Raw genomic sequence first — 144179 nt, forward strand, 5'->3', positions numbered from 1 at the left:
AGAGAGAATTCCAGCGAAGAGTTCAGATAGTAATTCCTATTGGGAGAATGTCTATTTGGAAAGCATTTTATTTTAAATATATAAAATACATGACAAAATTACCAATTTAACGTGCAATTATGGGTATTCGTAATAATATTTTCTTTCTTTTTTTTTTTTTGGGAGAGAGGCTTGCTCTGTCTCACCCAGGCTGGAGTGCAGTGGTGCGATCTCGGCTCACTGCAGCCTTTGCCTCCTGGGTTCAAGCGATTCTCCTGTCTCAGCCTCCTGAGTAGCTGGGACTACGGGCGTGTGCCACCACACTCGACTAATTTTTTTGTATTTTTAGTAGAGACGGAGTTTCACCATGTTGGCCAGGCTAGTCTCGAACTCCTGACCTCGGGAGATCCACCCACTTCAGCCTCCCAAAGTGCAGGGATAGCAGGTGTGAGCCACCGAGCCCAGCTCATAGTATTTTCTGATTAATGACTGTAAGAAAGTGCTTTAAAATAGTCAAAATATACCTTTTAAAGCCTTATTCTTTGAGCTTTATTCTTTGACCCATGTGTTACTAAGAAGTGTGTTGTTTAATTTCTAAATATTAGAGGGATTTCCTAGCTATCTTTCTGTTATTGATTTCTAGTTTAATCTCATTGTGGTGTGATAAATTCCTTTGTATGATTTCTATTCTTCTAAATTTGCTAAGGTGTGTCTTATGGCCCAGAATGTGGTTTATCTTGATGAATGTCCTGTGTGGGCTTAAGAATAATGTGTATTCTGCTGTTGTCGAGTGGAATAATCTATAATGTTAATTAGATCAAGTGATTGATAGTGCTGCTCAGGTCAACTATATCCTTACTGATTTTCTGCCTGCTTGATTTATCAATTACTAACAGAAAGTTGTTGAAGTTTCCAACTATAAATAGTGGATTTGTCTGTTTCTCCATTCAGCTTGGACTTTGGCACATTTAGGATTGTTATGTCTTCTTGGAGAACTGACCCCTTTATCATTACAGAGTGCTTCTCAATTGCAGAAAAATTTCCTCATTCTGAAGTCCGTTTGTCTGAAATTAATATGGCTCCTCCAGTATTCTTTTGATTAGTATTAGAACGATTTATCCATCTCTATTTCCTTCCTTCCTTCCTTCCTTCCTTCCTTCCTTCCTTCCTTCCTTCCTTCCTTCCTTCCTTCCTTCCTTCCTTCCTTCCTTCCTTCCTTCCTTCTTCTTTCTTTCTTTCTTTCTTTCTTTCTTTCTTTCTTTCTTTCTTTCTTTCTTTCTTTCTCTTTCTTTCTCTCTTTCTTTCTCTCTTTCTTTCTCTTTCTTTCCTTTCTTCCCTCCCTCCCTCCATCCCTCTCTCTCTTTCTTTCTTTCTTTCTTTTTTCCTTCTCTCTTTCTCTTTCTTTCTTTCCTTTCTTTTCTTTCTTTCTTTTTCCATTCCTTTATTTTTAATCTGTCTTTATAATAAGAATGGTTTTCTTGTACGTAATATATAATCTTGCTTTCCTTATCCACTCTGACAGTGTCTGCTTGCTTGCTTGCTTGCTTTCTTTCTTTCTTTCTTTCTTTCTTTCTTTCTTTCTTTCTTTCTTTCTTTCTTTCTTTCTTTCTCTCTCTCTCTCTTTCTCTCTTTCTCTCTTTCTCTCTTTCTCTCTTTCTCTCTTTCTCTCTTTCTTTCTTTCTTTCTTTCTTTCTTTCTTTAAGACAGGGTCTTTCTCTGTCACCCAGGCTGGAGTGCAGTGGCATGATCATGGCTCACTGCAGCCTTAATCTCCTGGGCTACAGTGATCCTCTCTCCTCAGCCTCCTGAGTAAGCTGAGACTACAGACACAAGCCACCATGACTGGCTAATTTTGTTTATTTTTTACAGAGATGGGATTTTGCTATGTTGCCCAGGTGGTCTTGAACTCCTGGGCTCAGGCAGTCTGCCTACTTTGCCCTCCCGAAGTGCTGGAATTACAGGTGTAAGCTGCTGTGCTCAGCCTCTGTCTCTTAATTGGTGTATTTACTGATATAGTTGGATGAATATCAACTATTTGCAACTATTTTCTATTTATTGCCAGAGGCTTTCTGCCTTCCCTGGTTTCAATAGAGCATTTTATATGATTTCATTTTATCTGCTCACTTAGTTTATCAATTATATTTCTTAAAATTTTTTAACGTATTTTCCTTAGTTTCAGTATGAATTTTTGACTAATCTAAGTCTATCTTCAAATAACACTATACCATTTCACCTGTAGTACAGATACTCTCTTTAGGTTGTAATCTTAAGCAAGTCTGGAGGGTTTTAGAGATAAATGTGTGGAGGACTGAATAATCTACTTTATCTCTCATTGGTGGAAAAAGAGGTTAAGGAGTCCCATACTGCCTACTTCTCCCTGTATCACCTAAAGGTTTGCTTTTATGAGTTTTTGATGCTATGTGATTTGGTGCACAGATATATGTAACTCATATCTTTATTATGCATTACACCCTTTATCATTATAAAGTGCTTTAAAAATCTTGTAATTGCTTTTTGCTCTTATCTCTGATATTAAGATTATATCCCCAGGTTTTTTATAGTTAGACTTTTCAGACACACTCTTGCTATCCTTTTATTTTTAACTTTTTTGAATTTTGAGCACACATATTTGACTATGGACAAAGAATTCCACCTCTGCCTATATGCCCTAAAATGCACTCTACATCTGAAATCACACTTTTCTTGTGCAGAGATGCATCCATATGCATATGATCTTTACCAAAGAAGTTTCCAGATTTATTTGTGATGGATGAGAATGTGTATTCAAAGGTAATATAGTACTGGAGTTACCTTCAGGGGTATCATACTCCTCTTGACTCAGCCCCTACCTCATCACTAAAGATTTGTTTTTAAAGGAACAAAGCAATAGACAATAGAAAATCTCTTTTAGGTGTGCCCAAAACAGAGTTTTGCTTTGCAATCCAATTTGCAAATTTTAAAAAAAGTGTGTTTAGCTATTTCACATTAATTCCAAGACAAATGTTTGGTTTTTGTCATAACATTTCAAGTTATATTTTCTATTTTCACAATTTATAACCTCTTTTTTTGTGTGTTTCCTGTGCAAATACTAAAGCATTTGTATTTTTATACTAATGGTTTTTTTTTATAACCGTGTTATTTATAACACCCTATTCACCTGCATTTCTTGAGATAAGGCCAATTAATTTCCTACAATGAGCAGCAATAAAATTAACATCTTTGTTCTTCCACCTCCCTCCTGGTGTTAGTTTGGAAGGGGTGCTATAACAAAGTACCAAGATGTGGGTGGTTTAAGCAACAGAAATTATTATCCCACAGTTCTGGAGGCTAGAAGTTCAAGATCAAAGTGTCAGCAGGGTTAGTTTCTCTTGAGGGTTGGGAGGGAAGGACCTGTTCCATGTCACTCTCCTAGCTTCTGGTGGTCTCAAGTATTCCTTGGCTTGCAGATGGCATTCTCTTTGTGTCTTCACATTGTCTTCACTCTGTATGTGGCTGTCTCTGAGTTTAAATTTCCATTTTTTTTTTTTATAAGGGGGCAGTCACACTGGATTAGGGCCTATGCTCATAACCTCATCTTAGCTTAATCATCTGGAAAGACCCTATTTCTAAATCAGGCTACATTCACAGGCTCTGAGGGTTAGGATTTCAACACCCTTTTTGCAGGAACACAATTCAAAATATAAGACTCTTCTACAGCTAGATTTTAGCCACATTACTCACTTCCTAATGTTTACCTTTGAACTAGTAAATGTACTATGGTTTTATTATTAATTCATTATTTTTAAGTTATAGTTTTTACTTCTGACTCTAAATGATGAATAAATCAAATTACTTACTGCTTTCTATCTTCCCTCTTGGTCGCCACTCAATTTGTGCTGATTATATCATTTATACACTATAGAGCTTCATAACATTCACATTTTACTCTATTATTTCCACGTTTGTTCAGCTTTGCTTGCTTTTCTCATTCCTGCCTTCTTTTTCAGTTTCTGCAGTCTATTCTTTCCCTCATTTTCTTCGTTTCTCTGATATTTTTATTTCTGCTTCTTTCTGAGCTCTCTTGAGTTTTTGTATTTCTGCTTTTTAGTTTTGCTCTACAGTGGTAATTGTTTCATTAAATTTTTATAATTCATGACAAAATATTTGGCCTAAATTTTCATCTGCTTTATAGGGATATTTTTCTGGTGTTTTTGGACCCATTTATTTTGTGTTCCTTTTCTCGGTGTTTTTTTTTTCCTCTTGTATTTCTGGACAGCTCCTGTGTTGGTTCTATTTTGAATACTTAGTTTTTTTTTTTTTTTTTTTTCCGAGACTGAGTCTCGCTCTGTCACCCAGGTTGGAGTGCAGTGGTGTGATCTCTGCTCACTGCAACCTCTGCCTCCTGGGTTCAAGTGATTCTCGTGCCTCAGCCTCCCAAGTAGCTGGAATTACAGGCATGCACCATCGTGCCTGGCTAATTGTTATGTTTTTAGTAGAGATGGGGTTTCACCATGTTGGCCAAGCTGGTCTCAAACTCCTGATCTTAAGTAATCCACCCACCTTGGCCTCCCAAAGTGCTGGGATTATAGACCTGAGCCACTGTGCCCAGCCCTTGAATACTTAGTTTTAAGTAAATACAGTGTTTACTGTATCAGCGATTCATGGTAAGTCAACGTGGAGAAGGGGCAAGAATGTGTTTCAAGCTAGGGAACTTTTAAGAAACAATTCTCAGTATGAGAATTTATTTATCTCAATATGGGAGTTTATTTAGCCTTCCCTGCACCCAACCAGATAAAATCTGTTCAGTTTTCTTAATACCCCATGGACAGATGATGAGAAGGAGGAGAAGAGGAAGAGAATGTGGAGGAAGTGAATATGCCTGCATCAAGGGATTCTTCTTTTAAACCTACATAATTTTTTAAAATCAACCTGTGCATCCCAGTTCCCATTGGTGCAAACCAGTGATTTTGATTTTGTACTTCAGTGCATGCCCTTAACCTTGGCGAAATGTCTCTGCCACTTCTTTCTGAGATGTACAATCCTGAGTGATTGCTCGCTCTCTGAATGTTTTTGACTCCCTGCTTAATCTTCTCCACTTTTGGCATTCTTTTGCATACTTTGAGGTTCAAGGTTTTAACTGTTTCCTAATTTTACCATGTATTATGTTTGTGTTTGCGTTTCTCCTTCTCCTTGCTATTTTTGGATAATTTTCTAAGGGGCAATAGAGAAATTCTGCTTTTACACCACCGTATTTCATTGAAAAGATGGAATCTGCATTTTGAAGGTTTCAGTGTGATAGATGACCTCAAGTTCTTTGATGTTCTTTCCATTGAGAGGTGGGGTCTACCTCCACTTCCCCTTGAATCTGGACTAGCCTCAGTCACTCACTCATATAACTAATAGAAGGTGGCAGAAATGACGTAGCATGACTTTTGAGTTAAGTCAGAGAGTCCGTGCAGCTACTGCATTGTTTGCCGGTACACTTGCCCTTGGAGCCCTGAGCCATCATGTAAGAAGGCTGCCATGCTAGAAAGCCTAAGCCACAGGGAGAGGCCACATGGAAAAGCTTGGTTGATAATCCCAGTTAAGCCCAGCATTCGAGTAATCCTAGCCCAGGTACCAGACATGTCAGTGAAGAAGACTTCATCCGTAGACATTTGAGACATCCCCAACTGCTTAAACCTTTCCAGTGGCATCCCCCAGACATTGTGAAACAGAAACATGCCATCCTCACTGCGCTCTGTTGGAATTCTTGACCCATGGAATCCTTAGGTGTAATAAAATGGCTACTTTATGGCATTCATGTGAAGGAGGATTATTACACAGGAACAGACAATCAGAATGTCTGGTGAATCTTTTGCACAATAAAATTTGCAAACTATTGTCTGAGATAATTTTCACTGTACCCAAGAAAGTTGATGTCATGGTTGTATGGTGTTTTAACCTAGCTAAAGTCAAACAATTCTCAGAATTTCCTTCCTTGTGAGGTTCCAGGTTGGAGCTAGCCACAAAAGAAATTTGTGCAAGATTTTAAGGGTGGAAATGAAGAAGCAGTCACTTTTAATGCTCTGAAGGACAGTGTAGGGCATCAATTGCCATTGCAACCCAGACACATTATCACTGATCTGCTGATTTACCTTGTTGGCATGGATCTGCAGCTCCTTCAGCTAATTTTTTTTTGAGTATAATTCCCATTTTATTTTTCTCCAGAGAATAGTCTGTCTTCAGCCTTTAAGAACTCAGCTCCGGCCGGGCGCGGTGGCTCAAGCCTGTAATCCCAGCACTTTGGGAGGCCGAGACGGGCGGATCACGAGGTCAGGAGATCGAGACCATCCTGGCGAACACGGTGAAACCCCGTCTCTACTAAAAATACAAAAAATTAGCCGGGCGAGGTGGCGGGTGCCTGTAGTCCCAGCTACTCGGGAGGCTGAGGCAGGAGAATGGCGTAAACCCGGGAGGCGGAGGCGTAAACCCGGGAGGCGGAGGCGTAAACCCGGGAGGCGGAGCTTGCAGTGAGCTGAGATCCGGCCACTGCCCTCCAGCCTGGGAGACAGCGAGACTCCGTCTCAAAAAAAAAAAAAAAAAAAAAAAAAAGAACTCAGCTCCTTACGCGGGTTTTGGTGGGGGTCGTGTGGCAGCATCCGCAGGTCTAAATCTGGGTGGGGGTGTTCGGTCCTTATGGGCTTCACGAGGTCAATTCCTGACTAATTTGTTGTGAACTGGATAACTCACACAGTAATGCAGCTTCACATACAGCTTGGGAAGCACACAGGCATCGAAGATGTTCATTTCAGGAACGTCCCTGACTGTTGCAGCCTCCACTGTGTTTCAAATGACGAATTTCTTAATGGCCTTGTCTTTGGGCATGCATTGAGCACAGTTCGTGCAGCAAATAAGGTGCAAGTGGCCGCGGCCCATTTTGGCACCACCATTGTTCCTTCTTTTCTTTGTCGTCTTGGAGGTACGGACTGGAGACTCCTTCAGCTCTTGATGGACCTCTTGAAGTTCTGGGTCAGGCGAAAGTGCTGCTCCATGGTGAAATATGCCAAAGAGTAGGATAGTTAACAGAGCCCTGGGGCAAAACAGTAAAGGAGTATTGCTGCTCATTTCACATTAAAAGCAAAACCCTGAAAAACATTTGGCCCTCTTTCTTGCTGAGGATTGAAAAGAATGCCCTTGCCAACTCCATAATGTAGACCAAGCGGTACAGGGCTGTGTTGTCTATTTCAGTTAAGGTGCCATATTGCAATGTATCTGGGTTGCAGTGACAATGGGATGGCAGCTGTGTATGGGACTACAACGTTGTTCAGTTTTTATAGGTTTAAATGAGTAGTCCAGCAGGCAGTTAATTTTTTTCTTTTTATTTCTTTCAGGGCCAGAAAAGCAAATTAAATTGGAAAGTGATGGAGACCACTATCCCTGCTTCCTTTCCTTTGTTAAAGGTGGCACTAATTTCTGTAATTCTTTTCAAGATGTGGCTTTCCTTCCGATATACCATCATGGCTGGAAGAGAAGACATAGGTGAACTTAGAGGCTTCCACTTGGTCATTTTTACCGTAATAAATCTAATACAACAGGTCAAGAAAGAAATCTGAGGGCTTTTCCAGTTTTTAATTATAACCATCCCAGTTATGCACTCAGGGGCCTGACCATCACTGGTAGGTTTATGTAGCCCATGTACCCACTGTGAAATAGACTTGGACAGGGACTCCATAAATCTCCTGGCTTTCATAAGCTCCTACTCTAACCTGGGGACTATGCTGGAATTTCAGACCCCCTGGCAGAAGTGTCAGCTAAGACCGTATGTCTAATGGCTCTCAAAAAATCTGGGTGTTTCCCTTTTGCCTAGTATATCTGGAAAAAGGCTGCAGGTCCCTTTGGGGAGGGAATGGGGGCATGCTTACTGTATGTATTTGCAGTGGCATTGCAGGATTCCTTATCAAGGAGGTTAGACTTCCTCTTCAATCAGTAGGCTTTGGTTCTGAGAACTGGCCTAAGATCTGAAATATAGAATTGCAATTACCCATTTGGTGACTGACATCAGCCTTTTGCTCACTAGCTTTCAATTTTTGTGTGGTTATATAAACCAAGTAGTAGTCTAATTGGTTGCCCTACTGTATTGCTCTTATTGGCCACTGCCACAGATACTAGTAGGCCAAGAAACCTTGACTGTCACTCTAGCTTTGGTCTGTATCACAGTAATTATCTTCCTCCTGACTTTTAAGATTAGATGCCACCATCTGGTCTCTGCTATTCTTGAATCTTATCATCCCCATTGATAATAGCCCAATTCCATTGCAAAATCTCTTGCTCTCAAATGTACTAAGACATAAGATATACAGATGTACTAAGGGACAGTTATGGCTGACCTCAAAAGATGCTGGCGCTTCACTACCACTGTTATTACTTCCTGTACTGGTTATTACTTTGGCCTTCTTGGGGGGACCTAGTCAGGTGTTAGGTTCTCTGATTCACATCGCAAAGGATTTTAATATGTATACCTTTCTGAACCTGTTGACACCTTTCTCAACACTCTGTTGAGGTAGTTCCAGCATCTCTATCTCATGAGAGATCGACACTGTAACCAAGCCTCAAGGAGTCATCCCAACAGCATTTTAGGACTGACTACAAGTGTCCTTATCAGGACATTAATTTCCAAGTCATGAGTCATGAAAGAGTGCTCCCATATCATTATCTGCTCCCTTAGCTCACCTTATATTCTGCCCTCCCCAGTCTAACATCCTTAAGCTCCATTCCCATAAGCACTCCAATTAATATATGTTAACCAGGTCTTTAAACTTGTTCTGTGTGTACATAATATGCTTCAGGAGGAGGAATCTTCACTTGAGTTGTGCTGCGCCTTGTTTCTGTCACTGGTTTCGAGGTAGTTAGGGAAGATAGAGTTAGATCTTGAGAAGGACAAGCACCATTTTGTGATGCACCTGCTTCACACGAGCCCTCTGCACGGTCTCCTGTTGAATGGCAGCTGTTCTCTTTTAACAAGGGGGAGGAACCTTAATCCTTCAGGTTGGTGAAAAAAACCTCAGTAGGTCTCTTCTGTCAAGGTCAAAGATCTGGTATGATAATCGTGAGAATCAGAGACTAAGATGAGGATATTTGGTTCAAGGTGGTCAAGTTCATGCAACCAAATATCCTCATCTTAGTTTCTGATTCTCATGATTATCATACCGGATCTTTGACCTTGACAGAAGAGATCTATTGAGGCTATCATTCAGTATTCTTGGAGCTCTGCTAGCCTGGCAATTCAATTCTGGGCTTGCTTTTGAATAGCATCTGCCCTGTGGCTACAAAAGATAAGAACCTCTTCAAACACTATCATGGAAGCTTTCTCACTTTCACGGTGTGTCTTGAGTTGTCAGCTTAACCTGCGCCCATCTATGGTTTTTTCCCCTTTTTCCTCAAGACCTCTAAAGCCGTGAACAAAAGTCAACCAAATTCATAGTTTTTATAATTAAGTCTTTCCTGCTTATCCTACTTGGTGCTTTTTAAGGCTGACCAGTAAGTGACTCAGTCTCAGCATCTCAATCTGAGGGTCTGCTTTCTAGAGCTACTTCTTTATTTAACTGTTTTTAAATTGACAAATAAAAGTTGCATATATTTAAGACATGCCACATAATTTTTGAAATATGTATATATTGTGGAACAGCTGAATTAACATATGTTTTATCTCACATACTTACTTTTTGTGGCAAGAACGCATAAAATCTACTCCTGGCAATTTTCAAGTACATCACACATTGTTATAACTATAACCATGTTTCACAATCACCATCTAACGTCGTTATATTCTATGACAGATCTCTTAAACTTATTCCTCCTATGAAACTGAAATTTTATATCTTTTGACTGATATCCTCCTTAATGACCTCCCTACCCCTCACCATTCTACTCTCTGCTTCAATGAGTTTGATTTTTTTAGATTTCACATCTAAGTGAGTTCATGTGGTACTTCTCTTTCTGGATCTGGCTTATTTCATTTAACAAAATGTCATTCAGATTCATCCATGTTATTGAAAAGGACAGGATTTCCTTGTTTTGTTTTCAAGACAGACTAGTATTCCATTATGCAGAGCCACTTCTAGTACCGACTGTTTAGCCTAGGTTTCTTCAAAGTGCTGAGCCTGAGACAAGGCTTGTGCGATGGTCATTATTTTGGAAAATAATCCTTCAAAGAAGAATAAGGGAAAAATGAAGCAGGAAAAGAGGGAAAGATAACTTAAGAGCACCTTACTGAGTAGATGGCACTGTGGAGAACTGGAGATTAATCCTTGTTAGGGACCCTCTGGGAAGTCATGTGCAGCACATTTAAGAATCATCTACTTGAAGGGGAAGAAGGGAATATTTATCATTGACTCCTGTACATTGCTGGCTGAGGATTGTCCCGTGGGATATAACTCTCACATTTCCATTTTTGGAAAAAAGTATTTGGTTCTTTTTTATCTTTTAAAGATGATCAATGAGACTTTTAAAAAAGTATCATTATGAACTTATGGATTTTAACATATTTAAGTCTCTCTGTTGTAATCATTATTCTTATTGATAATGTCCCATCTTTGGCTATTGTGAGTGCCTTCAAATTGGTTCCTGTGACCTTTTAACCTGAATCCAGCAGACTTTAGTAGCTTCCTTGTTTTCTAGCATGACAAGGTCTTCTAGGCTCATTCCTGCTCCAGACACGCAATCATCCATTTTCCCAAGGAGCCCTTCAGAGATCACGATCTGGCACTAGAGGTCCTCATTGCTATTGGGTTGGTCAATGTATAAAGGCCTGTTTCCTGGACAGAGCTAGAAATATGTTTTTGTTTATGGAAAAGAGAAATACCTCATGAGTTAGTACTCATATTTCCAATTCAAATAATACAGTTTTTCTTTACCTACCTTCTTTGATTTTATATTTGCACTTCTTTACTCTTTCTAATTAACATAATTACTTATTTGCTTGTTAAAAGAAAAACTTTAGACACAATTGAGCAAAGAGGGATTCACAAATCGGGGAGCGTTCCCATCTCCCAGAGCCAGAATAGGTTTGGAGCAACTGTGGAGCTGTCACGTGGTTGGATAATATTTATGGACAGAAAAAGGAAAGTGGTGGACAGAAAACAGAAGTGAAGTACAGAAACAATTGGGTTGGTTACAGCTCAGTGTTTGCCGTGTTTGAACATGGTTTCAACAGTTGGTGACCTGTGATAGGTTACAGTCTGTTTACATATCCAATTAGGTTACAGTTCACTTTAAGTCAAATTTAAAATATGTAAGGAGGCAGCTTTAATTTAACACAGTTTAACCTGTTCTATTTGTATATATAATTGTTTCAAACATCATTACAAAATTACTTATTTTCTATACCCTATCATATACGTGTGTATGATAGTTTGATACTCACCATATCAATATTGTTATTAACAATATGAGCCCTGAATACAATTTAAGATTTCTTTGCAATTCTATTTTTCCCCTTAGAATATATCCCACTAGGAGGGTACAGTCAAATTAATATGTTTTGAAGTTATTGAATTAATTGGATATCACATTCTCTATATGTTAATAGTTAAACTATCAACTTAGTATTTGTTCTCAATTTTTAGGAATTGATATTTTCTCACCTTTATTTAATTTTATTTTTAAATTATGTAAACCATTTATGTGGTTTGTAAGTCAAAAGCTCTAAAACAAAGTATATTCAGAGAAGTTTTAACTTCTAACCCTATTCCCTCTAACTTGTTTTTTCCTTCCATTTTTCATTAAAGTTTAATTTATTCTTCCAGTTTTTTGTTTGTTTTTGTAGAGACAGGGTCTTGCTCTGTCACCCAGGATAGAGTGCAGTGGCATAATCACAGCTCCCTGTAACCTTGAACCCCTGGGCTCAAGCAATCCTCCCACCTTGTCTTCCCAAAGTGTTGGGATTACAGGTATGAGTCACTGTGCCTAGCCCCTTATTCTTCCATTAAAAAAAAATCTATATATATGTATACATAGATATATTGGCATTCCTTCTTTTCTTAGATAAAAGGTAAGCTACTATACACCTTAATCTGCACCTTGCTTTTTTTCACTTAATCGTACTTCATGCAATTCACTTCATAATGATGCTTAGAGATTGTATTCCTTTCTAGAGCTTCACAATTCTCCTTTTTGTGAACTTATTGAGATATAAATTGAAGACAGTGCAAGCAGATTTGGAAAGCAACTGAATCCTTAACTAGAAGGATAGATTTATCACTTGTTGCAATGTGGAAGACTACCAAAGGAACAAATTTTTGGAGAAATATCAGAAATTAAGTGGACATATTTTGCTTAAGATGTCTATTAGACATGTAAGAAGAACTACAAATAGACAGTTCTGGATACCCTAGTCTAGAATTCAAGGGTGAGGTCCAGGCTAGACATATAATTTGGAAGTTAATAGCTGGGGAGTTTGGTGAAAGAATGAAGAGTAAATGCTCTAGGCTGGTCATTTCTCCCCTGATTTTATTAACTCCTAAGTGTAGGAGATTTGGGTTGCCTGTTTTTAGCCCCTGGACTCCTGTTTCACTGATTTCCATGGTGAACAGGTAGGCAATCACTGTCTGTAAGCAGAGCAGGAAAGGCGCAAGAGGAAAATGCAATCTTGTTCTCGCTAACCTATGTCCCCTGCCAGTCTTCTCTCCTGGACTATTGTCAACCCTTCTTCCCCCACCCTCTTCAGGTGCAGAACTTCCATCTCCCAGGGTTTCTTACTGTTGATGTAATCAGTTCCTGGAATCTATGCTTCCTTCTGAGCTTCTGCTTGTTTGATTCTGGGGAAGGAAGCCGGTAACCCATGCCAGTTTTCCATCTTTGCAGGAACTCGAAATTCTATTAGATTTTAAAAATTAAACAGGGGAAAGAATTTTTTTAAAGAGAAACAAGATGAGGAAACTGATTTATCATCTCTTTCAAATATCCTGTGGAACTATTCCAAGGAGATTGATTCTGATTAGACTCAGCCTGGGGAAAACAGGGATTCAACAAAGCTGGAAATTACGTACTGGCTGAGAAAATAAAGAACTGACTGCTTGCCAGGAAATAAAAAGTATTCTATGTGAAGACATGCTTTAACTCTAAAACCTTTCTGAAATTTTACCTTGGGTATACATGTATAGTATATCCTTAAAAGCTACATTTCCCCAGCCTATGGTAAACAAGGGGAAAGATACCAAGTTCATCACAGATTATTTCTCTTCAATCTTGTATGATTCACTACTGTTACGTAGAGAAAATGTTTTAATATTATAAAGTCAAGCATAAAAACTTACAATCAAAATTAAACACGATGAACATTAAAACAAATAGGAGAGGTAGTTTATAAAGTTAAACTAAATGACATAACTGGAAGTTGATAAAACTTAAATAGATCTTAGAAAAGTTTTCTGATGGAAATTAATATCTATATTTTTATATAGTTTCTCTTGACTATGTCCTTAGTATACTCTGTTTTTTGTTTCTATTTTTGTGCTGGTGGCTTTTAAACAATTTTTACAAGAAATATGTTTATTATCTACCAATACAGATGAAAAAGGAGTCAAAAGTGAAAGTTCCCCTATGATAGCAGAACCTTCCCTTCATGGATGCAAGGCAACATGCCTCCCAGAGATAACTGCCCTTGACAGTTTAGTATTTATCTTTCCAGACTTTAGAAACACAAATTAACATTTTTACATATACACACATATATTGAATACATACATATTTAGATATATGTAGAAAGATAATTACATCTCTATGTATCTGAAACTTACGATGTGTATGTTTCTATATTATTAGTACATTTAGATTTATGTCTTTATTTGAAATAGCTAAAATTGATTTTGCACATATATTTATAAATTATATTTTATTTCACTGAAAAATACACACAAAAAGAGAAAATTAAAATGAATCTGCCTGGGGTCCCAGCTACCCTGGAGGTGGAGGTGGGAGGCTTGGACCTGGGAGGTGGAGGTTGCAGTGAGCCAAGATTGTACCACTGCACTCCAGCTTGGGTGACAGAGCAACACCCTGTCTCAAAAATAAAATAAAATAAAATAAAATAATACAATAAAAATAAAATAGAATAAAATGAACTATATCTTTTTATTCCTTTTTTTTTTTTTTTTTTTTTGAGACGGAGTCTCGTTCTCTCGCCCAGGCTGGAGTGCAGTGGCCAGATCTCAGCTCACTGCAAGCTCCGCCTCCCGGGTTTATGCCATTCTCCTGCCTCAGCCTTCTGAGTAGCTGGGACTACAGGCGCCCGCCACCTCGCCCGGCTAGTTTTTTGTATTTTTTAGTAGAGACGGAGTTTCACCATGTCAGCCAGGATGGTCTCGATCTCCTGACCTCGTGATCCGCCCGCCTCGGCCTCCCAAAGTGCTGGGATTACAGGCTTGAGCCACCGCGCCCGGCCCTTTATTCCTTTTTAAAATAAAACATTATAAAAATAATCTGAAAAAGTAGTATCTGGTCATTGGTCCCAGTTGTATCTCTTCTTTTCTATGTTGCCAGTTTGTATTTTGCACATTCACTAAAAGGGAGAAGAAATTCACAGATCTGTAAGGCTAAGGTGTAAAAAGGAATACATTTGTAATGGAAGCAAATAAACTCTTGAATTCCTGGTCTTTAAGACTGGGGAGTGGAGGAAAATATATTCAACAATTTATCAAATGAGAGAACAGAGATGGAGGATTAAATTAAGGTTAAAAAGAGAATTTGAAAGCAATTCTATGGGACAGGCAGAAAAACTTCATGCAAAAACCCTTTCTTTAAAATGTTTACTGTTATTTAAGTTTGGCTTTGTAATGAAGAAAATAGCTTCATTCTTAGAAATGAGAACAAACTTCAGGTTTTTCAGGCCAACCAATGTAGAAAAACAAGAAGTGAGTTCTGTGATGAGACAGGTTGAAGTAGCCTCCAGTACATTCACTTCTCTAAAAATAGCCATTTTTTTCATGACAAAATAGCTACAGAAGAATAATGAAAATTGCCATTCTTGGTCTTTAAGCCTGTACTAGTGGAAATGGAAATTTTCTCAGCTTTTAGAGTCCCTATCTAAGGTCTTTAAAGACCTAAAGTCCATGCAGTGAGAGAGAAAACACTTGTGAGAGGCAGGAGGAATTAACTCCATAAAGAAATACCTCTCAAAAGAATGTAAGGCTTGATTGCAGAAGTGAGTATTAGCCTCAAAGGAAAACCTTTTGCAGTAAAATGATAAAACTTCAAGTACTTAAGGCAAAGGGAAGGGGAAATTTCTTTTTTTGTTTTGAGACAGAGTCTTGCTCAGGCTGGAGTTGCTCAGGCTGGAGTGCAGGGGTGTGATCATAGCTCACTGCAGCCTCAACCTCCCAGCCCATGCAATTCTCCCACCTCAGCCTCCTGAGTAGCTATGATCACAGACACGTGTCACCATGCCTGGCTAATTTTTTTTCTTTTGTAGAGATGGGGTCTTGCCATGCTGTCCAGGCTGTATTTTTGATAAAAAGAAGGAAATAGCCTCAAGCAAAATTTCCAAAGAACCCTGCATCAATATTTCAGGCATTTTCAGGGTTGATGTATGGAGCAGGGGTTCAGCATTGCTCTCTCTGTCTTCAGAAGACAGCATCAGTTCTCCCGGGAGGCAGTCACAGGTGCAGTCTCCAAGCCCTACAACAGCGGCTGTCTGCCGCGTGCCCTGAGTTCTGGGGAGCTGAGACTGTCCCCGCAGAGATAACATGACTGAGGATTAAAGAAGCAATTGCTACTCACTGGGGATTAGATTTGCAGACCTCTGAGATCCCTTCCAACATTGAGATCAAATGTTATTAAAAGAAACAACCACACACACCCACAAATCCCCTTCAGCAGCGCTGAAATTGGACCTGGGTAGGGGTGAGGTGGGGTGGCTATGTGGGGTGGGGAGATGGTAGGGTTGGGGGAAGACCTGGGGAAGTGTTTCTAGCAGAGCCTCATCAGTAGAAACAGTTTGGTTTCAAATGTATAGCTAAATTCCCCAGCATGTGGTTGGGGCAGGTTCCCCTAGGAGAGAAACAGGGAATAGCAGGGGTATGCTTCCTCAGTTGGCATTGCAGCCACTGGAGGGGACTTAGATTTCAAGGAGGACACCCCATAGCGTGGCATTCTCTGAGGCATAAGGCTCAGAATTAGAGTCCCTTTTGTGTGAGGGCTGTACTGCTCTTCACTCTAAAATTGTCCTTCTGGATTTACTGAGAAGGCATGAAATTAAAGTTGGTAGGTGAATAATATCTCTGGCAAATACATGGTGTTTAGGAGTAAAGAAGTTTTTTTGTTTCTTATTCCATCTTAAACTAAATGTTTGCCAAATTTTCTCCTGCATTTCTTCACTTAAATTAAAAGTGAAGAATATGTAGTTTTTTGAGTACCAGAAATTACGAGAGATGATAGATCACCAATGAGATGAATATTTTAAAATCTGAGTAATGATGTAACGGAAGATAGATTGAAAGTTAAATTGTTATTCTACTTGGAAAGAATTATGTAATACAAAACTAAAGGGCAATACAATTCTTCAGTGTCTAATATTTTAGCCTGAGTTTCAAGGTGAAAGAGAAAAGATGTATACAGATTTTCTCAATAAGAAAACTCAATTATAAGCTTTTACGGCTGAGAAAAAAGTGTGTAGTCTTAAAGAACAAGTTTGGGTTATGTGAAAGTTCTCTATGAGAAATCTATTTGTCTCAGAACCTCTATTAGTGAAGGAGAAAGTAGCTTTATGTAAATAAAATCTCTGGAATAAGACAACAGTTTCATGACTTTCAGGCCAAGGCATAAAAAGAAATACAGAAATAAATATTTTTTCACTGAAATAAGTAGCTTTATGCACAATCTCCTGAATAAAAGAATAAAATCTTAGATTTTTGCAGCGGAGGGTGGTGGGGGGTAGGATGAAAATAAAGTATTTGTGATGGTAATGAGAAAATAGCTTCATGTGAATCTCTCTAAGAATCCTACTTAAAAATCTTCAAGCTATTGACAAGGCAAAACAAGCAAACAGCCACAAAAACCAGACAAGTCTTTAACTTCAGGGTAAAAGAAAGAATGAAAATGAAATGTCTAATTTCATGGAAAGGTAACTCCATGCAATATCATCTCTCTAAGAAATTCTCCTGGATTTCATTTTCAGGCTCTTCCAAAATTAGGACAAGAGCCCTTTCTTACCTAGGCTGTACCTTGGTTTTTTTGATCTTGAGATAGAAATTTCAGACATAGAGGCACAGAGGCCATTAGAGAATTTTATCACCTTTATCCTCAACATACAGTACCAGGTATGACCCTCGTGGCTCCTGTCCTCTGCCTGAAGAGGCCTCTTTGAAGTTTCCAGTGGTCCTTGGCCCACGTGTGGTGTGGCTTTGTTCGTCAGGACGTGGATGAAAGACAGGTTGCCGACCCCTTGCAATTAAGTGTCTGCAGGCACAACCTAGTGACTATTTCAAGAAGGATTGCTTTTCGCTTCAAATATATTACTTTGTTCAAAGCAGATCCTGTGGGCTTACAGAGATATCGCATCTTATCCTCTACTTCATTTGGTTCACCGAAGGACAAGTGTATGCCTGTCCTCTTAGAAACATGAAAAAATACAAAGTATAATTTCTCAGCAAAGAGGGACTCTTCATGGTAAAGTTGTGGAAAAAAAACACAAAAAGTCGACGTTTTCCTCTTTGTGTCAAGATGTGCAGCCTGGCTTTTGGGAAGAGGTTTATAAATCTTGCAGTGCCTTGTTTAAGAACAATAATTAGAAATGGTTTGTTAATCCCATCTGCTTCCCAAGAGGAGAAAGAGTCACTACAGGGATGGATTAGGGCCTCTCTCCAATCCTACACAGGGACATCTGCAAAGACTCTCGTAGTAAATGTTAAAAGCTTGGCTAGAGAAGAAAGTCGCCTTAGAGAGAATCTCTCGAAGATAGAGCAAGAAGTAAATAAGATAATACTACTGGGCAAATATACTATATAAGAGAACAAAAATTCACGTCTACTAAGTAGAGATAAACCTAAGGAATATTTATGACTACTGAAGGTTCAGGGGACTCAGTAAATTAATACCCATCTTCTCTGCATAGCTCTGAACTGGGAATAGACTGAAGAGATGGGCAGCTGGAGATAAAATATCAGGTTCACTATTGAGAGAAAGCTATGCTGAATGACATGGCTTAGATCTGTTGCAAAAGGGGCTTGCAAATTCTTTCTTTGAATTGGAGAAGTGTACTCAGGCTAGCACAGCTGGACAACTGAAGGCCCTTAAACCACAGCAGAGTAGAACAAAGTGTGTGCTCTCTGAAGGCAGGCACATTACCCTTTAGTCTTTTCTTCCTTGATCTCTCTGTGGCATTTAAAATAGTTGACTATGCTTTTCCCACAAACACTTTTTTCGGGGACACCAAATTCTCCTGGTTATCCTCTGATCGTACTGGCTATGCCTGCTGCTTTCCCTGGCTGGTTCCTCCTCTTCTCCCTGAACTGTGGATGTTGAAATGCTGCAGCATTCACTCTCCCCTCCCCTCCTACCTCACACATGCTTTTTGTGATCTTATTTAGTTTCCTGACTTTAAATATAAGTTATGTGCATTAGCTACCAAATTTACTTCAAATCTACCAAATGACTACCAAGTTTATATCTCCACCTAAGGACTTCTCCCTGAACTCCCGAGATTCATACATGCAACTGCCTAGTCAACATTTCCACTTGCATATCTAATTGGATGTTGAATTTGACACATTCAAAGCCAACCCCTGATGTTTCCTTCCCATCCTACTCCTCTCTCAGTCTTCCCCTTCTCTAGTCTTCTGGTTGCTAGGTCAAAAGACTCACCACTGTCCCTGACTCCTTTTTCTCTCATGCCATACATTCAATTCTTCAACAAATCCTGTGGGCTCTACCTTCAAATTAACTTAAGAATCCTCCCACTTCTCCCCACCCTCAAAGATACTACCCTAGTCCAAACCACCATCAGTTCTGGCTTGGGTCATTGTAATAGTCAAAAGTGATTTATCACTCCCACTACTCCCACAGTCTGTTCTCAAATCAGCAAAGTGATCTCAACAAACACTTTTAAAATCTAAGTCAAATAAACACTTCTGTGCCCCAAAACTTTCCAAGTCTCCCTATTTAATCCAGACTAAAAGCCGAAGTCTTTACTTTTTCTCACCAAGTCTACAGAATCTGTTCCTACTCTGGCCGTATCTGACCTCATCTAATCTCTAATCTCTCCCTAGAACCATCCTTTCCTGGTCGGGCACGGTGGCTCCCACCTGTAATCCCAGCACTTTGGGAGGCTGAGGCGGGTGGATCACCTGAGGCCAGAAGTTTGAGACCAGCCAGGCCAACGTGGTGAAACCCCACCTCTACTGAAAATACAAAAATACAAAAATTAGCCAGGTGAGGTGGCAAGCACCTGTAATCTCAGTTACTCGGAAGGCTGAGGCAGGAGAATCGCTTGAACCTGGTAGTTGGAGGTTGCAGTGAGCGGAGATAGCGCCACCACACTCTAGCATGGGGAAAAGAGTGAGACCCTGTCTCAGAAAAAAAAAAAAAAAAAAAAAAAAAAAAAACCATCCTTTCCAGCAACCGTTTTGCTGGTCTTCAAACAGGTCAGGTATGCTTCTGCCTCCAAGTTCTTGTTATTCATGATGCCTCTATTAGATCTTTCTTCCCATGTCACCCTCTTACTGAAGCCTTCCCTAACCATCCTATTTAAAATTGGACATCTGCCCACCACTCCCTGCAACTTCCACATTGCATCTCCCTTTCTCTATTCTATTTTTCTGTAATACTTACCACCATCTGACACAGCATATATTTTACTTAACTATTTCTCTTCTCCCCTGCTTGACCCCATAGCTCCCACAAACATACATGATGTGGACAAGGACTTTTGTCTGTTTTGTCTGGTCTGACATCCCCAGCATCTAGAATAGGGCCTTTCAGTAATGACTGCTCAAATATGTGTTGAATAAATAATTTTATTTTTTATATTATATTATTTAATTTATTTTTTTTGAGATGGAGTGTCACTCACTCTGTTGCCCAGGTTGGAGAGCAGTGGTGCTCATTACGACCTCTGCCTCCTGGGTTCGACTGATTCTTCTGCTTCAGCCTCCCGAATAGCTGCGATTACAGGTGCATGCCACCATGCCTGACTAATTTTTGCATTTTTAGTAGGGATGGGGTTTCACCACGTTGGCCAGGCTGGTCTCAAACTCCTGGCTCAAGTGATCTGCCTGCCATGGCCTCCCAAAGTGCTGGGATTACAGGCGTGAGCCACCGCACTCAGCCTGAATAAGTAATTTTGAAAATGAATCAATGAATGAATCTCAAGGGGAAGCAGCTATGCTAGGCAAGACCTGCTTCCTTCCTTTGAACACTAGTCAGGAGACTCACAAGATACTCTAGTGAAAACTCTTCCCCATGGGAATCTGAGGGTTGGGGAATAAGTGTTCCTCTAAAAAATGATGGGGGAAAATTTATCACAATATATCTCTTCAAATCAGACCAGGGTTGTTCTTTAAGATTGCAGAAGTGGAAAAAAGATTAGCTTCATGCAAAATCTCTCAGGAGAAGAATAAAACTAGGGTTTTAAAAATTGAGTCAGAGAAAGAAAGAAAATGATTTGTGTTAGGAAATACCTTCCAGCAAAATCTAAACAATCCTCCTTTGGTCATTAAGGCTGGGGTAAGAGAACAAAAATTAATCATTTGATTAAAGAATAAAATTCCCAGATCTTGAAGACTGAAATATAAAAGGAGAACATTTATGGTAAGAAAGAAGAAAAAGAAGTGAGTGAGATTTTATGAACTGGACAAGTAAAAAGTAGCTTTTCATACAGAAGTCCTTGAAAACTTTTCCAGAGCCTTTAGTTCCTTAAAGATAAACTCTTAGAAGGAATAAAACATAAAAGAAGAAATAACAATATCTGCAGTGGCAAAGGTACAGTAGATTTATTTGTCTCACAACTCTCTCTCGTTTGTGGTTACATGCACACTTTTAGCATGCTATTGTGAGTATTCCTCTCAAAACCTCAACTGGGCCAGGCATGGTGGCTCACACTTGTAGTCCCAGCTACTTGGGAGGCTGAGGCAGGAGAATTGCTTGAGCCAAGAAGGTCGAGGTTGCAGTGAGCTGTGATCGTGCCACTGCACTCCAGCCTGCGCGATAGAGTGAGATTTCATCCCCTCCCCCCCAAAAAAGTAATTATTCTTAGGTAATTCACAAAATTACATTAAACAATGTGCTTCAAATAAAGAAAGCTGAAAGTGTTAACTGTGTAGGAGTGAGACTATAGATAGTATTTAGCATGATTGTGTGTTAGGAGAATTTATTTTTATATTTATTTATTTATTTATTATTTTTTGAGATAGAGTCTTGCTCTGTGGCCCAGGCTAGAGTGCAGTGGCACGATCTCAGCTCACTGCAACCTTCACCTCCCATGCTCAATCAATTCTCCTATGTCAGCCTCCCAAGTAGCTGGGACTGCAGGCACCAGCCATCATGCCTAGTTAATTTTTGTATTTTTAGTAGAGACAGGGTTTCACCATGTTGACCAGGCTGGTCTCCAACTCCTGACCTCAAATGATCCACCTGCCTTGGCCTCCCAAAGTGCTGGGATTATAGGCATGAGCCATCGTGCTTGGCCTATTTATTTATTATTTATTTTGAGATGGGTTCTTGCTCTGTTGCCCAGGCTGGAGTGCGGTGGTGCAATCAGGACTCACTGCAGCCTTGACCTCCTGGGCTCAATCAATTCTCTTGCCTCAGCCTGGGGCTATAGGTGTGCACTACCATGCCCAACTAAGTTTTAAATTTTTTGTAGAGATGGAAATCTCCCTATGTTTTCCAGGCTGGTCTTGAACTTCTGGCCTCAAGTGATCCTCCCATCTCAGCCTCTCAAAGTGTGAGCCACCACAGCTGACTGCTAATTTATTTTTATATAGTATAGCTCAACTGATAGCTGTTTACCTTCCTTCATGATAGCTCAATTTAGAGGGAATTTTTTTCCATATATTATGTATTGGGCTCTCACCTAACGCAATGGTTCTAGATAGCCCTGGCATCTCTCAGGGGAGAAGAGATCCAGGAAGCCTCAGTGTCTATATGATTTGGTCCAGTCCCCAGGTGAGAGCTGACAGAGGCTGCAGGAAGACCAGCTGCTGAGGGGGCACGAATGTGTCAGGCTGGGTATGGGTGACTGTCTCATTTGCAGTCAGGGTTGCAGGAGAAGAAACAGGAGCTCTGTTAGTCTTAATAGTTTGTGTAATAAGAGAAAAATAAACAGGATCCGTATTTTCTTTCTTGTCAGAACAGGAAAGCAGGTGAAAAGTGAGAATTTGTGCACACGTTGTGTCTGGGAGACAGGGCATGGGTATCTGAATCCACCACCAGGACCTTTTGCTTATAACTATCTGGTCTTCCTGTCTCCATTCGTGTTATCCTCCAGTTTATTCCCTGTATAGCAGCCAGTTGGATCACATCAACTTTTCTAATTAAAGTCCTTCAGTGTCAAGGCACCTGCGTGATCAGGTTCCTGTCTGCCTCTTGCTTCTCACATCAGCTCTTCGGAACTATCCTTAGGCACACTGGTTTCCTCCATAGAACCAAGCTTCTTTCTTTTCCTTCCTTCCTTCCTTCCTTCCTTCCTTCCTTCCTTCCTCCCTCCCTCCCTCCCTCTCTCCCTGCCTCCCTCTCTCCCTCCCTCCCTCTCTCCCTCTCTCTTTCTCTCTTTCTCTTTTTCTTTCATGGAGTCTTGGTCGCCCAGGCTGGAGTGCAGGGGTGGAGTCTTGGCTCACTGCAACCTCTGCCTCCCAGGTTCAAGCAATTCTTGTGCCTTAGCCTCCCTAGGAGCTGGGATTACAGGCATGTGCCATCACGCCTGGCTAATTTTTTGTATTTTTAGTGGGACTAGGGTTTCACCATGTTGGCCAGGCTGGTCTCAAACTCCCGACCTCAGGTGATCTACCCGCTTCCGCCTTCCAAAGTGCTGAGATTACAGGCGTGAGCCACCGTGCCCAGCTGAACCAAGCTTTTTTCTGACTCTACCTTTACATGTCCTGTTCTTCAGACTTACGTGAACAACTTCTATCCATTCTTCAGGCCTCAGCTTAAGTATAGTTTCTCAGAGAGCCATTTATTTCCTCCCTCCCCAAACTAATCTATGATGTCCCCATGATTCTTTCTCACAGTACTAGCTTCTTTTCCTTCATTGTGCTTGCTGCACTTTGTAATGATATATGTATTTATTGCTTGCTTAATGTCTGTCTCTCCCCTAGATTGCAAGGCCTTTGAAGGAGTTTACAGGATTTGTTTACTATTTTATATCCAGCTCCTTGAAAGCATGGGCTAGGAACCGCCTCATGAGCGTAACTTGATACTAAGTGTCAACTTTTCCTATTTTGTGTTACCATTTTTTTTTTTCTTTTTTGAGACACAGTTTTACTCTTTTTGCCCAGGCTGGAGTGCAATGGCACGATCTTGGCTCACTGCAACCTCCTCCTCCTGGGTTCAAGTGATTCTCCTGCCTCAGCCTCCCGAGTATTTGGGATTACAGGCATGTGCCACCATGCCCAGATAATTTTGTATTTTTAGTAGAGACGGGGTTTCACCATGTTGGCCAGGCTGGTCTCAAACTCCTGACTTCAGGTGATCCACCCGCCTCAGCCTCCCAAAGTGCTGGGATTACAGGTGTGAGCCACCACACCCGGCCTTATAATTCTTTACAGATGTGCAGAGATGAAATGGCCAGAGGTACTTATCAGAAATGCTGAGTCCACCTAACAGGAGGGATGGGGAGAAGTGACAGCCACGAGGCATATGTGGCGCATGTGCACACTGCTGAGATTCACACACAGAGGGACTGCGTTTCCCCATCATGCAGCCTGGGTGCTTGGACTATGACACTGGTATGGAGAAGAGTGGTGAAAGAACATGAGAATATTTGCATTACACAAAGCAGGGAGTATGCGCGTAGGAAAAAAGTTTTATTAATTATAAAATCCAGCTGGGTACAGTGGCTAACGCTTGTAATCCTAGCACTTTGGGAGGCTGAGGCAGGCAGATCACTTGAGCTCACAAGTTCAAGACCACCCTGGGCAACATGGCAAAACCCCCATCTCTACAAAAAATACAAAAATTAGCCGGGTGTGGTGGTGCACACCTATAGTCCCAGCACTCGGGAGGCTGAACTGGGAAGGATTGCCTGAGCCTGGGAAGCAGAGCTTGCAGTGAGCTGAGATCATGCCACCGCACTCCAGCCTAGGCAATAGAGCCAGAACTTGTTTCAGAAAATAAATAAATAAATAAATAAATAAAACAAATAAAATAAAGTCCTCCCCCTCTTTTTTTTTCTAAATTGATTTCATTCTTTTCTCATAATGTGATGGGTATTTACTCCTGCATTCACATTTATCCAATACACATCTGGGACCATATGCTATGCATTGTGTAGGGCTAAAAAGATACAAAATTTCACTTCTAATCTTTAAGAACTCAACATTTAGTATGGGAGTTTTAATATGATAGACATATATTCAAATTTAATATTAGATATTCAAATTAAATATGGTATATATATTCATATTACAACACACAGCTGCCTATAATAAATAAGATGTGCAGAAAAATGAAGTGTTCTAGAACTTCAGTTACCTAGCCAGTGGTACCCTGATTTACTGACTTTTAGAGGATTACTTAGGACTTAACCAGTGAGCTAGACATGCAGAACTGAGAAGACTCAACAGGGATGTAATCTAAATATGAAAAACACAGCACTGCATAGGTCCTGACTAACCAGAACATGTCTAACTAATCAGCTAGCACTCCCAACCAATGAGAACAAATGTTGGCCAAATGTCAGTTACATTCAACACTGACATCTGTCATGAATCAAGTACTGTCATAAAGGAGTTCACAGTTTGGTTACAATGCTATAAGTGAGGCAGGGGTTACAAGTAGTTTTCCATTTTTGAGCCGAATCCAATTGATAGGTAGTGGCTCCCTGGATAGCAGAGTGAGGGATTCTGAAGCTATGTCTGGGCTCACTGTCAGAATGTGGTGATTGACATGTGCCCTGGAAGAAGAAAAGACAAACTGGGCTGGGTGCGGTGGCTCACGCCTGTAATCCCAGCACTTCGGGAGGCTGAGGTGGGCAGATCACGAGGTCAGGAGATCGAGACCATCCTGGCTAACATGGTGAAACCTTGTCTCTACTAAAAATACAAACAATTAGCCGGGTGTGGTGGTGGGCACCTGTAGTCCCAGCTACTCGGGAGGCTGAGGCAAGAGAATGGTGTGAACCTGGGAGGAGGAGCTTGCAGTGAGCCGAGATTGCGCCACTGCATTCCAGCCCGGGTAACAGAGCGAGACTCTGTCTCAAAAAAAAAAAAAAAACAAAAAAGACAAATTGGAGCATACATGCCATCTATCTGACGTCACTGCTTGTAATTAAAAGACAGAAAAACCTGCATTCAAAAAATCCTTCTTCAAGTCCTTGGGAATTGTGTAACTTTGGGCAAATGGCTTTATCCATCTGAGTTTACCTTTTCTCACTGATAGAAGACCTGCCTCCTAGGATTGCTGTCGGAATTCAACAAGATATTATTAGAGGGGCAATGTGGAGAACAGTGTGTGAGAATTCCACTGTATGGAATGACAACTTCCATGGAAATGTTCTGCCCATAGGATGGAGGTGAGACTCCAGCCTCATGTTGAAGCTAACGGCTGCAGAGGGAAGGAAATAAGGGAGGAGGAGAAAGCCTGAGAGTGGAACTGACCCAAGAGGTCTTAGTGGTGGGGAAGAGGAAGTGATGGGGCCAAGAGCAGAGACTGGGAGAAGAGATGCATCTAACAGAGATTTTTTTGGGGGGCGGGGGTGGGGGGAATGCTACCTGCCTTGATCCATCTCCCTGGTCCCTTGAATCTTCAGGAAAACCCCTCAAGTCACAATATGCTTGGCCCATTGCATTTTTTTGTTTGGAAGTCAGTGAAGGGGCTGATCACGACTGGCAAGGGTCCAAAACACTGTCTTCTCTTACAGGTGATGAGTGCTCGGTGAATGGGGGCTGTTACCATCCACACTGCTACTACAGGTCCTTCGGTCGACATGAACACGCTTAGAATAAGGGATGGAAGGACGAAGAGCTCATTTGGCCTGGGTGTGTCTGTCCTTAATTACACTGTTCTCAAACATATGTTCCAGCCAGAGGCTTCTTAAGAAGAAGGCTTTGTTTAAATGTCAGGGCCCACAAAGCATTTTATAGTCCAGACTCTAGAAAGTTTTATAGGCTGGAAGTCTGTGTGATCTGAGTGAGATGAGCCCTTGTGTTTTATCAAAGGACATTCTGGGAACATAAACCTGTTTGTCTTCATGACAAGCCATGTAACTCCTGGGTAGAGTTCAGTTCTCTGTGAAGAGAAGTGAATATGCCACTGGTGCACATGCTTTTCAAATTTCCTGATCCCCACACAAGACTGATTTCACAGGCTCCTTGACATCTGCGTTTAACCCCCAAATGTCCTCTGCTGGGCACCTCTTTTGCTTTTCTCAATCTCACTGCCCTCATTGCTATTTGCTATGACATTTTCTTTTTGCTTTTTGGATCTCATACTCATTACTGTTTCCTGACCCTTTTTGGCACCCGTGTAGCTGAGGGTACTACCCTCCGCTTCAGATAAGTCAGTGGAGTTCAGATTTGTCCATCCTCTGCTGATAGATGTAGGAATGGCTTCCAGAAATCTCTCTGCAGAGGGAGTGAGGAGCCTCCTGGGAGAGCTTCAGCTTAGACACATAAGTCGTGACGAGAAACTCAGCTCAGGAACAAAGCCTTAGTCCCTAGAGCAGAAAGGCAATCCTAAGGAGAGCAGCGCCTGAACCCTTTCCTACCATCAAGAACTCAAGAACTCAGGTCTGTAATTTACAAAGGCATGGGGATGACCAGTGTCACAGAGATTGGCTAGGTGCTCCCCAAACTCGCCTCCTTTCCTTCCTGGGCTCATACCTTCCCAGCACACATATTCTGTGTCTGAGGTCTAGCCTAATAAATGTGGGCAGAAGTCACGTACACCAGCTCCAGGCCTGGCCCATAAAACTTCTTGCATGATCTGGGATGCAAATAATCCAGTGGAGACCTTTGAGGCCCTAAGGATAAAGCAGCTGGAGACAGAAGGCCCTGGGTCCCTGAATGGCTGGGAGGAACAGAGCCCCAGCACAGTCCACTTGCACCCCCACCTTGACTGTGACATAGGCAGAAATAAACTTTTACACTCTAAAATCACTGAAATCTTGAGGTTGTTCGTTACAGCAATTATCTTGCTCTGGTTGACTCGCTAAGTAACCAGAGCTCTGTCTAATGAAAATACTGCATTCAACCTGAAGGAGCAGCAGCATAGCATTGGCAATTTCCTAATAAAGTGTAACATAAAAAGGAGAGAGAGGCAGTCTTCCGTAGTTACTTTGCTCCTCACAGCTTTGACATTTCAGGAGCACTAAAATATGAGGTGGCATTCAGTGGGAGATGCAGGAAGAGGCAGCAGTTTTTGAGAGGAGGCGGTTTTTGAGGGGCCTGGCAGCGCAGTGGAACCAAGGAGGAAGGGAGGCGGCTGCTGGTAGATACAGTGGCATTGGTTCCAAGAGGAGGTGGTGAAACCTAGTGGGGGTAGTCAGGACCAGCAGAAGTGGCCACACTGTCCAGGGAAAGGCAAGCATTATATGGCCAGATTTGATCATAAACCCATGCAGGACACTTAGAGATTTCGAGCAGTACTTGGAGTATTAAGAAGGTAATAACCAGCAATATGGGTTCCCTCTTTGAGTTATGGGAACTTGAGAAGTTTGGGGAAGAACTCTCTCACTGTAGATCAATGTAGGAAAAAGAGAAGGTGATTTTTCTGGCTTCAGTTGTGATTTTTCAGAAAAGTAATTTCTTCAAAGAGGCACAGCCGCCAGGCAGGTTAGGCTGTTCATAGACATCCCACCCCTGCCACTCTTGTACTTGTCAGGGAGGCAAGCCAAGTTCAGAAGGCAGAGAGGGCCCGGGTGTTTGCATTTTCCGCAGTGACCTCAGTGGGTGTTTGGGCAACAAAGGTATTCACATTCCACTCGGTAGCTAGAGAGGAACTCACAGGTATTCTCTATGTAAAAGGTAAGGATCCTGATTCATTTGGCAGCTGCTTTGAGTTTTTTTCTTTAATTGAAAAAAAGTACATTAAATTTGGGAAATACTATTCTAAGCTGCAGTTCCTATGTTCAAATGGAAAAAAGTTGTGGAGGGATGAAAGAGATTTCCCGAGGGACAAGGAAGACAAAGTGGGGGAAAGCTCAGGGAGCCAAGGAAGGAGGGATTCCAGGGCATCGGCCTCCCCGCAAAAGTCATTCGGGCAAAGCTGGGGTGATTATGGAGCGTGGAGATGCCTTAAAGGTCAAGCATTGAAATCTGAGGAGCTGGAGATGCTGCATCTATTGGATGTGTGTACACTAACACATGTTTATATGTACACATGTAAGTGTGTGCATCACATGAGCACTTTGGGTAACTACACAGTTTGAAGCAAAGTTTTTTTTTTTCTTTTTTTTGAGACAGGGGTCTCATACTGTTGCCCAGGGTGGAGTGCAGTGGTTCAGTCACGGTTCATTGCAGCTTCCAACTCCTCAACTCCAGTAATCCTCCCGCCTCAGCCTATCAAAGTTCTGGGACTGCAGGCACAAGCCACTGTCCCTGGTCCTGAGAAAAAGTTTTAAAATAAAACTTTGCATTTTACATCTTTATTTTATTTATACCACAGAAGAAAGTACTCTCCTGGAATATACCTTTTTACTAAGAAAAGGAGACAGATTTTTCTTCTTTCTTCCTATCCTGTGTGACCTGGCTATGCCTTTCCACCCAAACTTTCTCCTAGAAACTCAAGTTCTTGTTCTGCAACTAAAATGAACATTTTTCTACATCCCTGTCACATTCACAGGTTACTTTTCTTAGTCTTCATATTTCAGGAATGTGTTCCATTTAGTTAAACTGATATCAGGCAATCTACTACTGGCTCATGGTGACTTGTAGTGTTGCTCCTCTTAGATGACCTACATAGATGTAAAATATGTTTTTTAATCATGCCTCTAGAGATGTGGCAAGCTGTAGAAATTTTGGGTATTGTAGAATGCTGAAAGAATTAATAAATAAATACATTACTAAACCATTAAATTACTATGAAATGTATTATTTGTTATTAAGTTACAAATTCTAAATTGTTAAAACATTAAGAAATTATTGATAAAAAGAGTGAACACTTAGAAAACACTAAGTACCAGGCACTGTTGTAAGTACTTTCCACGTATACATTTAATTCTCAGGAGAACTCGATAAACTAGAAACTGTTTTGTCCCCATTTTGCAGATGAGAAAATTGAGGTGGGGAGAAATTAAGCAACTAATCCTCTGCCTGGCATCTAGGAAATGAGGGAGTCGGGATTTGATCTCCGGAGGCCTGGCTCCTGGCTCCAGAGTCTGTGCTCTATCAGAGACAATGACATTTTTTTTTCCCGTGGGAAGAAAGGAGGTGAGACTGATTGCTGGAGACTCTCAGATTACTCCCACAGGATAGTCCTGTCTGCAGTTTCTCACGGGAATTACGCAGCCTGCAAATGAGATTATCTTGGAGCTTTTGTTGTGACCCTCAGAAGTTACATTACCTTTCTATTTCTCAGCTTTCTCTTAAATAAAACAAGGAGAGTGGGACTAGATGGCCTCTAGGATCTGTTCCAGTTCTAAGATAACATAGTATTAGCATCCCTGCACTAAAATGCCGATCTCTTGCTTGTGGGAAATAAGCAAGTCAGTTCTTCCTTCTACACCACTGTGCCTGGTCCTGAGGCAAGCCAAGTTCAGAAGGCAGAGAGGGCCCGGGTGTTTGCATTTTCCGCAGTGACCTCAGTGGGTGTTTGGGCAACAAAGGTATTCACATTCCACTCGGTAGCTAGAGAGGAACTCACAGGTATTCTCTATGTAAAAGGTAAGGATCCTGATTCATTTGGCAGCTGCTTTGAGTTTTTTTCTTTAATTGAAAAAAAAGTACATTAAATTTGGGAAATACTATTCTAAGCTGCAGTTCCTATATTCAAATGGAAAAAAGTTGTGGAGGGATGAAAGAGATTTCCAGAGGGACAAGGAAGACAAAGTGGGGGAAAGCTCAGGGAGCCAAGGAAGGAGGGATTCCAGGGCATCGGCCTCCCAGCAAAAGTCATTCGGGCAAAGCTGGGGTGATTATGGGGAGTGTGGAGATGCCTTAAAGGTCAAGCATTGAAATCTGAGGAGCTGGAGATGCTGCATCTATTGGATGTGTGTACACAGTCAGTTGCTCCTTCTACACACTTCAACTAGAAGCTGCAGCGTAGGATGCTGAGTACACACCTGTAAAGAACTGGGAGCAAGAAATGAGGGTTCCAGCTAACAGGAAACTTCAACCTCTACCTAAGAAGCATAATAGAAACACTCTTACTAGGTGCCTACTGTGTGCTGTGTATTTTAAACAGGTCATATCATTTAATTCTCACTGCAAGCCTGTGAAGTATGTAGTATGTCTTTAATTTAAAAAAAGCAGCTGCAGCTCAGATGCCCCAAGGGACTTGCCCAAGATGGCCCAGCTAGCAAGTGATGCAAGCAGGATTCAAATCCAGTCTGCCTGATTTCAAAGCCCACGTACATTGCACAATCCACACCTCCTTAAATATCTCGTTCGAATCATTTTCACTGCAAGCTTACGGGGTATTTTCTCCCCATTTCACTGACGAGGCAAGTGAGACTCAGAATAGTGAGGTGACCTGCACAGGTAGGGTGGGAGAAAAGCCTGCGGAGCTTGTACTCGGGCTTGGCTTCCCTCGGCTCTGTCTCCAGCAACCCGGTCTCACCTTTCCCGGTGCCAGCCCCGCGCACCGCCCGCCCGGAACTACGCTTCCCGGCAGAACCCGGGCGTGCGCACGCGCACCGGGGCCTCCGCCATGGCGACCGTGCTGTCCAGGGCGCTCAAGCTCCCGGGTAAGGAGTCGCAGCCTTGCGACCACCCTGTCTCCGCCAGTGTTGGAATAAGGGGAGGCGAGGCTCTGGGGTGAGGCCGGTCGGGCCTTGGCCTCAACCCAGACCCAGCTGCAGGCGCCCAGTGGGGAGGAGGGTGCAGTCCCGGGGGGCTGGGATTCCTGTGCCACCAGGGGGCGAGAGGGGCGTCCAGCGGGGCAGGGGCCGCGGGCGCCGGGCGAACGCGGAGACGCGCGGGGAGAGGGCGCCGAGCAGGTGTTGTGGCGGGGAGTGTCAGAACGCTGGTCGCCGCTGTACCGAGGGGAGGCTCGTGAGAGGAGCATCCTTCCCGAGCGCCGCGGACCAGGCACCGCGGGGACTCCAGCGCCTTCTGTCTTGGCTGGACCTGGGCGGGGGCGGCGGGACGGCGAGTGGCCCTCTGTGGATCATTCCCTCTACCTAATGACAGCAGCGAAGCATCCATGAGGCAGGTGGGACAGGTGTTTACGTCCCTTCCTAGTTTACAGAAGACAAAATGAGAGTTATTTGGCTAATTGAATTGTCCCAGGTCTCTCAAGTATTGGGAAAGCTCGGCCTTGAACGTCAGGGGTCTTTTCACTCTAAATCCTGAACTTTTGATTCCACTTGGTCAATCTCCAGCTGCCGAGATTAAGCACGGGAAATGATTTGGCACCTATAAGTTGAAGATAATGTATGGAATCTTCTTTAAGGCAGCGTTAGGGGTGATGACAACTTCCAGAGCTGATTCAGTACTTCGGGCAGCAGCTCCAAGTTTTTTTTCCTTTCTTTTTTTTTTTTTTTTCTTCCTTCCTGAACCTCCAGAGTAGGATTGTACTGTTAGAAACTTGATATTTTAATAAAAATATAATTATTCCACCCAAGTAAATTTTAAGCATTAGGCTTTAGAAAAACTGATGGTTCTATCTAGATGAGTTTTAAACATTAAACTATCAACATTTGTTTGCTGATAATTTGTATTAGAGGGAAAAGCAGTTGCTTTCACTGTTATCTCTAGAGAGGGCTCTTTGGGTGTTGGGTGGATAGCTAGCTTGAGGTTGCAGGGGGATTACAGGGTCCTTGTTCTCAAGGAGCTTCCAGTTTGCTACTCTGAAGTGAACCTTGCCATTTGGATGACACTGGGTTGGATATTAATTTGCATTTCTGTCCCCAGACTTCATGACCTCAGACAGATTTTTTTTTTTTTTTTTTATGGGCTCATTGGAACATTGGAAGGAACACTGATAGTATCTGTCTTGGAATGTGTACATAACACTGGAATTAAATGAGAGACGTGGCTCTTTACCTGCAGGATTAATTTTTTACTTTGAAGAGAGTAGCCTTGTATATCTATAGTGTAGAATGATATCCTCCCAGAGGGGTAAGAAGATGTCAGACACATTTAGCTTTCTTTCTTTTTTTCTTTTAGAGTCCTTTTTTTTTTTTTTTTTTTTAATTTCAGTGTAGGTCATTGTTATTCTCTAAGAATGAGAATGCGTGAAAATCTTGCTTTAGCAACTCTTGAGCTCTTTTGTGTTCTTATGCCCCAAGGCTGTGGTGGTGTTACTCCCTGGAGTATTAGTTGTAGGAACTGGTTGGGGTTCCCATAGCCCAGTCCATGAGCCTGTTTGGCAGGCAGCTTGGCCCTGAACCCTGAGATATGCTTGATACTTTTTTAGGCCCAGATATAGTAGGCATGTGTTCTTTCATGTGATGTGGATTTTAAGAAAATAAAACCACTTGCACTTTTCCTCGTCTTCTTGCCCTTTCTTCCCTCCACCCAAAATACTATTTTTAGTTTTTGCATTAGGTACAATGCAAAAACTATATGAAAAATGTTTTCATATAGCTTTTTTTGACTCCCCTGTAATTGGGGTTCTGAGACTGCTGTCCTGTTTGGGCTACTGTGTTATGTTCCCGTAGTTAACATCCCCACTGTTTTCTTTTTTGTTTTTGTTTTTGAGATGGAGTTTCGCTCTTCTTGCTCAGGCTGGAGTGCAATGGTGTGATCTCGGCTCACCGCAACCTCCGCCTTCTGGGTTCAAGCAATTCTCCTGCCTCAGCCTCCCAAGTAGCTGGGATTACAGGCATGCTCCACAACACCCAGCTAATTTTGTATTTTTAGTAGAGACGGAGTTTCTCCATATTGGTCAGGCTGGTCGCAAACTCCCGACCTCAGGTGATCGCCTGCCTTGGCCTCCCAAAGTGCTGGGATTACAGGTGTGAGCCACTGTGCCCAGCCCCAACATCCCTACTGTTTTCATGTGTGAGGAAGTCAGGATGGAATGGTGGCTGAGAGCATGAAACAGGCTGGGATTCAAATCCAGTCTTTACTTAATTAGTTACTTAATCTCTTTAAGCTTTAGTTTCCTTATCTGTAACAATAACATTATTATGGAACATTCACTCTATGCCACACATTCTACTACATATTTACCTCCTAGGGTTATCTGAAATAGTAAAGGACATGGATGTAGTTAGGAGATCTAGTAACCTCTGACATACATTAATTAGTCAGTAAGTGTTAGCTGTTGTCATCAGCACCATGCTCATTTATGAATGTGATACCTGAAGGAAGGCTTGATGTAATAGTGAGCTCTTGACAGATCTCAGCAGCCTTGTTAGAAAAGAGCAGTTTCGCTAAGCTCGGGAAGGAAAGATGTTTGGCTCACATGCATAAAATGAGGTTAATTAGTAGCAGAAGGCCAATATGACATTCATAAAGCCAGTAGGACAGCTTGTCTCTTAAGTATATATGTATTTTTTTCCTTAGGCCATTTTATAGTTTGAAGGTCAAACACTGGAGGGAATATCAGAGCAAAATGATTTTTTATGATTTATTTGTGTAACTTAGAGTCATTATATGCCCTTGGATAAACTAACCCATGATATGAATTATTTACCTTTAGTTGCAGTAGAGTATATTGTATAGTATATGTACAGTAGAGTGTATGCTATAGTATCATATATGTTATAGAATAGTGTATGTTTTAGTATATTTCCTGAAAACATTTGGGTATGGTATAATTGCATCACTTTCCTATTTGTGTTTTCCTCTCTACCATTTTGGAAATCCTATTATATTTAAACAGCATCTTTAGTCTTCCTAAGAGGAAAAGCAATAGCTGTGGAAAGCTCACTTACAATGATTTGCTATGAAATCAGTGCCCTCTCCCTTATTCTTTGAAAACCTTTCATTCATTAAAAATTTGGGTGCTGGCTGAAAGTAGCAAGGAAGCGAGTGAGTGTTAAGTGTCCTGAACTTGGAAGCTGGATTTGATGCCTAGCTCCTCAGCCTGAATAGGACTTAAGGCAAGTTGGCGGACTTCTTTTCCTTCACTCTCTCTTATTGTCTTTCTGTAAATAGAAAAAAAAAATTATTTAAGACTTCTGTAATAAAAACTTGCAGTTGGTAATCCTTAAGCTGAAGTTTGTTTTTGCACTATCTGAAAAAAAATTAGTATAAAAGTATTTATTCCTCTCAAAAGGCTGGCCAAGAACTGGCCCCTAGTCTTCTGTGATGTAAAGAAAGCACAGGAGTATGATAACTCTGAGCACTTGTGTGCTTGTCTTTATATTTCGGCGATGTCCTGGCTGAGTCAGAATGCTTGGACATCAAATTGCATGTTCTTTCTCTGAGGACTTTTAAGATATTGCTCCACTATCTTTTAATAGTGTGTGTGACTATGGAGAAATCTTTGCCTGATTTTTGTTCCCGTCAGTAGTGACTTGATTCTTTTTCCTTTGGCCTGGCCGCTCATAGGATTCCTTCTTTGTCCTTGAAGTCCTGCGCCTTTACTAGGATGTATTTCAGTATTGATTCTTCTGAATCAGTTTTTCTTGGGACTCTGTGTACTCATTATTCTGCAGTTTTAGGTCTTTATTGTAGGAACTTTTTTTTTACAACTCTTTAAAATACTGCTTTCGGTATTTTCTTTTCTGTTATCCTCTTCCGTCATGCATATATTGGCTCACCTTTGTTGTCAGTATCTATCACGTTGTTTCTAGTCTTTTTAAAAAGCCTTGATTTTTTTCCATGGGATCGTATGTAGCCAGTACAGACTTTGAGGCCAGACTGGTTTTGAATTGTTACCTATCACTTGCTGTTTAACTATGGGCCAGTGTGTTAGTCTGTTTTCGCACTGCCAATAAAGACATACTTGGGACAAGGCAATTTACGAAAGAAAGAGATTTAATGGACTTACAGTTCCATGTGCCTAGGGAGGCCTCACAATCATGGTGGAAGGTAAAAGGCACATCTTACATGGTGGTGGCAAGAGAGAGAATGAGAACCAAGTGAAACAGGGTTCCCCTTACAAAACCATCAGATCTCGTGAGACTTATTCACTACCATGAGAACAGTATGGGAGAAACTGCCCCCATGATTCAATTATCTCCCACTGGGTCCCTCCCACAACACATGGGAATTATGGGAGTACAATTCAAGTTGAGGTTTGGGTGGGGACACAGAGCCAAACCATATCCGCTTAACTGAAACTTCAAAGCCTCAGCTTCCTCGTCCTGAAAGTGAAGACAGTAATATGTCTACCTCACATAGTTGTTATGAAGATTTGCTGCGATAAGAATTTATTTTTTGAGACGAAGTCTTGCTCTATCACTCAGGCTGGAGTGCAGTGGCACAGTCTCAACTCACTCTAACCTCCACCTCCCCAGGTTTAAACAATTTTAATGCCTCAGCCTCCTGAGTAGCTGGGGTTACAGGCGCCTGCCACCACATGTGGCTAATTTTTGTGTTTTCAGTAGAGACAGGGTCTTGCCATGTTGGCCAGGCTGGTCTTGAAGTCCTGGCCTGAAGTGATCCCTCGCCTTGGCCTCGCAAAGTGCTGGGATTACAGGCGTGAGCCAGCACCCCTGGCCTGAGATAAGACATTAAAAGGGCTTGGAAGAGTGTAGGATAAGTGTTCAGACCTGCCAGCTGTAGTTATTTCCATTTCATTTTGCTTGATTTTCACTAGTCCGTTCTTTATGTCTCTGACTCTGTTTTCAGCAATATCTGTTCCTTTAGCTGATTCCAATAAGGATTTCTTTTCTCAAATTGGTTTGTTATTTTTTCCAGTGTTTTCCTGAGTGCTTATTTCAGAGAAGACGATTTTCCTAAATTTCCCAGACTCTGTGGGGAAGTATATGTTCATTATTTCTTTCATCTTGTGGTGTGATTTGTCCAGCATTTGTTCTTCAGCTAATTGTTTGCTATGTTTCATTGTTACTTCTTTCTTGAATATTCATAGAGCTTTGTGGTATCTTGTGGAATGAGTACTAAACATGGCTCCTTTCTGATTACTATTCACATTTAAATGGGGCAGTTGTTTGACAGCCTGGCTATTGCCAGAGGGGTGATGTAGGGCAGTTGGAAGCAAGAATGTAATCCAGGCCTGTTAAGTCAGCTGGCTCCCCACCAGCACGCTTCCTGTGTGGATATCTCTATCCTGGCTAGGAGGAGGCTTTTCACAGGACTGTAGGGTGCTGGTTTGGCGTTTCCTTCGCTGACTTTGTTGTGCCAGTTATCAGTTTATTGCCTGTGAACTCCAAATTCACCTTTGTTGACTGATCTGTGAAAGCGGGTGTGAGCCCTTTTAAATATCGTTTGTCCTGCCTTGGATATTGTCTCTCAGTCCTAGGGGACCTTTTAGAGTTCTCTTCCCATCTTTAAGTTTACTCTCCTGTCTTTGCTTAGTAATTTTTTATGTTAAACTGGTCCTCTTTGAACTACTGTTTGGCTTCTGTCTCCTGACTGGGCGCAGTCAGAGTGATTATGCCCGGTGACTTTTCGAACCTGCCATCCTGACAGTGTGCTTTCTGTGACCATGTCAGCTTGTGCTTTTCCTCCTTCGGTCCTACTTCCCTTTGACTCTGTGGTGTCGAATGGGGCTCATTGGTGCTTCTGTGACCCCAGACTTTGTCTTTCCAAGCAGGCAATTACTGGTTTGGCTATATTTGTGGAACAAGGGAGGTAGTATAACTTGTTGGTTAGAACAACAAGTGGACTCTGCAGTCAGATGCCTGGGTTTGAATCCTGACTTTCCTTTTGGCTAGTTCTGTGATCTTAGCCATCTTACCTCTCTATATTTTATTTTTCTTGTTGATAAAATGGGGGATAATAATAATAATTCTACCCTAAGAGGTTGATGTGAGGATTAAATGAATTAACACATGCAAAATGCTTGGATCAGTGCCTGGGACAGTAGGCACTCAATACACTTCCAGTTGTCATCATCATCATCATCTTATTGTTGTCATGATTATTAATTCTGTGAACTCGGCTCATTGCTGAAGATCTGCAATATATGTGCAATATATATCCGCAAGATGTATTTGCCTGCTCTTACTGAGCTTTCTCAACTGAGTACAAGTTTCAGTGCATTTGGTTCATAACTTGTGGTTTGGGAATGCAACTGTTTCCTATTTTGTGTTCTATTTTTATTTTTCTTTATTTGTCTTCCTGGTTTTAGGAAGAGAGTGTGACAGAAATGTCCACTTTTGCCATCATTAACTAGAAGCATGTAATCTTGTTAAACAGACCAATTTGACAGCAGCTTTTTTCTCAAAGAATGCTTGCAAATTGTTTTATAAATTTCTTGCAGATTTTATAAGTTCCTGGAGCATATGCTTCTCTTCCTGCCTGCCTATGATAGTACATAGCATGAGAAAAATGAATTTCCTTTAAACTGTTTTGTTGGGCAGCATTTTATTAATGATTTCACTTTGGCAAAGGTGCTGTTTTAGCCCGATATGTTTCTTGCAGGGTGGAGACTGACTAGCAAGATTGAATTTGATGTCGATGCTAAATTTTTCACTTGGTGCTAAAAGTCCAATTGCACAATTATAGGGTGGCTTAAGCATGTGTTCAAAATGCTTGGGAGTTTTAATTGAATCAGTATGGGATGTGAATGCCAAGAAAGCTATCAAGATCTTACGTTATAGAAATTGAACTGTTGTTTGCTATCTGGAGTAGATAGGAAATAGTTCTGCCCTCCCTTTCTCTGGTCAGACTGTACCTAAGATTGTATCTAGTTCCAGGAACCATACTTTAAAAAGCACAGACATATCACATTGTGTCCAGAGGAGAATGACCAGGATGTTGAGGACACCTGAAACAATGCTTCTTCAAGTCATGGGTTGAAAGAGGTGGAGGTGTTTAACTTGGAGATGAGAAGAGTGGGGGAGGGCACTGGGAGATACAATGCCAGCACCAGTGATGGTAATGATAATAATAGAAGCTAAAATTTGTTGTGTGACTATAAGCCAGGCACTGAGAACCACACATATATTATCTTATTGGATTCTCATCACGATCGTATGAGCTAAAAAGAATAATTATTCCATTTCATAAATAGGGAAATTGATGCTCAATAAAGTTAAGAAATTTGAGACCACATAGTTCATAAGAGATATAGCCAGGATTTGGCTTGATGTTTAATTGTGAAGAATTGAGCTCTTAAATACCATATCATATGTCTCTTGTGACTGATACCTTTGAGTGTTTGAAGGACTTGCATGTGAAAGAGGGATCCCAGAAATTAAAACTGGGATAGATAATTGGCAACTTCCCAGAAAAAAATTCTTGAATCAGTGTAAAGAATTTTTTTCTAAATTGGAGGCCAGCGTAACCCTAATACAGGTTACATTCAGGTGTTTGCTGAGTAACTGGTTGGTAGGTCTTTGTAAGTAGCTAGTTGTAAGTTTGGGATGGGGTGGGGGTGGGGATGGATTATGTGATCTTTAAGGTCTCTTGCTGTGCTTTCTCAAGTAACTCTAGAGTTGAGAACTCTGTGTGTGCTTTCCTGTTTTTCAGATATATATATATATTTAAACATTTTAAATTGTCAAAAAAATACGTACACCATAGAATTTACTATCTTAACCATTTTAAGTATACAGTTCAGTATTAACTGTATATGCACCTAATCTCTAGTACTTTTTCATCTTGTAAAACTGAAACTCCATACTTACTCAGTAACAACTTTTCCTTCTACCTCCAGACTTCGGCAACAACCATTCTACTTTCTGTTTCTGTGAATGTGACTACTCTAGATAACTCATATAAGTGGAATCACACAGTATTGTCTTTTTGTGCATGGCTCATTTCACTTAGCATAATGTCCTCAAGGTTCATCCATTTTGTAGCAAGTGTCAGAAGTTCCTTCCTTTTTAGAGCTGAATAATATTCCGTGGTATGTACATATCACATTTTGTTTATCATGTCAGGTGTATTTTAGCTAAAAAACAAAACAAAAACAAACAATCACTTTAAAAACCGTTAGAGTTAATATTATTCTAACAACCCATGGCTCTGTGTGCAAATTATTACGTATAGAGTTATCTGGGATGGTTAGGGAATGGTGTGCCCTAATTTACCAAATAATTTGGTTCATGGAGTAGAAATACAAATTGAAGGAGATTATCTGGAACCTGTACTGACCCCACGGCATATTCTGAAAGTACTATTTTGAATTAAGTTTCTAATAACTGATTTATTTTCTTGTAATTTGTGCCTTTTAAAAATCAAATATAATATTTATTGGGCAAAGTGTATAGCTTTGAAAATAAAAATAAATGGAAATAATTTCTAGTTATTAGGATGACAGATTATTCAGTATTTTCTTTGAATTTTTTTTGAATACTTAATGTTATAATTCTGTGGAATGTTCATTTTAAGAAATCTAAAATTTATTGTTTTTTTAATGTACCAAATACTAAACTTTAACACCACAACTTTTACTTCCAACATCTGGTATTGGAGGAACCAGCCGCCAGTATTTCAACATAGGTTCTTTCTATTTTCCCTAAGTGTAGCCGGTCTGAGAAATAAAGAGAAAGAGTACAAAGAGAGGGATTTTGTAGCTGGGCCTCTGGGGGTAACATCACATATCAGTAGGTGTGTAATGTCCCCTGAGCCGCAAAACCAGCAAATTTTTATTAGGGATTTTAAAAGGGAAAGGGCTGTATGAACAGGGAGTAGGTCACAAAGATCACGTGCTTCAGAGGGCAATAAAGATCACAAGGCAAAGGCAAAATTAGAATTACTCATGAGGGTGTATGTCCCACTGTGCATGTATTGTCTTGATAAACATCTTAACAGAAAACAGGGTTGGAGAGCAGAGAACCAGTCTGACCAAAAATTACCAGGCTGGAATTTCCCGATCCTAGTAAGCCTGAGGGTACTGCAGGAGACCAGGGCGTGTTTCAGTCCTTATCTCAACCACATAAGATAGACACTCCCAGAGCGGCCATTTATAGCCCTCCCCCAAGGAATGCATTCCTTCCCCAGGGTATTCCTTGCTGGAAAAATAGTTCAGTGATATCTTTCCTACTTGCATGTCCGTTTTTTAGGCTCTCCGCAAGAAGAAAAATATGACTCTATTCTGCCCAACCCCGCAGGCAGTTGGTTATCTTCCCTTGTTCCCTGAGAATTGCTGTTATTCTGTTCTTTTTCAAGGTGCACCGATTTCATATTGTTCAAACACACATGTTTTACAATTAATTTGTACAGTAGTGGTCCTGAGGTGATGTACATTCTCAGTTTATGAAGATAACGGGATTAAGAGATTAAAGTAAAGACAGACATAAGAAATTATAAGAGTATTATTAGGGAAGGGATAAATGTCCATGAAATCTTCCCAATTTATGGTCAGAGATTGCAGTAAAGACACGCATAAGAAATTATAAAAGTATTAATTTTGGGAATTGATAAATGTCCATGAAATCTTCACAATTTATGTTCTCCTGTCACGGTTCCAGCAGGTCTCTCCATTCGGGGTCCCTGACTTCCAGCAACAATCTGGTCTCCATATAGTGTTTTATTCTTTCATTTTATTAATTGAACAAACTGAGATATAATGTATGAAATCACATCACCAAGGCCAAGGTGACCTAGAGGTAGACACTAGCATTAGTAATTATTCTTTTCCTCTTTTTAATTAGCTGGGTTATGTGTGTGTTTTTTTTTTTAATATTTCCTCTGAACAAAAGATTTAATGATAGAGTTTACATTAGTGATAGATTACCAGATAAAGTCTCCCCAAAAGAAACATTTTCTTGGTTGTTACTTGGTGGTAACGTGAAGTAAAGGCATCAAATCATTCAGTCATTGGCAGTGAGGCCAAGGGGTGTGTGGCTTGGGAGAAGGTGTGCCTAGGCCCTTCTGTAATTTCTGTCTCAGCTATCCCAAATCAACACTGCAGGCTAAGTAAAAACAAAGTGCTTGCCATGCAAAGCAGCTTCAAGACAAGTCCCCTACCTCTGTATTCCAGCTAGATCACCACTCCTCCCAGAATGCTTGCTCAGAAGAGCAGTTTTTGGGGGTAAACACTGTTTACTAAAAGATATACTGAAAGGGCATTCAAATCACAGGATGGTTCTTAAAAGTGAGATTTCAATACATCTTCAGATGAACATTCAGTGTTCAACTTTCTAAGTTGTTTCCATAGAAACAGTTGGGAAGCCACAGATATTGGGCTGTGAGAAGCAGCGTATGGAGAATAATTGTTCTAAAAGTTTACCAGGAAAGATTAGGATGTCACCGATCTAAGAAAATCGGAGGCAATATGCACATTAGGCACATGGAGAGTTGACACGGAGCCATGGTCTTTTTCTTGAGTGAGATTCGAACACATTAAGAGAACTTTCTTTTTACACTGAAGACATTTTAAATGTGCTAACTTCTGCCTCCTTTTCCATTGTCTTCAGCTCATGCAGGCAGTGATCCTGGAGCACTGTGCTTTTGTTTTTCCTTCCATTCCTAACCCCTGCTTCGCTGGCTTGTTTCACAGATAGCCACCAAGGTTCAAACTTGATGTAAACCTGGATTGTTTTGTTTTAGTTTTCTGTGTTCTCCTGGGCATTTACAGATGCCATATATTTGGTGTCTCCTCCCCAGTTCTCCTTGACTCTCTGTTTTTCTGTCTTTTCAGGGAAGAAGAGTCCAGACCTAGGGGAGTATGATCCCCTCACCCAGGCTGACAGTGACGAGAGCGAAGACGATCTGGTGCTTAACTTGCAGAAGAATGGAGGGGTCAAAAATGGGAAGAGTCCTTTGGGAGAAGCGCCAGAACCCGACTCAGATGCTGAGGTTGCAGAGGCTGCAAAGCCACATCTTTCGGAAGTCACCACGGAGGGCTACCCCTCGGAACCCCTTGGGGGCCTGGAACAGAAGGCAGCCTCCTCCTTGGTGTCATATGTGCGCACATCTGTCTTCCTGCTGACTTTGGGGATCTCGATGATCCTGGTGCTCCTGTGTGCTTTCCTGATCCCCTGTCCTCCCAGAGATCTGCACAGCACCTGGAGCCGCCACTTGGGCTCCCAGGGAGGTGAGCTGTAGAATCTTCAGCCTTAATACTGTGAAACTTCATGCTATCTCTCATTACATTTAAATTTTCCTCCAAATCTTAAAACTTAATATATGTCATGTGGCATTCCCCACCCTGCCCTCCCCGCTGTGTGGAGGTAGCAAGGAGATTAAGATTTGAAAGAAAACAAACACCTCCAAAAACCTGGGAATCACTGCTCTGTTGTGTCTGTCGGCATTGGTCTTTATTCGACCCAGAGAGGACGGGGCTGGTTTGCTGGATTCCTGCTGTGGAGCCAGCACTGTATCAGGGGAATGCAAAGCTGTAGGAAGGGCTATTTACAGAGAAAAGCAAGGTTCAAGGCCTGGCTGCACGAGGTATAGGGCTCTTGTAGAACCCTTCGACATTCGTTGATTATAGAGGCCTGATCTAATTTAAATTATAAAATAATTTCATTTCCTGTAAAAGATAGTTGCTATCTTTTCTTTCTTACTCCTCATGGTTAGGGTGGTGCTGTCTGAGTAATTCCAGCTATTCTGTCTCCTTTTGGAGCAGGCTTCTTTAAAACCTCTTGCTCTAGGCCGGGCGCGGTGGCTCAAGCCTGTAATCCCAGCACTTTGGGAGGCTGAGACGGGCGGATCACGAGGTCAGGAGATCGAGACGATCCTGGCTAACACGGTGAAACCCCGTCTCTACTAAAAAATACAAAAAACTAGCAGGGCGAGGTGGCGGGCGTCTGTAGTCCCAGCCGCTCGGGAGGCTGAGGCAGAAGAATGGGGTAAACCCGGGAGGCGGAGCTTGCAGTGAGCTGAGATCTGACCACTGCACTCCAGCCTGGGTGACAGAGCAAGACTCTGTCTCAAAAAAAAAAAAAGATTTACAAGTATCTATGCATAATTAATTAATTTCCCATTGGCATTGTTATTCTCATCTTAGAGTTGAGGAATTCAAGGGCTCACAGGGGACATTGAGTAACTTACCCACACTTTACCGTAAAACTAGAGGGAAGCTAACCATTTCCATCTCCAACCAAGTACCACAATTTCACAGTTGGTTATCTCATTTGACTTCAAAATAATCTACTAAGATATGAATTATTACATCCAGGAGATGCCTTGTTACATCCAGGAGAGGGTGGGAGCCAGGCTCCACATCAGCCTTTGCTATATGGGTGGGTGGAGCTGGGCCCATAATTTTATCTGGGGTGTTTGGTTGGAGTAGGACAGTTATTATCTAAAACTTTCCTGTCTTGCTGGACTGCACCTTTCCTGGGCTTTTGGCTAGGGAAGCCAGCCTTGTCTGGGACTTTTTTTGTCTGTACCTGTGGTGTTTTTGGGTTGCTGGCTTTTCTAGCACCCTATCTGGGTATTACGAGGCCAAAAGAAAACCCAGGGGACTCATCACCTTGTCATTCCTTGGGTCTTGCAGTCCCTAGCTGGTCTATTTCCTTCTCTCCGCCTTTTAGAGTTGTCTTATGTTTGTTGTATGTACAGTGTGCAGGACTTTTCGATGCACTTAGCCGGGGGGGGGGGCGGGGGGGGCGGGGAGTAGGGAGAGGTGTGTCTACTGTACCTAGTCAAGGAACTGGAGTCTGCCTGGTGTTTATAGAGCTACTGGCAACAGAGAACTGGTTTGTGGTAACTTGCTCAGGACCTTTTTGGTTTTTTATGTGTATAACAGGTGGTGACCTGTCTCCATTGGAATTGGCTGATGTGAATGGAGATGGCCTGCGTGATGTGCTTCTCTCCTTTGTGATGTCAAGGAATGGGAGTGCAGTAGGTAAGAGACGTGTCTTTTCAAGACTGCTACAGGGATACCGTCAGCTAGGAGAAAACATCAGAGCTGTGTCCCAAGTGGTACTGCAGAAGGATCTGCAGTGAACAGAAAGTTAACCTTGGTTCTGGCATGCATGAAAACCCTCATAGGAAAGCTTCCACATATAAATAAAGCTCAGTCTAAAAAATCAGAAGGAGTTATAGCTGGAAGGAATTTTTAGTCGTGACCAGGCCAGTGAAGAAACTGCGATGCAGAGAGGAAGTGACTTGCTCACACACTTTGCAATGAACAGTGTTTAGTCCTCGGGTTTCATGGGTTTTCTCCTGGTTTTCCATTGCTTCTTAGATTATAGTGAACATTGACTTTATGCTACCTTCCTATTCCTGGCAGAAAAGTTTTGTTCATAGACTTACACATCTTTACACACATACCTGTTGGCCGGGTGTTTTCCTTTCCCCCTTCAGTTTACGCTTGTAGACCTGCTGTCCATCCTGCTCTCTGCATGGGGAAGCTGAGCTGTATGGATGGTATCAACAGGCTTCCTTGCCTGCTGGTCTCCTTTCAATGGGGAGCACAGCTCAGGAATGGGAGGGGAGGAAGAGTGTGAGGGGAGGTATTCACTCCCCTGGCTCCCTCCCCGCCGGGGTCACCGCAGGATGGCTGCTACAGCCTTGACCCTGGGTCACAGCTCGTTTCAAGGTGGCCCTCCTATAGGACTTTGCTTTTCTGGATTCCAGTAATTGCATCCTCTCCTTGTGTCTTTGTGGGGGAGCCTAACGGTTCTGAGGGTCTGCACTATCACTTGTGGTGTTTCTACGCGCTGGCCACATCTTTGTGAATAGTCTCCTTATGAAACCGTCCACAACTTACCCTAATTTAGGGTGCTGTTTCTGGGATCCCAGCTTTTTACACATGTCAGCTGTAGAAAAAGAAAAATGATCTGATTTCAGCCTAAGTACACAAGGCTTTTGGTTGGTCCTGCAGTCTCCACTACAGTGGAGTCAAACTGCAGCCTGTGAGCTGATGCAGGGACCTAGTTTGATGTTGAGGGTGCCCTAGTGACTGCTTTTAAGTCATCTAGGCCTTGGAATACACGTCTAGGTGTGTTTTAGAGAATCTAAACCACATCTCTTACATTAGTAGGGGTGGCTTTCTGAGGCCCACGTGAGATGTGAAAGCAATCTGGGTGGAGATCTGCTATAGAGAGAGCATCTCCAGCCTAGGAGTAGATTTCCGTGCAATCAAAACTTGATTACACTTTTCCTGCCCGTGACTTCTGAAGTAAAAATCTTCCCCATCTACTTAGATTTAGAGATGTTTTTAGTCGTTTGGTATCTTATGTGGTTTGCTTCATATCAAGACTCATAATGGCAAGGCCGTGGGTTTGGACACAATATGGACCAGGCTGATTTGGCCACAGACTGCGCAAATAAGGATGTAGCGAACATATGGTGCTTTCTATGTGTTGACACACCATTGTCAGCACGTAACGTATGAAGGAATTTATCCCTCCACACAGTCCTGTGAGGTAGACTCATTGTTATTCCCCTTTTGCACATGAGGAAGGTGAGACATCGTGAGGTTGAAGAACTTGCCCAAAGTCCTGCCTCTGGTAAATGGTGGAGCTGGGGATTCAGATCCAAGGAGTCTGGCTCTGGAGTTCATGTCCTTGACCCTCATGCCAAGCTGCTGTGCCCATAACCCACAAAGCTCTGTGCCACTGGACACAGAGGGATTAAGTTTTTGGTCTATTCACTTGTTCCTTCATTCAGCAACTGTGTGTTGTTGCTGACTGTGTGGCAGCCACTGTGCACCTTCTCTAGAGTTCTGCTGATTACACACAGACTGCCGAACAAGAGCGGCCTGGCCTCGGCCTCGAGGTGTCATGGTCTAGCAGGAAGGGGTAATCCAGCACCACCTGGGAAAAGATGAGCTAGAGCATTGTAGGATAGAGTAGGTTCCTCCAGTAGGGAGAACTGCCCAGGATAGGGATCCTAGCACCTTTGAGAAGCCTGGAAGTTACCATATACCACCCCTGTTTGTCATATATATCTTCTGGCAACAAGGTCTGAAACAGCCAACCATAGTTTGTCACTTGTTTTTAGGTTGTATAGTTAATTAGTCGTACTGAGGAATAGATAGAAGGAAGCTCTAAAAGTTTTGTTTTCTTTTCTGTATTAGTTGTTGCTGAAAGTGGGAACTGTATGAAATGAGTCATGTATCCCTGTCCTGAGAGTGCATGTGAAACTGACAAGGGAGAAAGTTCTGAGTCTGATGTAGTAATTAAGTAACATAAAGGCTTATTTACTAAGGGCATGGCTACTCTAATCCCTTACTAGCTGTCCTTGGACCTAGGTATTAGGTCTTCCCAAATATTTTTTCCTGACTGGGACCAAATCAATTGATTCTGTAGAACTCTAGACTAGCAAGACCCACTCACCATTGTTATATGTAATCCTCAAGTTTATTTTATTTTTTTAAAATTTTTCTACTCTCAGGAAGCATTTGTTAGTGATGATTAGAATTCAGGTATTTTGCTCCCTGCTCTGCACACTTTCTAGATCAGTCTCATGTTTCCGAGCATATCTTTTCCTCCTGGTTTTTTGTTCTTAACTACTTTTTCGTATTCTTGATTTTGTTCCTGTCTCTTATTAGGCAAACAGTTGGTTGCTATAGGTGCAGATATTAGTGAGACAGTCTTTCTCCTTAAGGATATCACCATTTAGTTGGGGCCAAGGTGGCAGACGTGTAAAGAGAAGTGTTGGGAAAGGTGCAAAAGTGGAGATGCATTCGACGGTGTAGAGGAGGCCGCAGCTCTTGTCTTACATGAGAAACATGTTGAGCAAAGATGACAGGCATTCTGTGTTCACACCTTGCTGCAGAAGTGTGGGAGGGAGCTGAATACACAAGTGTGGTTGCTGCCTTACCACCATCCACTTGGAGTTTTGTGGCCTCTTGTTCATCTCTGCCTCTTATCTCCTCTGCCTGCTTTCCTTTTTTATCTCTCTTGTGTACTTTTAGGTGGCTCAAGGCCAGGTGCTAATCTTGTGTGCCTTTCGGGGATGAATGGCAGCACACTGTGGTCTAGTCTTCTCCCTGAGGAGGCTCGAGATATCACATGTTTGGAGCTGATGCCAGGAAGCTTGGCTGAAACCATCTGCCTTGTGACGGGGACACACAAAATGCTCAGTGCGTTCAATGCAACGTCAGGTAAATACCATTGATCACAAAAGAACTTTGCTCCTACGAGCCATAATTTTGGATTAGAATCATCTGTTGGGTAGGGGACCTTTTTACTCTCACGTGGTGGAATGTCTGATTTACTGCTCTGGAATATGGTTATTAAGAGAAATGAGAGAAAAGGTTTGGGCACTTTGAGTAAACAGATCCATGGTTCAACCTGTTTGGTGATAGGATGGGGCTGGAACTGAATTACCCAAACAGAAACTACCCTGAGGCCTTTGGTGTGTAAATAGTCTCCTGACTCTGTTCTTTGTACAAAAGACAACTGAACTTTGATTCTTCATATTTGATATACATGGGATCCATGTGTAAACTTGGGCATTAACTACTTAAAAAAAATACTCCAGTGAAGAAATAAAGGTTTGTTGAGGCTTGTTGACTAGCCTTTTAGCTTCTTACTGCATTCAGACATACATGACAAAGGGAATGAAAAAGAATCACATGTCCTGAAGGTTCTTACAGAATCCTAAGTATACGGCCCATAGGCTTGGTACTGCTGGGCCGTGTGCTCACATGGAACGGAATAAATAACATCCTTCCCAGGTTTAGAGGTTGGAGTTTGGTCGCAGGGTGCTTCTGAGTGAAAAAAACTGGGATTTGAGTTAACTGTAGAACTGAAGCCATCTGGAAAACTTCCTATGATGCTGTGGTGCTTACTTATGTGACAGTGTGGGGGAAGGAAGCAGAGTGGTCTGGTCGGCTGCCCCTGGATGTTTCCTTAGTAGTTGTTATAATCTCTAACAGATCCGTTTCCTCACCCCAGGCAAGTGAGCCCTTCTTTGTTGGATCCATTTTATCTAAAAGGATCTAGGTGGGAAATTATTGCATGGATTTGTTAGCCAGATACCTGAGGATTCAGATCACACTCCCTGCTCCCTCCTCCTCAGTAAGACAAAAACGAAAGGCAGTAAGTAGGCAGGAGTTGCTGTCTGTTGTTCAGCCCATTGCGTCTTTCTTTTCTGGCCTGGGAACGTGGCATCTGCCTTTTCCAGAGGCAAGAAGCTGTCATGGTGACCAGCCTATGTGTCCTTCCTTAGGGAAAGCCATTTGGACTTTGAACCCAAACTACTTGTCTAATGGTACCTTAGCTGCCCCAGTTGTGGTGCTGCCAGACTTGGATGAAGATGGTGTTCGAGACCTTGTGGTTCTGGCCATTGGTGAATTGCAGGTATGATCTCTATTAAATGGTTTTTATTTCTTATAGGGAATGCTTCTATTTTAGTTGTCTCAGCTCCTAGTGTTGCTATTATAAATACTGCTTGAAATGTTCTTTTTACAAGGGTTTAAGTAAATTCTCTTTGTGAGATTAAGTGAATATATGACCATTATGAACCCATTTTCCCTGGCAGCCTCATGGCTCCATGGACTGGGGTGTAGTGGAGCTTTAGAGTCAGATAGGTCTGTATGTGAATTCCACCTTTACCACTTTATATCTTTGCAGCCTTGGGCAAGCCATGGAGCCTGTCCAAGCTCTGGTTTCTTCATATATAAAAAGGGCATGTTATATCTACTTATATCATTGTTATGAAAATAAGAGCTAACATATTTAAAGTGCCTAGAGTAGTGCCTACGTTTTACTGTGTATATGTATTTTTAGTTTTACTATATTATATATGTACATTTTTATGTCAATTATAAAACAATAGAACAGGCTGGTACAAAGTTCATAAAAGATACGTAGGAAAAAAATCTAAGTCAAGCAATAATAACAACAATGACCAAAGAAAGGAGTGTTGTAATCTAGGCTGTGATAAGGCAGACTTTGATCCAGGACAGTGGCCCTTGAATTATGGTCCTAACTTGTGATTTGCAGGAACTTCAGTGTACTGGTTACTCTGCACACAGGTAAAATAAGAGTAGATCTTTCCTCCAAATCACAGGCAGGAGTAAATTAATGAGCAGGATGATCTCGATTTTAAGTTTTTATTCTGGAAGCGTTTTTCAGAGCTTTTGTCAAAGACTTTTTCTCAGACTTCCTAGTGTGTCTGCCAGGGAAATGCTTGGGCACAAAAGAGTCAATTGGCAAAGAATGTTTATGGAAAAATGTGAATATGGCTAATTTTGCCTCATTTGATAACCTATTTTAATTTTAATAGACCTTGTGTTTGCTGTTGTGATCTTTGTATTGCCTATATGGAGTAGAGTTGTAAATTCTGCAGGTAAAATTATGCAGAATGGAATGAAATCTGTTAAGATTTTGTGGCTTTCTGCCAAGAGTCCCCCAAACTCAGAGTGCCCCGTCAGTCATGAGTTTTGAGGAACTCTGCTCTAGCACACTAAACTCTCCCTTACATTTGCAAGATAAAGGCAAGATCCAGAATGAGCTAAATTTCTGAAGCCTACTTAGTTTTAAGGGTTTTAAGCTTTAAGGGTACTTTATGTTCGTTTTCTTTAGCTAGCCAGTTGGTCTCAAAGTGGATCCGAACCAAGGATTCAGGAATTATTCATGTAATCTTTTTTATCCTAGCCATTATGAATAAAGAGATTGGGGACTAGGGAAGATTTGAATTATTACTTACATCAGGGAGCAATTCTCCGAAGGGGAACATATGGGGAGGCACAGCAAGCCATTGAACAAGTTTTTGTGTCGTGGTTGAATTTAGAAATCGGTCTAACTGTCCCATCTGGCCGCTTATTAGCTGGTGGTGGTTGGCAGGAGAGTGGCTCAGGCCCTTGGGGACCCTCCATAGTAAGGAGGTCTCCACCGGAGGAAGCGGCTTCTTGCCCACTCTTACTCTGTGCCCTTTGTGTTGGTCTCTACCCAGTGTATTGCCCATCTTGCCCTACAGAATTTTCACAATAGGGTACAGCTAGGGCATAGTCTCAGTTCTGCTTGAAAAGTGGTAGACAGTTCTAGGAAAACCTTATAGAGGCACTAGGTATATAGTGCAGCAGCTTCATCCTTGTACTGACCTCTCTACCAGCAACAAGGGACCCCAGGAACCTGCATAAGCTTCTGAGATGGAAGACTCTTCACAAGGAAGGAAACCTAAGTCTGTGACGTAGAGTGATGGCATTTGTTGATCTGGGTTTAGAGTGAAGTGGGCTTGGAGAACTGGACCTGGTTTTTGATTAGAGGAACTGATAAGGTCTAGAACATTAGTGGGAAGGGACCTTGAAGACCATTCGGTTAACTTTCTCACACCATGCTATGATCTGTGGTTCAGCATTACAGGCATATTGGCACCCCACTCTCTTGGCGTACTCAGGCTGATGGAATAACACGAATTTGTGAGGTAGTCCATTTCATTTTTGGGCCAACTCCAGAAAATTCTGTCCTAAGCAGAAAGAAATCTGCTTTCTCATAGCTTCCACTCATTGTTCCAGCTTCATTCCCATAGAACTACTCTGAATGAGTCTAATCCCCTTTCTATAGGAAAGCCGTTTAACCATTAGCCTAGTCCCTGTAAGCTTGCTACTCAAGGCTAAATATCCCCATTTCTTATACTGTTCCTTACGCAACCAGGAAGTCCAAACCCCTCTTTTTCTTGATTTCTTTCCTTTTGCATTCTAGTTTGTCCAAATCTCTTTTAAAATGTGGTACTTATATCTAAAAACAGCATTTTATTTGTAGTATACCCAATGTGTCAACCTAAGGGAATAGTTACTTATTTTGATATAGACTCTGTGTTTCTGTTTTTGCAGCCAAAGATCATAATATTTTTTCTAAGATTTGCTTTTTGTTTGTAACCAGTTAAAGTACCTATATCTTTTAATGTTTAATTATTAACAGACCAGTTTTTTTTTTCTGGCAGATTTTGACTCATCTTCCAGCCTAAGGTTTTTTTGAATTTTGAGTTTGTCTTATGCCATATTAGCTATCCTTCTCAGCTTTGTGATAAACTTGAATTCTATTCTTTCAAGTCTTTGATAAGAATGTTTAATAGGAATGGGGCAATGGCAGAGTGCTACGACATTCCTCTAAAAACCTCCCTCTAGGTTGTTATTGATCCCATAAGTACCTTTTCCTGGTACACGGCAAAGCACGTTTCTTTATCTTGTCCAGAGAGTTCATGATGATAAACTTTGTCAAAAGCTTTACGGAAGTCAAGATATCAGTAAAATCCTCATATTTAACTGGTGACTCTGTCCCCAGAAGAAAATCCTCTAGAGCTGAAGTTGGCCACTGTGGCCTGTAGGTTAAATTTGGCCCACTACTTGTTTTTGTAAATAGAGCTTTATTGGAACATCCTCACACCCATTCATTTATGTGTTGTTTATGATGGCTTTCACACTAGAACAGCAGAGTAGAATAGTTGCTACAGAGATCATCTAGCTGGCAAAGCCTAAAATTTGGCCCTTCACAGAAAAAGTTGGCTGATCTCTCTTTGAGAATGAAGTTGATGGTGTCCAGGCCAGACATCCAGCGTTCTGATGGGAGAGCACTGCCTGGATTAACTCTAGCTGGAGCCAAATATTACTGGGGATTTCTGGTATTGAAGTAAAGACCCAGGGGCCAGCCATCCTATGTTTAGCTGTAGGCTAGAATTCTGTGCCTCAGGAGACTGTTCCGCAAGCAGCAATTCTGCTTCAGAGAAACTGTCTGAGGTGCTTTGAAGATGCCCTTTGCTGGCTCTAGTGAGGCAATGGGACATTTGCCTCACTTGCTTACCTGCAGGGAAATAAAGCGAAGCAGGTTTGGCTTTGTGCTTTTCAGTTTGGGGGAGTGTTTCCGAACCCGTGGCTAATGAGGAGGCAGTGACTGTCTGGAGAAGCCATTTAGTTAGGAAACGATAGGGCTTCTGTTGACTCCATCCCCATCTCTTACTTCCTCAGCCAGATCTGTGCTTTCTGCTGGTGTCCGGCCGGACCGGAAGTCCAGTGGGTCGACCTGTGAAGTACAACATCGTGGGAGTTGGGAATCTGATTGGTCCTCAGGTTTACATCACAACAAACGGGGCTGTCTACATCCTGTTTGGCTTTGGTAAGATGCAAGGCTAGTTTTTACTCCTGTTCCCCCCTGGCGTATGTGATGGGGTCTTCCTTGTGAGACAGGCTGAAAGCTCAGGAAGTCCTGACACCAGCCTTCCCAGAGCCTTCTAATGCAGGGGTCTCTCACTGTCCCCCACCTATCACAGGCTATTAACTCTGCTTTCCTTTGCTGCCTCCTCTAAAGGGAAGACTCTTGTCCAGCACCCACTTAATCACCTCCCCACTTGTTCTGTGTTGTCCAGTCTGGGTGGGCTCTGTTAGACCCATCTGCTCAGGCTCTGTGTCTCTTGCTCAGATCCTCACCATGGGACAGTTCTGTTAAATTCAAATTCTCAGTGTTGGTTCTTCCTGTGGTGCTAGGAAATATACAGGCTGTCGCCCTGCGGGACATTTTTGTTCAGGCCCAAAATCGAGACAGCTCACCACCTTCTCTGCAGATAGAGGAGCCAGAATGGGAGAAGCGAAGATCCATCAACCTCTCTGAGCTCATTGATGTTTACAGGTAGGGCAGATGTCTGTCCTTGGTCACAGTGAGGTGTCCTGTGAACTCACATGCCTTTGAGTCTCTAAGTTTGGTTGGGCTGGTGAATATGTGGGTAGAGGTTTGGGGGAAACAGTGCTAATCTTAATTTACTATCTTCTGATCTGGTTAACATGAGTTAGAAATTTTCTTCTCTTGGTAACGTAATGCATTGATATCTATGTGTTGGTGACCATGTGTGATCACTCCTCAGGTAGGATGCAAGGAAGGATACTTAGGGCTCTGAGTCAGAGTGGGGAGGGAGATAGACTTATCTAACTGTTTGTAAAACTGTGTTGAAGGATCTGACCTACTCTTTTCTGTATTTTTCTCTTAGTTGAAGCATCATTTTGACAGAAGCGAGAATAGCGTCCTTATGTAATATTATTATCCATATGTAATCTTATTTTTTTATTTTTATTTATTTCTTAACTAGAAGCATGTAGTTTGTCACATGCTGGGGATTTTACCCATTTAACTCCAAGCCTGGATAATAATTGTTTATTCTTTTCTACCAGAAGTTCCAATTCATTTTCTAGCATTTTTTTAGGCAGTATCATGCTGTTTTGGTGAATTTGACAGGTATTAAGTAGAATAGTCCCAGGGGCACCGAGCAAGAACAAAGTCAGCGAAGTGTATGCCATGGGCTGGTGCCCAAGCTCATTGGCAACCTCTGGCCTCCTGTCCAGATCTCTGTCTGCCTTGCCTGTGATTATCCTTGACTCTGTTGCCTTTCCCAGAGTATCCAATGTGAGAGATATTGCACTGTAGCACTTCTCCTATGAGTTCCTTTTGAACTTGTATGGAATTTTCTAGGGATCCTTGGTTTCTAAGGTCAAGAAAATGAGATTCAACTGAAACAACAGCGTGTCCCACTTGATGAGATAATGGTGGGGCATGAATATAAGAGTGTATACAGGTATATGTATACTGAGAGAAAAAGCCAAAATAAATGGCTCAGAAATCTTGTTCAAGTCAGAGACTAACTGTTGGGGTCTTATTTAACCCAGTGATGGTGTTGAGCTACTCCAGATGGTGAAGGCACCAGATTCCAACTGCAGCAACCTTCTGATTACAACCAGACAAGGCCTTGTGCTGCTTCGGGGGCAAAATCTGACACCTTACTGGACATTGAGACTTCAAGGCCTGCGCAGGTTTGCAGTGTGTTCCTTCTTGTGTTTACTGTTTTGATCCACTTTCCCATGTCTAAAAATTGTCCAGAACAATTGCTTGCAATTCTTATATCTGGGGCCAGTGCAAGAGGAGGGAGGGAGAGTTCTTAGTTTTCCTGTTTTTCTTGTTCACTATTGATTGCTTACTTTGTCCTTATTTGCAGCCAGCCGACTCCTGGATATTTCACTGATGATCAGACATTAGACTTCCTTCTGCAGATACAGGATGGAGTTGGGATGAAAAAGGTAAAACTTTGGGCCTCAGATCAATCAAAGCATATGTAAAGTATATACTTTCTGTCCAACCCTCTGCTAGGCACAGCAGGGAATAAAAAGAACCTATAATATGATCTCTACCTTCAAAGAACTCAGAGTCTCACTGAGTGGATAAAATGAAAATTCACAGTTCAGTGCTAAAATCTGGAGCACTGGAAGCCTTTCTAGGATAATCTCCTTCCTATAGAGGAGTTTCTTGTTCTGGATCCCTAGCTTCCAGTTAGGCAGTGGGAACCTTCTAAAATCTCTTGGTGGGAAAGACAGGTATATAGAAATGTAATACTTTAACACACAGCTACACCTGAGATTTCAGAGAAGTCTGTGGTGACTGGGGTTTTATGGAAGACCTTATAAAGAAGGGAAATATAAGCAGGGCTTTTTAAAGCTGAGTCATATTTATGTGGAGAGGAAAACATGCCAGGTCAGGGGCGCCAAGACCAGAGGCCCAGACACAGAAAGGATAGAGCATGTTCCAAGGACACTGAATAGATCCTTGATATTACATGAAGTTGCATATTGTGAGAATATAATGATTGGATGGATGACTTCCATTTCTTTAACATTACAGCAGAATTACAGAGTTACAGTTGTTTTTTTTTTAATTATCGACCTTGCATTTTGGTTTATTTTCACTGTGAAATATATACCTATTTCTATACATTGCCCACTGTTCCCTGAGAGAGAAAAAGAACTCAACAAACACTTTATCATCACCTCTAATCTGTGCCAACTTCTGTACTGAATGCTGGAGACACAAAATTAATGAAGACAAAGTCACTGCACAGCTCTGCCACGTGCTGGAAAGTGCTGTTGTGGAGGTTCACACAGGGGTCCACCGGAAACACAGGGAGCAGCTGGAGTGCAGGCGAGCTGGAGGGCCAGAGAGGCAAGAGATGCCTCATGTTGGTCAGGGGTTGTATGTGCAGAATCATGAGAGCAGAGCAAAGGTTTGCTAAGTAGATAAGGGTGGGCTGAGGTGCACTCCCGCCAGAGAGACGAGAATGAGGTCAGCTTACAGAGGGCCCCGAAAGCACAGCTGCAGAATCCGGATGAGGCTTTGGAGGCCCTAGGACTATTTGGTTATGGGCAGAGGACAGATACAGTGATAAAAGCATCATGTTAGGGAGAAACTTCCAGCAGTGCTATATAGGAAAAGCCAATGCCTGTGTGTAATTCAAAGGAATTTCCGATACAGATTGGGATTTCACTGGTGCTGGGAGGACAGTGGAAGAAGGGTATATAGTAGGTATAGTAGGTTGAAGGTGGAGATGCTGAGTTTCAGCCCTGGGTTTTAATCCTGACACCATTACTTATTGGAGGCCTTGGGCATATTACCTAATCTTGCCTAGCTGCAGTTTCTGCATTTATAAAACAGGGGTAATAATATTGCCTGCCTTCATAGGATTATTGTGACAATTAAATGAAATATGTGTTTGAGTGGATACAAGTTTTTAGTGCAGTGTCTCTAGACTTCTTTTTTCCCCAAGACTGCCAAAGGGAATCTTAAAGTGCTTCTCTGTTTTTCTTTCTCTGCTGGTTGAGAAGATTTTGTCTCTGCCAGGTTGGTTCCAGGAACTTGTGTGATGCAGATTCTGAGCACAGACACAGAAAGGCAGGACTCAGGAGCATGGAAGAATAGGGCAAGCAGTTGTCCAAAGAGGGTAGGTCCTCCACTTACAGAAGTGTGGAGACGCTGAGTAGGAGGGAGTAAAGACACTTGGGCTAGAGGAAATTGGGGAACTTCTTGGGGATTGTGGTAAATGAGAAGTTCCAGATTTGTGAGGCATTTAGGGTGAAGGGCAGACATATGCCAGGATTATGAATTTGAACCCCTTCATCATTATCCTTTGAGAAATGCAACTAAGCAATGAATTCCCTCTTGGATTATTTTTTTGCCTGTTTAAACAGCATTGCTTTAAATTTGAGACTTCCCTAGGTCCATATGCTATGACACCAAGAGTCAGATCCGTAAAGCTGGGAACACCGTGCCCGAGGACAGTGTTCACTGGGCCGTTGTTTTCTGAGTGGCTGCTGTGTTGTGGGGAATAAGGTGCTGCTGTTGGCATTTGCAGAGTTGCTGCTGTCTCTCTGAGGACTGTCCTAATCGTGGAAAATCCCTGTGTCCACATCACTTCCTGTCTCTCAGATCCTGCTTTTCTCACCTGTAAAATGGGGTGGACTACATGATTTGAATGTCCCTTTCCCACTTGAGAACTTTGCAGTTCTTGAAATCTATTAAATGGGAACAAGGGCTGCAGAAGCTTAGGTCCTGGTCCTTAGCCATTATTCATGCTCTCTGAACACCTAGTTTGCTTGCATCTTAAAAGCTCAACCTGTTAATATTTGTGTCATTTGAATACCTGCACATTTTTGTGTGTGCATTTTCTGGGCCTGTTGCTTTTTTGAGGCCTGGCCATGTTTATTCTCTGTCTTCTCTTTTGTAGATGATGGTTGTGGATGGTGACTCTGGCTCTGTTGTTTGGAGTTACCGTGCTCCGTGTCACATGAAAGAAACGCCAGCCACCTCGGCAGTTACTTCAGACCGGAAGTCTGTCTTCCTCTTCTGGGCCGAAGGGCTGTCAGCTGCATCTCCCAATTCCGTGAGTGAGCCTGGGAGGGTCCCTTTTTTACTTTGTCAGATGGCAGCTGCTCTGCAGGGCTGACTGTGTTCTGGAGATGTTATTTGATCCATCACTTTCCAAGGGCTGGGGTAGAAACAAGTCAGCACTTGTTTCTGTGCTGAAAAGCAGGAACCCTGTGTCCTCCTGAGCCACACTTTTGCCTTTTAGCAGAGAATGTGAATGCTGACAACAGCCCCTGACTGCTGGCTACTGACAGGGGGAAGCTGAATAAAGAATAAAAAGTCCTCCCAAGATGCTAGATCCAAATTTGCAGACAATTCATATATGCTACAATTGTTGAAGAGGAGAAATCATTATGACTGGTCTGGAGTGGGCAGAGAGAATTTCAGGGAGGGGTAAGGCTGGGCTTTGAGGCACATGCCCTGAGACTGAAGGAACGGATATGGGGGAGGGTGGCCAGCAGTTGGAGAGGGACATGGACCACATAAAACTGAGAGATCGTTTGAGGAACTATGGGAGAGAAGGTCTGACACCTAGAAGGCAGATTTTAGAAAGTCCTAAATGTTACACTGCTGTGTTTTCATGGGGTTGATGAGGCAGGGTGCTACCTGTGTTAGGTACCTGGGAGTTTTTAGTAAGACCCACCCTGACCTAGTTCAATGAAACACATCTTGACTCAGCACTTTCTGTGTGCCAGGCACTGTGATCTCTGTAGGGATCTAAGGATAAACTGAAAATAATCTTGGCTCTCTAGAGAAGACAGATGGTCCACAGATAATGGGGGGAACCTGATGAAGGCAGGAGCCTGAATTCATCCACCAGGCTCAGTCAACAAGTCACTCAACTTCTCTGAGCCTCATGATCTTTATCCGTTAATGGTTAATGAAGATGCTAATATATTCACTCATTTTGAGGATCAGATTTACCTAAAATCTAGATTATATTTTTAACTCTGACATGCCCTAACAATGTGACCATGGGCAATTTACTTAACTTTTTAACTTCCTCCCCGCATATGAGGGGACTTCAGGAAGTTCATGGAAAAATGTAATTAAAATATAAAAATAAAAAGTATCGGCTGGGTGCAGGGGCTCATGCCTGTAATCCCAGCACTTTCGGAGGCCGAGGTGGGAGAATCACAAGGTCAGGAGTTCGAGACCAGCCTGGCTAACATAGTGAAACCTCGTCTCTACTAAAAATACAAAAAATTAGCCAAGTGGGGTGGTGGGCACCTGTAATTCCAGCTACCTGGGAGGCTGAGGCAGGAGAATCGCTTGAACCCAGGAGGCGGAGGTTGCAGTGATCCGAGATCTTGCCATTATACTCTAACTCTAGCCCAGGCGACAGTGGGAAACTTCGTCTCAAAAAAAAAAAAAAAAAAAAAAGAACTTTATTTCTTAACATAAGCGCCATCAAGTTCAAGACAGTCTGTAAGCATTGATACCAGCCATTTAGTCCATCCCTAAAGAACTGAGGGTCCTGGGAATCTAACCATGTCAACGCAGTCTTTTTTTACATTATAAACTGAAGAAAAATGAGAGCCCTTTAAAGATTTTTTAAGATTAGGAAACTAAAGAAAGTCACAATGAGCTAACTCAGAACTATAAGGTGGATGCCTCATGATTTCCCATTGAAACTCACAAAATTGCTCTTGTTTGATGAGAGGAATGAGTAGGAACATTGTTGTGGTGGAGAAGAACTCTCTGGTGAAGCTTTCTCAGGTGCTTTTCTGCTAAAACTTTGGCTTTCTCAAACACTCTCATTTTAAGCAGATGTTATCATTCTTTTTTTGTCTTTTTTTTTTTTTTTCCTTTTTGTGGAGAATGGGGTCTCGCGGTCTTGCCCAGGCAGGCCTCGAACTCCTGGGCTCAAGCTATCCTCCTGCCTCTGCCTCCCTAAGAGCTGGGATTGCAGGTGTGAGCCACCACACCTGGCCAATGTTATCATTCTTTAGCCCTAAAGTCAACAAGCAAAGTGCCTTGGGCATCCCCCCAAAATACTGCCATGACTTTTGCTATTGACCTTTCCACTTTTCTTTGACTGGACCACTTCCACCTCTTGTAGTCATTGTGCTTTGCCTTCAGGAGCACACTGGTAAAGCCATGTTTCATCTCCTGCTACAGATCTTCAAAGAAATGCTTCCAGGATCTTGATCCCACTTTTTAAAAGTTTCCATTGAAAGCCCTGCTTTTGTCTGCAGCTAATATGGGCCAACAGTTTTGCCACCCATCCAGTGGAAAGTCTGCTCAACTTTAATTTTTCAACCAGAATTACGTAAGCTGAACCAGTTGAGGTGTCTTCAGTGATGGCTATTGTTTGTGCTATTAATCATTGGTTCTCTTCAATCAGGGCATGAACAAGATGAATTTTTTCCTCACAAATTGATGAGGATGGTCTGCCAATGTGGGCTTAATCTCCAACATCATTTTGTCCCTCGTTAAAATGAGCTATCCACGTCTAAGCTGCTGATTCTCTGGGGCATCGTCATCATACATTTTTCAGAAGGCATCAGTGATTTCACCATTCTTCCACCCAAAATTCACCACAAATTTGATGTATGTTCTTGCTTCAAACTTTTGGCAGAATTCGAGTTACTTTGATAGAGGCTCTTTTATATCTTACCCTTCTTGGTGCCTCAGACTAGCTCCTGTTCAGGTATGTTATAACAACTTAGTATGAGTTTATTTTGGTGCAAAAAGAATTTTGAAGTCCTTGCATGGTTTTTTCATAATCTGCATTTCCATGAACTTTTTGAAGACCCCTAATATAATAAAATGAGGGTATTGGACAAGATAAGTCTCAAATGTAGTCTTCTATAACTAACTACAAAAAAAGCGCCATGTTACAAATGCTTTAATAGAGGTACAAGTAAGAAGTTTACGTGGAAGCACAAAAGAAAGGAGTTATTAATTTTGCCCAGGGTAATAAGGGAGCTTTTCCTCAAAGAGGGGGCCCAGGTGGGCACATAAGGATAAGTGTTTTAATGTGTGGAGATGGGGTAGAGAGGGTGGTTAGACAGTCTAAGGGGCAAATAAGATTGGCAACGGTTAGGCAGAGTAAGGTGAAGCGTGGATTGAGGGTGATGATCAAACGTTTGTGCAGCATGGGGTGGGCAGGTGAGTCATTGCAGTTTAGTCTGGAAAAGGCATATTTTGGTTAAATGGTGTAAGACGGCTTTTCATGCTAAGGAATTTGTGTTCATTTTGTAGGCAGTGAGGAAGGTGTTTGGTGGTTTTCTTCTTGTGTTAGCTGAGCCAGAGATCTGTCCCTTTGTACCTGGGATCCTAAGGGTGTGTGGAAAATGCCCACTTCTGCTTTGTGGGCATGTGGTGAGAGTGAGGTTGCAAACTTCCTGCTCACACTTCTCCTCACTTGGGGACTTCTTCCCATGTAGCCATATGGAAGCAGGAGTAATATTCATCCCTCAGAGCTTCCATTTCCTCTACTGCAGGAGGCCCAAGGTAGTCCCAGGGGAGGAGAGGCACTTGAGAAGTTCTGGAGAGCAGCCACTTACTAACCCACATGGGTGTACTTCTGTGCTTTAACAACTGCATAGCTGCACACTCATGTACCTGCCAAGTCTCAAGTCCCATCCCCCCATAGAAATCATACTGATAAAGATAGTCCCAATGTGCATTTTTTCTGCTGTAGAGAGTTTGAAGACTGACACTCAGACCTTGGAACTTTTGTTTTATAATTGATGATTTGCCTCTGTCTGGTCAACATTCCATTCATTTCAGGAATGGATAAGATTTTTGTAATTTTTAGCCTGATGCTTGCAATTGGCTTTGACACCAGTGAAAGGAAATACCTTTGGCTTACTGTGTTTCATAAATAGATTTCATCTCCACAGGGCCCCATCTGCTGCAAGGGATGAACCAGTATTCTAGTACTTCCATGGGCAGAAGACTGGGAAGTCTCCATGTCAGATTCCTCTCTTGGGGCCTGCACATTGCCTCTTTCTTTCTTTCTTTCCCTCCCTCCCTTCCTCCATCCCTCCCTTCCTTCCTTCCTTCCTTTCCTTCTTCTTTCCTTCTTTCCTTCTTCTTTCCTTCTCTTCCTTCCCTTCCTTCCCTCCATTCCTTCCCTCCCTTCCTTTCCTTTCCTTTCCTTTCCTTTCCTTTCCTTCCCTTTCCCTTTCTTTTCTTTTCTTTTCTTTTCTTTTCTTTTCTTTTCTTTTCTTTTTTTCTTTTCTTTTCTTTTCTTTTCTTTCCCTTTTTTGCGACAGAGACTCTCTCTGTCACCCAGGCTGGAGTGCAGTGGTGTGATCTTGGCTCACTGCAACCTCTGCCTCCCGGGTTCAAGTGATTCTCCTGACTCAGCCTCCCAAGTAGCTGAGGCTACAGGCACATGCCACCATGCCCAGCATTTTTTTTTCTTTTTTTTGTATTTTTAGTAGAGACAGCGTTTCTCCATGTTGGCCAGGCTGGTCTCGAACTCCTGACCTCAGGTGATTTGCCCACCTCAGCCTCCCAAAGTGCTGGGATTATAGGCGTGAGCCACTGTGCCTGGCCTGCCTGCCTTTTTTTTCTTACAAGGGAGAAAGCATTTTCCAGCTGTAGATAGTGGTTTGAAAGAGTTAGTGATTAGTATTTTGATCTCTTTGAAATATGTCTCTTATACAGGGGAGTTTCTTTCAAACACATTCTTGTAGTTAGGATCAGGCATTAGCATCTGAGAGGAATGAGTAATCACCATTTTCTACTCTGCCTTTTCACCTGCGGACTGTCATGTGTGGGAATGTAGAGTTACCTTTGCTCTTCCTTTTTGCGGTTCATTGTCAGGATATCATCCTAGGAACTGAGCCGTCCAGCCTTCACCACCTTTACCTCCTGCATCCTGCGTTCCCCTCCATCCTTCTGGATCTGGCCAACACCACCGGCACAGTGACGGCTTCAGAGGGTGAGTCCCGGTGCCAGCGGGAGTCTGTGTACACAGATGGTGGGAGAGTAGGTGCTGGCTGCGTGTGATAAGACCATTGCCCCACCCAGGGAAGGATGTGTGCTTCTCAGACGACAGCAGGGCACTTTCCCTGGTGTCCCTGGTGCCTCGGGCTTTTCTGGAATGCTCCTTTGGGTGGAAGCCTTGGGCTCACAGGGTGAGAACCCATATGCTCTGAATGTGGAGGTGAAAGTGCGTCCCATTCCAAAGAGTGTGTAAGGTGTGATTCATCCAGCCACTCCTTCAGCAGACATTTAATGAACATCAACTGTATGCCAGGCACTGTGCCAGCTTCTGGGACTACAAATAAGACTAGTTTCTTGACCCACTCAGAGATTAGGATTTGGAATTAACTGGGGAGGACATGATGGAGATAGAATGTGTTTTGCCAGGGCACTGATTTAGAAAACCTTTTTTTTGAATATAACTATGCACCTTGCATAGAAATCAGAGAAAGAAGAAAAATCAAAGGCAGAAAGAAAAATTGGCCATAATCTGGCCACTCATAACCCCTATTAACATTTTGGAAGTGTTCTTCTGCTTTACATATCTGTCTGAATAACATTGTAAATAAAATGGGATACTATATGGGAGACTCTCAACTCAGAAAACCAAAACATTGGGATCGCAGCCTCTGCTGCCTGCTAGTCTAGCTTGTCTGGAGATCTCCTTCTCGGCGATTCCTTCCCTGATGGAATCTGCTGTTCCTGTTGGGGAGTCGGGGGGTGCAGGAGTGGAAGAGGACTAGATGGCCACAGCTCCTTTATTTCTTTCCACATTCTCTTGCTACTTATGGACTTGGCTGTCTACTTACCAACTCATTGGCCTTGGGCTGCAGCTGGCGTTTGTAGCTCTCTCGATTTATTGGGATACATGGGGAAGAACAGAGCTTACCTGGAACTTGCAGGCACACCTGTCCACTGGTTGGGGGGTAGGGGCAGGGAGGTGTGAGCTTGGAAAATCCTGTGATTAGATCTGAGTGAGCTGTTTTTTCAACAGGAGCATAAAATATTCAGTGAACATCAAATAATGGTAATTAAGACTCTTGATACCATTTTTATTACAATTTGTATTTTAAAGATGAGGCCAAATAAACGCTGGCGAGGTAAATCGCCTCTGTGACTGCGCACTGAGTCTGGGAATTCTCAGGCTCCCTAGTGTTTCGGGCTCTCTTTTCTACTGAATTCTCACCACAAGGGGCACATTCTCTCAGTTCCTGAGTTGAGGTTTTTGGAAATAGCTTCAGAGGAGTAAAGGTGCAAAGACCAGGAAGAATGTGCTGCTTTACTGGCATCCAGTCCTTCCCCAGTTTGCACTCGTGGGCTAGCTCGCTGCCTTCTGTTTATTCAGTGCTCAGTACATTTCCTGTGTGAACTAATGGGTAAATAAATGTATTGTTGAACCAAACCCCTCTCCTGTTAGTAGACAGTATGTGTCCATGTTAACTGCTCTTGTTTTTGTCCTTCCTTAGTTGGAATTAACGACCTCTGGAAAGATGCCTTTTATGTTACCAGGACAACAGGTCCAAGCTCCGAAGGCCATCCAGCAGCCCTGGTGGTCAGCAAGCTTAGTCTACGGTGGGCACTAATGGAGGGCCAGATGGCTCAGCTACAGGAGTCTACCCCCAAAATTGGCCGTGGGGAGCTGCGAAGATTTCTCTCTAGGATAAAGTTTGTCGAAGCTCCCTACGAGGTGAGTGGCTGCTGAAATATTGTTCCTCTTGAGGGTTTAGGACAAATACTACCAATTCCAGCTTTGTCCTTTAGAAAGTGGCAGAATGGGGAACTTTCTTGAGTAGATGTGTATCAAGACAGTTGTTTTGGACCAACACTATTTCCTATCTGACCATGAAGAAAGAAATGATTCTCAGTTGTTTTCAGCTGGAAATAATAGCATGTACCTTAGGGGACATTTGACAATGTGGGGTCATAGTTTTTATTGTCCCAGTGACTGACAGGGGTGGCTACGACTGATATTTTCTGGGTTGGGGCTAGTGATGCTAACATCATGCAGGGCTTGTAGCAGTTACAAACTACAAAGAGTCATCTTGCTTAAAATGCTATTGTTCCCTCCCCACCCCCACTCCCAAGAAATATTATAGTCTAGTTCAAAAGCTTATCATGGAAAGTTACAAAGTTTCTGGGCCTTTCTGGAAGGAGGAGATGTTTACAGACTATTGGGGCTAAAGAAAAGGTCAGGAAAATAGTTGAATATTCTGACCTTTAGTTTTCCTGCTTTTCTTTGAACATCTCTACCATGAAAAACAATAGTCACTGATAACTCTTTTTCCATAGATCTAATCTGATGGAATCTTCAGTTGCAGAAGAAATGAACAGAGTGGATGCCCTCTCTACTCTCCTGTCACTGTAAAATCAGTTCTATGGAGAGAAGACTTCATCCTCATTTACCGCCTCCCTGATGGTTGTAAAGGCTTGGGAAGGCATGTTGGAGTCTTTGACGGCAGCATGTTCTGTTTGGCTGGGATGTCTTACCTACCTTTTCAGTCCCTGCATTAACCCCCTATAGGAACTCTGCGTGGATCATTTGGAAATGTGACTCTCTTAAGTATTTTATTTTTTTGGTATGTCTAATTTATGAAATCTTGCTGGGAAAGCCAGTGAAGTCTATGACTAGGAAACATTTTGTTGTACATTATGCTGTGTGTGTGTATTTTCTAATGTTGTGGTGAAGTTATTTTCCAGGTATGTCCTAAGTTTCAGGGATCCAGTTTCCTGTCCTTCTGAAATATATCTGGTTTGTTTGGTCATTTTGAGACTTCCAGATCCCCTACCTCTGATTTTGAGGGCCACTTATTTCTCTCCTTATTCTTTCCACCTGTACCTTGGCTACTTCCAAATTGTAGACAGAGTGAGAAAGATTTATAGTGGAAGACTGAGTTAGCTATCCAAGTATTTTCATCTCTTTTGTTTTATATCTTATTTCCTTAGATTTTCCATCCATGTCTATCAAGTGACCACAAGAATAACCATATTCCTATCACAAGGGGAGCAAGAGGATGTAGTCTGAGTGACCCATCTCTGACCAAGTCCACATGTTGTGTTATATGTGGCTCTGATGGTTCTGCCAGTCGTGATCTTTTTTTCTGTGGCGACCTCAGAAGTGTGTGTTTGCATGCTGTCTTCAACTTAGAGGAGAACTGGAAGTCAGGAGCCTTTGATGTCCTTATCCTGCTCTATCTCTTCTCTGCATCTTTTTCTATAGGACATCCTCCTTAGCTCCCCTCACTCTGCTTTCTCTTCTATTCAGGGATATCTTTCTGGACTTTTGCTTCTGCTACTTGAGTCCAGGTTGCAACCATTTTGTCCTGCATCTCTCCTTTCCTATAGAGCCTTTGAAGCTTTGTATTTTGGGAAAATTCTTCTGTAAATACTCTAAAATGGTTAAGTTATTTAGAATGATCTCCAGTGCTTACTCCTCCTTTCTTCTGTATCAATCTGCTGCTTCAATTAAGTTCTTCTTTAAACTTTTAGGTCATTGTTTATATAGCAGAAAATTCAACGTTGGCAGATGGAAAACTGCTTCTTGAATAACCTTGATAGGTCTTCCCTGAGTGCAACTCAGGTTCTCTCTTTACCTGGGCTTGTATCTTTTTTTTTTTGAGACAGAGTTTTGCTCTTGTTGCCCAGGCTGGAGTGCAATGGCACGATCTCGGCTCACTGCAACCTCTGCCTCCTGGGTTCAAGCGATTCTCCAGCCTCAGCCTCCCAAGTAGCTGGGACTACAGGTGCCTGCCACCGCACCTGGCTAATTTTTTTTTTTTTTTTGTATTTTTAGTAGACATGGGGTTTCACCATGTTGGCCAGGCTGGTCACGAACTCCTGACCTCAGATGATCCACCTGCCCCTGCCTCCCAAAATGCTGGGATTACAGGCATGAGCCACTGTGCCTGGCTGGGCTTGTATCTTTTAGCTTGTATTAGTAAAAGGATTGTAGAAAATTATGAAGTCCAGATTTAAAGGGATCTCTGTTAATTACCCACTGACAGGCATTATGACGTAACAGGAGGTTGGTAGCAGTAGATCCAAGTAGGCATGTTGCCTGGCTTCAGATTGGCCTTCTCAGGTTTCTGGGTGCCTCTGCCTTAAGATCCTGAAGGCAAATTTGGTTTCAACAGTTTGGAAGTCATCTGTGGGTCCAGCTTGACTTTGGGGGATTAAGAAGATACTCCCAGAGTATGGAAATAATTCCAGATAATTTCTGGGATTTGAATCTACTTGAGTATAAGGGCCTGGGACCTACCTTGGTTTAGTATAGAATTTGAAGGATTAATTTATAGGCAGCTGAACACCCAAAACTTGGGTGGTGGTCCTGTGGTCTGACTGAGCTGTCCAGGCATTACCTGGTTCTCTGTCATGTTAGAGCTTTCTGGGAAGCCAGCCACTCTATGCAGCAGTGAAACATGAAGTTGTTAATGAGGACCTGTTTTGGTGGGATTGTTTGGGGGAGAGGACTGTGTTTATGCAGGGCAAATCCCAGAAAGAGATGAGAGGAAGCTAGAAAAACTTAATGTCTCTGAATTCTTCATGGTGTATTTGCAAACTAACTTAACATAGATTCTTTGGACTATGAGTTTGAATCTCTCCTTGCCAAACAGCGTTATACGCTTAGTTTTCTTCTTCCTCTTGCAGCCGGTACAGAAAGGTGTTAAGTGGTGGCTGAAAATTGAGGAAGCTTCATCTGACCAGTGTGGGTGCTGGTTTCTTGTGAAATGTGTCCCTAAACCTCCTTCTCCTTGCAGGCAGCCACCCACCCAGGTCTCTAAGATAGGAAATGCTCCTTTCTTTCTCTGATCCCATCGTGGGGTTGCTGGCAAAGCCAATATGACCACTACTGAGAAATAGTAATGACTTCTGCAAATGCAAGGGTCTTCCCCTCCTCTTTCCCTTGAGTACCCTCCCCTTTCCTTAGACCCCATTTTTGCCCTCCCCCAAATGTGTGGTATGGTGAAACTAATCCCCCGAATGTGAATTGCTATCCTTATTGCCCTTATTAGAGAAGAGCCATCTGGTATGTTGTCAGGAAGTACTATTTAAAATGTGAACTGTTACAGAGCAAATAAATAAATACTCTAAGGGAATATACTTGTGTGCCATTCTCATTTGTCTGAGTCATCAAGGATGGTTTGTTTCTCCATATGGAAAAGAGAATGGGCAAGTAGATGGGTGGCATTCTTTTTTTTTTTTCTTAAATTTAAGTTCTAGGGTACATGGGCACAATGTGCAGCTTTGTTACATATGTATACATGTGCCATGTTGGTGTGCTGCACCCATTAACTCGTCATTTACATTATCTCCTAATGCTATCCCTTCCCGCTTCCCCCACCCCACGACAGGCCCCAGTGTGTGATGATCCCTTCCTGTGTCCAAGTGATCTCATTGTTCAATTCCCACCTATGAGTGAGAACATGCAGTGTTTGGTTTTCTGTTCTTGCGATAGTTTGCTGAGAATGATGGTTTCCAGCTTCATCCATGTCCCTACAAAGGACAAGAACTCATCCTTTTTTATGGCTGCATAGTATTCCATGGTGTATATGTGCCACATTTTCTTAATCCAGTCTATCACTGATGGACATTTGGGTTAGTTCCAAGTCTTTGCTATCGTGAATAGTGCTGCAGTAAACATACATGTGCATGTGTCTTTATAGCAGCATGATTTATAATCCTTTGGGTATATCCCCAGTAATGGGATGGCTGGGTCAAATGGTATTTCTAATTCTAGATCCTTGAGGAATCGGATGGGTGGCATTCTTTATGGAGGAAATAATAGAGTTCATTTCTCAGAAGGGATGAAAAGGTGGGATCCAGAGAGGAGCCTGTGCCCCCTTGTTCACTGGCAAGTCCCTGGTGTGACTGTCCAGAAGGGAACCACAGTCCCATCTGAATAGCCTTGGTGGGCTATTTCTAGAAGTGACCCTGACCCTGTGTGCTGTTGGCGCCTTCTCATGTTAAACCACTCTCCTAAGGGCTCCTGGGACAATGTTTCATAACACTTTTACTGGGTACCTACTGTGTGGATGCAGCACACGGTCTCAGGCAGTGTGGAGGACCTCTGTGCTACATGGCAAAGCACTCAGGGGTGCTTCTGTCTTCCCATCTGTGACTTCCAGAACAATTCGCTGTACCATGGAAAGTTGAGCCACAGTCACACTACCGTTAATTTGCTCACCTCCATTTCTCCAATTTCCAGACTGATAACTAGATTTATCAGACCCTTAAGGTCGGTCAGGAAGTGTATTTTACTCCTCTTTTTATCTCCATGGTTTAGCCCAGAACCTGGCACAGAAGCTATCAGTAAAGAAGGGAATTCTGGATGTGTGAGATGTGGGGTGGGTGAAACGAGATGGAGCTGTAGAGGAAAAGAGAGCCATGGCACCCAGGAATCCCTTAGGACTTAAAGATAACCCTTATTCATAGCCTCTAAAAACCATGCTCAAGAGACGGACGTTGGCTTAAGCGCATGTTGATAATCCGCAGACGTGTAAGGTGGGGCTCAAGCCTACTCCCCAAACCCGCTTAACTCCTAACAGTGCTCTTCCTCTACAGATGACCTAACTGCTTCTTTCAGCTCCTGGCTGGCCTCTCGTTGAAATCCCTTGTTCCGCAGCTCAGAGTAGAAGTCGACTCCCTCAGAGACAGAGTGGATGGGCTGATTATGATACTGGTGGTAGCCGGTCAAAGGACCCACGGTGGGGGCTGCACTTGACAGCTGCCGAGGGAAACACCGGTGGTGATGTGGTCGGCAGTTCGGGGGTTCCCTGAAGCTCTTACTATGCTTGCACTTGAACTCCAGCACCATCCTGGTGTACGTGTTGAAGGTGGTGACAGCTGACGCCATGCAGCAGGTGAAGGAGAGCCAGGCCATGCTAGGGACAAATGCACAAAAAGATTGGACAATAAGGACTTTCTTGAGAGAAAAATGCCATGACCTCTTCCTACTAGTGGACTAGCTTAATCCCTTGTAGGGATTTAGGGACGTTCCACCATGTTTCAGGTAAAGAACTGTGGAAAGAGAACTTACCGATTTCTAAAAAGAGAATGACTCTTGTAGTCCTAGTATCAGACTAGGAGCTTAATGGATTTGTTTTCACTGAATTGATGAGTTGTCGGTGCCATGCCCTTTTCTATCTGGTGTGCCTATTTTGTGTGTGTGTGTCTGTGCGTATTTGGACTCCTGTTTCCCAAGCTGCATTGACCCTTGTAAAATCTCCAAGATTCCCCAGGCCTGAAACTGAGCTGTATGCAGTGGACATAACCCACTGCATACCCTCCCTCTCCCACCCCAACACACACACACACACTCTGCCAAAGATGTCCCCGACTCAGATGCTGGGAGGAATCATCCCTCTTCCATCTTCCTTTGTTTTGAACTTAGCAGTGTTAGGGTCCACAAAGTTGAGCCTCTGAAAGTTGTTCAGGAAAACATTTACTACAAATCAGGAGGTATTACAGGTTGTACTAGTGGAATTTGCTTCGTATGAAAACTGTGTGGTTTTGGCTTAAGGGAGTTCATAATGGATGGGAGAGGAGCTGGAGATTAAGGGAATCTGGATGGATTCAAGAAAGGAAAAGAAGACACTAGGGAACTATATTAAACACATTCCTGAAAACTTGGAAAATCAAATCCCTAAATCTCCCTGTGGTTCTGGGAAGCTCAGGAAACAGGAAGTTTTGTGAGGTTAGGGAGGGATTTCATGAGGCCAAGTGATGGTTAAAGCCAGGTCACATGCAGGCACTGTGTGTTCATATCTGTTGCCTCTGACAAACGCAGTAGGTTCAGTCTGGGATGCTTCTGGGAGTTGATTGATGGGCGTTGCCTAGCCTGAGCTCCACAGCCATAATGCCAAGAATGGCCTGAAGACAGACAAAAGGTGAGAAATGCTGGATCTGGGAACTGCATTGAGCCGATGCCCTGGCTGGTGGAGTAGACTCAGACTCCCAAATTATTAGCACAGATTGTGCCACGGGAAAGGGGATCGGGCCTCACAACAGACGTGCAGGCTTCCTTCTCTGAGTGGAAACTTGAGCTCATCACTGTGTCTTTTTCAGTGCTCTCAAAGTACTTAGCACTTAGTAAATATCAGTACAAGTTGACAACTTGCTGTGAATAAAGAGTGCTCCTTAAGGGAGAAAGTAAGAGCTCTCAAAGGTACTATTTAACTTGAATGTGTTGCCTCGTGATGTTTGCTGTCGCTGTCTTTTTAAGAGAAATCTAAAATGACTGACCCCTTAGTTCTTTAAGGGTTAGAGAATGACTGTGGTAGTGAAATGTTATTTCCAACGCAGTTCAATAGAATAAGAATGGATATAGAAGGAAGTGAAGAGGAGAGGAGTAAGCTATTTACAGAGAATGCAATTCAATCCAAATTTCAAAGCGATTTCTCCATTTCTCTGTTCTCTAATACCTTGAATCATTAAGAAAAAATAGAGCCCATTTCCATAAGGCCTACAAAATCAGTCTTGTTTCCCCAGGGTGACATATATGCCAGGTGAAGAGGCAACTGCCACAGCTGATGAGCAGGAAAACTGGACAAAATAACATCCTCCCAAGACACCCTCGAGGAATCCTCCCTGTACCCACTCAAGGCAGGGAAGAATGGATGTGTCCTGATGATGCAGCCCTGTGTGTGGTTGACAGGCTCCTGGGATGAGGGATGAAGAGAAGGCAGGGCTTCACCGAATAAGCATCTAGCTGGGGGTAGAAAATCTCATGAAGGTTGGCCAGGGCTACAAAGGTTCAGGAGATGACAGCACTTACTAGAAGGCCCAGCCATAATTCCAAACATGGGGTCTCCAGTCTTCCGGACCCAAGTTGGCAGTCGCCTGGAAGACTTGTGAATACATCATGTGGGCCACCATCCCCAAGAGACCTACGGAGGAAACAGCAAGGCAGAGCCCTTAGAGAAAGGCTTTCATGCCATCTGCCAGGAGTATGATTTTGGATCACCCTTCTCGCAGTCAGGCGCAGCCTCTGTTGGAGTAGCCCATTACCCTATGCCCCCACATTTCCTGAACAGTAATCCACAAGGGGGGCTTCTCCTTAAATGCACATCTTTGCAGTAGGTGATCCCAGACTGCAGGCTGAGAGCTATGGAAAAAGTCCGAGTCAATGCTGCACCCAAGGCCACTGCACCCCACCCCTACTCCTTCCCACCCACACCCCAATGTTGGCTTAATTCTTCATTTCATATGTGCATCTCTCACTTTATCCAATGGAGACTGGTCTTGAAAAGCTGTGTGTATGTCACAGCTGAAAAGTAACCCAAACAATAGATTTTACATATTGAGAAAGCTTGCAAATAAAGGAACCTAGAGGTAAAGCATTTTGTAAAGTACATGGTGATCCAATATACAATTTTACAGGTTACTTCAATTTAAAATTAAAGATGCCTACCTCCGTTCTTTATACTGTCTTTGGGCTCCTTCTCCCCTTCAGGGCAAAGACTCAAGTCCTCCAGCTAGGGCTTCAAAGGTGGCCAGGGCCAGTCACCCCCTCCCACTCCAGGAGCAACTCACCTGACAGCACAGAGGAAACAGCAGCAAAGGCGCTCAGTTTGAGCCCACAGGCAGGGTTCGCAGTAAGTAGCAAGTCCGTTAGTAGCAGGAGGAAGCTGATGAATTGAAGTCCGATGTAGGTGATCTGCGTTCCCAGGGATAACCATAGGATTTCTGCCAGAAACCAGAGGAAGAGGGAGCGCTCACCCTCAGTTAAAAAACTGAACAAACGGTGAGCATAGGATGCCTATTAGGAGTTAAGACCCTAGCAGCATCCGAGAAGGGGAGAATGAGGCACAGCTGAAACCAGGGAGGACCATTACTTCATTCTGGTTCTTTGACGTCGCTCACAGCTCCTACTCTATAACCAATATATACCCAAGTAAGTTTGACCACTGTAAATACTGTTGGGGAGATTTAAGAAGAAATCATCGAATTTTCATAAATCCTGCAGGGAAATAATGTTGCTCTAGTTATCATTTTTGTCCTCTTTTTCCTCATTTAATTTTGGGACGGTTCCCTCCCTGCCTCCTTTCTTCACTCCTTTCATTTGACCAAATAACAATATAATAATAGTGGAGGAGAAGGAGGAAAAACCTAAGCCTTCCTACACGGTTACTTGGCAACAAGAGTAGTTAGCGCTGTTGGTGGTTTTCTATTTGTGAATCTTATTTATCCCCGCTGTTCCTTTTTTGCGTTCCTGCATATGAATGAAAGTCAGTTCAAGGAGGAATTTGTGTCACCCTGTGGGGCTCAGAAGAGAAAAGTGGGAGATCACAGTGCAGTTTAGATCCGGAGAGGCTCAAGTCAATGGTAACTACTGTAAGTTCCTTATCAGACACATACTTGCCACAAAGCCCCAAGGGAGGGGAGGGGAGGGAAGCCTTCTCCATCAACCGCTTCCCTCCAAATCGGAGAGTGGGGTGACATGGGCCTTGCAACGTGGCAAATTCCAGTAGTCCTTTCTCACCTCTCTCGGTTGGTGGTGTGAGTTCAATGAAACTTCGGCACCTCTCCCCTGAAACATACAAGGTGCAACGTCATGGAACTGCTCCCTGGGATGGTTGGAATGAAAACCTTCCCCACCCCATACCTGGCGCTTCTCCCTCTGCTCTGACAGCACCTGCCCCGCATAGAGCAGGAAAGCAGGAAAGAATACCTGGGTGAATGAATGGCACAGCCAAGAGTCAGCCCAGGTGAATTTCTCTGTCTTCAATCTCTGATAATGCAGAAGCTGTTTCCCTGAGAGCACCTACGTAGCTTAATATTCCCATTTCCCGTGTCCTGAAGAGTTAACGATCTTAGTGTTAACTAATACCTTTTGCTGCCGCTGTACCACTGGACCGAAGGGCTCTAAATTGTTTCCAGGACTGGGGATGGAGCAGTGCTAAGTGGCACAATAATAAATATAAATGTAAATACACACATTTTTTAAAAAAAAAATCCTCTTCCATCTCCCTTTTAGCTCAGATAGGGAGAAGTAGCAGATATCAAATTGTTCATGATTCTGGGCATTAGAAAAACTTCACTACCAGGTGCTTTTTTCCCAGAACACAGAGTCACCTCTCAGTGTTCTGGGCAGGGAAGAGGAGGTGCCTTCAACTCGTTCCTCCAAACCTGAGGAACACACATCGACCAGCACCTGCCTGCTTTGCTAGTGTGCACCGAGGGGCAGGAGATCTGGCAGATCTGCCTTCAGTTCCTTGAGGGCTCCCTTACGTGATCTAGTTACCCTAGCTGGCTGGCTTCAGTTCCCCCACTTTTAAATGGTAGCAGTAATACTTAGAATGATAAAACACTTTGGGGCCAGGAAAAGGCTGTAAAGATTATCTACTGTGATGCTTTCATCTCACAAATGAGCACATCAAAGCCTATAGAAGCGAAGTTATAGGCTGGGCGTGATGGCTCACGCCTGTAATCTTAAGCACTTTGGGAGGCCGAGGTGGGCGGATCACCTGAGGTCGGGAGTTGGAGCCCAGCCTGACCAACATGGAGAAACCCCATCTCTACTAAAAATACAAAATTAGCCGGGCATGGTGGCGTATGCCTGTAATCCCAGCTACTTGGGAGGCTGAGGCAGGAAAATTGCTTGAACCTGGGAGGCGGAGGTTGCAGTGAGCCGAGATGGTGCCATTGCACTCCAACCTGGGCAACAAGAGTGAAACTCCGTCTCAAAAAAAAAAGAAGGAAACAAAGTTATTTGTATGAGGTCACAGTTGAGCAGAGCTAGGGCTTTCCTACAATATTCCTCTCCGTTTTGTTTCTAAACAGCAATTCTAGGTCTCTAGACTGGAAATTCTCATAATGTGAATGGTCTACATGAAACTTTTAAGGTTAATTCTATTTTTAACATGCTATTTTGAACCCACAAGTCTACTACAGAGGCAGGAAGTGAAAAGCCAACCTTATTAAAAGGGGCTGCCATAGAGAAGGACACTACACAGAGGTGGAAGGTTCTGTGCTGGGAGAAGGAGGTGAGGCCCACTGGGATGTGGGCTGCACTTCCCAGGGCAACCCCAGCCCTAAGTGGGCCTACCTGGTTTCCATGCCTGCATTAGATCTCTTGCCCACCCTGACCCCGTTGCTCTTATATCCCAGAATTTAGGCTACCTGGTTCTTCCACAGTTTCCTCACAGGATAGCCATATGCCACTCCGGAAGCTCCGGAAGGAGAACCGGTCATCCCCAGTCTCCCAGTTGTATTGTACCACCTCCTGGGTGGATGTGTTGGTGGTATCTCCATCCAGGGACACTGGCATGTCAAAGCACTTGGCTGCCAGACCTTTCTCGCACAGGGGCTTGGGCACCTTCTGTGTGCCCACAAACCAGTAGTTGCTGAGCAGGGATATTGTGGAGAAGCTGAGTGATAGCATGCTGAGGACGGCAGATAGGAGTGTCCGCTGGCCAGAGAAGGCCTTCGCGAGCTCCATCTGTAATAGACAAGCACAGGTGGAAGGGAAGGGAGCAAGGGAGCTTGACTCAGAGTCGCCTTGGAGATTTGGCCGCCTTTTCCTGTGCTCTCTCTGCTCAAGCCATACCCCTCCAAGGCGGATAGGCACAACCCTCCTCTGACAGTTTTCTCCAGGGGCCGCATGGAAGCCCGGCTTCAGGAGTGGTCTGCAGCAAGCACCTGGAGGGTCTCAGAAAACCATATGCCCGCACGGGGGCCTCAGAGCAGCTCTCTCTGACCTTCTCCTGTCCTCCTGTCTCAGTCCCACTCTTGCCTGAGGCTAGCCACAGAAACTAGGATCCCTCTTCCTCAAGGTGGGTCATAGAAATCAGAGCCCCTTTCCCCAGAGCCAGCCATAAAACCTAAAAATAGTACTCTAACTTTCCCTCTGCCTTTCCGTGTACAAACGGACCCTAAAGAAGTTTTCTGTCCTAGCTTGTGTGACTGTAGGTCATAAGACTCCCATTCCAGAGAGGGTCCTGCCCCACACCCAGAAGGAAGGAATGCACGCTTACAGAGGCCAACGAGAAGCAGGCCTTGCTGGGTTTCCCCACGCGGTCTATTAACGTTATTAGATCAGGCCAGATGCAGTGGCTCACGCCTGTAATCCTAGCACCGTAATCCCTCCCAGAGGTGGGAGGGTTGCTTGAGTTCAGGAATTCATGACCAGCCTGGGTAACATAGTGAGACCCTGTCACTATGAAAAATTAGCCGGGCTTGATGGTGTGTCCCTGTAGTCCCAGCTACTTTTGAGGCTGAGGTGGGAGGATCACCTGAGCCCAGGAGGTCGAGGCTGCAGTGAGCCATGATCATGCCACTGCACTCCAGTCTGGGCAACAGACTGTCTCTAAAGTCTGTTTTACAGAGTGCAGTCTGTGCCACTGCACTCCAGTCTGGACTATCCGTCTCTAAAATATAAAGAACAATAAATAAACGAAAAAACAGTAGATCATGCCCTTGATGTCCAATCATATTTCTACGTGACTGTCCATACTTTGTTGAACCTAAGCATAAAAACAGACAATTTTCCCTGCATCTTTGGGTCTTCATGCTGAAGGTTCCCTTGTCATGTGAAACTATGATCAGACAAACTTGTATGTTTTTTCTCCTATTAATCTGCCTCTTGTCAGTGATTTTCAGTGAACCTTCGGAGGGCAAAAGGAAAGTTTTCTCCTGGCGTCTACACAACGTGGGGATGATGCTTCTTCAGGTTGACCTTACACAGGTCCAACCGCAGAAAAGCGGTGATTTGCGTAGATTGAATGACAGGGGCTGGTCTCTGGGCATGATATGCAGCAATACACAGAAGTAGGATAAAGGTGATCCACCAGATAGGACAAATTAGAATGATGAATGCAGAAGTCAGAATGAATTGGATGTGAACGTGTTAAAATCTTCCATTTCTGCTTCAAATGGTGAGAGTAGAATCAACATAGCCTCCAGCTAGCAAATCCTAGGGAGGGTGTGTGTGTGTGTGTGTACCTTTATGGTAAGTGCCATAATGACCCCACCAACAAACAGCAGGGGGATCATTCTGAGTAGCAGTGATGGATCTGCCAGCCGCCACTACCTGGAGTTCTTGGACCAGCAGATTGAGCAAGAGAGAGAGAACGTGGATTGCTGCAAATATTAATACCACTGCTGGCCAGGCCCTGTCTACTGAAGTCCTGCCCCTCTGGGGCTCACCCCAAGTCCCAACTGCTTCAGGGACATCCCCTAAACAGCACCTTCCATGGAAAGTGAGGCTTAGAAGGGCTTCAAGGACTGTGGTATGTGCCTTCTTAACAGTACTCTTTTCTTCTTCTTTTTTTTTTAAATTTATTTCTTGTTTATTATTATACTTTAAGTTCTAGGGTACATGTGCATAACGTGCAGGTTTGTTACATATGTGTACTTGTGCCATGTTGGTGTGCTACAATGGTACTCTTTTCATATTTATTTTTGGTCATGTCTTATCTTCCCTCCAAGATTTCAAGATGCCATTAGGTAGCAAATGTGTCTTTGTGATTTTTATCTTTCCCACAGCAACTAGCACAGTATTTTACACATTAGACACTCAATACTAAGACTGAGTAAATTGAGGATGTTCTGAATAAGCATCAGATAGCAATGACCTCAGTCAGAGGTTATATAAACTTTTTCTTTTTTTTTTGAGACAGAGTTTCACTCTTGTTGCCCAGGCTGGGGTGCAATGGCACAATCTCAGCTCACCACAACCTCCACCTCCTGGATCCAAGAGATTCTCCTGCTTCAGCCTCCCGAGTAGCTGGGATTACAAGCGCCCGCCACCATACCCGACTAATTTTTTTTGTATTTTTTTAGTAGGGATGGGGTTTCACCATGTTGACCAGGCTGGTCTTGATCTCCTGATCTCAGGTGATCTGCCCGCCTCGTCCTCCCAAAGTGCTGGGATTACAAGTGTGAGCCACTGCGCCTGGCCAGTTATATAAACTTTTACATAACAGTTTATATAAACTTTTAACTTTATATAAAATAATATTAATATATATACATATATAAATATATAATTATATAATTAATAATTGACAAGGCAATTGACAATTTCTGAAAACTTTTATATGAAGTCTAAACTTTATATAAAAGTTTAGAAAAAAGAATTGGGAGCATTCCAAATGCTCTTCGTGGTAATCGTTTTTGGCTTTGTCTTCACTGACAGGTAGTAGCCCTGACTTGCTGAAGCGTTTGCTATTGTAACAATGTAGTGAGCTATTGGTGTCCTCTTCCCTGCATTATAGATTCCTCTGAAAGGAGTATGGCAATGAATATTAAACTGGAAACCTCCGGGGGAAGCAGATGGATGCTTTGGGGCCTGGAGGATAAAAGAGGGCAGTGAACCTACTGGGATGTGGGGCTATTGAAACCTTTGGAGAGGAGATGGGGCTTATGGTTCTGGGAGAGGTAGCAGTCGGGCCCAGCTTCCATCCACTGCCACAGAGACAACAGAATGTCAAATGCTCGCATTTGAAATTGTGGTGCCTGTGTAGGCTGGACAGCAGGTTTGGTGTCCACAAAGCCATAGGTAGGGTGTCGGCAGCCAAGCCCTTGGTCGGTGGAGAGGAACCTGGAGGGCGGTGTCTTCCTGCCTGGTGCGGAAGTGCCTGCCTCACAGTGGGGACATAGAGGAGGCTGCCGAAAGAACTGAAGCCCCCCGATGGCTCTGGCTGGAGCCCCTACTCTCTATGTCATTTTCAGCCTAAGAGAATAGGAGGGCAAGCTAAAATATGACCAGTATTAGACTGCCAACTTAGTTGAGTGGTGGCTTGGAGCCAGATTTAATTTGACTTAGAGAAGTAATTTGGCAAGTCTCTCACTTTGTGTTAGAGCAGTTTATACAGTTATATTAATGCACACTGAACAGAAAAGAAGCCCATGCTTAGTTGCTGACAGACGCTTCTTAAAGTAAACCTTCTTGAGCTTTCCAGGGGATCCTTCATATCAGAATTAATCAGACTTAAATCTGCTTAGCTTAAGAGCCATAAATAAAACCATAGTTAAATGGACAGGCCCATAAATTTCCCTCCCTTATCACGCCCAACTTAATGTTTCTACATTAACAGAGAACTTTACCTTAGAAATGAAACAATTTGTTCTTCAGAATTTCCAGGGACTAAGACAGTGCATATCACAAAGTGCTTATTATTTATGGCAATAAGAAATACACAAAGATCATATGTATGTAAAACCAATATACAAAACATGATAAAGACAACTTCTGAAAAGCAATCTACTAATATGATTTTACTTTTAAAAGCACTCAACAAATGAACTCTGCCAAGAATTGTCAGTTCTTGCAAGACTCTGGGTGACCTTGACTAAGGACAAATTATCTGCAGCATCTGGGAGGAGGGAAGATTTTCTATTGCCAGACACTGAAGTCCTATGTTGCCCAGTTCCCCTTTCCTAAAATGTTTTCATCTTGGTTTTAATTATGAAAATCCTATTGGTTTTAGTCATCATTCTCTTACTGTGAGTCATCCTTTTCTAATAATTCTTACATTGCTTGAATAAGAAATGGATTTCCAGGTAAAACATCTTCACTAACTATTTAATGTAAAGACTGACCTAAAGACTTAGGCAATTCTAACTTTTGTGACCTCAGCATTCATTTTTCAACAATCATTTTCAGTCTGGTTTGGAAATTTGTCAATTATCATGTCAGATTTTAACTCCACACTCAATCCATTTCAAGTTACACTTGCAAGATTTTTACTCCACATTCAATCCACTTCAAGTTATATATATTTGCAAGTTATTCTCGGGGTTATTCAGAAATAAGCAAGAATAATGAACCCCGTGCTAAGATACACCCACTTTGTGGCAACAAGGTGACAACCAATTTAAGGAAGAGGCAATTTGAGAAACAAAGAATAAAAAAGAGCTTGGACTGAAGCTCAAAGAGGTTCCTTCCAGAAGGAGTGTCCACCAGGCAGAGACAAAAGGAACCTCATTCAAAAATCATCTTTTTGATATCAAATGATAATTTCACTCAAGAATTTTCAAGAATTATCTTCAACACCAATAGTACCATGCCCTTTGCCACATACTTTACTCCTTTCCCTAAACATGCCTTTCCCTGCTAGGATCCAATTACCTCTTGAATTGGAAGAACGAATCTAATTTTGCAATGGTTTCCATAAAGTGATCCTGAAGAAGTAATGACCATAAGAACAACTCTATCTTTGTGTATGCAACAGATCCTATGCCGAGGTGACTCTTTACTCTCTGGAAAAGGGACAGAGTAGTTTCTCTAACACTTGGGCCCTTAGATCATTAGGAAGTGCGTAAGCGCCAATGTATAATCAGTAACCCTTCCATCAACATATATTAACAGAGTAACCCAGAATTAGCATAGGCTAGAAAGGACAACAGATCGATGAGGCAGGTGCATAAAAAGAGCCAGGTACAAAATAGCTGTAGACTGCATCCCTTGAGCAATATGAGGGGAAGCCGGTTACCTTGGCCATGGTCAGCGTCTTGCAGCTTGTCTGGAAGAACCGAAGGATGCCATCTGCACTCCAAGTCCCTTTGGTTTAATGTTGCAAGAATACAAACTGTCTTCCTATCCTCCTTCCTTTCCTCCTACCCCTCCCTTTCTATCTCATATTCTTTGGAGTGCCTCATGATTAAATGCTGCCTTACAGGGAACACGGGCATTTAATAATTGACAAGGCAATCAGGGCCCAGCTGTTCTGGGAGATTACACCAGAGAGCTTGCCAATGGGGATCTGGGATTAAGCATAAAGAAGCAAGGACCTGCAATTTGCAGAGGAAAATTTCTTTAAAAAGTAAATGATGGTTTAGTTTCCACTGCCTGCCATTCTGTAGGTAACTGGAGTGAATGGATTGGGCTTGAATTTATGGCAGACATGATGGTATGGCAGGTCACCATTATTGCAGAAGTTTACCTTCCCTTGAGTAGGGTTTCCCAGCCCTTTGAAGAAACTCTATTCTCTGCAATGTCAGGGCCTCACGGAGCCATGAACAAGAAATAGTTTCCCTGTTCCATGGGTGGTCTCCACCTTCCAGTTAGAACATTAGAATAAGTACTATTAAGTATCTCCCTCTGCACATGGAATGCTGAGTGAGAGTGTTGGCTAGGGATGGGGTGAGGATGCAGATAGGATTGGAGATAAATGAATTCCAGGATCCGGAAGGCCATGGCTATTTACCTTTCTCTCCCAACTTCAGGCAAAGGAATGACAATATTTTATATTTCAAAAAAGTGTTTCTAAAATGTTGAGAAAGTAATCTGAAAGACCAGTAAGGGGTCGTTTGCATATCTTCTTGCCACCAGTCAGTCCGAAGTACAAGTTGTTCTTTTTCTCCTCAAAATTGTACAAACAGCTGGGCCCGATGGTTCATGCCTGCAATCCCAGCACTTTGGGAGGCCAAGGCAGTTGGATCACTTGAGGTGAGGAGTTTGAGACCAGCCTGGTCAACATAGTGACACCCTGTCCGTACTTAAAAATACAAAAAAAAAAAAAAAAAAAAAAATAGCCAGGCATTGTGGCAGGCACCTGTAGTCCCAACTACTTGGGAGGCTGAGGCAGGAGAATCTCTTGAACCCGGAAGACAGAGGTTGCAGTGAGCCGAGATTGTGCCACTGCCCTCCAACCTGGGCCACAGAACGAGACTCCATTTCAAAAAAAAAAAAAAAAAAAAAAGTGCAAATTAATTGGGACACCAACGTTGAAAGAGATTCTGCCACTGTTTGTGAGTCCCTAAACGCTGCATGGACTTTCATCCTCCAAGCCTTTGCTGATGCTCTTCCTTCTGCCTGGAATGCCTTCAGTCTCTTTTTATCTGGTGAGCTGCCTGCCTCTCAACGAAATTAGTCTAAAAAGTCATCCACTCTTTGAAAATGTTTCTTTTCTCCCTAGGACATACAGTTCCCTCCTCATGGTCCTTGTCATACTATACCTCTCTCACAACACTTATTATTATTACTTTTTTTAATTTTAGTAGAGACAGGGTCTCACTGTATTGTCCGGGCTGGTCTCGAAATCCTGGGCTCAACCAGTCCTCCCACCTTGGCCTCCCAAAGTGCTGGGATTACAGGCGTGAGCCACTGCACCCGGCCTTCTCACAACACTTTCTATATTCCATTATAACTACTGCATTTGTCTTAAATGTAACTTCCTTAAAGGTCTCACTTTCATTTTAGAGCAGTTGTTCTCAGTTCTGATGGAGTATCAGAACAACCTTTGGAAGTCTGGAAAACATGCCAATTCCTGGATCCACCCTGAGATTTCATAGTAGTTCTGGATGAGGCCCAGGGATTGGGAATTTTAGAAAGTTCTTAATATATACCCAGGGAATTCATGTAAAATGGTACCTGTTGGACTCATTTTGGGCTTACATTTTATAAAACCCTCTGTATCCCACCTGGCCCTTCCTCCCCCTCTTCCAGACTAGCCATGAGGTCGTAGTTTTTTTCTATTCTATATTTGTGCAGTTCGTTTAGGGAATCAAAGGCAGGTTCTTGTGAACTTAACTGTTTGAATTAGTCCACGTTCTAGCTGAATGAGTTGCTTTGGATCCTGCTTTTGTCACCTGTAATGTCTGCTTTCCTCAGACTGATGTTAACAAGCAAATTTGATAAACATGTGCCATGTTCAAGTATATTTTCTGCATCGCCCAAACAACCCTTTATTTATTGTGACAGAATCCACTCTCCTTTGGGAGGAGAAGCAGGAATTTTGTGTTCTTTTTTTTTTTTTTTTACAGTTGCATCGGCTGTTGGTTTCCTAGCTAGTAGTTTCATCATAACGCTGGGTGGCGCTATCCCCTCATCGTTTCCGCTTCCGTCACGTGCTTCCCCAACCAGTCGGCAAAATGTGGGTGGAGGTGGCTGCTCCTCCCCATAGGATCCTTTTTTAAAAATTTGGCATCCTCCCTGCCTGCTAATCTACAGAATGCCATGTGTCAGCCCTGTGGAATTCAGGGCTCAGGCTGAACTTTGGGGCATCCAGCCACTCCCTATAGGAGTCTTGTAGGATTGTTTCCTGTAGCACTTTTTCTTTTTTTTTTGTGCGGCCAGTTCCAGCTTCAGTGACTCAGTAGATCCTCATATACTTCCCATGGGAAATACAACTCCACGGTATCAGAAAATACAGTTAGCCAATGTTTCCTGATGAGTTTTGTGCACATTTTTCTTTACTTAATTGTATCTTCATTGTCTTTCCACCCCAGAACAGTGAACAATTATTTTCCCCTCTCTGTGCTTACACCCTTCAAATACTTGCAGACACTTCTCATAGCCCGCTTGAGTCACTGTTTGGCACGGTCTTATGTCTTTGGTTTTTATTGCCTCTGCTCATAAACCGCACCCCCTGTGCCTTAATAGCCTGAAGTTCGCCTTCTCCAGGGAAATGGGGATGGGAGTGGCAGGCTCTTAAGTGTGTTATATGAGGAGGCTCAGGGGTGGATTTATTTAGAGTGAAGCTAATAAGTGAAGCTTCAGCTTCCATGTCTCCTACTCCCTCCACCTCTTCTAAAACCTTGTTACCTAATTTACACTTGTAATTGTGTACTCTTTTTCTTAAAGAGGGCCTCCAAAATTGTATTATTTTAGGCCTCCACAAAGCCTGAGTCCACCCCTTAGGAAGCTGTGCATTTTGTGTGAGTACTTGGCTGCCTGGCTGCTGAATGTGACCAGTCTTGATCTCCCCCTCCCCAAGGACCCTGGGCCACAACGTCTAATTTCCTCTTTTTGACAAAACATGAGTTTTTCTGCCTGGCCACAAACATCAGAGACTAGCATCCCACTCACTTCCTTTCATTGTAATTTGGGCATGTTAATATTTTTTTCTTTCCTTTCCTCTCTTAGAACAGAAGAAGTAATTGCTAGTCAATGCGACATAAATATAATTAGGTTCGGCTCAGAAGCTCATGACTCAGCACAGACACAAAGATTCCACACCTAAAAACAGTATTTAGCTCTGGCATGTTGGACTGTGATCATTCCAAGATGACCTCCGCAGGAATACATATGCACCTCATAATTTATGACACCACAAGACCAACGGTGGGGGATAACCCATATTTGCTAAGGTCTTCAGTCCCTGTTCCCTGTGCTGGACAAAACCACATTTACTAGGCTGTGCATCAAGAGAAAACAGTGGTCTTGGGGCACCTACACATACTTTGTAAATGGGAATGCAATTTATTGTTTTGTGAGTTCACTGCAGGTTAGGGGTGATTAAATGACAAGCGTGAATGCTGAGCCGGAAAGCATGTTATATATCACACCACTTCCCTAATGCCAAGGCCTGGGGCTAAGGGATCCGGTGTTTTTTTTTTTTGTTTGTTTGTTTTGTTTGTTTCTTTTTTCTTCACATCATCCATACTGGTATCTTCCCGGAAAGGTTTGTTTTCTCTCCCTGGCAGGAGTATCTCTGTCCTGCCAGGAGCTAGATTTCCGACCCACGCGCCATTAACTTCTTTCTATTACTCAGTAGACAAAGGCTGGAGTGGGGTGTAAATGTTTGGGCTATCACTGGTCTGATGACCATGCCTGCCCCTGTTCTCTGCTCCTGCATGTTCTAGCATGTGCCTCTCTCATGTAACTCATCACATGGCTTTCCTGTCTGTTATGCTCATTTGACTGTAAGTTGCTTGATATAGTAGCAGCTATGTTTTATTCATTGTTGATCCTCAGAGCCTAGCAGTGTTTTAACATCTATGAATGAATGAATGAGGTTTGTAATGCAAAAAGGCTTATGGATACAATTAGGAATCCTGAGTGAAGATGTGAATAAAGAAGTGTGTCCAAACAGCCTTCTGTTGCTAAAGGAAACAGGATGCTTCCGGATTCACATATGTAAGAGCAGTGAGAAGCTACAAAGGAAGTCCTGGGTCCACAGGCACACCCTAAGCCTTTTTACGCAGATGCACCCAGAGTTTCATCAAACAGATTCTCTGCCAATCCATTTCCTCTCACCTGTGGAAACATTCCTGCTTTTAAATGAGCAAAGCCCAGAAAACAGTGATTATCTCATGAAATAGTATATTATCTTTAGTGCACAGAGATCAGGGGACAAACAGATTGCTCAAAAACCAGTGACAGATTGGAAATGTTATATCCTTTTCCAAGCTGGGTGGTCCCCTACCGATTAGAGCCATTTTGGATGATGTATCTCCAACCTTCTGAGCTTTTGCTGCTCTAACTGCAATGTTTACATCAGTGCCTGACCTTCAGCTCCTTCACTGATGAAGACAAAGAAGGTCTTCACACGGGACATTTTCACATTTGTTTCCCAACTCGGAAGGGAAGAGTAATGCCACCAAAATGCCCATGCTTAGTGTTCAAAATGACTACATCACTGTAGGACACAACTCCAGGATTTATTCTTAGCTGTAACCACATTTAAGGGGCCACATCACCTCAAATGGTCACACAATCAAATGACTCTAGCCTTCCTAACGTAGATCCCGAGTGTCGGGAACACTTCAATTCAGTGGGAAGGACCCTGGAAAAGCGTTTCGGGACCTCGTTCTCGTCTTTCCCTTTCCGCCTTTTAATGGAATTGTTTGAGGACTTTTGCTAACGCAGTCATTTCCAGGAGAGGAAGCCGCCTTTCTTCCAGGCCCCAAGCAGCTGGAGTGAATCAGAGGGGCAGCCACATCTGCACTTCCTGTGGGGCAATCGCTCACGCGCGGGTGACGCTCCCGCGGGCCGGCTGGGGTCGGGGGCTTTTGGGGACCGCGGGGCGGGGCGGGGGCGTAACGGATGGGGCCTCTCGGGGGTGCCTGGGCCGCGCCATCTCCACTTCCGAGCGCGCCCTCCCACCGCGATGAGTAACGCGCCCCCTCCCGTTTACTACGGCGCCCGGTCGCCTAGCAACGGGGCGCGTTGCCGCGGCGACGGGCCGGGCGTCTTTGGCATTGTTTGCGAGGCCCCGCCCCACGGCCGCCAACCACCCAGGGCTTCCTGACCGGGTGGGGCGGGGGACCCGGGCTGTTTCTTCCTCTGGGTCTTCCTGCGTCGGCTGAGAACCGTGTCCCGGGGGCCCTCCCAGAGAGCAGGGACGGCCAGGGCAGAGCCAGGGACCCGGCGAGCCGCGGAGGGCGGGGCCACGTGTGTCCGGGAGCTGGGCCGGGGCGCTAGGCCACCTGAGGCGCGGCCCCTCTGCCGCCTGGCGAGGCTGGGCGGGAGGGCGGGAGAGACGGGGTAGTCGGAGGGATTCCTTACACCCAGGCGGGTGGGCCAGGGCTCGGGATGTGTCGGGCTGCTGGGAGTCCAAAGTCAGGCATTTCCCTGCCCCTGCCTCCTAACGCTACGGGTCCCAGGTTCCCCTTCTACGGGAAGGGGATGTCTGCACCTCATTGGGAGGACTCGAGGGGCGGGACTTCGCCACCCAGACCCCTCAGCAGATCCGAGTTCTATTTACGACCCCTATGCACGACTGCACTGAGGATTTTGGCCAAGTTACTTAACCTCCCAGAGGGTTAAATTTACCCTCCGGGGTAAATGAGGGCAAAGAGTTGTCCTTCTGTGAAAATCGAAACAGGTAGAAGAGTGCCTCTAAGCAGCAACGGAGGGGAAGTGCACCTGTGCTACCGGCAGACACCTTGCTAGACCCTTCAGACAGCTTCCTTAATCCTCACAACCAGCGTGAAAGAGACGTGGCATCCCCACTCTACAAATGAGGGTTCCGATTCAGAGGGTTTGACTTGCTCAAGGCCACAAAGCTAGTAAATGGTAGAGTCAACATTGGCAATCTTTGAGGACTGTTAGCCTGACTCATCACCAGGCTGCCACTCAGTATAAGCCAAGGCACAGTCACCTTTAACAAAATGTACAGATTGCAGGCCAGATTATGGGACCTCCTGCAGAATGAGGCAATGGAGTAAGTGTACTTTATACCTCTCAGGTATATATTAGCAACCAGATGCTCCTGTATTCCCTCTGTGTCTCTCCTAGAAAACCAGTGATAAAGAACAATAATAAAATTTATTCTAAGCCGTGACTGGCTTTTTCTATCATGTTCACATCCACTTCTTTATCATCTGTTCACTTTGGGCTGCTTCTGAATCAGGGAAACTGCCTGAGCCCACACCCCAATGGCTCTTCAGAACCACCAGCTCAGCTCTGCAGTCCCAGAAGCACCTCTTAAGTTATCCTGTTCTTTCCTTTGAGATCCTAACTTCCAGCTGGTCAACAACACACCACATTGCTCCCTCCGTTGGAGTGTGTGTGTGTACGTGTGTGTGTTTGTGAATCTGCTAGTTTGCTGGCTAATCACAAGCTTCATTTTTCTCTCATGAGAAAGGCAAGATATTTGCGAATGAACACCATTTGTTTTTTTAAGTAATCCTTAGAGCTGAAAATTGGGAGGCTGGTCGTTTCTGAATGTAGGTCAAATCCTAAACAAGCCTCAACTTCTCTGCAGGGTGAGAGAGTCTGCCCGGGTCTGGAAGGATCCCTGAAGACTCTCCTGGATTCTCTGAGACCAGAAAGAGCTCGACCGTGTGTTGTCCTTCCCAGTTCCAGATCAGAGCTGGTTTCCAGCAGGACTTTGGGGGTGCCCCACTGTTCTCTGGCATAGAGCTTGATGTCTGCTCTTCCAGCTCACTGGGGTGACACACAGCTCTATTGTTGCCACCACTACTGAGCCTTTACCGGGCTCCAGATTTTGGCAACAAGAATAATACAGATGAAAGGAAAAAAGGAGAGGCGTAGGGAGCCCTGGGAACAGAGAGGAGAAGGAAGATGAAGAGGCAAGGGAAGAAGAAATGGAAGTTTTAATGAAGGAAGATGAAAAGGTAATAGGCTAAGGTATGGACATACCAGTTTTATCTATGAAAACTGGGCTGAGTAACACATTTTCATTCCATTTTGTAGAACCCTATAGTGCATTTCCAAGCTCCTTACTGTGACCATGTGAAATACATGAAATTGATGAGTTAGTGTAACCTGTGTTACAAATCCAGCAGTAAGTAAGTATGTGTATGAGATGTTCATGAGATTTCAAAATCCATGTACCTACCTCCTGGGTGAGGCAAACATTTTGAGTCAGTTGAGAGGAATCGCTCATTCACTCTTGCAGTGCGAAGGCAGAGAAGTTTCAGTTTATCTTCTGTTCTGTCTCAATCAGTTGGGTAGAATGAGTGTTTAGTGTGACGATGAATCAGCTCCCCTCTTGCCAGCAGAGGGGTAAGGTGGTGTGTGGTGGATTGGAGAGGATGTCCTGAGGGCAGGACACCAGCCAGGGCGGGGCTAGGTGACCCAGGGGGTTTACTCTGTGATGTCACAATGGCAGGCAGGGGTCTCCTTGTTGCTCCCTCAGCCTCCTCCTCTTTCCAGCCCCAGAAGGACTGGGGGGTCATGCTGGGTACCTGCCAGTGACTGGATGTCTTCTGAGGTCGTCCAGATCACTGCTTCTCTTATTATGCGTAAGATTCACCTGGGGAGCCTAGTCAAGTGGAGGTCCTGAAGGTCTGGGATGGCTGTCATGCGAGTCCAGCCAGACCACACTGAGTTGTGAGACTCTAGACCAGTGCTGTCAAAGCAAAATGCAATGTGAGCAGCATATGTCACTTAAAATTTTCTAGTAGCCACATTAAAAAAAAGTAAATTGGACACACATACGGTGATACAGCAATCATATGCTATACAATACTATGTTTAAAATGTAGCCCTCCCCAAACAATAACGTTGGGTTTAATGAAAAATATTTTATACTGCTTTCATTTTAAAATTAAAATTTAATGAATTCAGATTACATAAAATGAGAAATTCAGTTGCTCAGTTACACTGTCCATATCATAAGAGCTCCACAGCCACACGTGGCAAATAGCTACCGTATTGAATGGCACAACTCAAGGCCATTCTCTGAAAAGGTAACAATGTACAGAAATTACCGTTCTAAAGGACTAGTATCTGGAAAACCAGTAAACATTCACTAACATCATTTTAATGAATCCATAATTAGTGTCTGGGGACTGTTAATAGGAGACATAACTCTCGGATACTGGAAGAAGGTGTAATGTTGGCCTCATCCAGGATTCCAGCTAACAGTCTGGATAGGGCCCTCTGCCCTGTGAAACCTGTCACACTCAGTCCTCCTCTGAGTTTTGCCAGGGCTCCCCTCACTGCGATCCCTTCCTCCTCCTTGCTGCCCCGCCTAAATCTTACACAACCTCAGGGCACATGATTCCAGTCTCAGCACCTTGTGGCTCTAGCCTTCCTTACTCCCCATTTCCTCTGTGTTCACACAGCATGCCTGCTTTGCTTTCGGTGTGTTAGTCTGTTTCTCGTGAAATTCTAAGTTGCTTGAGGACAGAATCTGCTTTTTTACTTCTATCGTGCTTAATATAGTGCTTGTGCATTGATTTTATATCCTAAGACTTTGCAGAAGTTTACCAAGACTAGGAGTTTTTTGGTGGAATCTTTAAGGTTTTCTGGGTATAGTTTCATATTATCAGCAAAGAGATAGTTTGATAACTTCTTTTCCTAGTTGGATGCCTTTTATTTCTTTCTCTTGCCTGATTGCTCTGACTGGGACTTCCAGTAATGTGTTGAATATGAATGGTGAGAGTGAATATCCTTGTCTTGTTCCCATTCCTAGGGGCTCCCCATTCAGTATTATGTTGGCTGTGGGTTTGTTTTAAGTGGCTGTTATTATTTTGAGGTATGTTCCTTTGATGCCTAGCTTGTTGACACTTTTTATCATGAAGGGATGTTGGATTTTATCAAATGCTTTTTCTGAATCCATCGAAATGATCATATCATATGTTTTTTGTTTTTAAGTATGTTTATGTGTTGTATCACATTTATTGATTTGCATATGTCAAGCCATCCTTGCATCCCAGGAATAAAGGCCATTTGATTGTGATGAATTAACTTTTTGATGTACTGCTGGATTCAGTTTGCTAGTATTTTTTCAAGGATTTTTGTATCCTTGTTAATCAGGGATATTTGTCTATAGTTTTCTTTTTTTGTTGTGTCTTTGCCAGATTTTGGTATCAGGATGATACTGGTTTTGAAGAATGAGCTAGTGGGGAGTCCCCACTCCTTGATATTTTGGAATAGTCTCAGCAGGATTGGTACCAGCTCTTCTTTGTATGTCTGGTAGAATTTGGCTGTGAATTCATCTGGTTCAGGGCTTTTTGTGGTTGTCAGGTTTTTTATTATTGATTCTATTTAATTACTCATTCTTGGTCTACTGAACTATTTTTAGTGTATATACCTTATTCATCTTGTGGTAGATTGTGAAACAACTGTGGAACCGTTTTGGATGTATTGTGGGATTGGGCACATGAGTAAATGCTGTTGAGAGCCAGAGTTCTCATTATAGGAAAGGAACATCAACATATGGAATGGAGGAAGGCAAGAAGGAACCTATGGGTTAGATTGGAATGAGGGGCATCAGTATGAAGCCATGATTTCTTAATTTATATGTGAAATACCCACATATACATACATGCATGTACACATAAACACGTATACACGTATATTTATGTATATATGTGTATTATATTTGTATATGTTTGTGTAAATAAATGAGTATTTTTTTCTAGTTTTATTTGCTAAAAAGACTTAGAAGAAAGACTCCCCAGTAGCAATGAAAAACTAGCACTCAAATCTTGGTCTCTAATACTAAGAGGAACCAGAGCTCCTCAAATAAATGTCCAATTCTAGAGCTGGGATAGGGCAGGTACAAGATGAACCTGGGACATCTTGATATGCCAGAAAGTAAAGAAATGTCTATGAAAAAATGATGGGGACATTTCACAGAGACACACCAGTCTCCTGAAGGGATTCCTACTGGCTAAATCTGGTACAATTTAAGCACCAAAATAATTAAACACGGTATTGAATTATAAGCCACAGGAAAAAACAGGACTTCATGAGTCCATATGGATAATAAATAGATAGGCAGATAAATATATACATAAATGAATGAGAACAGAAGACTCTTGCTTACTGTACAAAGCAAGGAGCTGACTGATGAATACGGAGGGTGTGCTGAAGTTGGAAGATCATAATTTTGCAACTATTGTAGTAAATATGAATTTAGACACGATCATCAGTGCATGCTAAATACAGAGGAACTTTTTAATGAGGAACAGGCCAGTTGCATGGTCTTAAACTGTCTCCCCACAGAGTGCTCATTAATTGTAAGGGAAAAAGTAGCCCTACAATAGGGAACTCGGATAACACTTTACATAGTCAAGAAGTCAAATAACAGCTTAACCAGGTAATTAAAATTGACTTCAGCTTGAGGAGGCAGATGACCATTGTGTGTCTCCTGAGCAGAGCACAATGTCACTTATGTAGTATTCAGGCAGTGACTGTATAACTTGCGTCTAAATGCAAGAAATCATCATACAAATTCAAAATGAGTAAATACTCCATTTTTAAAAGTTAGGATTTGTATTTATCAAAAATGTCAATGTCCAGACAATATTAAAAGCATCTAGGGACCCCCTATACAGTTCTCAACTATTTTCTGTGGATAGATGTGAATACATCCAGAATATCTGACATTAGATCCTTTTGGGACTATAGGCTCAGGTCCCACTATGGCTTCCAGGTGTTCATTGCTGTTGATTTCTTGTTTACTCTGTTATTTTTCATATAGGGATGTGGGACTGCTGTTTTTCCTAGTTCCATCTGGTTCATTCCTGAGGGCAGATAATATATCTTACTCATCTCTGAAATTCCCACAGTGCCCGAAACACAGGTGCGTGCTCAGTTAACATTTGTTGACCTGAAATGGATTGAATGAATCCAGATTGTTCTAGTATCAGAATTTTTGTCTGGAGGTCTTGGGGGAAAACCCCTTTAAAATCAAGGAATGTAGTCTGATCAGCAGTATTTCCAAGATCTGCTTATTTGGTTTCTGGTGAAAGTGGTATAAGCAAAGCTGGATAAAGAGTTTAGCAGAAAAAGTGGTTGTGGTAGGCTGAAAATGCTCCCTGCGACCCCCTGACCCAAAAGATATCCATATCCTGGGACTGTTATCTTATATATCAAAAAAGGACTTTGCAGATGTGATTAAGTTAAGGATTTTGAGATGGAGATTATCCTGGATCATCAGGGTGGGCCCTAAATATGATCACATGTATCCTTAGGAGAGGGAGGCAGAGGGAGATTTGACACATACTGAAGAGGAGCAGGCAACACGACTGTGGAGGCAGAGGATGCAGCCACAAGCCAAGGAATGCTGCCAGTCACCAGAAGTCAGAAGAGGCAAGGAAGGATTTGCTCCTGAGCCTCCAGAGAAAGTGCAGTCCTGCCGATACCTTGATTTTGGACCAAGGAAACAGATTTTAGACTCTTGACCTCCAGAATTCTGGGAGAATAAATTTCTGTTGTTTTGAGCCACCAAGTTAGTGGTAATTTATTACAGCAGCCTTAGAAAAGTAATACAGTGGTAAAATGGAAATTACTTCAATTCCATTTCTACTAGTAACTCATACGCATACTTTCAGGAAGGCATGTACTCTCTGAGTCTTATTTTAATTTGTGACATAGAAAAATTGAATACATAAAGATATAGTACATAAAGGAGCAAAAGTATGAAAAATACAACTTCTTCATGCAAACCTCTCCTCCCTCTAATAGATAAAGGCAAATTGTTCCCATCCTTCTTTCCTTTGTCCATTCCAGTATTATGAACCACAGCATGATCCAGAGGGACCATATGAATAATTCTACCTCTTGTCTTTACTTTGTTAAAGCATTGTTAGTCTGAGAAAGGATCCAACTCAGACTTAAAAAAAAATCCAATTACATATTCTAATCAGTCATACTCTCCTTATTGAAATTTAACAGACTTAAACTCCTCGTCCTTAATAATAATAATATAACGTTGACTGGCTAATATTTATGGACTACTTAAAATGTACCAGGTACTATGCTATAAACTATTTTGCTTATTGTCTCATTTAATCTCCATAATGCAATAAGGTAGATCCTATTAATATTATTTTACTGAAGAGGAACCTGAGGATGTGGCTTTATTGATGGTGACATGTGACTTTCTGATCAATTACAGCAGGACCACAGTTTTTATGGGGGTTCATGCAAGTGGGAGTACTATGGCTGAGATACACATTTTGTCCAACTTGCTATGGTGATTAGCAAATATGACAGAGTTTCAGAGAAGGTGACTCTCCATAGGGCAAACTGAGAGTGGGCAGGATGTATGGAGAGAATTTCCAATGGAGTTTGGGCTCTACTGAGTCATCAGGGATCCAGACATAACTGCTATTTTAAATTGTATGATTGCTCAGGGGAGTCTGCTGATTATCCAACCACTTCTGGCATTAAGCAGCTTTGAGAAGCGACCAGGGCAGAACTTTTCTCAAATGTAGGTCATTTCCAGCGTGGCTTTGAAGATTCCAAACCATCTGTATTCTCTATTGAGGAAAAGGTAGAGTTTTTAACATTTGGATGTGCTACTATCCATGAAGCAAAGAACAATTAAAAAATGCACAAATTGCACTCCTGTTTATATTTCAGTCTCAAGGCTAGTTATGACACTCTTGCTTTTTCTCTAAATGCAAGTAGTTGCTGTTACCTTAGAAAGATGATGGGATGGATTGTAAGTAGAATTGAGTTGCCGAGTTAGTGGCAGAACTCTTGGGTAAGTCATGGAAACTTTGGGTGTTGCCCCTTTAAAAGGTGGGTTGATACAACCTTCCCTACTTACTTCATAAAGACATAATAAGGTTAAAATAAGGAAATATAAACTTCTTAAGAGCTTTGGATTTAGACCGATCTTGGTTTAAATTCTGCCTTTTCCACTTCTATGCTATATGACTTTGGAGAAATTTATTCAAAATCTCTATTTTGAATACATTTAGTCCTCAGTTTCTATGTGTAACGAGTGGAGATAATAAAAGCTACTTCATAGAGTCTTAGAGGGGATTTAATGAGATAACAATTATAAAGCATTTACATGTGCACAGAGTAAACATTTAATTAATGGAAACTATTATTATTAATGTTCATAGTTTATATGTTTATATAAAAGGAATTAAAAGGTGAAAAATAATTTTATAGTATATTAGTTGTAGTAGTAGTAGAACATGCAAGGCTTGTGAAATTAAAGCATGCCTCTGAATCTATGCAAGTGTGTTTTGATTTACTAATGACAGTAAGCAAGGTGAATATACTTGTTCCAGTGATTGGCTTCAGACATAGGAGTATGACCAAACCCTAATGAGTTTTCCTTGGTTGAGATATAGACACCTATATTTAGATTTCATGTACTGGTATTTGGTGAAGCATTTTATGTCCTGTGTAACTTGATATGCATCTTCTTCTATTTCCTCTTGAGACTGTAAATTCCTTGAGCATAATGATAGCATTTTCTCTGTGGCCATAAAGCCCTGAAGGGCTTGGTGAGGACTGTGTGGGTGTTCAGTATATTAAGTACTAACTAGTTCCAGAGATTGTTATTAACTTTTCCACCCAATGTGATTCTGGGGAGCTGAGTGTGATGCACACGGGGAGCGGGCTCTAGAAAGCCTAATGAATTGCCAGGAATTCGGGGCCGCTTACAAATGAATGCATGAGTGGTTCTCTCCCCAGGGCTTCCATCGACAGTGGCGTGAATGAAAATACATTCTATAAAGCAAAGAGGATTGGTTCTGCCTCCTTTAGTTCTCTTTTGAAGTGCTGCCTTTCATTAATTTAGACACCAAAGTCCATGCCCCGCCACTCCCTAGCCGTGGGAGCTTGAGTATGTCATTAAGTCACTTTGAGCTTCGGCTTTTTTATTTTTAAAACAGGGGTGATAATATCAGTTCTGTTTACTTCACGGGGTTGTTGTCAGCATACGATGAGATGGTATACAGACGAGCTATGCACACTGTCAAGCATGATATACATGGAAGGTACTATTATGATGTCATCAGCTAGGGCCTGGGTCTTTATTGGTGGCTTCCTTCCTCAGAGATGACAATCAGCTGCATTCAAAGCTTTACATGCTTCTTTGGCTTCTAGGAGGGATGGCAGTACAGAGCCCTCTGGGGGCTGAGCCCCTTGGTGGCCCCAGTTCTCCAGTGCATGGACTGTGCTTCGATTGCCCCCAAACAGCACAGATGCAAACCTGTCTGTCCTTCAGAAGTAAAGGAGATGTGCATGAATATATTCCCCCATTCCAACACTCATGTGTTCACATGGACTAGCCCCTGTTTCACGCAGGGCACCTGGGAGCTCTGACAGGCATTTAGGAGATGGCTGGTTGTGAGTGGGATGCTTTTGAGGACCCCAGAGCAGAATTTCCCTGTGAGAAGGTAACCAGCCCCTAGTGGTTCAGGGATCCTGGTGTTTTCTGGGTCTTCTGCTAGTATTTCTACCCTGACACCTCTCTTGTCTACTCCACATTTTGCCAGATTTCTCCTTTGAGTGTCTCTGCTTTAACTTATGGTATGGGGTGAAAGAACAATAAGCCACTGGTACACCTGGCCCATGGAGCTTTAAACCTGACTTGCCTAGTGACAATCAGTTGCTGATGCCAGATAGGTCTCCTATCCATGCCTCCTCCTCCCTCGGGAAGGGAACACCATCAGCTCTCACCATGACACTCATCACCTCATTTTTTGGGGAGGTTTCCAAAAGAGAAGGGACATCTGAGCTTGCTTTTGCCCCTTCTGTTGGTAACTATAAGACACAGAGGAAGACAGAGGTGGCTGGTCCCCTGGAAAAGTCTAGGGGCCTCCTTGCTTACATTTCTCATCATATCTGTTCCTGTTAATACTTACAAACTCTTCAAGCAGCTCATGAACAAATTCCCTTCTTGCCACTTTGTGCATTTCATTGCTTTACCTGGAGGAAGGTGTTTCCAGGGCAGTCACAAACTCCTTTAAGCTTAAATCACAGCATCACCGAACTTCAGAGTTAGTAGGAGCCTTGGAAATACCTATCCTAAAGACTTCATGTGAGCACATGTGGACCCTGAAGCTCAAAGAGGCGAGATGATTTAAAGTCCCTCAGCTGAACACGGCAAGAGAGACTTCCGCTCTGCACTGGACTGAAGCTCCTCTTTGCAATAATCAAAGAATCATAAACTAGAAAGACACTTGAAAGATCCTTGCTCTACTCCTTTAATTGAGGCAGCATTACTTCATCTTAGATGATTTTTTTACTGAGATCCCTTCCAAGCCTCTCTCTCTTTCTCTTTTTGCTTGCTTTTTCTCTTAATTCCTCCCTCCCTATAAACTGTAACTAAAAATTACTATTTTAGCCACGAGGTATGTGATGCATGCAAAGAATAAATTAGCAAAACAGAACAGTGCTGTAATCTGAAAGGACAACTGTGTCCTGGACACTCTTTCCTACCTGGCCCACAGGGACACCAGCCTGGGCCCTTCTCACGCCCCTCCTGCCCTTGCTGCCCATTTGTTTTGAACTTAGATCCCTTCATCAGGTCCCCTACGCCCCAAAGAACACCCTGTTCAGAAAGCTGTGTCATTCCTCCACCCTGCCTGCCCCAGCTGCGGAATTCCAAGTCAAACAGTGCTTTCCTGCCTTTTCCATTCCGTACAACATTCCCGGGCTCGTTTCCACTGCTGGCATGCAGCTCGTAGGTAGAGGAAAATGGAGCAAACCTTTGAAGGCATATGTTCAATCACCACAATGGAAATGATGAAAAGTAGATAAAAAGTATAAGCCATGTAGTTACAAATCCTTAAAAAGATTGCCATCTCAAAACATCCTGTATATGCAAATTTCATAATTGCAAGCTTGGAAGTGTTGTGAAGCCAACACAAGCTATTTGGGAGCTGAGGGGCTGTGGACCCTCTTTCTGGTGACCAGTGATTGAGACCCAAACCAGGACTCTTTTGAGTGAAAAGGTGTGTTACTGATGAGGGTGCCAGTGGGCTTCTAGCTGGTGCTTAAATACTTTACTGAGATCAGGAACTTCATTTGTCTTTGAATTTCTCTGAGTATTTGCTGAAATTAGCATCTTCCCTTTGGGATCACCAGGTGGGGAAAACCTCATCCCTCTTCCCAAGAGGACAGCTGAGCTATTTGGGAACAGCTCTCCTGTCTCCTGAGTTTTTTCTTCTTCAGGCTAAACATCTCTAGGTCCTTCAGCAGTCCCTTATTTGGGGTAGTTTTCTGGCCTTTCATTGGCCTGGTTGCCTTTCTGCATGAGCTGCCTGTGGTCTGTGTTTTACAGGGTCTGGCCAGAGCTCCATGCAGCTTCCTTCAGCCTCTCGTTCTCGTGTCTCTCAGCCTGACCTGACATAGCCACTTAGACTCAGGGAGCAGATGCTTAGCTCCCTCATTTCCTGGAGCTTCTTTTCACATACTTTCTTGGGCACAGTACATGGGATTGGCACTCATCAATGACAAGACCAGAATTAGGGGGAGGAACAAGGGCAGCAGTGTGGGGGCTTTATTCACATCTGAGTTGCTCAAGGGCCTTATGAAATGAATATGATTCAACACCTGTCTCTTTTACTATGTCAAGAGCTTCATTTCCAGAACCAGGCTACTTGGATACAAATCCTGTCTTGTCCCACTTAAACAATGTTTAAATGTGAGCAAGTTACTGCATTCCTCTGTGCCTCAGTTTCCTCCTTTGGGACGTGTAAAATTGTACAGGATCAAATTAAAAGTACTGAGAACAGCATTTAGCATCATGGTGCGTCTCAACCCACGCTATAAAAATTTTCATTATTATTCTCCCTGCCCTCCTTTTCTCTTGGTGCTGTAGGTCACTCTTGGGGAAATTTTCCAGAGCAGCAAAAACTGCACCTTGCATGAGTGCTTCAGGCTGAAAAGTCACCTTCTGCCCTCTAGATTGCAGGTGTCTCTGGGGGAGGAGAACAACACCTAAAGCCTGTCATTAATGCCTTTCAGACTCCTGAGGCCTTTCATCCTGAAAGATTCCAAGGCCCTCGAATAAAAGAAGCAAAAACATTCATTAAAACATTAACAATTGCATGGCAGGTACAACAAGTCATCCTGATACAGCCCATTGTGAAACATGCTCGTTATCTGGAGCATTCAAGCAGTTTTAAGAGGTTTGCTTATTCTAAGTATTCTTTGAATTTCAGTGACCAGAAGAGTTGAACCCAGAATCTTCTTTCCCAGAATCTCCTTTCCATTCCTTCTTTCCCTCTCCCTTGGCAAACCAGAGACAAAGGCTTGGTCTGAATGTCCCCTCCAGCTCTGTTTTCTCAGATGGGGCAAAGTGGAAAGCACAGGACAAAAGAGGGAGAGGACAGTCATATTGGATCCCCGCAAACTAACATCACCAACAGCAGAGAGAAATGGGCCTTTCCTCTGAAGATCTCAGATCTATTTATACTCAACATACTGATATCTGCTGTCAGGCATAGTTGTGCTTAATTTCTGACTTGACCCCGGTTGGAATTTCACTTTTTAGATGTAAACAGCAGCAACAGTAATGTGTTGGCTTGTGAAAAGATCAGTCCATTGTTTCTGATTTTTAATAAACTCTGGAATATTCATCAATTGAGGATGTGCAAAAGATCTGCTCCAGTCTCAGTTCTGGGCTGCGTGGCTGGGCCGGCTGACTGCACTATAGTGACCACATAGTGGGTCATTTGGAGGTTGGCACATGCACAACTGTGAATGGTCCAAGGCTGACTCAGTCTAATTCACTAGCACTCAACTGCATTGTAAATCCCTCATTTCTGGTGAAAGAAAGTGACGGCAAAATTTTATTTCCTGATCACCCATGTGAACAGTCTCAATAGGGTGTGCCATCTGCTAGAAATAACCTGAACCTATCAGTCAGAAGGATTAAGGTTCATTGATCAGGGCGGATCTGTTCACCACACAGGCTTTTAAAGACATGCATTCCTGGGCCGGGTGTGGTGGCTCATGCCTGTCATCTCAGCACTTTGGGAGGCCGAGGTGGGTGGATCACTTGAGGTCAGGAGTTCGAGACCAGCCTGGCCAACATGGCAAAACGCTGTCTCTACTAAAAATAAAAAAAATTAGCCAGGCATGGTGGTGGGCACCTGTAATCCCAGCTACTCGGGAGGCTGAGGTAGGAGAATTGCTTGAAGGCAGAGGTTGCAGTGAGCCAAGATCATGGCACTGCACTCCAGCCTGGGCAACAGAGTGAGACTTATCTCAAAAACAAACAAACAAACAAACAAAAAATATATACATATGTGTGTGTGTATATATGTGTGTGTGTGTATACGTGTGTGTGTGTGTGTGTATATATATAAAGACATGATTCCCATTTCCAGTGGCAACAGATGCCACTGGATTTTCTTCTTGCCTGCTGCCCTTGTCCTCTGCAGAGATGGGTGTTCCTCTTGTCCTCTGCTCAATGCATGGCTGGCAGGCATGGAGGTGGCACTCAATGAAACTGGCTGTTGCCTCTCACTGTCACCACTCCCTTGGGTTTGGTGGCACATTCTTATCCCGCATTTCTAGTTTCTTAAGGGAGATGGAAAGAGAGAAGTGAATTAACATTCAGTGGATGCTTACCATGAATCAGACGTGTCACATACATGAGTTCAATTAATTTCACAGGTTGTAATGTGACCTGAGAGCTGTGTTGTTTTTGAAAATCCAAGTTAAGGAACACAGTGGGTAATATACATATTAATATACATTTAGACCAGAACACAGGAGGTAAGAGGGCAGGGAGATTCCCTGTGGCCTCTTCTATTCTTTCTGCTCACGGGGCATGAAAGTGCTGAAATGTCAGATTCTAGCAGTGGTATACTTCCACATTTGGGTACTTTTGAGGGTTACAAATTCTTGTTTGCAGGTTCCTGAAATGATAGATTTATTTACATTCTGGACTGTCATACCATTGGCAGTGGCATTTTGGATCTGTGTTAGTCTCTCTGCAGAAACACTTTAGTATCTTTAGCCTAACTCATCGGGAGAACGTGCTCAGCTCTTAGTTAGCCACACGTCTGAGGATCATAGCTGTCAGACCATGAGGCTATAACCAAGGCATCTCTCCAACCTTGCAGGACAAACGTCTTGGAGGAGGAAATAAACTGCTTGTATTACCGCCAATCTGTAAAAATGCAGGCAATGGCATAATTACCATTTGTAATATCAGCTGATTTTGGTTCCTATTGCTTTAGTTTTGCTTTTGCTCATAAGAATTATTGCTTGCAGATCATAATAGCTTAGACCTTAATTCTGTTAACATGTTTTTTGGAACAGATGACATGCTTGGTGGGTCAGGGATCCTAGGAACGGGGCAAAGATGTGGCTTCTGAGGTTTGACCCTGACTGTTTTCTGTAGGTGGGCAAATGGCCTGTTCCACATGATGAGTTGCTGGAAAGAACGAATATGAATTATTGCAGTTGACTTTGCATACATAAATACTTAAGTTGTGCTTAATAATACACTTGATCCAAATATCCTGCAAACACATTTACTGCTAAACCAGCCTCAGATAAGTTCAGTGGGCTTGCCATCCCACAGACAGTTTTTACCAGCCTGCCCTCTCTCCAGGCTACAAAGCCTGTGTCATAGAGACAGTAAAACTGAGTAAAAATGATTAACATTCTTTCCTATTGACTTGTCTTAAGCTTCCCCTGGGAATAGGTATGTAGAATGGTGATGTGTGAGATTCAATCCATACACAAGTGTTTACTGGCATCTCGTGTGTTCCCACCATAAAGCTAAGTGTAGATGCTTGATCCAGAAGATGTGAAAGATATGATCCCTGCCTCCCTCGTGCATGAATAATCAAATCGGAGAGCTAAAAATAACACTCAAGAAGCAAGCATAAAAATTTTTGACAATATGTATAAATGATGTGACTAACCTCTGTCCTGGAGTATTTGAAAAGGTCACCATGAAGACAAAGGGATAAGCAGGACCTTGAAGAAGGTTTGGATTATTAATAATACTTATAATGGAGTACATTAGCATTTACAGTGAGTTCTTTTTATAATCCCTCTGAGAAAGGTGACAGAAGGAGGGAAGACAGAAGGAGGGAGGACAATTTGTTGAGTAACTAAGCAAACTATGCAAAGTGGACCAGATGACAACTGCTCAGGGTTCATTCTAAGAACTGACAGAAACCAACTCTTGTCCGTCTGTCCGTCCGTCTGTCTGCCTTCCTTCCTTCCTTCTTTCTTTTCTTTCTTTCTTTCTTTCTTTCTTTTCTTTCTTTCTTTTCTTTCTTTCTTTCTTTCTTTCTTTCTTTCTTTCTTTCTTTCTTTCTTTCTTTCTTTCTTTCTTTCTTTCTTTCTTCCTTTCTTTCTTTCTTTTTCCTTCCTTCTTTCTTTCTTTTTCTTTCTTTTCTTTCTCCTTCCTTTTCTTTTCTTTTCTTTTTTCTTTGCCTTGCCTTGCCTCGCCTTCCTCTCCTGTCCTCTCCTTTTCTCTTTTCTTCTTTCTTTCTTTCTTTCTTTCTTTCTTTCTTTCTTTCTTTCTTTCTTTCTTTCTTTCTCTCTCTCTTTCTTTCTCTCTCTCTTTCTTTCTTTCTCTCTTTTCTCTCTCTCTTTTTCTTTTTTTTTTTTGAGATGGCGTCTCGCTCCATTGCCCAGGCTGGAGTGCAGTGGTGTGATCTCAGCATCCTTGACCTCTCAGGCTCAAGCGATCCTCCCACCTCAGCCTCGTGAGTAGCAGAGACCACAGGTGTGTACCCCTGTGCTTGTGACTTTCTTATTTTTATTATTGTAGAGATGGGGTTTTACTATGTTGCTTAGGCTGGTGTGTAACTCCTGATCTCAAGTGATCCCCTTGCCTTGGCCTCCCAAAACGCTAGAATTATAGGTATGAGCCACCGTGCCTGACTTCCCAACTCTTTTGTAATGGACAGTAAGCCTGCTTAACTTCTGTTCCAAAGGAAAATTCTACTCTATCTTTTAAGGCTGCTTACTATACAAGCATCCTTGAAAAAGTAATCTGGAACCAAAGATAGTGCGTCTCTCACAAAACACGGAAAAATGTGAGAGACCCATGGAGAATTCTCTCCTAACAACTTGCTCAAGGTTCCCAAGCTAGCAGCAAGCATCTGGGCTAGGATTAGAAACCAAGCAGGCCGAGGAACATTTAATGACCTCACTGACTCCCTGTCCAAGATCATCAGACTCCAATCTATCCCAATTTCTGGGACCATCTCTCTTTCTGCGTGGGCAATTTTGGCATTTAAGCAACACGGCCTTTATGTTGCTGGCCTGGCTCGTGTGGGGTAGCCCTGTGTCAGTGATTATGCTCCTTCTTTGTCCCTTGGGGCCACGCCCTGATCCTGGGCTCCACTTTTGCGGTGTTTCTTGTCTAGTTCCCCAGGGTGAAGTGCCTGCCTTGTCCTTGACCTAGTCCCACAATCCCAAGCATTCGACTGCCATATTCCAGGCCACTCTTGGCCAGCATGATGCCTGGATCTTTGTGTCTTCTATCCCGGATGTGCTGCTGCATATGGGCCACTCGTCACACTTGCAGGAGCTCTTCCGTGTTGACCTGCCCACCAAGAACTTTAACCTGTCACTTCATCTGCCAACCTGAGACTGCTCCACAGGTTCTGTTGGATTTCAAGTATCTTCTATTACATCTACTCCCATGTGCTTGTCTCACCCTGTACCATGTGTTTTGTTGCTGGATCATTGTCTCGATGCACTCAGGCAGCAGTAAAAGAATACCATAGCCTGGGTGGCTTATAAACAGCAGAAATTTATTTCTCACAGTTCTGGAGGATGGGAAGTCCAAGATCAAGGAGCCAGAAGACTTTGTGTCTGGGGAGGGCTTACTTTCTGGTTCACAGACAGCTGTTTTCTCACTGTGTCTCCACGTGGTGGAAGGGGTGAGGGAACTCTCTGGGTTTCTTCTTGTAAGGGCACTAATCCCATTCATGACCTAATCACCTATTAAAGGGCTGACCTACAATTGCCATCATATTGGGGGTTAGGATTTCAACATACAGATTTTAGAGGGACACAAAATTCAGTCTCCAGCAGTCATTTGTCCAGCTGTTTACATGGTTTCATTGCAATGAGGGGAGGGAGGTGGTGATGGGTGTTTCAAAGGTGGACAGCATAAGCAAAGTGCTGCAGGGAAATGAGTGTATTGGGCCAACCAGGAAGCCAGTATGATCTGACCCGGGGTAAAGAATGGGAGAATAGAGATTCCCAATGCCAGGGGGAAGAATGCAAACAGAACTCAGTGACTGAATCATCGAACATCACAAGAGACTTCATGGTGGTGTGGACTGGTGGATACAGTATGGCTTGGGTGTTGGGTAGAGATGGATTTGAATCCTGGATCTGCTACCTATGAGGTGTGACCTTGGAACTTTGTGTCTCAGAGTTTCTCATCTAGAAAACTGTGATAATAATACCTACCCAATGGGGCTGTTATGAAGATTGTCGATAAAACAGATACAACATCTAGCACAGTGACTTCGAATTATAAATGCTCGGCCGGGCGTGGCTCACGCCTGTAATCCCAGCACTTTGGGAGGCCGAGGCGGGCAGATCACGAGGTCAGGAGATCGAGACCATCCTGGCAAACATGGTGAAACCCCGTCTCTATTAAAAATACAAAAAATTAGCTGGGCATGGTGGGGGGCGCCTGTAGTCCCAGCTACTCAGGAGGCTGAGGCAGGAGAATGGTGTGAACCCGGGACGCGGAGCTTGCAGTGAGCCAAGATCGTGCCACTGCACTCCAGCCTGGGCGACAGAGCGAGACTCCATCTCAAAAAAATAAATAAATAAAAATAAATAAATAAATAAATAAATAAATGCTCGATAAGTGGTGGCTGTTACAGATTGATCCTGATGCTAGTCCTGGAAGGGACCTTACGGCATATTTAATCTAACCTGTTTATTTTAGACATGAGAAGAAATGAAGAAGCTCAGAGCAGTCAGCTAAGTGACCTGTTTGCTCAACCTTGCCAGGGGTGACAGAAACTTACTCACTGAACACTGATTACTTATCAAGGGCTTGATCGTGTGCAGTCAATCATTTATTGGTTGCTGACTCGCTGCCAGCAGACAGACAGCAGCATCCTCTGGAGACACAGATGATGTGTTTGTTTATGGCTTACCCTGTAGTGGGGGCACTGTCCTCTCTTAGCTATGGACTACCTGGATATAAACCAGTCAAGTCCTCTGTGATATAGCCAGCCTACCGGCCCTTCAGCCTCACTGCCTTCCTTCAGTTCCTCAAAACTGCTCTATTCTTTGCTGCCACTTAGGGCTACTTCACTCAGCCAATTCTCAGTCATTTTTTAAGTCTCAGCGTAAGTGCTCTTTTTCCAGAAAAGTCTTCCCAGATGCCAGCAGTGAGGCGAGGTTGCCTGTCATCTGCCCCCTTAATGCCTGGGGCTCCTCCTTCACTGTGCTTCTCCTGACATCATCAGTACCCATCTTTTCCACTAGGGAATCTCTGTAAGAGAGGAAGTTGGTTGCTGTTGTTCACTGGGACATCCCCAGGGCCTGGCAGGGAGGAGGTGCTCAGTGAATGTTGGTTAAATGACTGATGAAGGTTTGCTAACTGCAATCGATGTTCCAGAATTCTGGGGTTGCTGCTTGGGATGTAAAAAATACTCTAAAAATGGAGTAGTTCTTAAAGTATTTCTTCCCAAGAAAGGCAATGAGGAAGGTTATACTGATAGGTACATATTTATGTAATATGTATTCCACCTACTGGCACAGAAACAGGCATTGCTTTGCCCTTATGCTTCTCAGTTTATCTTGCAGTGACACTTCATCACACCACTTGGTCCAAGGACTGGTATTTGGAAACTGCTCTCCTAAAAGTCACAGCCATTAATTAGCTGTAGCAATTGCCATTGCTCTATATTGCTAAGGAAAGCAAGTTTCTGAGTCCCAAAGGTTTTCATGACAAATTTACCAAATATACATCCTTCTTTTATTTCTTCATGGCTCATCTTTTACCCTAGCTCTACTTTTTGTTTTTTAAATGAATATCTTACCTTGTCATGGTGGCTTATTTAGTTCCCCGGTCAGTTCACACTGTCCAGGAAAGGGAGATGGCAGCACATGTGGATAAGGACATTTCTCTTTGAAGTGTCATTTAGCCAAAGTGGAACTTGACCACTTACTGCAGCTGAAATCCCCTCATGGACTTATGGTGCCTTTAGATTTGCCCAGTCCTGCCTCAGGGTGAGAACAAGAGGACTGTGCATGACTGTGCTTGGGAGATAGGGCACGGTGACACAGTGTACAGTGGTGCAGGTTGCATCCTGCCAAGGGTCCCCAGCTGAGGGAAGAGTGGGCTCTCTCACTAAGCCATGTATCTAAGTGGAGTCTGGGTCTGTTAGGAAGACAAGGCCACATGTTTTTAGTTCACACAAAGGAGAAAGGGCAGGAGGTGATGGCGGTCCAAGGAGCCAATAGGGTGGATTAATTTGGAGCATGTGGGCTTTGCAGGAAGATAGGCATAGGCTTAGATCTTTGCCCCCCACCACTATCCGTGTGACTTTTGGCAAGTTTGTCAGCCTCAGTCTTCTCATCTGTAAAACAAGAATAAAAACAATAGCAACAACAAGATCTGTTTTATATGGTTGTTGGGAGGATTAAATGAGATCATGCAGCAGAAGCCTCAGCAGAGTGTCAGGGTTTCATAAATGCTGCCTGTGTTGGTCGTCGATGGTTCCAGGAAGCCCTGAGTCATCCAGGATGCCTTATGGACAGAGAACTCACGCGCTCTTTCCTGTTTCCTCCTCCTCACCTCACTGCCCTGTCCGAACAGGTGACTCCCTTCATGTCCCCACCATCTCATTTACTAAAACCAGAAACCAAGACATCACCCTAGACTTCTCTGTCTCCTCCTCCCTCACCTCAACATCTAAGCAGTCTCTAAAGTCTATGAGTTCTACCAGCTCACCCTCCTTTCCCCGACCTTAGCCCAGCTACTTGGTCCAGAGCAGCCTCATTCTTATTTTGGACAATGGCAGCACCCTCAGACTGGCCCCCGCACCAGTTGTTCAGAAATGCAAATCTGATCTCATTGCTTCCTTGCTTAAGACTATCCACCGGTGCCCTCTTTATCTACAGGATAAAGCCTACGTTTCTTTGGGATTAATCACAGTTTTGCAAGACCTAGCCGGTCTCCTTACTACTCCTACCGCAATTCCTGTTTCCAGCAACAGGGCATTCTGTGGGCACTTTCTATAGCTTTATGGCATTTCCTGTCTCTGTGCCTTAGACATGTTCCGCTTTCTAGGAATGCTGTTGATGATGATGATGAAGAGGAAGAGGCTGAGAGTAACGGTAACAGCTGCCGTGTATTGGCGATTTACAATAACCGTTTTCTGTGCTCAGTGCTTTGCATTCATAATCTGTCTTTCCCCAACCTTGGTTACCTGGTGAACTCCTCAAATAGAATTATGATTTTTTTTTTTTGGGGTGGAATCTCGCTCTGTCACCCAGGCTGGAGGGCAGTGGCACAATCTTGGCTCACTGCAACCTCCGCCTCCCAGGTTCAAGCGATTCTCCTGCCTCAGCCTCCTGAGTAGATGGCATTATAGGTGTGTGCCACTATGCCCAGCTAATTTTTGTCATTTTAGTAGAGACAGGGTTTCACCATTTTGTTCAGGCTGGTCTTGGACTCCTGACCTCATCATTAGCCCACCTAGGCCTCCCAAAGGGCTGGGATTAGGCGTGAGTCACTGCGCCTGGGCACAGAATTATGATCTTTAGAAAAATATCATTGTGTTGATTTATAGGAGTGCTTCACCTGGAATATAGAGGGCTTGACTTTACTGGGCTCTTACTTGAGCCCACGTTGGCATGTGTGGCAGTCAGTGCTGCCCTCCTACTCATTTTGAAAAATAGACTTTGGTTTCTAGAGCAGTTTTAGGTTCACAGCAAAATTAAGCAGAAAGCAGAGTTCCGACATGTCCTCTGAGCCCTTGCCCCAGCCTCACTATCAGCATCCCAGGCCAGAGTGATGACATTTGTTATGATTGATGAACCTACATTGACACATGACTATCGCCCCAAGTCCCTAGCTTACATTAGGGCTCCCTCTTGGTATAGTACATTCTATGGGTTTAGGCACACGTGTAATGACATGTATCCACTATTACAGTGAGACAGAGTACCTTCCCTGCCCTACAAATCCTCTGTGCTTCACCTCTTCATCCCTCCCTCAAACCCCTGACAACCACTGATCTTTTTATTATCTCCATAGTTTTGCCTTTTCTGAAATGTCACATAGTTGCAATCATACAGTACATAGCCTTTTCAGAGCAGCTTCTTTCACTTAGTAACATGCATGTACGTTTCCTCCACGTATTTTCATGGCTTAATAGCTCATTGTTGTTTAGTCCTGAATAATATTCCATTGTCTGAATGCAAAACAGTTTTTGAAGGACAAAACTGAAGGACATTTTGGTTGCTTCCAAGTTTTGGTAATTATGAACAAAACTGCCGTAACATCTATGTGCAAGTTTTGGCATCGACGTAAGTTGTCAACTCATTTGGTTGAAACCAACCAAGGAACATGGTTGCTGAGTCATTTGATAGGAGCATGTTTTGTTTTTTGAGAAACCGTTGAACCGCCTTTCAAAGTGGTTGTACTGTTTTGCATTTCCACCAGCCATGAATGGGAGTTTCTTTCGCTCCACATTCTTGTCAGCACTTGATGTCATCACTGTTCTGGGTTTTGACCATTCTATTAAATAATAAGTGCATGGTAGTATCTTATTCTAACTTGCAATTCTCTAGTGACATATGATATTGAGCACCTTGTCATATGCTTATTTGACATCTGTATATCTTCTTTGGTGAGGTGTCTGTTCAAATCTTTTCTCCATCTTAAAATCAAATTGTTTTCTTTATTGTTGACTTTGAAGAGTTGTATATATATATACACACACACACACACACATATATATATATGCTCTGTCACCCAGGCTGGAGTACAATGGCTCACTGCAACCTCTGCCTCCTGGGTTCAAGTGATTCTCCTGCCTCAGCCTCCCGAGTAGCTGGGATTATAGGCACTTGCCACCATGCCCAGCTAATTTTTGTGTTTTTAGTAGAGACAAGGGTTCACCTTGTTGGCCAAGCTGGTCTTGAACTCTTGACCTCAGGTGATCCACCTGCCTCAGCCTCCCAAGGTGCTAGGATTATAGGCATGAACCACCACACCTGGCCTGCATTTTGGATAACAGTTCTTTATAAGATATGTCTTTTGCAAACATTTTCTTTCAGTCTGTGGCTTGTTTTCTCATTCTCTTGAGCTCCTACTCATTTTTCTTTCTTTCTTTTTTAAATTTATTTTTTTCTACTCCCCAGATTGGAAGAGCTCCTACTCATTTTTAAAGCACAGCTTGGGACTCAACTTTTGTGATAACTGGAACTGTCTATTTCTGTCTCCAGAAGTTGATCACTATTGACTCTGTGCCATTACTGTGCCTTTTACAAATATCCATCATATTGTAAATATTTACCCATCAGACTGTAACATTCTTGGGGAGAGGGACATGCCACTCATTTTTACATTTCCAGAGCAAAGCATAGTATCTGGCACTAGCTAATGTGTGTCGTAGTATATGTGTGTCGAGTGAGCTAAAGGTGTAAAATGAGGACCCAAGTGAGCAGGGCGCCCCTGCTTCCCTGTAAAGCACTGGGTGAGTTTTGCTTCAGCAGAAGTATGAGAAACATGCTCTGTCTTCTGCTCTTGTTTCCATTACATCCTTAACTGGACACAGGTTTTTTTTTTGATGGAGTCTTGCTCTGTCACTCAGGCTGGAGTGCAGTGGTGTGATCTCGGCTCACTGCAACCTCTGCCTCCCAGGTTTAAGTAATTCTCCTGCCTCAGCCTCCTGAGTATCTGGGATTACAGGCACGTGCCACCACACCTGGCTAATTTTTGTATACTTAGTAGAGACTGGGTTTTGCCATGTTGGTCAGGCTGATCTCTAACTCCTGACCTCAGGTGATCCACCCACCTTGGCCTCCCAAAGTGCTGGGATTACAGGCGTGAGCCACCACGCCTGGCCTGGACACAGGCATTTTTGATAGATCCCAGATGTAAGCCATCCCTCCCTACTGGAAAAGGGGTGGGTGATTAGAGGCCGAATTCCTCCCCAGTCAGGGTAAATACATTTGTAAATTGCTCCGGGGGTCTTTGTGGGCAAGAAGTGTGTCTGTCGCCTGCATATAATTTTCTAGAGCGTGTCCCGACTCAGCTCTTCCCACTCCTTTTTCCATTCCTGCTTATCATTTAGCTAGAATCTTCACTGTGAAGGAACAATTACCATTCTGTCTGCCTCCACAAAGTTTCATCTCTTGCATGGAGCTGTGAGAGTGCGTGCATGTGCGTGCTCAGGTGGTGAAATACCTTCTGAATTCTTCCATGGGTCAGAATCTTGCAAACTTAAGTCAAAACCCTTTCCTTTCTCTCTTCTCCTCCCTCTACCGTGACCTCCCTTCTGTTTTTTCCTTACTTCTCATGTCTGCCTCCCTCTTTCCTTCGGCTTGCAGTGTTTTTGTAAAATTCTCCCCTTCTTGACCCCATATAATCCCTGGCATTTAGCTCAGAATGCATTCCATTATATCTAAGAACAGTTTTCTCTCAATGGGGCTTCTATTAAGACCAGATCTTGCACCCAGAGTTGGCTTAAGCCCTAAGGGGATGAAGTTGGGAGAAGAAAGAATTTTCACATGGTTTTTAGGCTTGTGACCATTTGACTTATAGACATGAATGCTGAGACATTCAAATGAAAAGTAAAGAAAAATCCAGTAAAAGATCAGCAGATATTTTGTCTGCAAGGCTTGAGGGTTTCGATGTTAGGCAGGAAAAATGTGGATTCTTGACTGAACTTTGTAATTTTCACAGGGTGTTTTAGGGATACTTAGGTAATAGTCATTATTAGCATCTTGAGTCAGTTGAGATAATTAAAAAAGTTAGCAAACTACTGCATGATTGCTGTAAGAAGTCCAAATAATACGGAAATCTACAGAGCAGAAGCTTAAATGTCCCTTCCACCTTCCTTCCTCTCCCTCCATTTCACTCTTTCCTGAGACGAATTCATGGATTGAATATGTGCGCTTTGGGACATTTTTTTTTCCTGTGCATTTTCACACACTCGGTTCTATTATTACTTTCACGTAAATGGTCATACAATTTATTCTGTGATGTTCATTTATTCATTGAATAACAGATCTTGGAGATCGTTCATGTTAGTGCATACAGAATGATCTCCCTCTTTAGCTGCTGTGGAGGGTTCTGGAACATGGGCATAACATCCTTTACCTAACCATTCTCCCCGGGAGGGTTGTTGGGGTGGTATCGTTCCTGTTCTATCTTTCCTTTTTCTATTTCAAACAATAAAGCAATAAATATCCTTACACATATATTTTTTTCTCATATATATTTTTGTGGATGTTATAAAACTTTACAAATTTTTGCTGATTTCAGGTGACATGAAGCCTCTTGCTCTCTGTCCATTTTTTTTTTTCTAATTTCAAATTGTCTGTTCATTTTCTTTTTTTACTGTTCTTAGGAATTGTACATATTTTCTTATTAATTTCATGGGGTTCTTTTCCAAGATTTTATGATTAATTTTTAAGCATACGGAAAAATTAACAGAATTGCATATATAGTAAACATCCATGTATCTGCCACCGAGAATTTATAAATAACATTTTGCTGTTTTGACTTTTATTACATAGCTTTTCACCTATCCATCCTTTTATTCATTTATCAATCCACCTTCTTTTTATGCATTTCAGAATAAGTTGCAGATCTCAGTATACTATTTCAGATTCTTATCAATAACAGAATTTAATATTTGTTTACAATCCTTTTTATTTTTTATGGTAATGTTTACATATAGTAAAATGCACAAATCTTAAAGTTTAATTCAATGTAGGGGGCTTTATATATATATGTTAAGGGGAATAATCGTTCCCTTTTTATTTATATTGCAAGTATTTTCTTCAAATCTGGCACTTACCTTTTAACTTTGTTATGATATCCTTCACATACAGAACTGCAAAATTTACATAGTCAATAATTTTCTTTATGGATTCTAGAGCTTGCATCTTCCTTAGGATGACTTCTCCTGTCCCAATATTATTTTATTTTATTAAATAAAATATAATTGAATATTATTTTATTTTATTAAATACAATATAATTGAATATTATTTTATTTTATTAAATAAAATATAATTGAATATTATTTTATTTTATTAAATAAAATATAATTGAATATTATTTTATTTTATTAAATAAAATATAATTGAATATTATTTTATTTTATTAAATAAAATAATTGAATATTATTTTATTTTATTAAATAAAATAATTGAATTTTATTTTATTAAATAAAATAATTGAATTTTATTTTATTAAATAAAATAATTGAATATTATTTTATTAAATAAAATAATTGAATATTATTTTATTAAATAAAATAATTGAATATTATTTTATTAAATAAAATAATTGAATATTATTTTATTAAATAAAATAATTGAATATTATTTCATTTTATTAAATAATTGAATTTTATTTTACAAATTCAATTTTTTAAGAGTTTTAGTAGTTATAGTTTTAATTTTAAAAATCTATATTAAATTATATTTTTGTGTAGGGAGTAATAAAACCTAACTTTTGCAATAGCAAACCAGTTGTCCCAAAACCAGACTCTTTTCAGAATTATCTGCTTTAGTCTTTGATGGATGATTTTCTCCAAAATTTAGAAGAAGTTGGAAGAGTGGAAGAAGAAAAGGCAGCAAGAAGGCAGGAAGAAAGCAGCAAGAAAGCAGGAGAAGGCAGTGCAGAGGGGATGGACAGAAAATGAGATTTTGGAGTGAAGATTCTAAAAGTCTCACGAAATTTTTTCTGCAACAACTGAACAAAGTTATTTTTTGCATAAAACTGTGAAAACGCAGGTTTTGTCTTCAACAATATCTCCCACGTAATTTTATTTAACAGGATAATACGGTGATTCAGAGCTTGGGAATTATGTCAAAAACACTTTCTGTATCTTTTTAGTGAAGACTTATCTGTGAAAGCGTTGGAGTCAAGGTGTGCAATTTGTCAGATATCAACTGCAGCATTAGTAACCGATGAGTCTGGGGACATGTGAAAGGAGAGAGAGAGAAGACAGCAGCCAAGAGCACAGCAGTCAGAGGGAGGGTCTGGCTACACTTTGCAGTTTCACTTTTGAGGTAGGGGACAAGGCAGCCTTTGGCAAGGGAGCATGATGTAGGGTCAACGTTGCCATTTGAGAAACAAGGGAACAAAAGAAATATGGATATATAGTTCTTTTGAGAACACATCTAGACTATCTCATCCAGTCTTGGAAATGTTAGTGTTGTTTAGCAGACAATCAGTTGGAGTGAACCAGAGAAAGAGAAGAAGAAGAAGAAAAAATCACTTACAAGGACATGTTAAAAGGAATGCAAAAGAATTTTTGTCAATTGCACTGCACAGCACAAAAGCAATTTCTTTCTATTATTAACACAACATAAGGAAAGAAGAAGAAAGTGTCAATGTTTTATTGCCATGATAAATACTTCAGGGGTTCAAAGAACTATAAATAAGGGTTCACATGTGTCATGCTTTCTACAATACACTATGTATGTATTCAGGATCTAATAAAAAGTGAATATTGTACAGCAGGTCCTTGAATAATGTCATTTCATTCAATGTAGTTTTGTTATAATACTGATAAGGAAAAAATAATCATTTCCTGGCTGGGGCTGTTGTCTGTGTGGAGTTTACTTCTTCTCCCCTTGTCTGTGTGGATTTTCTCCAGGTATTCCAGTTTCCTTCCACACCCCAGAGCTGTGCACGTTAGGTGAATTGGTGTGTCTAGTTTGTCCATTTTGATTGTGTGTGTGTGAGTGTGTGAGTGAGTGTGCCCTGTGATGCAATGGCATCCTGTCCAGGGTGGGAGCCTGCCTTGTGCCCTGAGATCCTGGAAGAGGCTCTGGCCACCCATGACACTGAACTGGGATAATTGGGTAAATAGCTATCTTACTTGTTTTTATTAATCTTTCACAAATGTATGCATAACTCATTCTTATTTTATTTTATTTTTTTGAGACAGGGTCGTGCTCTGTCGCTCAGGCTGCAGTGCGGTGGCATGATCATGGCTCACTGCAACCTTGACTCCCTGAGCTCAAGTGATTCTCTCACCTCAGTCTCCCAAGTAGCTGGGACCACAGGCACACACCACGACACCCAGCTAATTTTTTTGTAGAGACAGTGTTTTGCCATGTTGCCCAGGCTGTTCTCAAATTCCTGGACTCAAGTCATCTGCCCACCTCGGCCTCCCAAAGTGTTGGGATTACAGGCGTGAGCCACCATGCTGGGTCCACTTTTATTTGAATGTTTAATATTAGAATTGCTTTTGTCTTTATTTAAAAGTTTGGTGATGTTTTTGTGATCAGAAATATGCTGTAGGAATTTAACTCTGGTGTGTATCAATTAGCCTATGTTCAAATTGATTTTGTTATATGTTGTTTTGCTTAAAGTCACAATTTCCAAGAAGCTGTCAATGATGTTAAACAAGGACTTCCTGTACTATATGACCCAGCCATTCCACTCCTGAGTATTTACCTGAGAGAAATGAAAGGATAGATCCATATAGAGCCTAGTACATGAATGTCCATAGCAGCTGTGTGTGTAGTAACTGTGTCTGAAATAGCCTAAATGTCCGTCAACAAGGGAATAGATATACCATTGTGGAATATCTGCACAATGGAATCTTGGTCAGCAATAAAAAGGAAGGAACTATGATACACCCAACAACATGAGTGAATCTCAAAATAATTATACTGAGTGAAGGAAGCCTGGCAGGGCACTGTGGCTCATGTCTGTAATCCCAGCACTTTGGGAGGCAGAGGTGGGCGGATAACTTGAGGTCAGGAATTCAAGACCAACCTGGCCAATATGGTGAAACCCTGTCTTTATTAAAAACGCAAAAATTAGCCACTCATGGTGGTGCATGCTTGTAATTCCAGCTACTCGCAGGAGGCTGAGGCAGGAGAATTGCTTGAACTCGGGAGGAAGAAGTTGCAGTGAGCCGAGGTCATGCCACTGCACTCCAGCCTGGGTGACAGAGAGAGACTCTGTCTAAAAAAAAAAAAAAGAAGGAAGCCAGACAAAAGAGAGCACATGCTTCATGATTCTATTTCCCTAGAATTCTAGAAAATACAAACCATGGAGGAAGGGAGACAGTGAGCCCTAACAAAAGTACACCAACAGTTTTAGGTGTAGTGGATATATTCATTATCTTGATTGTGTTGATGGTTACATGGATGTCTATGTATGTCGGAATTGTTCAAATTGTACAATTTAAACAGTGTATATTATTATATGTCAATTATATCCCAATTAAGTTGTTAAAAAAGATAATGTCAGAAGGTACCTATTCACTTTAAAAAACATGATCTTTTCTAAAAGATTCAAAATTAAATGTTTTAAGCCAGCAAGATTTATTACTATGTTTAATCCACAATTTTATTTAGAAAAATTTAGTTAACACCAATATTTTTTTTTAGAAATGGAATCTTGCTCTGTCACCCAGGCTGGAGTGCAGTGGCATGATCTTGGCTCACTGCAACCTCTGCCTCCTGGGTTCAAATGATTATCCTGCCTCGGCCTCCCGAGTAGCTGGGACTATAGGTACATGCCGCCATGCCTGGCTAATTTTTTGTATTTTGGTAGAAATGGGGTTTTACCGTGTTGCCCAGGCTGGTCTCCAACTCCTGAGCTCTGGCAATCCACCTGTCTCAGCTTCCCAAAGTGTTAGGATTACAGGTGTGTGCCACTGTGCCCGGCCCCCAAATATCTTTAGAATTAAAATTATTCAAAGAATTTTTCTTAGAGTTGAATGAATCTATGTTGACCATCTATGAGAAGGAAAATTAGTCAGAAGGAAATAGAAGAGGTTTATAAATACATCTATTTGCCACGACACTCTTAGGCTTATAGAATTAACTCTCCAAAGAGAGATTTTAGAAGCCTCATTGCCATTGCCAATAAAATCCAGCTGTACAAAGACCTCAGCTAAGAACAGAGCTCAAAACTTATAAACCCTTTCATCCGAAGATACAAACTTTTCCAGATACCAATTAACAAAATCTTGCACCATGGTATGAGCAGAGGGGTACACTCATTGCTGGTTTAACAGATATTGAATTGGAACCCCAAAAGGTGCAGACAACCTGTCTGAGGTCATCTGGCGAGGCAGCTGCTGACTCAGGGATGAAGCTTAAGAGTTCTGCCTTCTGGCCCTGCCCTGCCTGACTCCAACCAACAAAGAACTCTCTGGCCTTAAACCAGACCAAGTAGGGGGAAGAAAATTCATGGTTTAACCAGTTTGCATTGGAACCAATGTGGTATTAGAGGCCACAGCAAGGGTGGGAACCAGTGGGTCTAATTCTAAATCCATCTCATTTCTCTACTTCTTCCCTCCCTACTTTGGACCAGTCCATTGCTGTCTTCATTGAACTCTTTGTGGCTTGACAGAATATATTATTGCATCCTTTTTACATAAAGGAGAGATTCTTACAATTTCACTGGACTGTGGGACACTCAATCCTACTAGATTGATTATGGTGATAAATTTGGAGAGTCCTGGAACCTGGGAGGGAATTACTGTCAGATCCAAAGCAACAGCAAGTGGAAGATTTACCAAATCCTGGGAGAAGTTTACCCTGGACTTTTGAGGAATATTGTAGCCTTTAGATGTGTCAGGGGCTCGCCCTTGTCTGGACTGGGATTCCCGGTTGGCTTTGACTCCCAAGTGTGGAGGAACCGGTTAATTTAGATGTCGGATTCCATAATTAGAAGCAATCTTTTTCCTGGATGACATATGGTGAGATATTCTGACCAATGTAGAAGGCATCTATTATGCATTTCTTCTGCAGTTCTTACAGTAATATTTGACTTACCTGGGAATTATTCACACAAGGCAGACACAGCCATCTGAAACACAGGTGAAACCAGCAGGAAGCAAAAAAAGGCCTTTGGGTGGCCAACATGGACATCAAAAAATCTTCGACCTATTCTGTATCTCTTCAACACTATTCACTTTTATTTCAGGCATGACCTAGTAAGCTTAATTATGACCTACAGAAGATTAGAAACAACACATTAATGGGACAGGGGGAAACTTTAGAAACAGAAGCTAGAAGTTAGCAGAAGTTATGATGAGGGAGGAGACAGGAGAATTATATAAGAATGCAGAAAATGTATTAATTTGAGGTAAGGGCAAACACCTCTCCAGAACTCATGAGTCCAAGAGTTCATTATTTTTCTTCATCAAAATTAAATATTGGAGGTTATAATTATCTCTTTTACAAACATATATTGGAAGCCTGGATACTCCACCTGGCACTGGGTATATAATGACAGACATGGTCCTGCCCTAATAGAAGGTAATAAATTATGTTGAGTAAACTTTAGAAAAGTAGAGAATAATACAATATATTTAGAAAGATTTCCATAACAATTAAAAATGTTTAAATGACTTCATTCCCCAAATTGTAAGCTCCAAGAATCTGAATCAATTATGTAAAACAGCTAATTTCTCACTAGACCTAATAAATGAGGCATTAATTATATAAGCATGACATTGTTATTAGTTTTAAATGAAGAGCAGTAAGCATACGTGTTCTAGTCTGAAGACACGGATGTCTGCTGTATTCTTTAATTATTACCAGCTCCTGTGACCTTACATATTTCAGCTCAATTAATGCAGCCCAGGGTCCCTGGGGTGAGGAGGCTGGGCACAAGCTCAAGAGCCTTTGGTGATTGGAGGTGACATATTCAAGGGAGGAGAGCATAAAGACATGGAACAAGGGGTGCAAGGGGCCTTCCAATTTCTCTTCCTCTGTTTACAGGAGACCCTTATTTTGTTACGTTCTCTCCCCACCCTCTCTCCCAGTTTCCCTATCTCATGCATAGAAATAAAGGTCCAAAAGGAATAGATTTAAAGGGCTTAGATCTGAGGGTGGAGCTGCCTGGGGATGTGCTGTGCATTTAAAGTAAAACAAAACAAAATGCCTCTTGATTGCCAGGGCAGGAAATTTCTGCTCAACTGGAAGGGCTGGTTGCTGGAACGCAGGAGAGTCCTTGAGGGGACTTTCTGTAAGGCTGGGGGAGGTGTGGCTGTGGGAGAGCTCCTCCGGGCACCCACGCCTCCCTGCGGACTGGCTGAGGAGTGAGTCAAGTACCACAGGGGTGTCAGGGCAGTGAGATGAGTCGGAGCCAGCCCAGGGATCCGGTCCGAATGTGACCACATTCTGGCAGGGTCATCTCCGTGCCATGGAACACTGTGTGCCCAGCAGGCCAAAGACGATTGAGTTGAACAACTAGTTTAGAGCAGAATCAGGATCCAAGCCAGTGTTCAGTCATGCAGGAGGCCTCTCCTCACTAGCCTACTCAGACTACAACCTTTTCTGTATATTTTTCTCATCACTTACCCCTAGTACCTAGCACAGCTCCTGGCATGAGGTAAGTGTTCACTAATGAATGAATGGATGGATGGATGGATGGATGGATGGATGGATGAATAGATGGATGGGTGGATGGATAGATGGAGTAAGGAGGCTTCTTTGTTATCCTCTTATAATATAACCAACTACATTTCTGAAACGACTTGCCATTCCTGATTTAAAACACACGCGTCCCAAGAAATAAAGCAAACAACACCACCCTGACCTAGGACAGTTTGCAAAGCTCAAGGAAATTAATCAGATGCTAAAATCGGGAGAAATCGGACAAATTACCTCCACATTATTATTATCTACTACTTCACAAAAATTTCCATAGAATGAAAATAGTTTTTTCCTTTCCTAGTAAAGATTTTGGTGGTTTCGTGTTATAATTTTATTTACCTTTAGTGTCGAAATGTATCCTCAGAAGTTGATGGTTAAACAAGTTTTACCCTGAGGAGTGAGCAGTCTAATTATAATGAACACAAACAAGCATAAACACACATACATGCTTCTCTCATCAAAATAACCTGCAGGCAGGGCCTCTGCTCTGTAGCTCCTGAGTATCTTTTAAGTATGGTGTCCAGGATGTCTGTCTGTTACGGAGGGAAGGACGGTGGCTTCGCCTCCTTGGAGCCTGACCTTTGAATCCACAGGTAAGCTGTAGCTGTCCTTCCCCACTGCTCTATGGACAGCACTGCTCAAAGTCCATCACAGAAGCCTGGCCAGAAACTGCTACCAGTTACAACTAGTTAAGGTGCTTGCACCAAAATGTAAACCAATGATGTCAGGAAGCACACTTTCAGGTTCTATTGATTTTTTAGAGTAAGAATTTCTAGACCAAAGGTTGACATATTTTTTCCATAAAATGCCACAGCGTGAGTATTTTAGGCTTTGCAGGACACTGTCTGTCACAATGACTCAACGTTGCTGTCTAGGGGAGCCAAAGCTGCCAGACACAATGCATAAGCAAACGGGTATGACCATGTGCCAAAACAACTTCTTTTTTTTTTTTTTTTTTTGAGATGGAGTTTTGCTCTTTTTTGCCCAGGTTGGAGAGCAATGGAATGATCTTGGTTCACTGCAACCTCCGCCTCCTGGGTTCAAGCGATTCTTCCGCCTCAGCCTCTCAAATAGCTAGGATCACAGGCGCGTGCCACCATGCCCAGCTGATTTTTTGTACTTTTAGTAGAGACGGGGTTTCACCATGTTGGCCAGTCTGGTCTCGAACTCTTGACCTCAGGTGATCCACCCACCTTGGCCTCCCAAAATGCTGGGATTACAGGCATAAACCACCATGCACAGCAATTTTTTATAAAAATGAAAACTGGTGCAGGCAGGAGATACCTAGTGGGTTGGATGGGCTCTGCTGGTAGAGACAAGGGACTGTAGTTTGCTGACTTCTGTTCTAGATGAAAGAAGCTATTCATTGATTACATTCTGGCTCAGGCTCCTTGTTATGGAACAGATGCCGCCTGAACACCACTGGACTGCACAACTTAGGAGGAACCACACCAGGCAGGGTCCCAAGGTCCACCCAGCTGTGGCTGGTGAGACCATCAATGCAAATACTATGAGGAGGATGATAGTTTTTCTCCATGGATTTTTTTTTTTTTTTTTAAAAAGAGATGAGGTCTTGCTCTGTCACCCAGGCTGGAGTGCAATGATGCAATCACAGCTCACTGCAGCCTCAACCTCCCGGGTTCAAGGATCCGGGACTACAGGTGCAGGTCACCATGCCCAGCTAACTTTTTAAATTTTTGGTAGAGACATGGTCTCACTATGTTGCCAGGCCTGGTCTTGAACTCCTGGCCTCAAGTGATTTCTTTGCCTGGGCCTTCCAAAGTGCTAAGATTACAGGGGTGAGTCACCACACCATGGAAAATATTTTTACAAGAGTAAGCATTTACCTACCCTTGGCTATATTGCCTTTCCTCTCAAACTCACCAATGGCGTTATCATCATTGCCAGCCTCATAGCTTCATTTAGTAAATGCCCACCAGATACCTTCCTTGACCTGTCTTCTTCTCAGTCCTCTTCTACACTACCCCTACCTTCTTGTCTTCTCTCACTTCTGTTTCTCTGTTCTGGTTAACTTAGTTTTTTGCAATCACTCCAGCTTTCCACTTTCTACCACTCATGGTGCCTGCTTCTACCAATATCACCCATATTACCCGAGAAAGATGCTCTTTTTCCCACTTGCAGTCACAAAATGGCCAGGGGGCAGGTGTTGTTTTTCATTTTTCTTTCTTCTTCTTCAATTTTCTTTTTTTCTTTCTTTTTTTTTTTTTTTAGAGATGGAGTCTCACTATGTTACCCAGGCTAGTCTCGAACTCCTGGCCTCAAATGATCCTCTTGCCTTGGGCTCCCAAAGTGTTGGGATTGCAGGGGAGAGCCACCATGCCTGGCTACTTTTGTCATCTTTCTTTCTGTTTCGGTGTCCACATCCTCTCTCTGAAGTTCTGTGCTATTCAGATCTCCTGTCTCTGACTCCTCTGGGTCCTGGTTCTTAAAGACACCCCTGCCTTTGCCAGGAGTAGGTTTCCACGCTGTTTCCCATTGCTGAGTCCTTCTTTCCCTTTCTATCTAGTTTCCTAACTTGCTGCCCCTGGCCTCTTGGTCCTCTCTTCTGGGTTGCCATCAAGAAGCACCAGTGTTTTCTCTGTCTGAAAAGTTAGTGGGTTGATCCTTCCTGTCTCTATCTTTCTTGTTCCAGTCAGGGTCTTTGACACTGAGCCTTTCTGTTGGTTTGTACCCTCATAGTCCACACGCTGAACCATAGATTTTTGCAGGAGCCATCCTCCCCCACTGGATTGACAGGGCTTTTTAAACCCCGAACCCTTATTATCTAGCTAGTACCTGGCACCTGGTGTATATTTTATAAGTTCATCAGACTGAGGACTGTGTGGATCCATCCTCAGTTCCATGATTTCTTGTAAATGGACAAAGAAACTCTCAGGCAGTGGTAAGGCTGCAGAGGAGTTATGTGGTCCTTGGCCAGTCAGACTCCAGGCAAGGTCTGTCTTCTGTTTCTAACTGGGTTTCTCCTTGATTGTCAAATATTTGCCCTGTCTTCTTTGGGGTGACCCTTGACCCTTGCAGGACTTGAGGATGCCTGAGGGCTAGATTGCAGACAGCAGTAGAATGGCTACATGCACCTGACTGTTGTGGAGAATTGGATCTGGAGGGATGGGAGGCTCTGACTTCTTCCCTTCTCATCCCACTGGTGGATACTCTGGATGGGGCATTAATTTCTCCATGGAGCTGCTTGTCAGTGATTTGCACCACCACTCATTTGTCACCCAAGCCAGAAACCCAGGTGTCCCCTTAGATAGTCCCTTCTCCTCACCTGCTGACAGCAAATCCTTCATCTGGTCCTATATCGAATCCTTCATCTGGTCCTATATCCAATCCCTCAGCCAGTCCCACATCTAATCCCTCATCCCGTCCCACATCCAATCCCTCATCCCATCCAGCATCCAATCCCTCATCCCATGCTACATCTAATCCCTCATCCGATTCTACATCCAATCCCTCATCCAGTCCCACATCCAATCCCTCATCCCGTCCTACATCCAACCCCTCATCCCGTCCTACACCCAACCCCTCATCCCGTCCCACATCCAATGCCTCATCCCTTCCTACATCCAATCCCTCACCTTGTCCTACATCCAATCCCTCATCCGGTCCTACATTCAATCCCTCATCCCGTCCTACACTCAATCCCTCATCCCGTCCTACATCCAACCTATCATCCCATCCTACACCCAATCTCTCATCCCATCCTACATCCAATCCCTCATCCCATCCCACATCCAACCCCTCATCCTGTCCCACATCCAATCCCTCATCCCGTCCTACATCCAATCCCTCATCCCGTCCTGCATCCAGTCCCTCATCCAGTCCCACATCCAATCCCTCATTCAGTCCTACATCCAATCCTTCATCCCGTCCTACATCCAATCCCTCATCCCATCCTTTAATCCCTCATCCAGTCCTACATCCAATCCCTCATTGAGTCCCACATCCGATCCCTCATTCTGTCCTGCATCAAATCCCTCATTCGATCCTAAATCCAATCCCTCAACTGGCTCTACATCCAATCACTCATCCAGTCATACATCCAATACTGCATGTGGCCCTACATCCAATTCCTAATCTGATCCCACATCTAATCCCTCATCCAGCCCTACATCCAATCCCTCATCCAGTCCTACATCCAATCCCTCATCTGGTCCTATATCCAATCTCTCATCTGGTCCCACATCCAATCCCTCATCCAGTCCTACATCCAATCCCTCATCCCATCCTACACCCAACCCCTCTTCCCATCCTACACCCACTCCCTCATCCCATCCTACATCCACTCCCTCATTCCATCCTACATCCAATCCCTCATCCTGTCCTACATCCAATCCTTCATCCGGTCTCACATCCAATCTCTCATCCCCTCCTACATCCAATCCCTCATCTTGTCCTACATCCAATCCCTTATCCGGTCCTATATCCAATCCTTCATCCCGTCCTACATCCAATCCCTCATCCCATCCTACATCCCATCCTACATCCAATCCCTCATCCCATCCTACATCCAATCCCTCATCCCGTCCTACATCCAGCCCCTCATCCGGTCCTATATCCAATCCCTCATCCTGTCCTACATCCAATCCCTCATCTGGCCCTACATCCAATCCCTTATCTTCTCCTACATCCAATCCCTCATCTCGGCCTATATCCAACCTCTCATCTAGTCCCACATCCAATCTCTCATCCAGTCCTACATCTAATCCCTCATTCCGTCCTACATCCAATCCCTCATCTGGTCCTACATTCAATCCCTCATCTGGGACCACATCCAATCCCTCATCTGGTCCTACATCAATCCTTCATCCTGTCCTACATCTAATTCCTCATCGAGTCTTCTCATCATAGGCCTTCATGCCTACTTCGCTTCCCCAGTTGCCGTTAGTTGGTTCAGTGACTGGCAGCCCTCCGGTGTACGACCATAACAACTCTCTTCTCTCTGGGCTTCTTGCCTGTAGTTTGAACCCAATGAATCCACTGTCTCCACTATAGCTAAAGTGACCTTTCTAAAATGCAGATCTGACCCTTAATGGTTTCTTGTCTTTTTCAGGTTAAAGGCCGAATTTCTTAGCCATTCTTGACTGCCACCTGCAGGTCCTCATCACTCCTTGTCTACAGTTATGGGTGATTCCTCCACTAAGTTCTGGCCGATGTGCTATAAGCAGAAGTAATGTGTGGCACTTCCAGGAAATCTCTTTATAAGACAGTTGTCAGATGCCAGTTTTTTCCCCTTCGATTGCATTGTTACTGCCAGGTTCATAGTCATTCTGAGAATTTCAGAAGGCTGATCTCTGGAGAACTGAGGTGTTCGAAAGATTGACTTCTCAGCAGCATGGCTGAGAATGGAATGGGCCCTTAATACCTGACAGTTTCCCAAACCCTGATGACAGAAAGCCAGTGTAATTAACTCAGAACATAAGGCTTCTGATTGCATTACTGACTCATCATCAGTGGTGGCAGCAGCAGCAGAAGTCACTTAAGCTCCTTGTGCTCATGGCACCGTGATGGGCGTCCTGCATGTTCCTTGTCTGCTGACAATGGTACGTATCTGCAGTGATGTGGGCTGCTTTGGAAAGTGAGTAGCTTGGGTTTAAGTCTTCAGAGATGGGGTTGGATGTCAGTTTGCAAGGCTGTGGTAGAGGTACGCTAGGTGAAACAGCTTCCCTGAGATTCTAACTATGGTACAGCCAGTGGGAAACACTGGAATCATCCATCTTTTCTTTCAACAAACATTTCTTGAACACTAACTGCATGCCTGGCACTGTGCTAGGCCCAGAAGATCCCCAGGTGAATATCACCAGTTCCCGCCCTTCCGAAGCTCACAGCTGAGAGAAGGGAGCCACTCCAAAAAGCCATCCCCGGATGCTGTGCAGAGGAGTCACATCATGTTCGAACTTAGTCCAAAGTCAGCACAGAAAGGGAGGTGACAAACAGTCCGGAAAACTCCTCCCTCAAAAATCCCATAAATCGACTCTAAGTAGCTTCCTTTATTTTCAGCTAGAACCTCCTTTTAAAACGTTTTTATAAAAATAATATATAAGTTTTTTTTTTAGAGGATGGGGAATAAAGAGATTTCTTTCTCTTTCTTTTCTTTTCTGTTTACTGAGCATGCATAGTTAAATTAAAGCAACTCAAGTATGCATATGATGCAGTCCCTTGGCTGTCCCGGAAGATTGAAATTTGCTTGAAGGCAAAGTGCTTTGGAAGCGTAGAGGAGAAGGGGTCTAACTCTGCCTGAGGAAATCCTGGAAGGCAGAGGAGGTATTATTTGCACTCGTGGAGGGTTAAGAGCGTCCTAAACACAGGGAACAGCATGCACGAAGACTCGTTGCTCTGGAAGAACATGGCTGGTTCAGAGAATAAACTGGAGTTTATGTTTGGGGCAGGGATAATGGCAGTGGAGACCATGCAGAGACCGAAAGCACACCCCATGGAGGGCACAGCTGGAGGAAAGAGTGGTCAGGAACACTGTGTCACTCCCTGTCAGCCCCACCCTCCAGCCTCTCTCCTCTTCCTTCGCCACTTCCCTCCACTGCCAGCTACTTCCCGATACGGCCAGATCTATTATTCTCCATCACAATTGTGTTGTGTGGGCTCTGACCCCGTGAGTGTTGTTTTCTAGCTGAAGACACGGATGTGTTTCTGTTTCCTGAGCCTCTTTTATCTAAGGATCACCAAGTAACCTGGAGACAGCAAATTGCTATTAATCTCTAGGTTGGTTCTAAATGTAGGGGGGTCTGATGGGTTCTAAATGTAGGGGGGTCTGATGTTTCTGTTTAATAGTTACACTGTGGCACAGCTGCCCCCAGGGAACCTTTGAATCAGGATGGGATCTAAATGATATTCCATTTTCTCCTTTGTCATTCAGACCATGAAATGCACATCTTCAAGGACCATGGAAATACTGCCTCCACTTCCCTAGAAAGAAAGAGAAAGTAGCTTCCATGTTGAGACACCTCTGGAAAAAATTAAGGAAATGACAGTGGAATTTCTGAGCAAGAATTTATTTAAGATAACTTATGTGTTTTACCTAAAGCCTGGAGAGATTTTTTTTTGTCAGTTAGAATCAGATCAGGTCACATATAACAAAGAAACCAAAATAATAGTGTCATAGACAAAGTAGAAATTTATTTTCTTTTTAAATAGAAGAGGTCTAGAGATAAGCAGTCCAGGGTTGATATGATCATACAAACTGTCAGGGATTCAGATTTCTGTCTTAATACCCTTACCCTCTGCATGTGGCTTCCACCTAATAGTCTAAGGTGGCTGCTCAAACTCCAGCCATCACATCCACATTCTAACCAGGAGAAAGAAGGAAGGATCAATGAAGGAGGGGAAAAAAATAGCATCTGACAATGGACTTATAAAGAGATTTCTTGGAAGTGCCACACGGTTGCTTCTCCTTATAGCACATTGGCCAGAGCTTAGTGGAGGCTGGGAAATATTGTGATTTCTCCAGCTGGCATGATGAGAATAGAGAGAAACTGCAGTGGGCAACTAGCAGCCTCTGCCACAAATCCCACTAGCAAGAGTGCAGCACTGTACCTGTGCTCAGAGACCTGACACCCTTGCTTATCCCCCATCCCTGGTGGCAATGAGGCCCATGCCTCAGAGAATCATGTCACGGTGGCAGGGGCTCCTCTGGAGTCCTTAATCCCCATACTCCATACTCATAGACATGATCTCTGTGATCTGATTCCCACTGGTTCTAATTTAAATGCTAGAGAAAGGAGAGGTCATCCCAATTTGTGATCACAGTAGCCCTCCAGGTTTCTTGAGCATATAACATGGAGATATCCTGCCTCTTAGGGTTCCATCCACGTGACATTCACTCATTCCAGGGAAAGCCATAAATATCAGGGCTCTTACGGAGCTACTTTCTCAGATTCCTTACTTTTTTTCCCAGAGCCTCCTGTGTTTGGATGTTACATAAGAGGTACCTGGCATCTTTTTTTTAGGCAATAGTGAACATGGGCTTCCTGTGTAACCTGAATCTTCCATATGTGAGTGAAAACAGTAGGAAAAGAAGAGGAGGAAGTAGTGGTTCATGTAGAGAAGTAGTGGCAGGCAGGGAGGAGGAGGAGGAAGGAAGTGGGTGGGCCAGGCCAGCCCCGCACAAATATGTGAATGAATCCAGCTTCCTTTCAGGGCCTTTCCCTATCTTTGGGCACAACCCTCTCCGCTTACTCTTCTGTCTGCTCAGTCCTGCACTCATTACCCTCAGCGCCCTCCTTAGTACTGCCATGACCAAGCTTCCCCTCCCTCTTCAGAACCTAAAGCAACATCTACTGCACTGTCTCTTGAGGGATTCACAGAAGCAATAACACTTCAATAATGGCAAGTAAATGGCAGGCTCTCAAAATATGCTATATTTACCCGCTCTTTCCAAAAAGTTTGACAAGCTCATTCACTTCCATAATGAGCAAGATAAGAATATACTTCTAGAAGCCATATTTACATTGTAAGAGAGATTTTTAAGCCTAAACCCAAAGATATATCAATCACCTTCAGTAGAATTAGCAAAGGGAAAAGAATTGGGTAGTAGGCGCCTCTATAGGGCTGGGGCTGGAGTTCCAGGGCCCTAACAGGAAGGAGGGAGAGGTGACACAGGGCTCAAGTCCACCACGAAACTGGCGTGTGCCTAGCACGGTGTCAGCTTCACACTAAGCGAATAATCCATAATGAATAAATACCTGACAGGGGATTTAATGAGTGAACACTTTACAAAGCTGTGGGGTAAGTCTGAGAACCAGGAAGGGATGGTGCAGTATGCAGGGATTAACAATGTGGAAATCCTTATACCTCTCAGCCTGAACGGGCACAGGAGTGGCTACCAGATCTGCAGACAGCTGTGGCTATCAGAGAGGGGACATTGGATAGGAGCTATGGCATTTAGTAGAAGAACACAACCACTGCTCAAAGCATGGTCTGGTAGGAGGGAGTAAATACCTGGGCTCTCTCTCTTCTTACCCTCCAATCTTTCACCTGCGCATCCCATTGGTCACACCCACCAGCAGCCACAGGTGCAAGGGACCCAAGGTGCGTTGGTGGGGAACTGAAGAATTCAGCCTCCCTAGGGAAGGATGGAGAAGGCGGAAAGTGGACCTGGAGGGACAAATAGGAAATCTAGTACATTAGCCTTTAGGTTTATATCGTAGTTTGAGAGATAGACTGATACATAATTATAAAAAAAGACAGTGAGATAAGACAGTAATAAGACCAGGCAAGGATGACTTCACTGGGGTAGAGGATCCCGCTTGGGAGTGGAGAGAGATAAAGTGGGATGGGTATCAGGACCACTCAGCAGAAGATTTTTAAAGGACTTAGGGCTGAAAAAACAAAACAGCACAGAGTGTCCATCAAGGTCATTAACAGAATGTATTATTGACTCATTTTATAGAAAAAAATTTCAAAGACTGCTGGCAGGCCCTGAGGATGGTCTGAGGTCTCCAAATCCTCAGATCAGATGTAACTATACATCAAGGTAATCCTTCCCTCCCTCCCTCCCTTCTTTCTTCTCTCCCTGTGTCTGTCCCTCCTTTCCTCCTTCCCTCCTTCCTGTCCTGCCCTCTCTCCCTTCTTCCCTCCCTTCTCCTCCCTCCCTCCCTCCCTCCCTCCCTCCCTCCCTCCCTCCCTCCCTCCCTCCCTTCCTTCCTTCCTTCCTTCCTTCCTTCCTTCCTTCCTTCCTTCCTTCCTTCCTTCCTTCCTTCCTTCCCTCCTTCCCTTCTTCCTCCCTCCCCTCCCTCCTCATGAGAGGCAGTGTGCCTGCCCTTGGCTCGTGGTTGGTGTCTGCCCTTACATGCCTTCATCACAGGACAGATTTTCTTTCTGTCCCATAGACCAGCCTTTCCAGATCCTTTTTGAGAGACAGCAGGGCTTCCTTGTTGCTGGCAGGCAACCATTCTTGTTTAGGGAAATGTGAAGGTTTTTCAAAAGAAACAAGCCATGTGGACAAAGGAGTGGAAGGAAGGGTTAGGATTTTGGAGATACTGGGCTAGAAGGCAAAGGCTACAGGTCCATAGGGAAGAGGAATGTGGGGGAGACTTAGTCAAGTGTTCTAGGGGAAAATGTATTGAAATGTCAGCAGGTATGTCTTTCCTTCTTCCCTTCCATAAGAAATAGGCACAAATATGAGGGAGAACTGACCTCAGAAGTTGGAGGCAGAGCTTTCTTTCAGCTCACTTGACCTAGAACTGACCCTTGTAAAGCTTTACACCAGGAATTCAGCAGTATATAAGATCCATTCACATAGTCCTAGAACCATTAAGCAACGCAGACAGACTCTTGGAACGTGGCATGGATTTCTGGCAGTTCCCCTTGCGACATGTGCCCCTCATTCTGTCTATTGGGACCTGCTTGTTTATCTTTCTCTCACTCTGCCAGTAGTCATTGACCTGGTTTCATCATTGCTTTGGAGAGTTATTCAGTATGTTCCTCCTCTGCCCCTAAGAGCCACTGCTCCTTAATAACTCTGTGTGTGGCCAACCTATTCTAAAGTGTCTCTGAGGCATCCCTCTAGATTCCTGTTTTTATTGAGTAGCTACTGTATGCTAGACAATGCAGTTCACTACTTTTACAGCTTCTTCTTCCTTCTCTGATGGGTCTTCAGACCTCAACAGGGTCTTCATCTTGGTCTCCATTTTTAACAGCATAGTGCTTCAAAGCACTGATGTTGAAGTCAGCTTCTGCTATTAGCAGCAACATGATTTTGGACAACTCCCTTAACCTCTTTGAGCCTTAGTTTCCTAACCTGTAAAATGAGATTGATATTAGTTCCAATTTCATAGGACTGTCCTGGAAATTAAATAAGTTAGTATGTATAAAATGCTGGGCTCCATATCTAACCCATTGTGAGTTCTCAATAACAACATGCTTTTATTATTCTCATTTTGGGGGTGATTATAATGACCCAGGGCACAGGGTAGTCCTCTTTGGAGCACAATGTGCAAATTTTCTTCTCTGAATTGCTCTGTGTGATGGGTTACAAGGATCTTCCAAGCATAGAGAGGATCTAACAGTTCCCGGGTTGATCTCTCCATAAAACTCCATTTTCCCATGAAGAGGAGACTGTAGAGCGAGTTACAAGATCATTAAAGGCAACTGTAGGCATCTTGTAGAGCTTCCTTGCAATCAGAGAGCCAACTAATGTTGGAGTTAAAGGTCCTTAGAGAGCACTTAAGAAAAAAAGAGAGACTTACAGGTTATGATCACATCAGAACTAGTGGTAACCTAGACCAGAAGTCATTTCTCCTAACTCCCAAGGCAGCATTCTTTCTACCTCACCAGGATTTCTCATGCTATACATGTTTTGTCTATCTCTGTCTTGATCTGGCTTCCAACATTCTTTTCTCTTTCTTTCTTTCTTTCTTTCTTTCTTTCTTTCTTTCTTTCTTTCTTTCTTTCTTTCTTTCTTTCTTTCTTCTTTCTTTCCTTCCTTCCTTCTTTCTTCTGTCATCTATAATCTATCTATCATCTATTTAATCTATCAACAATCTATATCTTATCTATCTATCTATCTATCTATCTATCTATCTATCTACCTACCTACCTACCTTCTGTCTAAGCCTGTCTATCAGGATCTTTTTCTCTAAACTGAAGCTTTTTCAGAACCCAGTTTATGGGGCCTGAAAGCTGAGCTCCTCAGGCTGCAGGCAGAAGCAGGCCCAGCTCCCTGCTTACTGCTTTTCCTTTGCTCTCTACGGCAGCCCTGGAGACAGACCACACTCTTACCTTATCAGTACTTGTGCATCTGTTTCTTTGACATGGTTTCAAATTCCACTTTTCGAACCAGTTTTTCTGGTACATGGAGTTTTTGAAGCAGTTCTGTCTTAAAAGGGGGCTGTCACCTAATTTTCTCCTTATGATACACTGTAAAAGGAGAGGTTTTTGGACAGATCACTCTGAACTTTGGTCTTTCCAAGGAGCCTGGAAGCCAGTCTAACTCTAACACTGGCCAGAGTTCTGTAGAATGGGAAGGACCCTAAAGCAAACAAGCCGACACCCCACTTTCATCAGTCCAAATATTTCTGTCCTCAGCTTGCAGCACACCCAGGACCAAGTTCCAAAAATTCCATTTAATTTTTCTTGGCTTCTATATTCACTTAGTTACAATTGGATCAGAAGGGGTCTTGGCACGAAAAACCTGCAAGGAAAAAGCTGTTTCTTTAAACTTTGTTGCCCAATTTTGTAGACATTACAGGTTCAGATAAGGTTGTGGGTGGCCCGTCAATTCTTTCTACATGTTGTTCTAAAATGAACCCAAACCCTGCCACCTCCTGAGATTCCCTAGTCAGACTGTGGCAATAACAAGCTAACATTCCTGATTTTAAAGCCAAGTTTTCCTAAGGGTCAGCTCTTCTTAGTGCTCTTGCTCCTAACCATGTGCTTCTCTTGACCTGCAGGTGAGGGAGAGCAATGGTCGGAGCCTCTTCCTCTGGCCCCTGTGCAGCTGCTTAGAGGCATCTGTGTGAATGTGCACCGGTTGTTCACCTGAGAAGGTAAGAAAAGTTTCTGGAAGCATTGCTTTAACTTTCTTAGTTACTTCTTATTTTTAAACCCCCAAGCTCTGCCCCATCAATTGAGTCTTCTACTATAGGGGTTATAAGATAGCTATGTGAGTAGTTTCTTTCCCACTTCAGGTAGCCGTGTGTGTGTGTGTGTGTGTGTGTGTGTGTGTGTGTGTGTTGTAAGAGGGTAAGGGCAAGTTAAGGAGCTCATTATATTCTGAGCTCCATGACCTCAGGGAACATGTCCGCCATGTTTAGTGCTGTATCCTCTATCCTCTGGGCCTATCACGTACCAGATACAAACAAGACAAGGATGTTGCTTTTTTTAAGCTCCAATAAATATTGGCTGAAGGAATGAATGAATGTCTGCCTAACTGTATTGGTAGGTCTTTCCTTCCATCACAGAGTTAGAAAGTAAACCATCCTCTGAGACCCAGGACGTGGACTTTAGTGGACTGTAGGTTTGTTTCCATAGGGACTGGTCAGTGGGGCCATCCTTAAGTCAAAGAGGTCATTCATGTGATACGCTTTGAAGGGTGTTGGGAGTTCTTAACATCCAAAATCATCCCATATGTTAAGGCTCGACAGTCCAGCGTTTGAGATAAATTTATTTTGGTCTTAAGATTGTTTGTTCAGCAGTAGTTCTCTATGGGAACATCAATGTTCCTCATGGGACATCACCTTTGAATTTGTTAGTCAGATGAAACAGCAAGATACGGTGAGCAGAGCATTGTTTTTGGAATCAAATGGACTTGTGTTCTAACCCTGCTTCCACCATTTACCATCTGTGTGACTTGGATAAGTTATTTGACCTCTCTCAGTGGGTTTACTTTCTGTAAAATGGGGATAATAATACCTGCCTGTCAAACTCATGGAGAAAAATTATGTAGTTACAATTGTACATTACAATTGAGTGTGTAAGGTGTCCAGCCATGTATCAGCACACAGAAGACCCTCAATACAGGCAGGTATTTTCCCTAGTTTTCTCCTTCCTGAGAGCCAGATCCTGAGGAAGAGGCTGTGGGTGGCATTGTTGGGGAAGGTGATGGTGGTGAGAACAGAGGGTAGTGAGAACGAATCTTGCCACGGATTTAAAAATTTTTCTGAGTGGGACAAGTCTCATTGAATAATATTTGTTGATGGCATGTGAAACTAGAAACTAGAGAAATAGAAAACTTTTTCTAGTTATATTATTTTATTGGAACAACCCAACAGGCTTTATGCAATGCCTTTGTGCACATGTGAAAAAGTAGCACAGGTCAGGTATCAGTCACCATTTGCCCCATCAGCCACTTGCCCTGTGCAGTGAATTACCTGTCCAATATATGAGATGGGCCTGCAAACCAAAGAGATAACAATTTGCAGTAAACTTGGCCGAGTCACTAAAGATAGAAGTTTGTGGAGGAAAATTCATGATTTAAGTCAGAAGATCTGGTTCAAATCACTTCCACTACCAACTCTAACCCAGAGCAGTTTTGTGAGATAAGTAAATACTCCAAATGCCAGTTGCTTCATGTATAAAACAGCGATAACAATGCTATCCTTGTAATCTATTCTTTATAACAAATTACCTTCAAATTCACCAGCTTAAGAAAGAAACAGCAATTATTATATCATATGGTTTCTGTGCATTGAGAATGCAGGAGCAGATTAGCTGTTTGGTCTGGCTCATTGTGTCCCATAAGCTCATGGTCAAGATGTTGGTGGGTCAATGAATATAATACAGCATAACAACAGAATGAAAACCAAAAGCCCATGATCATATCATTAAATGCAGAAAAAATATCGGACAAATCCAAAACACTTCCCTGATAAAAACACTCAACAAACTAGGAATAGAAGGGAGCTTCCTCAGTCTGGCAAAGAGTATCTGTGAAAAGTCTACAGTTAATATCATATTAATGTTGAGGCTAGATGCTTTCCCCTGAATATCAGAAATAAGACAAGGATGTTGCTTTTGTCACTTTCATTCAGCATGATATTAGAGAATGTAGCCAGGGCAATTGGGTAAGAGAAAGGAATGAAAGCCATCCAGATTGGAAGAAAAGAAATAAAACCATCTCTGTTCACAGATGAAATGATCTTGTATATAGAAAATCCTAAGGAATAAAGAAAACTATTAGAACTAATAAATAAGCTCAACAAGTTTGTAGGATACAAGATCAATATACAAAAATCCATTGTATTTCTAAATACTTGCAATGTGCAATCTGAAAATCCAATCAAGAAATCAATTTCCTTTACAGTAGTATCAAAATGAATAAAATACATAGAAATGAAATTAACAAAAAAGTGGAAAACTTATACTCTGAAAACTACAAAATATCGTTGAAAGAAATTAAGATCTTAATAAATGGATATTCCATGTTCATGGATCAGAAGACTTAATGTTGTTAAAATGGCAATATTCTCCAAACTCATCTACAGATTCGATAATATCCCTATCAGAATTCCTGCTGGCATCTTTGTAGAAACTGACAAACTGACTGAAATTCTTATGAAATTACAAGGGACGAGAATAGCCAAAATCATCTTGAAAAGAAGAACAAAATTGGAGGACTCACACTTCCTGATTTCAACTTAGTACAAAGCAATAGCCCTCAAGACAGTGTGGTACTGGCACAGCAGTACAAATACAGATCAATGGAATAGAAGTGAGAGTCTAGAAATATATCCATGTGCACTGTGGTCAACTGACTTTTGAGAAGAATGCTAATGTCCTTCAATGGGGGAAAGGAGAATCTTTTTTTTTTTTTTTGAGTCGGAGTCCCTCTCTGTCACCCAGGCTGGAGTGCAGTGGTGCAACCTCGGCTCACTGCAGCCTCCGCCTCCTGGGTTCAAGCAATTCTTCTGCCTCAGCCTCCCGAATAGCTGGGACTACAGGTGCACACTGCTACACCTGGCTAATTTTTTGCATTTTAGTAGAGATGGCGTTTCACTGTGTTGCCCAGGCTGGTCGTGAACTCCTGATCTCAGGCAATCTGCCTGCCTTGGCCTCCCAAAGTGCTGGGATTACAGGCGTGAGACACTGTGCCCAGCCTAATTTTGTATTTTTAGTAGAGACGGGTTTTCACCATGTTGGCCAGGCTGGTCTTGAACTCCTGATCTCGGGTGATCCACCCACCATGACCTCCCAAAGTGCTAGGATTACAGGAGTGAGCCACCGTTCCTGGTCAGAAGAATCTTTTTAACATATAGTGCTGGAACAACTGGATAGCCACATGTAAAAGAATGAAATTGGACCTTTATCTTACACCATATACAAATTAATTCAAATGGATCAAAGATTTAAATCTAAGAGTTAAAACTATAAAACTGTTACGAGTAAACAGGGGAAAATCTTCACGACCTTGGATTTGGCACTGGATTCTTAAATATAACACCAAAAGCACAAGCCACAAAAGAAAACAAATAGATAAATTGGACTTCATCAAAATTAAAATATTTTGTACTTTGAAGGATAGTGTTTAAAAGTGAAAAGACAATCTATGGAATGGAATAAGATATTTGCAAATTATATATTTGATAAGAGACTTATATATAGAATATGTAAAGAACACTTATAGCTCAGTAATAAAGACCAGACAATTGAATTAAAAAATGCACAAAGATCTGAATAGACATTTCTCCAAAGAAGGGATACGAATGACCCATGACACATGAAAAAATGCTCAGCAACTAGTCATCAGGGAAATGCAAATCAAAACCACAATGAAATGCTACTTCATATACAAATAAGTCAGATAACAAATGTGGGTGAGTATGTGGAGAAATCAGAACCCTTGTATACTCCTGGTGGGAATTTAAAAGTGGTACAGCTACTTTGGAAAACAGCCTGGAAGCTCCTCAAACGCTTAAACATATAGTTAACATATACCCAGCAATTCTACTCCTAGGTATATACACAAGAGAACATACATCCACTCCAATAATTGTATGTAAATGTTTAAAGCAGCATGCATTTATAATAGCCCAAAGTCAGAAACAAGCCAAGCATTCATGAAGTGATGAATGGATAAACAAAATGTGTATACATACGATGGAATGTTATTCAGCCATAAGATGAAACCAAGTTCTGATACATGCTAAAACACAGATGAACTTTGAAAACATGATGCTTAATATAAGAAGTAGGTCACAAAATACCACATACTATATGATTCCATTTATATGAAATGTCCACAAGTGGCAAATCTATACAGAGAAAGAGTTTAGTGGTTGCTTAGGGCTGGGGAAACTGGGAAGATATGGAGGCAACGGCTAAAGGTTATGGGTTTTTGTTTTTGTGCTAAAGGTGTTCTAAATTTCACTGTGGTGATGGTTGCACATATCTGTGAATATACTAAAAACTAGTGACTTCTATCGTTTAAATGAGTGAACTGTATGGTAAGTGAATTATATTTAAAAATGCTGAGCGTGACTGCAGTTATCTGAAGGCTTGATAGGAGCTTAAGGATCCATTTCCATGTTGTTCCTGCCCCACTGGGCCGCTCAGCATCCTCACAAGATGGCCGCTAGCTTCCTCCTGAGGGAGGGACCCAAGAGATTATGAGGTGAAAGCCAGAAAGTCTTTAATGACCTAATCTTAGAGGCCACACTCCATCATTTCAGGTGAGTCCTATTCAGTGTGGGAGTAGCTGCAGAAGGGCATGAATATCAGGAGGAGAAAATCATTTGGAACAGCTTGGAGGCTGGCTACACAAACACCTGCCTTACAGGGTAGCTTTCACGATCACATGAGGTAATGGGTATAAAACATATTGTAAACTTTAACCTGCTCTATCAATATTCAATATTGTTCATCTTATAATTGACATGGAGTCGTTGTCCACAGCTAACTGCAGTTTGCTTATTAATGTTTACTGCTTTAGTTGGTCAGAATTAGTGTCTTAGAACTCTCAACTATCTGCAAAATTGAGGTATGTTTCTGAGACTATGTCTTTATTGACATTTAGATATGATGGAGAAGCTAGTAGTTCTAAAATTGACCAGGAGTGAGACCCAAACAGCCCTGCTTGTCAATTCAGCACCTCATTTATCTCCTCACGAATTTATTATGTGGGCTGAAAAGAAGCAAAGTATATTGTAAAATTCTCAAAGAGAAGGGGAAAGAAACCTCAAACCTGGCACCCAAGAAGAAACACTGACTTTCTTTGGGTGATTATCCAGGGAGAGATGCTTTGCTTCTCAACTTGTGTGGAATCTGATCCAGCTTCAGGCCAGTCCCAGGAGTGCAATTTCAGACAGGATGGAGATGAGGGTGTGGTGGAACTTCAGCCAGATGTCTGGAAGTGGCCCGCTCCCTGCCTTTGTGGCTGCCTCTCCCTCCCATGTTTATGGCTCCAAGAACACAACACTTGTGGCCACTAAAGCCCAGGACAGCAGTGGATTCCAGGCTGTCTTCTGGTGTCTACTGGTTATGATTCTTTCACAGGCAACACACAGAGTTTAGGTTCAACACCATCATGAGACTGCAGTCACAGGTTCACAAGCTAAGGGTGAAGGCTGGTTATTTAGACAGTTTCCCTATCTGATGTGTATGTTTCTCTCCAACTTACTGAGTCTAGTGCTTTCTTGATCTCCAGGGGTTCCCTTAGAAGAATGCTAGTCTCCCACCTGCTTGGTCCAAGCTTACTCCCCCAGTTGCCTAAGAAACCTATTCTCTCACCTACCCAGGTGTTCTCTTTCATAATTTTACAAATGCTTAACATCTGTGTGAGGCATTTCCAGAATGTTCAGAAATCGAATCTCACGTAATCATCAATGGAACCCGGTGGTGTAGGTAATGCTATCATCATTTGAAGACTGAGGTAATGACAACATGAAAGGTTGACCAACATGTCTAGTAGCACACAGCTGGTAACTAGCTCCCCAGCCCGGATTCTCTGGGCTTCCTCCTGACTCTGCCCCTCTTTTCTTTGGCCCCAGATACTAGGATTTCCCTAAACCTATAGCATCTCTACCCTTTCTGGGGGAAGAAAGTGACCTGCTACAATTAATCCTCATAGAAATGGATGATGTTTCTACAGGCTGTGGAGGCCATTCTCCCTAAACACTCTCTTCTGGTTTGGGTTGTTGCCAGGAGCTCCAACCTAGCCCCTTTAGAAGTTAATGAGGAGACAGTGAATCCTGGGAATAGCCAGCGACCACTGCAGGGTGAGCTTACAGTAACACAAGGGCAAGGTCTGCTCTGTAAGCCCCAGATGAGCTCTGGAATCATTCCTGCCTTCTGAGCCTCCTCCCCATTGGGCTTGTTCAGAGGCACCCAGATTGGTTTGGGTTCATCCTGGTGTGCTTTCCTGCCTCGTGATGGGGTAAAAACTGGGCCATCCTCTGTGGGCCTGCAGAGGCAGGAGGGAAGACAGTGATGCCTTATGTGGGGATCTGATCACTCGTGCTACCTTGTGACCCTCATTAGCACCAAGGAAAAGCTATGACAGAGCAAGTTCTCAACAACGGCTTTTTGGATTTAATTAAATTGTAACCAATATTTTGCCTCCCCCTAACCCCCAGCCAGAAAACTTATTCAAATAAAATACATGTAAATGGGATTTTTTTCTCCCTCTCTTCCTTCCCCTTCCTTCTCTCCCTTCCTTCACCGGGCTTCTTTTTGTCTTCTTTTCTTCCTTACCTTTTTCTATACCTTGTAACATTTATAAAGAATGTCAACACTCTCCAACTGCCTTTCAGTCTCCCAAGCCTAACACACAAAGGGCAGAATTTGAACAAATAATGAGCCTCCCCCAAATAATCTCATTTGATCTGCTTCACCACTTTTATCCGCAATGCATATCAAATATAAAGGTCACTAATTCATTTCATCCCAAATCCTAGTGCTTGTCCTGTTTTATTTTTTTCCACCTTCTGCATTAAAATACTGTGATTCATAGCCCTCCCCTCCCACCCCTGGGGGTGGGGTGGGTGGGAGGAAGGAACAACCCAACTTCTAGTTTTCTACCAGTGGCCTGTGAGGGTTTCTGAGCAGATGTTCAGGGAATTAGCTTTCAGCATCCATAAATTTGTGGCTGGATCGCTTTGGTAATCTTGAGTATTCAGTAAGTTGCTACCTGGTACCTCCTCCTACCACTTCTTTTACTATTTTTTTTTTTTTTTCAGTTTCATTCTGTTATTTAAAGGAACACTTCTGCTTTCTGAGAGTTTCGTTTCTTACAGTAATGAATACCGGTTGCCTAATATTTGGGGCAGATGTCAAAATTACTTAGATCATATTATATACTGGTAATTCTGTTCTCAACCAACTCAGGGACTTTAAGGACTTCAGAAAGGTGTGATTCAGCAATTGACCTCAAGCAAATGATACACAGAGTTTGACCAAGCTCCAGAGTTTTTCTTAAACAATTTACCCAACGTTCTTCAATACAGAATGCAATAGTGTAGCCCAACAATTTTTGCTTATGTCTGGTTTGAGACTACACTGAAATGATGTAAAATCAGTTCTTAGACTCTTTTTAAAGAAAAAGCCGTGTATGACAAGTGGCAGAGACATCAAACCACTGGAATGAAAACACAACTCTTAATGCCATATTCATGCTCAGGGAGTATTTGAAAATTTGTACCTGGCAACTTAGTTAAAAGCAACCATACATTTATGTATTGTAAAAGGTATGATTCTGAAGGGCGAAAGGAGGATTCCTGCAGGAGAGAAAAAAGAAATATTAAGCAAGTGAATTCCAATAGTTTAAAGGGTTCCCTGGGAAGAATTTGTTTTTTAAAGACAAAGAAATCCAAGGGAACTGTGTGTTCCATAAGAAAACAATATGGTTCTAATAATATAAGAAAAAGTGATCTTGATCCATGAGAAAGCAGGGAAGGGTAGAAATAAATTAACTTGGCAAGACTAAGGTTTGCTTTGAAATGATCTCAGAAGTGGTAAGTTTGCCAGGCTACCAGTAAAAAGGATGGAAAAAAATGGAAATAATTTGCTTAGAAAACCAGAAGGTCGAAGTAGGAAATGAAATGCAACTCTCAAAGGACGTAAAGAGAAACAGAAAAATGCCATATATTAGTTAAATACTTAAGACATAAATGAGAGATATAGAAAAACATCTTTCACAAGTGAAAAAAGAAAGCTAAAAATATGGGATACTTACATGCCAAACTTAAAAAAATTTTTAAATTGTGAAAGCAATTTCACACATCGAATTCATATATGAACCATTTTGTATGGATTTTGAAAAGCATTTGGTGCATTTTCTTCCAGACCTGAGCCATATAGAACTTGAAATGTGGCTAGTTCAAATTGAGATGTACTGTAAGTAAAAAATACAGACTGGATTATGAAGATTTAGTTAAAAATTTCATGAATAATTTTATATTGATTATATGTTGAAGTTAGTATATTTTGGATAGTTATGTTAAATCACTATATTAAAATTAATTTCATCCATTTGTTCTTAGAATTTTTTAATGTGTTTCCTAGAAAATTTTAAATTGCATGAGTGGGTCACATTATGTTTCTATTGGACAGGGTCATTCTATTTTTTGTCTTCTAGATGAATGATCAGGAAGTTTTTGTTAAACCAAGATAACGGTACTAGAAAATGATCATGTGAAGTTAACCAATTAAAATAGGAGTGAAAATTTCATAATAAGCAGTTAAAAAGATTATGATTTTATCTTGGGAATGTAATGAAATTATAAAAATAATTTTATTGTAAGTATTTTAAATAAAATTTAAGTTATACTTGCAATTTTATACCAATTCTTAGAAGAAAATGTCAATAAATAAAGAGATTTGGGGTGACGTGGGGCAGACAATTTTTTAAAAGAAAATGAAAGCTTAAATATTACCTCTTTGACCTCATGTTTGATTTTTTGGTAACAATTAAAAGGGGAAATTTTTTGTAAACATGTTTGAAGAGTTCATAAATTCCTCAACAGCCTCTCTTAAGACTTTAACTGTTAGGTCGTTGCAGGGCCTGTCTCGTATCATCCTTGTTGACTTTCTCTTTGGTTTTTTACCACTCTCTAACTCTCCAGCTCCTTATCTATTAGTGGTTTTGCATGTGATTTGTGTAATTCTCCAAACTGCCTCTCATACTTCATGAAATCTTGCAACTGTGGTGACTTAGATAGTGAATATGTGGGTAATGAGGACCCTTGTATATATTTACATAGCTGGGGTGACACTATTACCAGTCTACCCTATACTGCCACTTAGTACTACATTACAGTTATTTTTCCATATCTTTAGGAATTCTTTTTTTTTTTGCATGCTTTTTACAAGTACTTTAAGAATTATTTAGAAACATCATCCTAAGTGAATGACTACATAATAATCGCTCTTATGAGTAAACCATAATCTATAATTGATGGAATCATTCCCTATTACTGGATGTTTATGCTGCTTCTTTTTTCCTCTGTGGTTTTTTTTTTTTTTTTTTTTTTTTGCTATTATAAACCATGCAGCAAATAACCGCTCTGAACATAAAACTTTATTACATTCCCATTTTTGTTTCTATAGATACCTAGAGGTGTAATTAATTACAAGGTAAAAAGTTAGACATTTTAGGCTGAGTGCAGTGGCTCATGCCTGTAATCCCAGCACTTTGGGAAGCTGAGGTTGGTGGATTGGATTGTTTGAGGCCAGGAGTTCGAAACTACCCTGGGCAACATGGCAAAACCCCATCTCTTCAAAAAATTAGCCAGGCATGCTGGTGTGCACCCATACTTCCAGATCCTTGGGAGACTGAGGTGGGAGGTTCACTTGAGTCTGGGAGGAGGAGGTTGAGATCATGCCACTGCACTCCAGCCTGAGCAACAGAGGGAGACCCTCTCTCAAAAAAAGTTATTGACATTTTAATCCAAACTGCCAAATGGTTTTCCTGAATATTAATAGTAGTCTGTGCCCTTACTAGCAGTGAATAACCTCATGGAATCGTACTCTTGCCAACACTGAATATTACCAAGAAAAATATTTTTCCTAATCTTATATGTGAAAATAACATCCATTTATTTTCAATTTGAATTTCTTTGATAATGGCTTAAAATGTTCATTAACTACGTACAGTTTATTTTTTTTTTTTGATTCTCTGTTCATTTTTTTCCATTTATCTATGGTGGATGTTTTTGTCCTTTGTACGAGGTCTTCTTCTATATTAAAGGCGTTAACCATTTGTCTAGCATATTTGTAAAAACTTAGGTTTTTACTTTCAAAATGATTGTTAAACAGTTTAAACATATACAAACAAATAGAGAATATTTATAAGAATTCTGTGTACTCACCACCAGTTTTACATATGACCTTAGCCAAAAGGCTGAGAAGCGATCGCTGCCAGTTGTAACACCTTAAAGTTTGCCATATTTCGCAAAACATGTTAGAAGTAATTGAGTCCCTGGTGATCCTCCCACCTCAGTCTCATGGGTAGCTGGGACCACAGGCACACGCCACCGTGCCCAGCTAATTTTCGTTTTTTGTTGAGGCGGGGTTTCGCTGTGTTGCCCTGGCTGGTCTCGAACTCCTGGGCTCAAGCAATCCACTTGCCTGAGCCTCTCAAAGTGCTAGGATTACAGGCGTGAGGTACTACACCTGAAAAGCCACTTTTTAAAGCTTCTGATGGTAGTTCCTGTGCATGTTTTGATACTTTTACTGCATACTCATGCGTACCAAGTTACAGTGTTTTTTGCATTTTATAAATGTGTATAAGTGGTATCATAATGTAATATGCCCTTCAGGAGGTGGTTCTTGTTATATTTTTATTTTTTGCTCCAAATTATATTATAAAAATTAAGTTTCTGAAGTTTGTCCACTTTAACTACTATAGATATTTCATTATAACTCTTCATTCTTCTGTTAGGATTTTTTTGGCTATCACAGAAAATGCTGCAAAAAATTTTTAAATGTGCCTCCTTGTGCACTTGTGCTATAGTTTTTCCAAGGCATGTATATAGAGAGAAGGAGAATTGCTGGGTCCTAGGAAATGCATATCCTTAATTTTACACGTCTTGCCATATTTTAATCCATAGTGGGTTGTACCAATTTACATTCTCACCAGTAAGTTTTGAGTTCTTCTTTCTCTGCATCCTTGAGAAGATTTGGTATTGAGAAGCTTTATTTTTTTTAACTTCCATTTTCGTAATTCTAGTGAGGTCAAGCATTTTTCGCAAGTATATTGGCCATTTGTTTTTCTCCTGTGTATTTCCTATGGTATATTTTAACTATATTTCTATTGAGCTACTTGTTCTTTCATATTGAATTGTATAAGTATTTTATATTTTCTAGACATCCTTTGTTGATTATATGCATTGAAAATATAGTCTCTTCATCTGTGACTTATTTCACTTTTTCTTCACATCTATAATAGCGCAGAATTCAAAAAATAATCAGTTTGTAATTTTTTCATATAAATTTAGTGTTTTCTCGCCTTAAGACAAAAGATGTCATGAAGATATTTTCCCAATTTTATTCTAAAATTCATGACATTTTCTTTTCAAATTTATGTTTAATCCACTTGGAATTTATATCAATGGCTCCTGGGATGGGGGATATAATTTTAGGCGTACTCAATTGTATCAGGACTACTTACTAAATATGCCATCTTTTCTCCACTGATTTTTTTAGAGATACTTCTCTTATTTATTAAATTTTAGTTCATATGAGAGTCTGTTTCTGAGCTCTCTGCTCCATTGGTTTACTTGTTTATCCCTTATTAATACACTGTCTTAATAATTTTACTTTATAAAAAATCTTGATTTTTTTGCTATTTTAAACCATGTAGCAAATAACCTATCTGAACATAAATCTTTATTACATTCTCATTTTTGTTTCTATAGATACCTCGAAGTGTAATTAAATAAGTGAGGGACAGGACCAGCAAGCCCAGTCCCTCACTTTATTTATCTACTTCAGGAGCATCTTGGCGATTTGTAGGCCTTTTCTCTTCCATGTGAATTTTAGGATCAAATAAAGATTTTAATGGAATCGTATTTCTTTCAAAGACTTATTTTGAGAGAATTCATGTCTTTTTAATACTGAGTCTTCAGGCTGGGTGCTGTGACTCGTAATCCCAGCGCTTTTGGAGGCCGAGGTGGGCGGATCACAAGGGCAGGGGATAGAGATCATCTTGGCAAACACGGTAAAACCCCGTCTCTACTAAAAATACAAAAACTTAGCCGGGCGTGGTGGTGGACACCTGTAGTTCCAGCTACTCGGGAGGCTGAGGCAGGAGAATGGCGTGAGCCCAGGAGGCCGAGCTTGCAGTGAGCTGAGATCGCACCACTGCACTCCAGCCTGGGCGACAGAGCTAGACTCCGTCTCAAAAAAGAAAAAGAAATTTGAGTCTTCCATCCATGAACATGTTTTATTTCTCTATTTATTCAAGTCTTTTCTTGCTTCAACATTGTAATTTTCTTAATAAAGGTTTTATATAATATTTATTAGATTTGTAGACATTGTACAGTTTTTGTTGATTTTGTGAATGGAATTTTTTTCCCACTAAGTTTTCTAATAGTGTATCACTTATTAATAGGCATCTATTGGGTTTTAATAGCCTTATTGTTCACGCAGCATACAATTCACCCATTTAAAATGTACAATTCGATGGTTATTAGCTTAGCATATTCAAAAATTTGTGCAACCATCCCTATGATCAAGTTTAGAACATTTTCATCACAGCAAGAAGCCCAGTATCCTTCATTTACCCGCCTTCTCCTGTCCCTCCCTACCTCCTCCAGTCCTAGGCAACCACTGATCTACTTTCTTTTTTTTAAGATGAAGTCTTGCTCTGTCACCCAGGCTGGAGTGCAGTGGTGCGATCTTGGCTCACTGCACCCTCTGCCTCCCAGATTCAAGCGATTGTCCTTGCCTCAGGCTCCCAAGTAGCTGGGATTACAAGTGCCTCCCACCATGCCCAGCTAATTTTTGTATTTTTAGTAGAGATGGGGTTTCACTGTGTTGGCTAGGCTGGTCTTGAACTCCTGACCTCGTGATCCACCTGCCTCTGCCTCCCCAAGTGCTGGGACTACAGGCGTGAGCCACTGCGCCCGGCCCACTGATATCCTTTCTATCTTTGTATGTCCCTCTCTTCTTGGCCTTCATATGAATAAAATATATGATGTAGTCTTTTGTGACTGGCTTCTTTCATTTAGCACAATGTTTTAAGGTACGTTTCATGTTGTAGCTGTACTGGTACCTCCTTTCTAAGACTGAATAATATTTCATTATTCAGCACTATGGATATGGATATGGATACAGATATATACTGTTGATTTTCACCCGTTGGTTTTGTTTCTAATAACATTGCTGGAAGCTTTCATTAATTTTACTGATACTTTTTTTTTTTTTTTTGAGATAGAGTCTTGTTCTGTCAGCCAGACTAGAGCACACTGGCATGGTCTCGGCTCACTGCAACCTCCACCTCTCAGGTTCAAGTGAGTCTCGTGCCTTAGCCTCTAGAGTAGCTTGGAGTACAGGCGTCCGCCACCACATGTGGCTAATTTTTGTATTTTTAGTGGAGACGGGGTTTCGCCATGCTGCCAGCTGGTCTCGAAATCCTGACCTCAAGTGAGCTGTCTGCCTTTGCTTCACAAATTGTTGGGATTACAAGCATGAGCCACTGTGCCTGGCCAATATTCATTTTTAATGTAGATTTTCTATAGATACTCCTATCCTTTGCAGTTTTGTAAATTCTTTTTTTAACTTTGTGCGTTTCTTTTTCTAATCCTTGTCTTATTTCACTGGTTAGGACTCTAGGACTGAATGGAAATGTTGATGTAAGTATTATTGTCTTACTCCTGACTTTAATGCAATTGCTTTTAAGATTTTACTATCAAATATGTTACCTGTAGTATTTTAGTGAATACACTTTTGAGATTGACTGTTTTTTTTTTCTTTTTTCTTCTTCATTGGATAGGCATAAATGTTTTACTGTTGATAAGATGTTTTTCATGACAAAGTTAAATTTTGGCTATTTTCTATCTATGAGATGATCAGATTTCCCCCTTTAACCTACTAATGTGGTGTGTTAATGAAAAGATTTTCTAATATTGCATTCCACTTCATTAAACAATTCTCTAACATTTTTCAGCATTCATTCAACATCTTCAATCCTTCAATGTTATGGGATGAATATCTATTATGTCAGGTGTAGAAATAAAGATAAATAACACATCGTCCCTTTCTTCAGAAAGCCTACCATTTCTTTTGAAAAGTAAGAGAATGAGAAGGGGGTCCTGTGAGTAACATGCATTCAGTGTTTGCTATGTGCCAGATATTCTTTTAGATGCTCCAGAAATGTATTCCGATTTAATTCTCCCAACAACTTTATAGGAGAAGTACAATAATTTTATCCATTTTATATATTAGACAGCTGAGGCTTCCAGAAATAAGTGATTTGCTCAAAATCAGCACTCAAACCAAGACTCTGTGGCCCTGAAGACCAGGCTCTTGCAATATAAGTATCATGGTGGTTGAAAGCACGGAGAGCCACGTTTAAGTTAGGTTTATGATTTCCAGAAAATATTGGATTTAAATGATTAAACAAGGGGGCAGGCATGAGATAGAGGGGAGCGGTAGACAGCAGTTAAAGCAGAGGAGGCTATGGGAGGCAAGCAAAGTCTCAGGGTCGGGAAAGCACAAGATAGCCCAGGGACCAATGGGTAGACCAGTTAGCTATGATGTATACACTGTGTAAAATGATGTTGGGAAGTAAATCTAGAGAGATGGATGAGCAGATTATCCCATGAAAACTCTTGTGATGACATGCAACACAGACTGGAGTAAGGAAAGTCAGAATCTCAGCAGGAGGCCGTGGCTACTGTCAAAGTGAGCAATAGTAACAACCCTTCATTTGCTCCTCATTGATCTTAGGATGGAGTCTGACCAAATACCTTACCTTGGTTGACCAGACCTGACATGGTCTGTCCCTTTCTTTCTTCTCCAGTCTCATCTTACCCCTTGCCCTCTCAACTCCAACCTCATTGGCCTCTCTGTTTCCTGAACCTCCTATATTCCTTTTAATCAAATAGTCTTTGAATAATTTGTTCCATCAGTAAGTAACTTTCTTCCTCCTCTGAGCAGGACACCTCTATTTGTCTAGTCAATTTCTACTCATACTTGATGTCTTAATCCTTAATTGTGTTCTTCTCTTTCAGGAGTGCTAATTTCAATTTATAGCTCTATTTTCATTAGAGTTTTCCTAAGCAATGCTTGTCTCTTCTCCCAGGTTATAAATTATGTTGCTGGAATAGGGAAAGTCTGAGTCTGTTTTTGCTTACCTAATTCCTAGCACAAAGCCTGGCTCAGAGTAGACACTCGATACATATGCATAGTTGTTAAATGAATGAATAAAAGAACAATTTATCTGAACTATGGAGGGTGAAGTCAGTAGAAATAAAATGAATCAGGAGAAAAGGAGATTGCTTTAGAACTCTCCTTTTTACCTGTTAGAAAGAAGAGCTGACTTACTTGGTGATTGACTGAACGTGGGGATGAAACAGGTGAAGGAATTAGGAATGGTTTTCAAGCTTAGCTTCCAAATAATTAATTGAGAGAGAAG

General features: G+C 42.4%; 2 protein-coding genes and 1 pseudogene across 8 annotated transcripts; 1 reads left to right on the forward strand and 2 right to left on the reverse strand.

Annotated features, from left to right (window-relative positions):
• Positions 1-6537: 6537 nt before the first annotated feature.
• Positions 6538-30956, reverse strand: LOC119621281 (small ribosomal subunit protein eS26 pseudogene; annotated as a pseudogene).
• FAM234B (family with sequence similarity 234 member B) lies at positions 30848-66835 on the forward strand. Its single transcript, XM_007967719.3, has 13 exons — positions 30848-30991; positions 41917-42312; positions 43972-44070; positions 47089-47277; positions 48348-48478; positions 52087-52234; positions 52603-52744; positions 53773-53916; positions 54099-54180; positions 56655-56810; positions 61577-61694; positions 63205-63425; positions 64028-66835. The coding sequence occupies exons 1-13, from the start codon at positions 30955-30957 to the stop codon at positions 64031-64033; spliced, it is 1869 nt and encodes a 622-aa protein (XP_007965910.3). The 5' UTR covers positions 30848-30954; the 3' UTR covers positions 64034-66835.
• GSG1 (germ cell associated 1) lies at positions 66684-86909 on the reverse strand. 7 transcript variants are annotated; one of them, XM_073020499.1, is made up of 7 exons: positions 86707-86909; positions 73856-74174; positions 72564-72632; positions 72216-72263; positions 71267-71419; positions 70509-70620; positions 66684-68616 (listed from the first exon to the last, which is right to left on the reverse strand). In XM_073020499.1, the coding sequence occupies exons 1-7, from the start codon at positions 86752-86754 to the stop codon at positions 68274-68276; spliced, it is 1092 nt and encodes a 363-aa protein (XP_072876600.1). In that variant the 5' UTR covers positions 86755-86909; the 3' UTR covers positions 66684-68273. The 7 variants fall into 7 exon arrangements, with proteins under 7 accessions (XP_072876600.1, XP_072876601.1, XP_007965912.1 ...); XM_073020500.1 differs by having other exon boundaries at positions 72092-72263; XM_037990322.2 differs by having other exon boundaries at positions 68189-68616; positions 72096-72263; positions 86707-86853.
• Between the last annotated feature and the right edge of the window lie 57270 nt (positions 86910-144179).

This window comes from Chlorocebus sabaeus, chromosome 11, assembly GCF_047675955.1.
Source record: "Chlorocebus sabaeus isolate Y175 chromosome 11, mChlSab1.0.hap1, whole genome shotgun sequence".
NCBI lineage: Eukaryota > Metazoa > Chordata > Mammalia > Primates > Cercopithecidae > Chlorocebus > Chlorocebus sabaeus.

Bases quoted from the DNA above. Each gene is read 5' to 3' on its own strand.
- FAM234B (XM_007967719.3), top strand. From the start codon at position 30,955: ATGGCGACCGTGCTGTCCAGGGCGCTCAAGCTCCCGG. The intron at 44,071-47,088 runs GTAAGAGACGTG...GTGTACTTTTAG, and splicing joins AAGGAATGGGAGTGCAGTAG to GTGGCTCAAGGCCAGGTGCT. The intron at 53,917-54,098 runs GTTTGCAGTGTG...CCTTATTTGCAG, and splicing joins AGACTTCAAGGCCTGCGCAG to CCAGCCGACTCCTGGATATT.
- GSG1 (XM_037990322.2), bottom strand. From the start codon at position 86,754: ATGAGCGATTCCTCTCAACTGACTCAAAATGTTTGCCTCACCCAGGAG. The intron at 74,175-86,706 runs GTAGGTACATGG...TGTCTATTACAG, and splicing joins ATGTTTGCCTCACCCAGGAG to ATGGAGCTCGCGAAGGCCTT. The intron at 70,621-71,266 runs GTGAGTTGCTCC...TTTCCTCCGTAG, and splicing joins TGTTTCCTCTGTGCTGTCAG to GTCTCTTGGGGATGGTGGCC.